The sequence below is a fragment of the Erinaceus europaeus genome, chromosome 11 (assembly GCF_950295315.1).
Source record: "Erinaceus europaeus chromosome 11, mEriEur2.1, whole genome shotgun sequence".
Classification (NCBI taxonomy): domain Eukaryota; kingdom Metazoa; phylum Chordata; class Mammalia; order Eulipotyphla; family Erinaceidae; genus Erinaceus; species Erinaceus europaeus.
This window is the reverse complement of record NC_080172.1, coordinates 83,642,387-83,786,565: the sequence shown is the minus strand read 5'-3', so window position 1 is coordinate 83,786,565 and position 144,179 is coordinate 83,642,387. Positions and strand designations below refer to the sequence as shown.

General features: G+C 39.8%; 2 protein-coding genes and 2 pseudogenes across 5 annotated transcripts; 2 read left to right on the top strand and 2 right to left on the bottom strand.

The window, feature by feature from the left end:
* Positions 1–62,684: 62,684 nt before the first annotated feature.
* LOC103118386 (GTPase RhebL1-like) lies at positions 62,685–65,020 on the top strand (annotated as a pseudogene).
* A 6,975-nt stretch (positions 65,021–71,995) lies between these two features.
* On the bottom strand, positions 71,996–85,369 carry LOC103118378 (small ribosomal subunit protein eS4, X isoform-like). Of its 4 annotated transcripts, none has more exons than XM_007528596.3 (3): positions 85,224–85,369; positions 74,090–74,179; positions 71,996–72,884 (listed from the first exon to the last, which is right to left on the bottom strand). In XM_007528596.3, exon 3 carries the CDS (start codon positions 72,875–72,877, stop codon positions 72,086–72,088), a length of 792 nt encoding a protein of 263 aa, XP_007528658.1. In that variant the 5' UTR covers positions 72,878–72,884; positions 74,090–74,179; positions 85,224–85,369; the 3' UTR covers positions 71,996–72,085. The 4 variants fall into 4 exon arrangements, with proteins under 4 accessions (XP_007528658.1, XP_060058143.1, XP_016046083.1 ...); XM_060202160.1 differs by having other exon boundaries at positions 71,996–72,879; positions 85,170–85,323; XM_016190597.2 differs by having other exon boundaries at positions 71,996–72,879; positions 85,224–85,323.
* A 423-nt stretch (positions 85,370–85,792) lies between these two features.
* On the top strand, positions 85,793–137,703 carry DPH5 (diphthamide biosynthesis 5). Its single transcript, XM_007528594.3, has 7 exons — positions 85,793–85,951; positions 90,434–90,558; positions 109,328–109,436; positions 122,730–122,850; positions 129,476–129,515; positions 132,565–132,668; positions 136,491–137,703. The coding sequence occupies exons 1-7, from the start codon at positions 85,817–85,819 to the stop codon at positions 136,712–136,714; spliced, it is 858 nt and encodes a 285-aa protein (XP_007528656.1). The 5' UTR covers positions 85,793–85,816; the 3' UTR covers positions 136,715–137,703.
* Positions 137,704–138,266: 563 nt separating this feature from the next.
* LOC103118385 (complement component 1 Q subcomponent-binding protein, mitochondrial-like) lies at positions 138,267–140,512 on the bottom strand (annotated as a pseudogene).
* Positions 140,513–144,179: the final 3,667 nt, after the last annotated feature.

Here is a 144,179-nt window from a genome sequence, read left to right as displayed (position 1 = left end):
GGGGAGGGGAAGGGTGAGATATAGAAATAGATATCATCCTTGACTCTACAAATGTACAAGTATTAGTTTGTAGGATATAGGCTTGGGTAAGAGAAACATCAAATTTCTCTGGACCACAATTGTCTCAAGGATGGAAACTTGCAAATACTGGTCTAATCAAAAGACTAGAACTTCTGTCAGTATTTCTGAAGATAGTACTCATCCTCTCTCTCTCTTTCTCTCTCTCTCCTCTCTCTCTCTGTCTCTCTCTCCTCTCTCTCTCTCTCTCTCTCTGTCTCCCTCCTTTCTCTTCTCTCTCTCTCTCTCTCTCTCTCCAAAATCAGAAAGATATAAATTTATAAACTTAGGGTCATAACATGATGGCAGAGGACCTAGTGGGGGTTGTATTGTTCTGTAGAAAACTGGGAAATGTTATGTATGTACAAACTATTGTATTTACTGTCGACTGTAAAAATTAATCCCCAATAAAGAAATTTTTAAAAAATAGGACCATAGAGATTTCTGACTGGATAGAGTGCCTGCATTGCCATGCATGTGACCCAGGTTTGAGTTCTGGCACCGCACTATGGGAGGTGCTGTGGCAGTGGAGGAAATACTAGCCCTGTGGTATTTCTTCCTCTCTCTGCTTCTCTGTTTGAATGAAAAAAGTGGCCAAGAGTGGTGAAATGGCATATGCACATGACACTGGTTCCAAAGAGAGAGAGAAAATTGGGTGATATAAAGTCTTCTATAGGCCTATATCCTACTTGTGAAAACCCCACAGAAAATAACTAAGACTGTAGTAACATAAGAAATTTGAAATTGTCTAAGTGTTTTTTTTCCATTAAAACAGTTCATTTTTTAAATGTCTAACAAATGCCTAACATGCCAATGAAGTAAGGATGAGTTAGCAAACCATTGTTACTTATATTCATGCAACAGTTCTTAAGTATTATACATAATGATAAACACAAAGATATATCAAATATAGTCTATTTGCTGAGCAAATGAAAAGTTGTTCTTTCTGTTTTTAATATTTTAGTTGGTTTTTATTTCAGTTATTATTGAATAGAGACAGAGAAATTGAGAGGAGAGAGGGAGCTACAAAGAGAAAGAGAGACACTTCCAGCTCTACTTCACCACTCGTGAAGTTTTCCCCTTGCAGGTGGGGACCAGAGGCTTGAACCCAGGTCCTTGTGCACTGTAATGTAACTTAACCAGGTATGCCACCACCTGGCCCTGAAAGTCTTTCATGTTTCTGTGGTTCTGTACACCAATTTTTCTTATTTTGAGAATGAGTATTGAGTAGTATCATAACATTCTTACTTAAGTAAGAAGAGATTTAATGGGGACTTCTCTGATGATTGCCTCATCTTTGCATGACCATTCAGTTAATTTTATTATTTTTTAAATTTGATTCATTTATTTAGTCAGTTAGTTAGTTATTACCAGAGCACTGTTCAACCCTGGTTTATGGTGGTGATGGGGATGTAAACTATTTTGGAGACTCAAGCAAGAGTCTCTTTTCATAACCAGTATGCTATCTCACCCACCCTCATTTACCTTTTAGAGGGGACTGTCTTAATATTGGCAATACTGGTATTTTGTGCCAGGTAGCTCTGTATTTTAGGGTGCTAGCTGTATCCTAGGTCCAACCCCTCTACATGAAAACACCTATTAAAAAAGAAAGAAAGAAAAGGAAACACACCCACAGAATGTAAATTGGTTCAACCCCTGTGAAGAACAGTCTGAAATACTCTCAGAAAGCTAGAAATGGAACTACCCTATTACCCTGCAAATCTTCTCCTGGGGATATATCCTAAGGAATTAAGCACACTCACCCAAAAATATATGTGTGTATATATATACATATATATATATATGTATATATATATATATTCATAGCAGAACAATTTACAATAGCCAAAACCTGGAAGCAACCCAAATGTCCAACAACAGATGAGTAGCTAAGAAGGTTGTGGTGTACTTCTAGCCTCCAAGTTGGAATCACTATCATGATTCCACCCTGACTTCTCTTGATAGACGACCTCACTAGTGTGTCTTGGAACCTCATCTGTCCAGAGCCCTACCCCACTTTGGAAAGACAGAAATACGCTGGGAAGTGATATCTCATTGTTGTCTTGATTTGCATTTCTCTGACAATCAGAGACTTGGAGCATTTTTTCATGTGTTTCTCGGCCTTTTGGATCTCTTCTGTGGTGAATATTCTGTCCAAGTCCTCCCCCCATTTTTGGATGGGCTTATTTGTTGTCTTGTTGTTGAGTCTGGCAAGCTCTTTGTATATATTGGTTATTAAACTCTTATCTGATGTATGGCATGTAAAGATCTTCTCCCATTCTGTGAGGGGTCTCTTGGTTTGGGTAGTGGTTTCTTTTGCTGTGAAGAAGCTTTTTAATTTGATGTAGTCCCATAGGTTTATACTTGCCTTAGTCTTATTTGTAATTAGATTCGTTTCATTGAAAATGTCTTTAAAATTTATGCAGAAAAAAGTTCTGCCAATATTTTCCTCTAAGTATCTGATAGTTTCTGGTCTAACATCCAAGTCCTTGATCCACTTGGAATTTACTTTTGTATTTGGTGAAATACAGTGATTCAGTTTCATTCTTCTGCATGTTTCAACCCATTGTTTCCAACACCATTTGTTGAAGAGACTCTGCTTTCCCCATGTAATAGTCTGGGCACTTTTGTCAAAGATTAGATGTGCATACGTGTGGGGCCTCATTTCTGGGCTCTCAATTCTATTCCACTGGTCAGTGTGTCTGTTCGTGTTCCAGTACCGAGCAGTTTTGATGACAATGGCCCTATAATACAGTTTGAGATCTGGCAGTGTGATGCCTCCGGTTCTGTTCTTTTTTCTCAGGATTGTTTTGGCAATTCTAGGTCTTTTCTGGTTCCAGATAAACATTTGTAGCATTTTTTCTGTTCTCCTAAAAAATGTGCTTGGGATCTTGATGGGGATAGCATTAAATTTGTAGATGGCTCTGGGTAATATATTCATTTTGATGATGTTAATTCTTCCAACCCATGAACATGGAATATCTTTCCACTTCTTTGTGTCTTTTTCAATTTCCTTGAGTAGTGACTCATAATTTTCACTATACAAGTCTTTCACTTCTTTGGTTAGGTTTACTCCTAGATATTTTATTGTTTTTGTTGCTATAGAAAAAGGAACTGATTTCTGGATTTCAATGTCTTGTAACTTAGTGTTTGCATAGAGAAATGCCACTGACTTTTGAATGTTAATTTTATTGCCTGACACCTTACTGTATTGCCTGATGATTTCCAAAAGCTTCTTCCTGGATTCCTTAGGTTTTTCCATGTATACTGTCATGTCATCTGCAAATAAGGAGAGTTTGACTTCTTCTCTTCCAATCTGTATGCCTTTAATTCCTTGCTCCTGCCTGATTGCTATGGCAAGAACTTCCAACACTATGTTGAATAGTAATGGTGATAGTGGGCAGCCCTGTCTAGTACCTGATCTGAGTGGAAATGCTTCCAGTTTTTCCCCATTGAGTATGATGTTGGCTGTAGGTTTGCTATATATAGACTCCACTATCTTCCGGAATTTTCCATCTATTCCCATTTTTTGTAGTGTTTTGATCATAAAGGGATGTTGGATATTGTCAAAGGCTTTCTCTGCATCTATTGATATGACCATGTGGTTTTTGGTCTTGCTTTTGTTGATGTGGTGGATCACATTGATTGATTTACGTATATTAAACCAACCTTGCATGCCTGGGATAAACCCCACTTGGTCGTGATGAACAATCTTTTTGATATACTGCTGTATCCAGTTGGCTAGAATTTTGTTCAATATTTTCGCATCTATGTTCATCAGAGATATTGGTCTGTAGTTTTCTTTTTTGGTTGTGTCCCTGTCTGCTTTTGGTATCAGGGTGATGTTGGCTTCATAGAAGCTGGCAGGGAGTATTCCAGTGTCTTCAATCTTCTGGAAGACTTTTAAAAGTAGAGGTATTAGTTCTTCTTTGAAGTTTTGTAGAATTCATTTGTAAAACCATCTGGTCCAGGACTTTTATTTTTGGGAAGATTTTTGATAACTGTTTCAATTTCATTAGCTGTGATGGGCCTGTTCATGTTATCCACTTCCTCTTTACTTAGTTTTGGAAGTTGGTAGGTATCTAGGAAATCATTCATTTCTTCCAGGTTCTCTAGCTTGGTGGCATATAGTTGTTCATAGAAGCCTCGCATGATATGTTGAATTTCTGCAGTGTCTGTTGTAATATCTCCTCTTTCATTTACTATCCGATTTATTTGGGTCTTCTCCCTTTTTTGTTTTGTCAGTCTGGCTAAAGGTTTGTCAATTTTGTTTACTCTTTCGAAGAACCAACATTTACTTTCATTGATCTTTTGTATGGTTTTCCTATTCTCAATGTTATTGATTTCTGCCCTAACTTTAGTAATTTCTGTCCTTCTGGTTGCTTTAGGATCCCTTTGTTGTTCATCTTCTAGGTCTTTAAGATGTGCAATCAGGCTGTTTATTTGTGCCTTTTCTTGTTTTCTAATGTGTGCTTGTATAGCTATGAACTTCCCTCTTAGGACTGCTTTAGCTGTGTCCCAAATATTTTGATAGCTAGTGTCTTCATTCTCATTGAACTCTCAAAACATTTTGATTTCTTCCTTGATTTCCTCTTTGACCCAGAAGTTGTTAAGAAGTGTACTGTTGAGCTTCCACATTTTGGGACTGTTACTAATCTTTTGTTGATTGTTAAGTGTTAGTTTAATTCCACTGTGGTCTGAGAAGATGCTTGGGATGATTTCAGTGCTCTTGAATTGGCTGATGCTGTCTTTGTGGCCTAACATATGATCTATCCTTGAGAATGATCCATGTGGATTTGAGTAAAATGTGTGTTCCAGTTTCTTGGGATGAATGATTCTGAAAATGTCCAATAGTTCTAGTTTATCTATCTCTTCATTTAGTTCCCTTATGTCTTTACTAATTTTCTTCCTGGATAATCTGTCAAGTTGAGATAGTGGGGTGTTGAAGTCCCCTACTATGATTGTGTTTCTGTTAATATATTGCTGTAGCTCTTTCAGTAGAAGTTTGATGTATTTAGATGGCTTCTCATTGGGTGCATAGATATTAATAATTGTTAAGTCCTCTTGATTGACTGATCCTCTGAGCATTAAGTAGTGTCCATTCCTATCTTTTTTAATCTTATCTATTTTAAAGTCTATCATGTCAGATATGAGAATAGCTATTCCTGCCCTTTTTTGTGGACCATTGGCTTGTATGATAGTTTTCCATCCTTTCACTTTAAGTCTGTGTTTGTCTTGTTGAGTTAGGTGAGTTTCCTGTAGACAACATATTGTTGGGTTGTGTTTTCTGATCCATCTTCCTACTCTGTGTCTTTTAATAGGTGAATTCAGGCCATTGACATTTATTGATATCAAAGATTGAAGATATTTAACGCCATTCTTGTAGAGTTTTAGAGTGTTTTGATATATGTCCTATTTGTGGTGGTCTGGTTGTTTATAGGAGACCTTTCAGAACTTCTTTCAGGGCAGGCTTGGTGATGGTTGATTCCTTCAACTGTTGCTTGTCTGAGAAGGTTTTGATGCTTCCATCTAGTCTGAATGACAGTCTAGCAGGATATAGTATTCTTGGCTGAAAGCCTTTCTCATTGAGTACTCGATAGATATCTTGCCATTCTCTTCTGGCCTGTAGTGTTTGTATGGAGAAGTCTGCTGCTAATCTTATTGGTTTTCCTTTATAGGTGACTCTTTGTTTTTCTCTTGCAGCCTTGAGGATCCTTTCTTTATCCTTATTCCTTTCCAATCTAAGTATGACATGTCTTGGTGTCTTTAGGTCTGGGTTAATTCTGTTTGGGACCCTCTGGGCTTCTTGAATCTTTATATCTTTGGTGTTGTCTAGACTAGAGAAATTTTCAGCTATTATGGCCTGGAGAATGCTTTCTTCCTCCCCTTCTCTTTCTTCCTCTGGTAAGCCAATAATGCGTATATTGTTTCTTTTGAAGTCATCCCATAGGACTCTGTTGTTGTTTTCAGCATCTCTTAATCTCTTTTTGAGATCTCTTACTTCTTTTTTAGTTGTCTCTAATTCATCCTCAATCTTGCTAATTCTGTTTTCAGCCTCATAGATTCTATTCTCTCTGCCCTCTACTGCTTTCTGTAGTTCATCTATTTTGTTGCCCTGCTCTGATACTGTTTTAGCTTGTTCAGCTAGTTGCCTTCTTAGCTCAGCGATTTCAGCTTTCAGCTCTCTAATAACCATGAGATAGTAGAATTTTCTTCCATTTTCTCATTTGTTGTTCCTGCATTTCTGATTACAATTTTTTCAAATTCTTTACTCACTCCTATTATTATTTCCTTAGCTATTGTTTGGATGTTGAACTCGTTGTTTTGTGCTTCACCCTCTGGAGGACTTTTAGCTGGACTCTTGTCCTGGTTCGAGTCTCCAATATTTTTTCTTGTTGTTTTAACCATTTTATATATGTTAACAGTTTTTTCAATCCCTGAGTTGGAGCTCAGTGGTGTAAAAGCCTCTTTTTTCTTCTTCTTCCCTGTAGGCTATGGGAGCCTGAGGGCTTTTAAACTATCAATAGGCTTCTTAGCTTAATCACTGACTCCTGACCAAGAGATAAAGCAGGGTGTGGCAGAGATAATCTAGTGGTTATGCAAGGAGACTTTTACAGTCCCTCTGCTATGCCACCGAGGTATAGGTCTTCTCCTGAGTTTCCCGGTTAGATCTCTGTCCCCTGGTGTCCCTCCCTGTTGCTGCTCCAGATTCTGAGGGTAGTAGCAATGGAGACTCAGAGTTGCACTTAGTGAGTCTCTGGGGAGTCCTTTCCTCCCTTGTTGTGGAGCAGACTGGAGGTGGTGTCTCCACTGATAAACTGTTGAACTGTTAGCAGCCACTTAATCTCTCCTTAGGCCCCTCTCTCCTCTCTGTCACCAGCCACGCGTGTTTGTACTCATGGGTGATTTACTGGGTTCCTGTGGTCATTCTAGTCCTGTCTTGTTTCGGTCCGGGTGGTCTCCTTTGGTATTCCTAGTTGATCCGGGAGAGGAGAGGAGAGGAGAGAAAGCGATGTGCTGCTCGTAGCTCCGCCTCCGACTTTCTTAATTAGCTATAATACATATCTTAAATAAGGCATTAAGAGAGAGAGACCTGCAACATTGCTTCACCACTAGCAAAACTTTCCCCCTATTTTTTTCATCTATTATTATTTGACTCTTGTGCATGGAATATTGAAATTTATTGTTTCATTTTAATGCAACGATATTTATGTATTTATTGTGTTTATAAGGATTTTTGCTTCCAAATCTTTTAAATATAATCCAACACTTGTGTTATGAATTTGGGGGTAATAACAGCACCTGTCCTGATACACAGAGTTCTTATTGTCTGGACAGCTGTCTACACTCTGGACATTTATACATGCACTTTCATTTTTAAAAGAATAACTGTGGGGGTCGGGCGGTGGCGCAGTGGGTGAAGCGCATGTGGCGCAAAGCGCAGGGACCGGCTTAAGGATCCCGGTTCGAGCCCCTGGCTCCCCACCTGCAGGGGAGTCGCTTCATAGGCGGTGAAGTAGGTCTGCAGGTGTCTATCTTTCTCTCCCCTTCTCTGTCTTCCCCTCCTCTCTCCATTTCTCTCTGTCCTATCCAACAACGAATTGCGTCAACAAGGGCAATAATAATGACCACAACGAAGCTACAACAAGGGCAAGAAAAGGGGGGAAAATATTGGCCTCCAGGAGCAGTGGATTCATGGTGCAGGCACCGAGCCCAGCAGTAACCCTGAAGGAGGAAAAAAAAAGAATAACTGTATGATGAAAAAAATCTGTGTAACTGAAACTGAACTAACTGTTCAACTATCAAGTACACAAAAATCTTTTAAATAATAAACAAAGGAACAATCTCAAATCCTACAAGTGTTATAATTAATTTAAAAATCAAGTATAGAACAATATAGCAATTATAGCATTTGAACAGATAAACTTTTGAGACAGCTTAGTTAAATAGAAGACTTACTCTCTAGAAGTACAGCAACTTGACATTTCTCTATTCCTCTGTAAACACCAAATCAAGTTAATCCTTCATTCATAAAGCTTTATTAAGTATGTGATTTGGAGAATTGGGGTGGTTGCATATCCAGTAGAATGCACATGTTACCGTGTGCAAGGACCCAAGTCATGCCCCTAATCTCTCTCCAAAGGGGGAAGTTCTCACAAGTGGTGGAGTGGTGCTTCAGGTGTCTCTCTCTCTCTCTCTCTCTCTCTTCTTCCCACCCTCCCTCCCTCTCTCTCTCTTTCCCTTTCTTTTTTGATTGCTTTCTATATCGTGGAGTGGTGCTTCAGGTATCTCTCTCTGTCTGTCTGTCTCTCTCTTTCTCTCTCTCTCTCTCTTATTCCCACCCTCCCTCCCTCTCTCTCTCTTTTTCCCCTTTTGATTGCTTTCTATGTCTATGAACAAAAGAAAGGAAGGAAGGAAGGAAGGAAGGAAGGAAGGGAAAAGGAAAGGAAAGGGAAAGGAAAGGAAAGGAAAGGAAAGGAAAGGAAAGGAAAGGAAAGGAAAGGAAAGGAAAGGAAAATAAATAAAAGATAGCTGCTAGAAGCTGTGGGTTTCTCATGCAGGCACAGAGTCCCAGCAATAACCCTGGTGACAATAAAAAATAAAATAAAACATAAACAAGAGAATGTGGTTTGGAGGTTATCTGTGAGATAAGAGTGGCTTAGACTCTTGAGCATTAGATCTTATATTTGATCCCCAATTTCTCATGTGCCACAGTGATGGTTTGGATCACTCTGTCCCTCTCTCTCTCTCTCATTAATAAATATTCTAAAAAATATTTTTTAAAAAGAATCTGTTTTGGGGGAAAGAAAGCTCACTAGGTAGGATGCATGTCTTGCCATGTGTGCACCAAGGTTCAACCCCTGGTTGAGTGCACATGTTACAATGCTCAAGGACCATGGTTCAAGTCCCCGGTCCCCACCTGCAGGAGGAAAGCTTTACAAGTGGTGAAGCACGGCTGCAGGTGTCTCTCTGTCTCTCTCCCTTTCTATCTTCCCCTTGCTCTCAATTTCTGACTGTCTCTATCAAATAAGTAAAGATAATATGGGCTGGGGGTAGATAGAACAGTAGTTATGCAAAGAGACTCTCATGTCCAAGGCTCCAAAGTCCTGGGTTCAGTCCCCTGCACCACCATAAGCCAGAGCTGAGCAGTGCTCTGGTGAAAAATAATAATAATAAAGATAACAAAAAATTTTAAAAAGAAATTTATCTGATTAGATTTCTGAAAGATTTAGTTATTGTCTGAGCCTAGTCTCTTATCTCTAAATAGATTAACCGAATGTGTGTATGTAATCTAACTTTATTTAAATGATAATTACAGGGGGTCAGGCAGTGGCGCACAGAGTTAAGTGCACATAGTACAAACCAGAGCAAAGATCCCAGTTGGAGCCTGTCCCACCTGCGGCGGGGGTGGGGGGGTGGGGGGGGGTTGCCTCACAAGCCGTGAAACAGGTCTGCAAGTGTTTATCTTTCTCTCCCCCTCTCTATCTTCCCCTCCCTTCTCAATTTCTCTCTGTCCTATCCAATAAAATGGGGGGGATGGATTTGCAGTGCAGGCACCCCCCTCCAGCGACAATCCTGGATCCAAAAAAAAATGATAATTATAAAATTGTTCTAATGTAACAGTGCTTTAAATCTTATAAGATAATTTGGTCTGGTTTTGTTGTAACTTATTTAGGCTACATTTTTACATTAAATTTAACAAAAACTATAATGATAATTATCTTTATATATTGCTTATATATGATAGAGGAGGAAAGAGACAAGAGACACATGTAGCCCTACTTCACCACTCCTGAAGCTTTCCCCCTGCAGGTGGGGGGGGGGGACCCGGGGCTTGAAGCAGGGTCCTTGTGCATTATATATGTGTGTGTTTAACCTGGTGTATCACAGCCTCTCCCTTCCCCCAACCAGAATTCTTTATGGGAGACAAGAAGTGGAAGGAAGAACTGGCTTCTGTAATTGTTTCTCTGCTGGACATGGATATTGGCAGGTCAATCTATAACCCCAAACTGTTTCCATCTTTCCCTGGGTGGTAGGGCTCTGGAGAGGTGAGACTTTGGGACATATTGGTGAGGTCATCTCCCCAGGGAAGTGAGGATGGAATCATAGTAATGTCTGCAATTTGGTCACTGAAAGGCGGCAAGATATAAAACTAGACAAATTATTTAATAAACAGGAACCTAAAGGTAGGGATTGAGTAGATGGAATTAGGGGGTCTTCAAGTGGAAAGAAGCTAGGAAGTCTATTTTAGGTATGTTTCAAGGGGCCTATAACTTTAGTGATTTTTTAAAATTATTTTCTCTTTTTGTTGCCCTTTTTTATTGTTGTAGTTGTTGTTATTGATGCTGTTGTTGTTAGGACAGAGAGGAATGGAGAGAGAAGGGGAAGACAGAGAGGGGGAGAGAAAGACACCTGCAGACCTGCTTCACCGCCTGTGAAGTGACCCCCCTGCAGGTGGGGAGCCAGGGGCTTGAACCAGAATCCTACGCCGGTCCTTGTGCTTGGCGTCACATGCGCTTAACCCGCTGTGCCACCACCCGACTCCCCAACTTTAGTAATTTTTACAAGAGCTCTGGTCACTCTGGCTTAAGGTGATGCAGAGAACTAAACTTGGGCCCTCAGAGCCTCAGGCATTAAATTCTCTTTTGCATCAACACCCATGTCCAGCGGAGAAACAATTAAAAAAGCCAAACCTCCCACCTTCTACACCTCATAAAGATCTTTGGTCCATACTCCCAGAGGGATAAAGAATAGGGAAGCTTCCAATGGAGGAGATAGGACACATAACTCTAGTGGTGGGAATTGTATGGAATTGTACCCCTCTATCCCACAATCTTGTTGATCATTATTAAATCAGTAATAAAAAATTATTTTTGTATACCATTATGCTATCTCTTTCCCTTCTCTGCTATAGGTTTCCAATTCATATCCCTGTAGTTTCTTCTATGTAGAATGTAGTAGTGCCCAATCCTCTAGAGTTACAGTTGGATCCTCTTGAATAACAGTTACATCCCCAAAGGTAAATAAGTCCATGACTCTGTTTTCAAGGCTTTCCAATCCTTTGTTGTGAACCACTGTGTGACACTCCAGCTGTGGTTTGTTTAATGGAAGATGTGGCAAATTCCATGCCACCCCAAAGCAGAAGTGACCTCTATCAGCACGATATTTAAAGAAGCAACCTATGAAGAAATAAATAATTTGTACTCAACACTGGTATAATAATAATGAAATAGAAATAGTAACTGCAATAATAATCATGGAAATCTTAATATCTTTTGAGCACTTTCAATCTGCCACTTAAATGATAAGGCCTATCAATTTCTGGACACTGAGTGGTCCAGAAAGGACATTATTTGCTCAATTATATAAAAATTGTATCTTTTTGTAATTTTTCTTTTACTTGTCTTCCTTCTCTACACCAAGATCTTCTGTCTGTCTCTTGTCTTACTCATCATTGTATCCTAACAGGTTACATTTTATCACAAAGTAGGGCATTCATTATAACTATACTAAGAGAATAAGGGTAGGACTGCCAAAGGAAGCATAAATCTAGGAAAACTTAACTAAAAAACCCCAAATTCTGAGGAAAAGGGAGGTTGGCACAAGTCTATAATGTGTGGGCTTCTCCAACATTTTATTTTTATATTCACAGTTGAGTCTAACACATAACAGCTACTTTGAATATTCTGAATTAAATATATCTTGATATGGTAACTATTTTCAAAAGTTCTTCCCAGACAGAAATGTGGTCTACTTCCTTATTTTGATCTTGACTCAGCAAATACATTCACTCTTGTTTTTTGGTTTTTTTTATGTGCATTTGCTTAAAGTTCCTGTGTGGTTCTCCTCCCCTTTACAAGTTCAACTCTAATAACCAGTGGCATTCAGAAGAGGTCAAACAGATGAAAATATTTCAGTTGGGCAATTTCTTCATTCAACTATACACTTGTCAGCATGAGGGACAGAGTAGTTACATAAGACAAATACTCCTTTCTGTATCTAATGTAGAGAGAGAGATCTATAGCTGCCCAGTTAGATAGCTGTCTTATCTAGGAGACAGCCTGTGGTCTTGTGGTGGAGATAGTGGGAAAAGGAGGAAGAAAAAAGTAGAAACAAATTAAAACTGCTGAGGCAAAAGCTACATTTCTGTTTAGGGCAACTCATTCAAATAGCACTGTCAATCAACTTCTAGTGTATTATCAACAAAGACAAAAATTATATCTCTTCACCTTCTTAACCATTCAGAAAGTTCACACTAGACTTCAAATGGACATAATAACAACTAAAAAGTATTTTCTGACTGTTCCTTTAATTAAGAAAAAGATATTTTTCTTCCTTCTCTTTGTGAACTAATATTTATAAAGTATACTCTTCTACATATAAATATGAAAATTATCATTGTAATGAGACAGTATTGGCAATAATATAGATTTGATCAAAATGAATGGTTATATGTGCTCAGAGGAGGAAGTAGGTGGAAAAGCATAAAATATAACACCCTTCAGCTTCTTTCAACAAGTGTTTTATTGTTGACTCTGGAATGAGAAGAACAGCCTTTTGGATCTCATCATTTTGGGTCAGTCTCCAAAAGCAGATTCTTCCTCAGTGTACAGCTCAATGAGTAGAAAGACCCTTGTGTGGACTGCCAGCACTACAACACATGCAAAGCACTTGCAATCCTTGTTGTTTTCCTGTTTTTGTTGGCAGAATTTTTTTCCTACCCAAAGCAGAGCTGCAAATTAAAGCAGCTGCCCCGGAGTGGAGGAAGTTCAAAGACCAGAGAAGAAAGAGAAAGGAGGTGGGGGTCAAATGAGGAAAACAACTGAGGACAACAAGAAGACTCTTGGTAACCCTGTCTTATACAAAAGGCTAAAAGAGAAAACATACTGATGGACAGATGGACTGGTGGCAACTGCAGGCAAAGTGATGGACTCATAGGCTTTCAAGAGAATTATGTCTTTACATAGATTCACTTTTGAAACTTCCAGGGCAAGAAATATGTCTAAATATTGCCCTCAAAAGTCCTGGTCAATTTTTGATTTCTGTCAGATATTCATTCACATATCTGAATTATGCTACAGGTGAAAAGCTATCTGGAATTATTATATAAAATTTCTTTTGGTTGTCAAAAAAGCATATATACATTATTTTGGACTCTGATTTCAACAGATACATTTAAAGGAAATGTACATACTTGTAGCTAATTTATTTAACTACAGCTTAGTGTTTTATTAGATACTAAAATTTAATCTTGAAATTTTTATAAAGGGTTTATGGTTAAATGTTACAATTACTGCGTTGTCAGAAAAGTCTTGACATATTTTCCTATGTTTTCTATGCAAAAATAGGTCATGACACTTGTGATAACCCAATGATTACTTTCTTTTGAGGGAGAAAATAGAAATATAATATAAATATAATGTATGTCATATTACTGAGTATATTTTAAAAACATTAAAAGAATATGTTCATTTTCATAGTGTATTTTAAAGTTTTGGAAATCTCTCATTCAAAGTAGTTTAACATAATACAGGGTGAATAGCATGAACTCTAGAATGCTAGAATTCCAAAACAGATTGAAAAACTCAATGGACTACACAGATTCTGGGAAGAAACTTTTTGGAATATATTTGCAAGTCCAAGTACTTTTTTTTTTTTAGCACAAAAACTTTCCTATTGCCCTAGCTTTTTAAGAAAATATTTATTTACAATCAAGCAAGACTATGATATAGAATCGACAAATGTTTGATCAATGTAGAAATTTCAGGAACGTAATTGTAGAATAGTAAACACTTTTTACAGGCTGGCTGCCAAATCTAGAAGCCTTTTCTTTCAGTCAACACTTTCCCACCATCGTGAAAAACATTTCTCATTAACAACCAAATTGTTTTCAGATGCTGTGCTATAAGGGGTTTCCTTAGAAACCACTGGTAAAAGACTGTGGCTTTCTTCCATAGAAATCTCAAGTAGAGAAAAGGCAGATTTTCTGGCATAAATCAAACCCAATTTCTAGGGTTCACTAAACCCTTTCTCTTCAAAAGTAACGTTTTGTGACTTGATTTTAGCAGTTAATAGTACATGCAGGAGAGCTAGTATGAACCAGTTTTAAATGAATTTTATTCCATTTCTTTTGTTATACACTTGAAATCACATTCATGACTTTTTTATCACTTTTTTGTTTTTTCTTTTTTTATTTATAAAATGGAAGTATTAAAAAGACCATAGGATAAGAAGGGTGCAATTCCCACCACCAGAACTCCCTACCCCTTCCCTTGCCTTGAAAGCTTTCCTATTTTTTAATCCCTCTGGAAGTATGGACCCAGGATCACTATGGGATGTAGAAGGTGGAAGGTTTGGCTTCTGTAATTGCTTCCCCACTGAACATGGATTTTGGCAGGTTGATCCATACTCCCAGCCTGTCTCTCTCTTTCCCTAGTGGGGCAGGGACATGGGGAGGTGGGGCTCCAGGACACATTGGTGGGGTCGTCTGCCCAGGGAAGTCAGGTTAGCATCATGGTAGCATCTGGATACTGGTGGATGAAAAAGAGCTAAAGACATAAAGCAGAACAAATTGTTGACTAATCATAAACCTAAAGGCAATAATATTGTAGATGAAGATTTGGGAGGTCTCCATTTTGGAAAAAGCTAGTAGGTCTATTTTAGATATATTCCAAGGGGCCCATGACTTTACTAGTTTTTGCCTATGTCTGACAAGCTGCTAACATACTGGTGGACCAATTTATGACTTTTTATACCTCAATGGAGATTTAACTATACAACCAATTAGACAAAATAGTACCTTTTCCTCTGTGATAAAATTTGTCATTTTTCTCTTTTATGTTTGTCCAGGTGAATTCTTTGTACTCTTAGGATAATATTTCTTCTAATTTCAAAGTTGTTATTGCCTATAAACATATGTAAAAAATAAGTTAGTACAAAAAATATATACCTTGATAATATCCATCAATATTTATAGTGTTTTAGGAAGTCTTTAGATGCATACAAATCCATTTTAAAAAATACACCAAAAAGGAGCCTGAAAGAATAAGGAGCCTGAAAGAATGCTTGCTTTTCCATGGACACAGTCCTGGTTTGAGAATAATTCCCACAACACTGGAGGAAACTTTGGTGCTGTGTTATCTTTTCCTATCTCCCCCTGACTCTGTTTCTATTTGAAAGTCGATCTGAAGCAATCAAGCTGGCCACACACACACACACACACACACACACACACACACAGAGGCATATATATATTTTTTTTTCAAAATTGGAAAACATGGAGATTTACAATTATTAGTGGAATGAAATCATGCATTGATAGCCCCATATTTTCTTTACATATTGTTCTCTTTGCCAGCAATGCACACCGACCTCCTTTTTAAAGTTTTCTTAAATTCTATTTATTATTGGATAGAGACAGAAATTGAGAGAAGAGGCAGAAGAAACAGAGGGAGAGAGACAGAGAGACACCTGCTGTTATACATCACCACTCGTGAAGCTTTCCCCTTGCAGGTGGGGTCCCAGGGGCCTGAACCCAGATCCTCTGTAGTGTGTGCACTTAACCTGGCCCTGCACCAACCTCCTATACAAATAGTATTCCTCCCTCAAGACTGTTCAAGTGGCTTATCATTCATTCAGTAATTTCTTACTGGACACTTATTTGCTACAGTATATGCTAGTAGATTCTAGGATAGACAAATGCTGTTTCCTCATGATAGAGAGGAAGAGAGATAGAGAGACACCTGCAACCCTACTTTACCACTCATGAAGATTTCACCCTGCAAGTGGGGACCAGGGACTTGAACCTGGGTCCTTGTGCATTGTAACATGTGCGCTCAACCAGGTGCACCACCATCTGGCCCCTCTGCCAATATTTTCTTCTGAGTTATCTGATAGCTTCTGAAGTCCTTGATCCAAGTCCTTGATCCATTTGGAATTTACTTTTGTGTTTGGTGAAATAGAGTGGTTCAATTTCATTCTTCTGCATGTTTCAACCCAATTTTTCTAACACCATTTGTTTAAGAGACTTCCCCCATTTAATAGTCTGGGAACCTTTGTCAAAGATTATATGTCCATAGATGTGAGGGCTTATTTCTAGACTCTCAATTCTATTTCACTGGTCAGTGTGTCTATGTCCCAGTACTAAGCAGTCTGGATTACAATGGTTCTCTAATAGTTTGAGATCTGGAAGTGTGATGCCTCCAGTTCTGTTCTTTCTTCTCTTTTATTATTATTATTATTATTTTAATTTTTTCCCTTTTGTTGCCCTTGTTTGTTGGGTAGTATGCCACCTCCCCCTGGCTTCTGCTTAACCATATGCCTATATAGGGATTTACTGATCCAAAGCTTTGGTCTATTTACATAAATCACTTTTACATAAAGCACTCCAGGGCATTGGTGGTTCAGTGATAGGATTCTCGCCTGCTCCGCCCCCTCCTTGTCACACTCTGATTTTCACCAGTCACTTTTCTCTCCACCCTCTCTAGATATCACATCCTGTTTCCACCCTACTTGGAGAGTATAAAAACAGCTGCTCTTCTGATTAAAGACACCTGGAAATTGCTTTCCGGCTCCGAGAGTTCCAGAGTGTATCTCCTGCGGAAGTTAGCGCGGCACGAGTTCCTGATCCCTCTCCCACGCAGCAGCCTAGATCAGCTCCAGTTGAGTTCTCTCCAAGCCAGAGAGCACTAGCTCGGGAAGAAGTACCCTCAGGCTATCCCGGCATCTGGCGCCCGGAACAGGGACCCGTAAGCAGCAGATTTACAAGAAGACATCTTAGATAAGTACACACCTTCTGGGTATCTGCAATATTGTGTTAAGGCACAGTGATTTTTTTTCTTTTTTTTTTTTTATTGTTTTCCTGAGATCTCTCCACCATGGAAAATCTTTTCCAAATTCTGCATTCTTTTTCCAGTATACAATTTTTATATATCTGGGACATTTTTCTCGGGGCTTCACCTTATATCCTGTTGATCATCATAGCAGCTTTTGAGGGATATATAGGGCAACCTCTCAAAAGGCTTAAGGACCTAGAGGCTGAGGTCCAAGAGATAAAGGAAGTAATCATAGAACTTAACCAGCACCTTAAAAACGAGAAGAAGCAAAGGCCTGTCGTGATCTTGACCCACCCTAATTCCTCTGCATCTTGCCCTGAGGCCCCTATTTTGGCATCTTGCCCTGAGGCCCCTATTTTGGCAGACACGTGTCCGAATTCTCCTTTGGACTCCACAGCCACTTCTTTGGCCACCCCCATTTTGGCAGACACGTGTCCGGAACCTCCTGCTGCCTCCACGGCTGCTTCTTCACCCACCCCTGTTTTGATAGACACATGTCCGAATTCTCCTGTAGCCTCCAAAACCACTTCTTTGGCCACTTGTCCAGAAGCTTCCACTTAGGTGACTCCTCCTACCGCTACACACTTATCAGAGCAAGTCCACACATTTCCGGTCAATGTTGCCCCCAATAGACAAAAACCTCAGGCCTGGTATCCATATTCCGCCACAGACCTGAAGGAACTATGCCAGGCTATCAAAGATGACGGTGTTCATGCCCCATGGACCAGGTCCATTTTACAAGGCCTGCTTCAGAACCTTAATACCCCCCAAGATTGGAGAGATGTGACTCGTGCTACGCTCCCAGACCCCCTCTTCCTGCAATGGGAGGCATTCTTTCACGACGAATGTTTACAACAATCGTGGAAAGATATTCAAAATCAGCCAGAGGGTAATTTTGATGCATTGTTTGGAACAGGCCAATTAGAAACAGGGATTCAACAGGCGGAAGACAAGTTTCCACCGGGGTATTTTGATCAAGTACGCCTGTGTGCATTAAAAGCATGGGAGCGATTAACACCACCCATGGGAGCAGCCTCAGCCCCCATTCTCTCCCTGCAACAAGAACCTGATGAATCCCTCGCTAAATTCATTGCCAGGGTCCAGTCGAGTTTGGAAAGGAAGATTTATAATCCTGACGCTAGTTTTCTCCTCCTGCGATCCATAGTCTGGGATGGAATGCTTCCGCATTTTCGACAGGCCTGTATCACTCTTAAAAACGAACACCCAGATACTTGGATTCTAGCTACACAGGATCTCAGATCAAGCTCTTTTCAAGGACCTATGTTACAGGCCTATGCAGCTACCTTACATAATTAACAAGGGGCTTGCTTTCAGTGCGGTCGCCAAGGGCATTGGCGTAACCAATGTCCAGAAAATAGACCGCGACCCCGCCTCCAGTCAGGGCGACCCCACCTCCAGTCAGGGCAACCCCACCTCCAGACAGGGAATCAGAGACCACGAATGCCTTGTCCCAGATGCCAGAAAGGATTTCACTGGAGGAGAGATTGTTGGTCAAGGTTCCATAGGAACGGCACGCCTCTGCCAAATGTAAACAGGGATTTAAACTAGGTATGGGGCTTCCCTTTGCCCCGCCCCCAAGAGGGAAGGAAGCAGGTTGCCCGCTTGGTGCTGTGCCCTTCTTCCACAAACAGAAGCCCAGCTTGGGACCCAATCCGTCGCTATACCCACCACGCCAAGTAACAATAACAGAGGGTGAGCAGAAGGAGGAACACACGGTATGTGGGAACTTCCAGCATAGAAATAACCGGCTGGAGCAAGAGAACAGCTCGAATTCGGAGCCTGAGATTTTATGGACCACCCCTGTTTTAGAAAGGGGTCACCCAACTATGACAGTAAAGATTGGTAATATTCCTTTTAAGTGTTTGATTGACACGGGAGCAGATAAGACAATATTAAGACAAGCAGAGGTTCCCCAGAGTTGGGAACTCCTCCCAGGAACACGCTTACATGGTGTTGGAGGATTGACTCAGGCATTCCGCACACGAGATTCCCTTGTGTGGGAAGATCCAGAAGGGACTACCGGACGCTTTCAGCCTTTAATAGCTGATATAAGCACCAATTTATTGGGAAGAGACTTGCTGGAATCTTTAGATGTAGTGATATCCTCAGACACCTCTGCAGGACACCACACTCACTCCTGTGAGAGTGCTAGACCCAACCAGCACCCCCAATACTAACTGCCACTGTTCGTAACAGAACTCCCCGCTTAGATTGGCTTTCTAATGAGCCTGTCTGGGTGGAACAGTGGCCTTTGCCTAGGGAGAAGCTAGAAATTTTAAAAGAACTCGTCCAAGAGCAGTTATCTTTGGGACACATTCATCATTCTCGGAGCCCATGGAATACTCCAGTCTTTGTGATTAAAAAGCGCTCAGGAAAATGGCACCTCCTCCAAGATCTTCGTGCAGTTAATAAAACCATGCAGGTTTGGGGCTCCCCCCAAAGGGGTTTGCCTCTTGCTTCCACAATTCCCACAGGAATTCCAATCACAGTTATTGATATACAGGATTGTTTTTTCTCTATTCCCTTACACCCACAAGATTGTAAACATTTTTCTTTCTCTGTTCCTTCTATTAATAATGCCAGCCCTGCCGATAGATTTGAATGGGTGGTACTGCCCCAGGGCATGGCTAATAGTCCTACTATTTGTCAAGAGGTTGTTAAATCTGCCCTTTTTCCATATATTCATAAGGGCCTTAAGGTTTTTCATTATATGGATGACGTGTTAATATGGGGAGAATTAGATACAGATCTCTCCGCCCTACGTGATTTTCTAATCCCTGCCTTAAAGAGAAGTGGACTTAATGTAGCTCCTGAGAAGATACAGCTAATCCCTCCAATATCTTTCTTAGGCTCAGAGATTTCCCTAACGCAGATTCGTCCTTTAAAACCTTGTGTTACTTTTCCTTCTAATCTCACTCTTGCTTCTTTACAAAGTTTTCTTGGAAATTTGAATTGGCTTAGGCAGTATCTTTATCTGCCTACGAGCTGCCTGCAACCACTGTTCGATCTGTTAAAAGGAAACAAACAGCCCTCCTCAAAGCGTATGTTAACCCCCGAAGCATCCTTGGCTCTGGAAAAGTTAACCAGACTCTCCAGGACATGCACCTCGTTCGGTTCTCCCCCTCCTCTCCAGTAAATCTTCTAATCTTTAACTCCACCCCCACAGTAGTGGGGGCATTGTGGCAGAAACATGGCGTTCTCAAATGGCTTCATACGCCAGTAGGTGGAGCTCCAAGACTCCTTACCGAAATTGATGCCTTAGCATTTATGGTTCGCCAAGGAAGAAACAGATCGGTTCAGGTCTTAGGAAGGGAACCAGATTCAATCATTCTTCCCTTTTCTCTCACTGATACAGAATGGCTCATACACCACCATTCTCGTTTTGCCATAAGTTTAATGGGTTTTCCAGGACAATTAGATAATCATTTTCCCTCTAATAATTTGATAGCTTCTTTACCTCTGTTGCCTCTACTAGTACCTAAACTTTTCTCTCGAGATCCCATCCCCTCTGCTCCTACAGTGTTCACTGATGGTGGAAAAAAGGGAGCTGCTGCCCTTATATATTATCCAGACCAGCAATACCCCAAACCTCTCTTTACTGAACTTCCTGATAATTCCCCTCAGTACAAAGAACTTTATGCTGTTTTCCTTGCATTAAAAACTGTACCAGAATCCTTCAACCTTTTTTCTGACAGTGTGTATACTGTTAACTTACTTCCATGGCTTGCTCGATCTTATGTAAGAATTGATGACAACCCACTTTCTCCTCTTTTAATTCAAATTGTCTCTATGCTCTGTTCTCGAACCCATCCACTGTATGTTCAGCACCTACGTTCCCACAGCCCTCTTCCTGGTCCCCTGTCCAAAGGGAATGCTGCAGCTGACCGCCTTGCCTCCACAGGAATTCTCCTAGCCTCTGTCTCTAATCCTGCTGACTTTCATTCCCTAACCCATGTTAATCTTAAAGGTCTTCAAGCTCGATTTCCTGATATTCCTCTGCCACAGTTAAAATGTATTCTTGCTACATGTTCCTCCTGTGCAGGTCTAATCAAAACACCTGCTATTCAGACTCTGGGGGTTAATCCTCGAGGTTTAAAAGCCAACGCTCTTTGGCAAATTGATGTTACCCACATACCTAACTTTGGCAAACAAAAATATGTGTTCGTCTCAATTGATACCTTCTCTAAGTTTATGTGGGCTACAGCTCAGACTGGAGAAAACTCAAAAAAGCTTATAAGCCATATGCTCTCCTGTTTTGCTATAATGGGCTTACCTCTTCAACTTAAAACGGATAATGGACCTGCTTTTACCAGCAAACAATTTAAAGATTTTTGTTCCCTCTGGAACATTACTCATACTACAGGCATTCCGTATAATCCACAGGGACAAGGCATTGTTGAGAGGGCCCATCAAACTCTTAAGGCTCAATTAAATAAAGAAAAAGGGGAAATGTACCCCTCTAATATCCAGCTGGCAAAAGCCTTAACTACATTAAATCTCTTTAATATTTACAAAAACTCAGACCAACCTCCTATAATTCTTCATTGGCAAACACCACCCACCCTCCCAGCTATTAAAGTCAAATGGAAAGACCCACTTGATAAAATTTGGAAAGGACCTGACCCCCTGTTGACTATGGGGAGGGGTTTCGCATGTATTTTTCCACAAAATTACTCCAAGCCTGTTTGGGTTCCTGCCCGCCATGTTCGGCAATACCCACATGATGGCGCTGATATCCCTGAAGAATAAGAAACACTGCAAGAAGACTGGCTGCAAGAGGACTGGCTACAGGATGCACCCCAGGATCCATAATACAGCATGGCAGAATCAAAAAAAAAAATCTGATTCACAGAACTCTTCCCCCCCCACCCCCTGAATGAATGTCTTATGCTATGACTGGCCAGTTGTGTTTTGTGAGTGAGTGAGTGAAAAAAAAAAAAATTGAGTGAGTTGAGTGACCAAAATTTTTGTATGACCCATTGTGCTCAGAGTACTCTGAAAGTTAACTGACTTTATATAAAATGGCTGGATGCAGCCATGGTTTCTGGAGACGTCCAGAAACAGTCCAAAAATTGTTCATTCCCCCTTTTGATTTCTTTTTTAAGTCTTGATATCAATATGAAATGTTTAGTCTTAAACTGTGTGAGTAAAGATGGTTCAACTATGACAGTAGATCTAAATTCACATTTGAAATGATATATCTTATTTACAAGTTTTTCTCCTCCTGTGTGTTATAAACTATATGTTTAATATGCGTGTTTCAAGTTTGGTATACATTAACTTAACAGTTAAATTGTAACTTCGAAGCTACATTTTTATGAGAAGAGGTAAAATCAATTCATTTAAGTAACTGAGTGTTTAAGGTAAAACTCTAAATATTCAATTCATCATCTCCTAAGTTAAAATACAAATTCTCTATACAGGACATTTTTGGAGGGCCCCCAAAAATGTCCTGTAAGCTATCTTGTGGAAATTAATCCACAACAAATTTGGCATCAATCCGATATTGTAAATGTACCAAAAAAAAAAATTGTCACTAAAATGTGTTAACTCTAGTAACCTGAATTTACTTAAAAATCCAATGTAAAAATAGTTAAGGATCAATATATGTGACTTAAATTCGGTATGAAAACTTTGCTATATAAAGACTGCTACATGAGGTCACGTAAGATGACCTTTACACGAAATTATAAAGATACCTAAACCAATTATAATCATTGAGTTATCAATTGTAGTAAACTTCTAATTTGTTACAAAGTTTTTTCATAAGTAATTGACTACAGCTATGACAAGCCTTCGCATAAAGAAGCATCTGCTCATACAGAATCCCCAAAAATCCATCTTGGACCCCTGACCTCTGACATCACCCACAATTACAGCCATCCCCCGAAACCCATGATGTGACCTGACACGATCTGGAGAACCTGATTCACAGACTCCAAGGGACAAGACTTTCCTACTGCCTTTCTCTCAACCATCGGTGTCTGCTCTTCCTGCTTCTGTTTCACCCACCATGTTTTGGCGGTTCCAGGTCACTCTCTACAGAGAAGAAAAGTTCCAGTGGCCGTCCTCCTCCATCAAGATAGATGTGTGGCATTTATTTCCTGGCCTTTGACATTGGACTGATGCTTCTATAGAACTTGCTGGACACTCCTTTTATACTGCTGGACTTCTTGAAGAATGACTGTAGCAGTTCATAGAACTTACCGCCAGCTGACTCGGGATTTTGCAGTGCCAGATCACCCCTCTAGCCCCTCGGCTTATCAGGCCCCCACTCCTCCACCCATCAGGCTCACTCTGCCTCTTGCTACTCCTACTTATCCCTCCCTGTCTTGTGCTAGTTCTTTTTGAAGACACTTACACACTATCATTCTGCTTTCTTCCCAACAGGTTTCCGTTCACCCCTACACTGCTATTCCCCTGACAGAGATGAAGCCTTTTACAGACATTGACCCAGTTATATATGGCCATTAAGTAAGAGGAAGATGTTGGGGAATTGTGAGGATATGGTTGAGCTTGGAAGGGCTTGAGCCTGAGGGGTGTGTCAATCCTGTTAGTCTCTCTCTCCACGGAGAGGTTGAGCAAGGAGGGACAGTAGAACCCCAAAAAAAGGTGTGCCTCTTATCAGTCTCCCTGCCTCACAAAGTGCCCCGCACTCCTGATACTATGGCAAATAGTTAAAAAGAAAGGGGGAGATGTTGGGTAGTATGCCACCTCCCCCTGGCTTCTGCTTAACCATATGCCTATATAGGGATTTACTGATCCAAAGCTTTGGTCTATTTACATAAATCACTTTTACATAAAGCACTCCAGGGCATTGGTGGTTCAGTGATAGGATTCTCGCCTGCTCCGCCCCCTCCTTGTCACACTCTGATTTTCACCAGTCACTTTTCTCTCCACCCTCTCTATATCACATCCTGTTTCCACCCTACTTGGAGAGTATAAAAACAGCTGCTCTTCTGATTAAAGACACCTGGAAATTGCTTTCCGGCTCCGAGAGTTCCAGAGTATATCTCCTGCGGAAGTTAGCGCGGCACGAGTTCCTGATCCCTCTCCCACGCAGCAGCCTAGATCGGCTCCAGTTGAGTTCTCTCCAAGCCAGAGAGCACTAGCTCGGGAATAAGTACCCTCAGACTATCCCGGCACTTGTTGTTTATCATTGTTGTTGTTATTGCTGTTGTTGTTGTTGGATAGGACAGAGAGAAATCGAGAGAGAAGGGGAAGACAGAGGGAGAGAAAAAGACACCTGCAGACCTGCTTCACCACCTATGAAGCGACTCCCCTGCAGGTGGGGAGCTGGGGGCTCCAACCAGGATCCTGATGATGGTCCCTGTTCTTTTTTCTCAAGATTGTTTTGGCAATTCTAGGTATTTTCTGGTTCCAGATAAACATTTGTAGCTTTTGTTCTATTCTCCTGAAAAAAAATTGGGTGGGACTTTGATGGGGGTTGCATTAAATTTGTATATACCTCTGGTAGAATATTCATATTTTTTAAACCAGAGTACTGCCCGACTCTGGCTTATGATGGTGCTGGAGATTGAACCTAAGATCCACAAACCGGGAATCAGGCGACAACGCAGCCGGTTAAGCACATGTGGCTCAAAGGGCAAGGGATCCTGGTTGGAGCCCAGGCACTCCACCTGCAGGGGAGTCGCTTCACAAGTGGTGAAGCAGGTCTACAGTTGTCTACCTGTCTCTCCCCCTCTCTGTCTTCCCCTCTTCTCTCCATTTCTCTCTGTCCTAGCTAACAATGACGACATCAATAACAACAATAATAACTACAACAATAAAACAACAAGGGCAACAAAGGAAATAAATAAATATATTTTTTAAAAATCTGCAAATCTCCAGCATGAAAATCTGTTACGGAAACTAACAAGTTATCTGCCCAGCCCCAAATCCCTACTTCACTCTGTAAGGCCATAAAAGATCTTCCCCAGGGGCAGAGTGGTAGCTCAGTGGGTCAAGCGCACATGGATCAAAATGCAAGGTCAGCATAAGAATCCTGGTTTAAGCCAGCAGCTCCCCAACTGCAGGAGGGGCTGCTCGCCTCACAAGCCGTGAATCAGGTCTGCAGGTGTCTTTCTCTCCCCCTCTCTGTCTTCCTCTCCTCTCTGTTTTTCTCTGTCTTATCCAAAAACAACAATAGCAATAACAACAACAAAGGCAATAAAAATGGGAGAAAAAAATGGCCTCCAGGAGCAGTGAATTCATAGTGTAGGTACTGAGTCCCAAAAATAACCCTGAAGGGAAAAGAAAAAAAAAAAAAAACTCCTCTCAAAACAGTTTGGAAAGTCCTGAAATAAAAACGGAAATTGGGAGTCGGGCAGTAGCGCAGTGGGTCAAGCGCACGTGGCGCAAAGCACAAGGACTGGCATAAGGATCCCGGTTCAAACCCCTGGCTCCCCACCTGCAGGGGAGTCACTTCACAAGCGTAAAGCAGGTCTGCAGGTGTCGTTCTCTCTCCCCCTCTCTATCTTCCCCTCCTCTCTTCATTTCTCTCTGTCCTATCCAGCAACAACGACAACAATAAAACAACAAGGGCAACAAAAGGGAATAAATAAATAAATATTTTTTTAATCTTAAAAAAATGGAAATTATAATCCAGCAAAACCCTTCTAGGTATTTACCCTAAGGGAAGTACTATTTCAAAAGGATATGTGAACTGTGTTCCTAGCTGCATTATTTATAATATTTATCACAGGCAATTTGGGTGCCACAATGATCCTCTGGTGTGTTTTCTCTCTCTCTCTCTCTACCTTTCTGTCTTTATCTTTGTCTCTCTCTCTTTTCTCTTTCTTCCTCCTCTCTTAAATAAAATTTTCAGTAGATATTTTAACTGCATCTTTAGTAATTACAAGTGTGTGGCTTATAGATACCCTATAAACATTTGTTGAAACAATATTTATTTTATTAATAACTGTCCTCTATTAATAATTGTACTGTGCTGTGCTAATGACTATGAACTGTAAACATGCTAAAAGAAACTCTGAATTTGTGGACTCAGAATTTACTATTTTGATTATCCAATCTGTACCATGAAACTGACTTAGGAATCCAAACCTACTTTGGTTTGTTGTTGTTGCTGCTTTTCCTTTTTTTAAATTTTATTTATCTAAGATATATACAAAAAGAAATGTAGAGGGAAGGTGGAGTTAGGGTGAGAGAGAGCACTGTCTCCCTACTTGCGAAGCTACCCCTCTGCAGATGAGGACCAAGAGAGTGAACCCAGGTCCTTGCACACTACAGTGTATGCTCTCACCAAGTGTACCATGACCTGACAGTCCAAACCTACTTTGTACAACAATGCTGCTGCATTTTTGCGCACACACACACACACAATCTTATCTCAAAGGCGGTTTTGTGAACACCAGTAGATTTCTAAACATTGATTAGCTGTCTTTATGAAAATGGGCATAAAATAAAGCATATGGTTCCTCCCATAATATAGTTGGCCTCAAAATGAAAGTACCATTTCCTGTTTGGAAAATTTTTGTGAAGCTGTGGGTATGGATCAACCTGCCAACAACCATTTCCAGTAAGAAAGAAATCATAGAAGCTAGAACTTCCACTTTTTGCATCCCAAAAAGAACTTTGGTCCATACTCCCAGAGGGTACACAGTAGGGAAGAAGACTAAAGGACTCTGAATCCCAAGTCCACCAGGACCTGAAGTGCTTGTCATCAGAAATCTTAGTTTTGTACTATAACAGAGAGGGAAGGAAATCTGGACAACATCACAGGAAGCCAGGCACCATTTCCCTTATCAGAGAGAAGAGAAAAAGAAGGACAATCAGAAAAGAAAAAAAAAAAAAAAGGACAATCAGAAGTAGTAATAGGTGTAGGTGTGACTTAAAAAGGAAGTGACGTCGGGAAAGTAGAAAAAATGGGAAAAAAATAGATAGATGATAGATAGATATGGATATAGATAGCTATAAAATATAAAGTCAGCCCATATCTGTGACTTGTAACCATGGGAAAACTATTACAGTTTCCAATGAAGGGGGTGAGGATATAGCACTCTGGTGGTGGGAACCTTATGGAACTAGATTCTTATAGAGATGTTTAAAAAGATATCAAAGACTTACTTAAATTTATGATTAAAATAACATTGAGGGGGCCAGGCAGTGGTGCATTTGGTTAAACACACACATTACAGTCGCAAGGACCCAGGGTCAAGCCCCTAGTCCCCACCTGCAGGGGGAAAGCTTACCTAGTGGTGAAGCAGGGCTGCAGGTTCTCTCTGTCACTTTCCCTTTCTATCTCCCCTTCTCCTCGCAATTTCTCTCTGTCTCTATCCAATAATAAATAAATTAAATTAAGAAATTTTAAAAAATCAAATCAAATCAAAATTACTATACTAGTTAAAACAGCCAATTGGCATTGATTACTTAACAAAGTCTGTCTGGAAATCTGTTCTTTTAATCTACAAATAAAACAGAAACAGAATTCTAAACTTCCTAACAGCCGCCAGACATTACTATCATCTGAGTGTTGCCATCAGTGCATGTAAGAATTCCTTTTTTGTTTATGAAGAACTCAGCTTTACCACATCTGAACAGGGAGATTGCCAACTCATTGATAACCTTTTAAAACTACGTATGAAGACGTTTCCTAAGTAAAGATACATTCATCATTTCCTAAGAGGGAGAAATATTAGCATACAGTTGAGCTTTATTAACTTTTGCAGTTTTGCATCCTTTTTTTTTTCTGCAACACAACAGACATGACTCAGGCTTGGAAAGCAAGTTCAAATTGGGCTGAGGCCGGTGGATAAGAGGGTATGACTACCGCTCCTAGGGAGAAGTCTTCCAGCTACATTTTTTTGGCTTTAGTTGGACCAAGACCACACCTTGGAATACCAGCGCACTGATAAGAACCCCAGAACTTTGACTGGGGAGAAGCGAGGAGTGGAGTGGAGCTTACACAATGGAGCCTACCCCCTGAGCTTTTACCACCTTCTCATTATGATAGCAAAAATCACAGATTCGATGACATTTTTTCCACCATTTTCTTTTTAAATTTTTTATTTATTTATTAGTGAGAGAAAAAACACCAGAGTATCATCTTGGCACATTTAATGCTAGTGATCAAGCTAGAGATCCCAAGCTCCCGATGTTCTATTTGCTGTCCTACTGTCCAGGTCATTCCATCATTTTCTTACCTATGATGTATGATTGCTGTCTGTTCCTCGATTACATAGGACCATTTCTGCCCTCCCTGACTATACATGATTTTCCTGGAAAGGTACTAAATTGTATAGATGATTACATCACTAAAACTGTACTCTATAAAACCAGTATCTGCCATCTGATAAAATTTTAAAAATATTTTAATTGAATGAAAATGAAAGCATCAAAACTTTTTTATATAGTTATAGCAGCACTTGGGAAGAACATTACCTTAATAAATAGTACATTTGGGGGCTGGATGGTATTGCATCTGGTTGAGTACACACAGTATATATAAGGACCTGGGTCCAGGCTCCCACTCCCCATCCGCAGGGGAGAAGTTTCATGAGCAGTACTGTAGGTGTCTCTCTCCCTTTCTATCTCTTCCTTACCTCTCAATTTCTGTCTCTATCCAAATTAAATAAATAAATAAATAAATAAATAAATGTAGTGATGGTAGGGACTGCTCCAATCTCCAAAGGGAGACTGGGTCATCCTACACTGCTGCTGGAGGACTGGTCCTAAAATGAGTGTAGCCTAGAATGTTCCCAGCTATGACCATTATCAACAAGCTCTGACTGACAGGGTCTCAGAGGCTACACAGGCTCCTCTTCTAAATATCAATATATATGTGTGTGTGTCCTGGTAAATGAGTAATTTTACTCATAGCTTTTCTTCAAATTTGGAGTCTACTCCCTGCCCTAGTTCAATTTTCTATCCCTATTCTCAACTCTGACAGCATCTGCCCAGACGATATTTTTGCCCAACTCCATGTTAGCTATCAAACTCAAGCAAAAACTACAAAAGTCATGGGCCCCTTGGAACATACCTAAAATAGGCTTGCTCACTTCTTTCCACCCTAAGATTCTTATTCTCATCTGCTGTATTCCTACTTTTTGGTTTCTGTTCATTCAACATTTTGTAGGCTGTATAGCTTACCTCCTTTGAGCTACCAAGTTGCAGATGCTATCATGATTCCATCCTGACTTCCCTGGACAGATGATCTCACGAGTGTGTCTCAGGGCTTCACCTGTCCAGAGCCCTATCCCACTAGAGAAAGATAGAAACAGGCAGGGGGTATGGATAGACCTGCTAATGTCCATGTCAAGTGGAGAAGCAATTATAAAAGTCAGACCTTTTGCAACCCAAACTTATCTTTTAAAAAAGAAAGAAGAAAGAAAGAAAAGAAAGAAAGGAAGGAAGGAAGGAAGAAAGAAAGAAAGAGAGAAAGAAAGTAAGAAAGAAAGAAGAGCAAAAGCAACAGTGTATCTTTTATTCTTTCCCAAAACTTCTTGGAACATACCATGGTTCTAAAGTGCTGATTCACCTTAGTGTCCCTGATTAACATTTATCAGAGATTCCTCTGTGAATTAAGACTTAGCATCATCGTGTTTGTGCACTCATGCTAAGATAACGACTCAGACCTCTGCCCTGTAGGGTCCTATGAACATTAAGGGGACTTCTGTGGGGAGGGGGGGAGGTCCCTATATAATACATCCTTTACAGAACTGGCTGGTACTGTGTACAACATATAAGTAAGTGATAAAATATTAGAGGTGCATAGAATTTTGGTCTGTACTCCCAGAGGGGTAAGTGTTAGGGAAAGAGGACCGAAAGGGCTCTGAACTCCAATTCCATCAGGACTTGGAGAGAGGAGAGATGAAATGAAAAATGCATAGGCTGCTGCTGGACCCTCACTTCGAGCTCCACTATCCCGAGCGGCCGGCTCTGATTATACCCAACCCAGTCTCACCTTCATTGTCAGCACCTTGATGGACTGTTTGTATCCAATCAATGTGTGCTGTGCCCAGTTTGAAACTGATAAAAGCTGTGTACTGATAAAACTGATAAAAATTTGTGCAGGTCTGCTTGGAATCAGCACGTAAACCGTTAACAAAAATAAATGTAACCCCCTGCCCTCCATGTGGCCAGAAGTCTTGTTCTTTTAATTATTTTCTTTTTTTTTTAAAGATTTTATTTATTCATTAATGAGAAAGATAGGAAGAGAGAGAAAGAACCAGACATCACTCTGTTACATGTATTGCTGGGAATTGAACTCAGGACCTCATGCTTGAGAGTACAATGTTTTATCCACTGCACCATCTCCTGGACCACACTTCTTTGATTACTTTTGAGCTATATTACAGAATTTTTATTATAGAAGGAAAAAAAAGAAAATACATTCAGAGGTAGTAGGTGTGACTTAGGATGAAAAGGCAGGACCATAGAAAAAAATGGGCAAATATATACAAATATAGATGGATAGTTATAGAAATAATAGTCAACCCATATCTGTAATCTTGGGAGAACTAATGCAGTTTTCAATGGAGGGAATGGGGACACAGCACTCTGCTGGTGGGAAAGGTGGGAAATTAAACCCACTACCTTATAATTTTTTAAATCACTATTTTAAATTTTTACCAGAGCACTGCTCAGCTCTGGCTTATTATGGTATGGGGGACTGAACCTGGGACTTTGGAGCCTCAGGCATGAGAGTCTCTTTGCATAACCATTATGCTGTCTACCCCCACCCCTAATAAATAATTTTAATAGCAATATTAACATTACAAAGAGTTACATTTGTTAATTGTTACTTAGATCAAAAACACTTTTCTGAAAACTATGCTAGTGACACTCCACGTATAACTCCACATATGAACAAGTTACAAGTATCAATAGATCTTCCTTTCGATGAATATAAACCTAGTGAAGGAAATAACAGTACAAAGGATTCCTACAGTTCCTGTGAAAGCAGTTGACAGACTAGGCAGGTCATTTTGGTTAGAAAATGTAAGAGTGATTTCCCACTAATTCCTATGTAGAACAAATGTCTGAAATGGTTCCAGTCTATGGCATGGATTAAAGAGCTTATTTTCTTTCCTCTCTACTTAGATTCACTGGAATTTGAAAATGACAGGGCTTTTGTTCTCACTGAATCCTTTTAGAAAAGATTAAAAAGGGTCTGTAACTTTCAAAACTGCCATTTCCAGAAGCTAAAAAATGTCGTAAATATACTGACCACCTGAGTTCAAATCTCAGTGCTATTACTTACTACCTGGGCACTCTTGGAAAACGTAGCCTCTGGTTGTCTGTTTCTTTATCTTTAAAGTAGTAACATAAGTTTTAAAACTAAGTTGAGTTTTTCTGCTATATGTTGGGTAGGTGAGAAAATGCCCTCGCTGACACAGACTGGAGAGACTGAGACATGTTGTCACTAGAGACTGGGAGAGAACTCACAACTCCAAATTCTCACTGAGGAAAGACTGGTTTGGATACAATGTCTCCAAAAGCTGTCTATGAAAACATACAAAACTTGCATCAATGAGATCCATATCACTACAGCAGAGAATGTAATTTCATGGGGTAAGTAAGCTTATTTACATACCCAAGACTAGGCTAGAAATCATTCCCTTCTCCCTGCCCCATCACCGCCTTTCTTCCACAAGGGAAAGAAGCTATAATCTTTAATTACTTGGCTCTAGTGGTCAATGGGACTTCTGCTTGTGGATCCCACAGAACTGTAGCAAACAGAGACATAATCCTTAATTGACTATCCAAATGAGGTTCAGTGTAAAGGGAGTCAAAAGAAATGCCCAACTTGTTCTCCTCCTCCCTCTCTTTTTTTTTTTTTTAAATCACTACTCAGCTGTTTTATGGTACTGCCTGGGGCTGAAGCTAGGATTCAGTGCTTTAGGCATAAAATTCATTTGCATAACCATTATGCTATCTCCCTGACTAAGAAATGCGGGGCTTCTAATCTTTCCTTGAGTGAGGCCTATTTGCATACTTTAAAAGCACAAGGGTCAGAGTAAGGATCCCAGTTTGAGTCCCCAGCTCCCCACCTGCAGGGGAGTACCTTCACAGGCAGTGAGGCAGTTCTGCAGGTGTCTTTCTCTCCCCCTCTCTGTCTTCCCCTCCTCTCTCCATTTCTCTCTGTCCTATCTAACAACAACAACAATAACAACAACAACAATAAAAGAAAAACAACGACTACTCGCAAAGCTTTCCCCCTGCAGGTGGGGACCCGGAGTTTGAACCTGGGTCCTTGCGCATTGCGACATGTGCTCTCAACCAGGTGCTCCATCACCCGGCCCCTGTTGTTATTATTATTGCTGCTGCTGCTGTTATCGTTGTTGGATAGGACAGAGAGAAATTGAGAGAGGAGGGGGAGAGAGAGATAGACATCTACAGACCTGCTTCACCGCCTGTGAGGCGACCCCCCTACACGTAGGGAGCCGGGCACTCGAACTGGGATCCTTGAGCTGGTCCTTGTACTTCGCGCCATGTGAGCTACTGCCAGCCCCCTAAAAATGTTTTTAGTTGACTTATTATTTATTGGATAGAGACAGAAAGAGATTGAGAGGGGAAAGAGGGACAGAAAGAGGGCGAGAGAGAGAGCACACTGCAACACTGCTTCACTGCTCTTGAAGCTTCTGCACCCACCCTGGACCAGGGCTGTGATCTCAGGCCTTTGTGCGCTGTAACATCTGTGTTCTACACATGATGTAGAACACAGAGCATGCCACTGCCTGGCCCAATGATAACATTTTTAAGCAACCAAACTGGAGAAAGTATGAAATCCTGCCTGAAGTAAAATGAAGCAACATGAGTTATGTTATAATCACAATAATGCAGCTGGTGTACATCTTTATTTTGGTTTGATTTGACTTTTTTTTTTAACCAGGGTACTGATCAGCTCTAACTTATGATAGTGTGGGGGATTAAACCTGGGGCTTCAGAGCCTCAATCTTGTGAGTCCCTTTACATAACCATTATGTAATCTGCTCCCACCCTGACTTGACTCTCCAAAACTGCCATCACTATGGCTGGCAAAATAGCTTACTTGGATAGGGCTCAGCTTTGCCACATGTGCTAGCCCAACCCCCACTGCAATGTACCTTCAGTGCTTTGGTCTCTGTTGCTCCCTCTCTCCCTCCCTCCCCCCTTCTTCTCCCCCTCCTCCTTAGTCCCCCCTTCCCCTCCTCCCTAATTCCCCCTCCTCCCTCGTTCCCTCCCTCCTTTCCCCTCTCCCTCTCCATCTTTTTATCTATCTGAAAAAAGTCATCCCAGAGCAGTGAAACACTAGTGACAAAAAGAAGCAAAACAAAAGAGAACAAACAAAAAAAATTAAAAAAGGAAAGAAAAACAACAAGGGCAACAAAAGGGAAAATAAATATAAAAAAGAAAACACTATCAAAAAGAAAAAAAAACTGATGTCTTAAATGCAAGCTTTTATTCAGCCCTTATCTATAACTGAGATCCTCCTCTCTGACACAATGACACATCATAGCACATCCATAGCTACTGACACCTACTAAAAACAAAGATAACAGCTTGGATGACAAAAAGGATTGAGAAATAATCAAAAGAAGAAACTGGCCTGAATGATTAGTTTCATTTACAAGAGATCACTAGAATAAGGCTGGAACAGGAGACTGTTTTGCTCAATATGCAAAAAATAATTCAAAGAGAGAAGGAGAAAGAGGAGGAGGAGAAGGCGAAAGAGAAGAAGGGGAAGAAGGAGAAGAAGCAGAGAAATATATTCCAAGCAAAAGAACAAGATAAAACTCTTAGACCTTAATTAAGCAGAAGTCATATACCTCAGAATTAAAAATAGTGGTCAAGTTGTTTTGGGGCCGGTGGTGACACACCTGGTTGAGCGCACATGTTACAATGCTCAAGGACCCAGGTTCAAGCCCCCAGTCTCCACCTGCAGAACGAAAGCTTTGCGAGAGGTAAAGCAGTGTTGCGTGTATCCCTCTGTGTCTTACCCTTTCTATGACTTCCCTCTTCCCTATCAATTTCTGGCTGTCTCTATTCAATAAATAAAGATAATAAAAAATAATGGTGGGTGGAGGGTCGATAGAATAATGGTTATGCAAACAGACTCTCATACCTGAGGCTCCAGAGTCCCAGGTTCCATCACCCGTACCACCATAAGCCAGAGCTGAACAGTACTCTGGTTAAAAAAATAAAATAAAATAATAATGGTCACAAAAATTATGACCAAGATCAAAAGAATGATGCATAAACAAAATTTTAATGTAAAAATCACAAAGTTGAAGAGTAAAACACTATACTGAAAAATTCAGTAGCTGGGTTCAACAATAAACTAAGATCAAGAAGAAATACAACATACCAAAAACTATGGGATGAAGCAAAAGTAGTTCTGAGAATAAAGTTGATAGTGATAAAGACTGACATTAAGAAACAAGAAAAATATTAGACTAAAAAACCCTACTTTACATCTCATGGAACTAGAAAAATAAAAATAAACTAAGATCACAGTTAGTAGAAAGGAAGTAACAAAGATTAAGGCAGAACTAAATTAGAAAAAACCAGTGCATTTAAGCAATTTTTAAAAAATTAACAGAATAAGGGCCGAATAGTGGCACACCTGGTTGAGTACACATATTACAGTGCTCAAGGACCCAGGTTTGAGTCCCCAGTTCCCACCTGCAGGGGAAAGTTTATAAGTGGGAAGCAGTATCGCAGGTGTCTGTCTCTCTCTTTCTCTATTACCCCCTCCCCTCTCATTTTCTAACTGGCTCTATCCAATAAATAAATAAATAAATAAATAAATATAACAGAAAAATTTTTAAAAAATAATAACAGAATAGATACATCTTTAGCCAAATTTAAGAAAAAAGGAGTGAGAACACAAAATAAAAGTGGGGGGGGGTAGATAGAATACTGGTTATGCAAACAAAATGTAATGCCAGAGACTCCAAAGTCTAGGATTCAATGCCCTGCACTACTATAAGTCAAGGCTGAGCAGTGCTCTGGTTACAAAGGAAAGAAAAGAAGGAAAAGAGAATAAAAGGAAAGGAAGGGAAGGGGAGGGGAAGGGAAGGGAAGGGAAGGGAAGGGAAGGGAAGGGAAGGGAAGGGAAGAAAAAGAAAAAGGAAAGAAAAGTAGAAGAGGAATATTGATAGATGAGGCTTCAGTTGACTTACCTGAGAGATAATAAGATCTGCGAGGCAAAAAAAAGTGTGCCTCAAATGCTGGTACAGGTTTTTATAAGAGTCAGTGACACCATAAGTGGCAAACAGGATTTACTGTAAGGGAGAAAGCAAAAGTATCGACTCAGAAGACAATGAGGGTGAATTTTAGGGTGACTCTTAACTCTGCTAGTTTTGGGGGCCAAAATTACACAGGATTTCTTGGATAGGCAGGGTTTACTTGAGAAAGGCAGGCTAGTTATTTTGCATTAGAGGGCTTGAATAGGAAGAAGATTCCTAGAATAGGTGAAATTTTCTCAGAATACAAGGCCTTCCTTTTTTCTGACCATTATTCTCCCATTTCAGAACTGTCATGGTATCAGTTGCATAGCTGGACCCCTCTCTACCTGTATGGAAATTTTGTTAAATGATAATATAATGAGGCTCAAACATTTCAGTTGCCATTTTGGTTCCAGTTGGTTTCTTCCAGGATTGGGTTTTTTGGTTTGTTTGTTTACTTTATTTGTTTGTTTAATCACTTGAGTCTAAAGGAAACTTGTTGGTCTTATGTCCAACAAGTTCTTCTGGTTTTGCATTGATATTACAGATGAGTAGAAATGTATCTTCCCTTCTGACTAGTCTAGCTAGTCTCAAAGCTATTACAACTGACATTACAAAAAAACGTAATGGATCATAAGTGACTACTATGAACAGTTATAGGCCAACAAATTAGAGAACCTAGAAGAAATGGATAATAACTTAACCAAGACTGACTCATAAAGAAAAAGAAAACATGTGGTGGGGGGGGGTGGCACAGTGGATAAAGCACTGGATTCTCATCCATGAGGTTCAAAGTTCAATCTCTAGCAGCTCATGTACCAGAGTGATGTCTGGTTCTTTCTTTGTCTCTCTCTCTCTCTCTGCCTATCTTTCTCTTGAAAAAATACTTTAAGAAAAAAGAAAAGAAAGGAAAAGAAGAGAAAAAATAGAAAACATGAACAATGAATGTAAAAATTTTAAACCAGTAATTGAAAACTTATCAATTAAAATGCTTGGAGAGTTTATAAAAACAGTTTGGCATGTCATACAGAGAAATTCCTATCACCCGCCCAAGCTGATTTCCACCAGGAAGATCTACCTGCGAACAAGCCCTGGCCCTCTCAACTTACATTGAAAATGGATTCCAGAAGAATTTAAAGATGGGTGCTGTCTTTGTTGATCTCACAGCAGCCTATGACACGGTCTGGCACCGTGGTCTCCTAGTCAAGATCTCAAGATGCCTGCCTCCATGGGTGGCCAACACTATATCGTTTCTTCTCCAAAACAGAAGATTCCGGGTGCATCTGGGTAACAAGTCTAGCAGATGGAGACTTGTTCCAAGTGGCCTCCCCCAGGGCTCTGTTCTGGCTCCTACGCTATTTAATATTTACATCAATGACCTCCCAGAAACTTCTTCAAGGAAGTTCATCTACGCCGATGACATCTGCTGTGCAACTCAGGCATCCAAGTTCGACATCCTCCAGGAAACACTCACGAAAGACATGTCTCTGATATCTGATTACTGTAAAAAATGGCGACTAATCACTAGCACTGCAAAAACGGTATCATCTGTTTTCCATCTACACCATGCCTCGGCCTCACGTGAGCTTAATGTGCATGCAGCTTGGCGATAGGAGAATCCGGCATGAAGCCCAGCCAGTCTATCTTGGTGTTACTCTCAATCACACTCTGTCATTTCACAAACATCTCATAAAAACTACAGCAAAGGTGGGCGCGAGGAATCACATTATTGCAAGACTGGCCAGCTCCTCATGGGGCGCGAGCGCTTCCAGACTACAATCATCATCTCTGGCATTATGCTATTCCACTGCAGAATACTGTGCCCCAGTATGGTTCCGTAGCCCCCATGTCCACTTGGTCGATTCCAAATTATATTCCTCCATGAGGATAATTTCTGGAACCATCCGTTCCACCCCGGTTCCATGGCTGCCAGTTCTTAGCAACATCGCCTGCCAGATATTCGTTGGGATGCGGCATCATCTAAGTTCATTTCCCATGTCTACGCTCGACCGGACCTGCCAATATACGCGGATATCTTCGCACACCCTGTCCAACGCTTGACGTCTCGTCACCCAATCTGGTCCCCTATGCCTACACTGAACTTCTCTGTTCCAGACTCTTGGAAACAGAGTTGGCAGTCAGCTGAGGTAAAGAACAAACACCTCATCACAGACCCCTGCAAGCGTCAACCCGGCTTTGACCTAGCACGTTATGATTGGGCTCTCCTCAATCGCTATCGAACAGGCCATGGCCGGTGCGCCGCTATGTTCCATCGCTGGGGAGCCAGAGACGACCCGAACTGCCCCTGCGGCTACAGACAGACTATGACCCACATAGTCAACGACTGCCACCTCTCCAGATTCAAAGGAGGTCTCGAAACTTTACATCAGGCTCAACCTGACGCTGTTGACTGGCTACAGAAGAAGGGCAAACGCTAGAAGAAGAAGGCATGTCATATATAGTATAAACTATTGTTTTGAATCTGGATAACCAACTGAACTTCTTTAAGACTTTTTTTCTTTTCCTACCTAAGTGTATTGCTTAGTACTCATCTTTTTTATTCTGAAGTAATGTTAGTTATAAAACTGTGTTAGGAGAGAAGTAAACACCCCTTCTTTTTACTTTGGAGGAGTGGTCAAGAGGCAGAGAGAGAGAGAGAGAGAACACAAGATCACCACAGCCCCTAAGCTTCTTTCAGTGTGATAGGAGCTGGGCTGAAACCTGAGGCTCATACATGGCAAAGCATAGCATGATTTATATGAGCTATTTTACAAGCCCTAGGCTCACACTTTTTCTGGGTAGTGTTTCATTGTATATATTATCACATCATCTTTATCCAGTCAACTATATCTTGACTATTATAAACAGAGTTGTAGTGAACATAGAAATACATGTCTTTCAATACTATTTTCCAGTGTATATCACCTTCTCATCACTGCTCTTGGCTAACTTTTTCAGATATAGAGAGATAGAGACAGAGAAGCAGAATGAAATAAGGAAAGACACAACACTGAAGCTTCAACTGGAGGCCTGGCTCAACTTGGATTGCATGCATGACAAAGCAGAGGTCTTCCCTGGTGAGCTATCACGTGGCCCTTTACTGGGAAATTGTGCAGATGCAGTCACACCTGCCATGTTGTGCCCTCATGGCACTGTTGATTCCCCGCGATAGTTGGAGTGCTTTGGTTACTCCTCCCCCTTCCCATTCTCACAAGAGTTATTATCCTACCCTAGAGTGCTATGGTTACTCCTCCCCCTTCCCATTCTCCCGAGAGCTATTCTCATAAAAACCCTTCTTCCACACCTCACTCTCTTGCCCACCTTTCACTTGGGTGATTAGACGCAGGGAAGGTTGCTGCGCGAGGCGGCCATTTTTGCTACCTCCACGTGGCCCAAGCTGCTTCTCTCTTACCCAACTCTGAGGTACCAGTGCAAATAAAGGATCGAGTTCCCTTTCTGCTCCAAACCTCCTTTTTCTGCATCCTGCTGCAGCAAGTGACAGCCCTTCAGCAGTTTCACAATTTTTAGATGGTCATCTAAGAGTGGGATTGCTGGTGGGACAAGACAGTTCACTTGGATAGTGACCTTGCTTTATCATTAGCCTGACCTAGGTTTGAGGCTGGCCTCTACTGCACTGAAGGAAGATTTGTTTCTATGTTGTCTTTCTCTTTGTCTCCCTATCTCTGTCTCTGACTTTATATCAGAAAAATTTTGACCCAGAGTGGTAAAGCCATAGCAGTGAGAAAAAGAGAGAGAGAGAGAGTAGGATTTCTCAATCATATGGCAGATCTATTTTCAATATTTTGAGGAACTTCCATAATACTTCTAGAGTTTGAACCAGGCTACAACACCACCAGCAGTGTACAAGGGCTTCTTTCTCTCTACACCCTCTTCCACACTTGTTTCGAGTTGTTGTTTCTTTTTTTTTTTTTAATAGTCCATTTTAACAGATGTGAAGTGATGTTTCATTATGACTTTAATTTGTGTTTCTTTGATAATAAACAATAATAGGCTTTTTTTGTGGATCTGTTTTGCCATTTTTATGTCTTTAGATAAATTCCTTCAGTCGAACCATCATTTCTTAACCTTTAAAAGTACGCAAAAATAGATGTTTTCTATGGCTTCTTAGAATTTATAAAAATGCTAATGTGCTTCTGCTGAGAAATTGGCATTTCTCTAAATGAGTGATGCCAATAAAGTTAAGTGAATCTAAGTATTATAAAATATAAACTACATATGATCTAAGGAAACCTATTCTTTTAAATACTTATTTAAATTGATATTAAATTTGTCAAATAACTATTAAAAAATAGTTTCTGGGGGAGCTGGGCAGTAATGCAGTGGGTTAAGCGCACATGGCACAAAGCACAGGACCGGCATAAGGATCCAGGTTTGAGCCCCTAGCTTCCCACCTGAAGGGGAGTCACTTCGCAAGCAGTGAAGCAGGTCTGCAGGTGCCTGTCTTTCCTCCTCTCTGTCTTCCCCATCTCTCTCCATTTATCTCTGCCCTATCCAGCAACAACAATAGCTATGACAACAATAACAACTACAACAAGCGGGGCAACAAAATGGGAAAAATGGCCTCCAGGAGCAGTGGATTCATAGTACAGGCACTAAGCCCCAGCAATAACCCTGGAGAAAAAAAAAATAGTCTCTGGTTGGAAAATGATGCTTTAGGGAGTCAGGCCATGGCACAGCATGGTGCAAAGCACAAGGACTGGTATCAAGATCCCGGTTTGAGCCCCCAGCTCCCCACCTTCAGGGGAGTCACTTTACAAGCGGTAAAGCAGGTCTGCAGGTGTCTTTCTCTCCCCCTCTCTGTCTTCCCCTCCTCTCTCCATTTCTCTCTGTCCTATTCAACAACAACAACATCAATAACCACAACAATGTTAAACAACAAGAGCAAAAACAGGAAAAATAAATAAATAAATATTTAAAAAAGGGAAAACAATGCTTTATTAAATCCTAATCCTTAAAAAATAAGTTGAACAATACCATAAAAAAAAATTAGAAAGAAAGTTTTTACAAATAAATGTAGTATCTGAGTACATTATATCTCTATGGATATTTAGTTGTTCATTAATATCTACACAGAAATAAAAATATATCAATAGTCACAGATATACTGTCATCTATAATAATTACCAGGAACATTTGTTTATTTAAGGTCTCTTCCCTCTCAGGAAGAGTCCTGCAAAAAGTGATCTCATGCAGAATCAACCCATGCCAAGGAAAAACCTGAAATAACATTTTAACATTGTCAGAGCTTTATGAAGACATGCGATCATAAACATACACATCTCACTTTTGGCTCACAGTCAGCTTTCTCTACAGGACCTAGTTTTTGGAATGGTTACTTTTATTATACTAGGAAACTACAAGTCTCATATCTGGAGCTGTCTTTTATAAAAAAAAAAAAAAAAAGAAGAATCTTTTAAAGAAATAAATGATTGGCAGACTCAATGTAAAAAAAGACAAAACAATGCATATCAGTTGTTACTATTTTAAAGAAGGTGTGATTAGTGACAGTCACTTGTTTCCCAAGTTGCTATTGGAACTGGAAAACAGAAAGTATCCTCCTGTCTCTGAAGATCAGCTGTCTTGCCTCTTTTCCAACTAACTTTTCACCACTGTATTTAATCATCTTCAATTCTATTATCCACAGTGTGTGTATCAATATATAATATACTAGTTACAGTATATAGCATATAATTATTAATTGCTTGACTAATTTATTTATAACTATTAGTTATATTCATTTATATAAAACAAACTTATTCTTAGGTTTTGTATCTATATCTGTATTTCATAATCTCTCTCTCTATGTAATTTGTCAATATGTTTATTTTTGTCAAACTACAATCCTATCTTTCTAACAAATGTCCGGGGGGGGCGGGGAGGTCATTCCCACTTCCAGGGAACACTAATTCATTCTTTAGTGCCTTGCATTACCTCACTACATCTCTCAAGTTACCAGAGTCCTTTGGACTGCATTGAATAGTATCCACCTCCCCCACACACACACACCCAACATTCATGCTCATCCGGAGCCGGTGAATGTAAGCTTATATGGAAATAAGGTATTTGCAAATGTAATCAAGTTAAGAGGAGATCAAAGTATCTTAGAGTAGGTCCTAAATACAATAACTGATCTCTTAATAAGAAATGGGAAATGTGAACATTAAGACACAAACAAGGAAAAATGGTTATGTGACTATGAGTCCGAAGTTAGAACAATGGTAGCAAACGGGGTTAAGTGCACATCATGCCAAGTGCAAGAACCAGTGTAAGGATCCGGTTCCAGTCCCCTACTCCTCACCTGCAGGGGCATAGCTTCATAGGTAGTGAAGCAGGTCTACAAGTGTCTATCTCTACCCCTCTCTGGCTTTCTCTCTGCCCTATGCAACAACAGCAATAGCAATTGACGACACACAACATAATGAAGAAAATAAGGACAACAACAAAATGAAGAAAATGGCCTCCAGAAGCAGTGAATTCATAGTGCAGGCACCAAGCCCCAGCAATAACCCTGGAGGCAAAAACAAAAAAACAAACAAAAAAAAGAAGTTAGAATGATGCATCTATAAGGGAAGAAATGCCAAAGGCTACCGGGTAAGGAAGGATTCTTCTCTAGAGCTTTGGGCATCAGTGTGGTTCCTTTGAGTTTACTAGGGTTTCTGTCCTCCAAACAATGACAGAATATACTTCTGTTGTGTTAAGTCACCCAGTTTGTTATGGTTTGTTACTAGGAAACTAATACATTTTCCTAATCACAAAATCCAGTCATTTCTTCTTATTCCTCTTTTTTTTTTTTTTTTTGGCTTAACTATGTCTTTTACAATAAAGTCCCTTCACTGGATTTGACAGTTCTATTAACTTCATCTGCTCTTTCTTCTTCTTTTTCATCCTATGATGGGATTATTTCAAAACTCATTCCTATCCATTTCTTTTTTTTTTCTCCTAGGGAAACACTCCTGTTCTTATGATTTCAATTATATCTGTGTAGATAATTTCCAAACCTAAATATTCAGCTCAGACCTGTCTTTTCAGCTTTAAATATTAATACAACAGTAATCTTTTAATCCTGTATTTTCAACAAGAGAGGTTTTCTTTCTCTCTCTCTCTCTCTCTCATTTTGTGTGTGTGGCACAGGGATGAACCCGTGACCTGACAAGCTCAATACTGCTGAGTCATCTCCCCATTTTTTAATATATATTTTTGTTGATATAGAAATATAGAGGGCAGGGGGTAGTGGTTATGCAAAGAGACTCTCATGTCTGAGGCGCTTAAGTCCCAGATTCAATCCCCGGCACCATCATAAGCCAGAGCTGACTAGTGCTCTGGTTTAAAAAAATAATAATAAAAGAAAGAGAGATAGGGAGAAATATACTGGGGGAGATAGGGAACTAGAAGGGGAGACATCCGAGGACTACTCTATGATTCATAGAATTGGATTCTCAGTGCTATTATGTGGTGCTAGGGCTTGGAATCTAGTCTTTTTATGACAGATGTGCATCAGCCACGTAACTCATGTCTGCAACTCATCAACAAGTGTCATTTTTTTATTTCTGCATTTTTGCTTCTATATTTGCTTTTTATTTGTATTATCATTATTACTTCACCAGAATTATGCTCAGTCCGGGCACAGAGCTAGAGATTAAATCTGAGATCTTTGATGCTTCCGGCAAGTCTTTTGACATAACCATTGTGCTATCTCCTTAACCCTTTGCTTTTACTTTTAAAGTTGGTTTTTTTTCTGGAACCACAGCTATTTATGTTTTAAGCAATTTACACACAGTAGTTTGTTAATAGTAACAATTTTATTAAAATCTTACTATTATTGTCCCTATTTTAATGATGAAATAATTGTGTGAGGCAATACATAGTTACATAACTTATCCATGATCCTAAAACAGTAAGTGGTGGAGGTGGAATATAAGTACACATATTTCATTCAGTGCAGTAGGATTAAGCTTTTTTTTTTTAAAAAAAATGTATATTTATTATTTATTCCCTTTTGTTGCCCTTGTTGTAGTTATTATTGTTATTGCTGTCATTATTGTTAGATAGAAGAGAGAAAAATAGAGAGAGGAGGGGAAGACGGGGAGAGAAAGATAGACACCTGCAGACCTGTTTCACCGTTTGTAAAGCGACTCCCCTACAGGTGGGGAGCTGGACGTTCGAACCGGGATCCTTACAGAGGTCCTTCCTCTTTCTGCCACCTGCACTTTACCTGCTGCACTACCCCCAGACTCTTCAGGATTAAGCTTTTAGTCAGCTCAGATGTCTGAGAATTTGGTGAGAAATATGGTCATTCTCCACCAAAAAAAAAAAAAAAAAATTCCCATAAAATTTTAGGGAGTTTATGCATCTCATAAAGTGTCATCATGCATATCCCAAATTAATATCACCTATACTGAAAAAAAAAATAGTAGAGACCATGCACAGTACATTGCAAATTTTGCAGTACACAAGGCTCTGGGTTCAAGCTCCTGGTCCTCATCTGCAGGGTGGGAAGCTTCACAAAAGGTGAAACATTGTTACAGGTGCCTCTCTTCCCCCTCCCTTTTTATCTCCCCTTTCCCTCTCAGTTTCTGTTACTATAAATAAATAAAACATTTTTAAAAAAAAAGAAAAAAGAAAATCACTGCAAATATAATAGTTATAGCAGAAAAATTGGATTTCAAATTTTAATCTGGTTAGTCAATTTGATTCAGTAGGGAAATATAATTTCTGCTATAGGAAACAAATTTTAAATCTTTATCATGTGGTCTGGGAGGTGGCGCTGTGGATAAAGCATTGGATTCTCAAACATGAGGTGCCAAGTTCAATTCCCGGCAGCACATGTACCAGAGTGATATCTAGTTCTTTTTCTCCTCCTATCTTTCCCATGAATGAATAAATAAGTTCTTTAAAAAAAAAAATCTTTATCGTAAATAAGGTAGTGACCATTGTGTTCATTCATTCAATGGAAATGTAATAAATGGGTCGTAGAAGTTTTTGTCTTATTGACTAAGCAAGTAAGCAAATAACTGCAATATATTGCAGTAGTTATGACAAGAATAATAACCTTAACCGACATAAGGATCCCCGTACGAGTCCCCGGCTCCCCACCTGCAGGGGGGTCACTTCACAAGTGGTGAAGCAGGTCTGCAGGTGTCTATCTTTTTCTCCCCCTCTCTGTCTTCCCATTCTCTCTCCATTTCTCTCTGTCCTAGCCAACAACGACATCAATAACTACAACAATAAAACAACAAGGGCAAGAAAAGGGAATAAATAAATAAATATTTTTTAAAAGAATAATAGACTTCCAGAGGCGGGGCTACGAGCAGCAGCAGATCTGTCTCTCTCCTCTCCTTTCCCGGATCAACTAAGAATACCAAAGGAGACCACCTGGGACCACAACAAGATAGGGCTAGAATGACTACAGGAACCCACCAAATCACCAGTGAGTGCAAACACACATGGCTGGTGACAAAGAGGAGCCTAGGGAGAGACTAAGTGGCTGGTAACAGTCTGGCGGTTTATCAGTTGAGACACCACCTCAAATCTGTTCCACCAACAAGGGGACAGCTTAAGGGAGGAGAGGACTCCCCAGAGACTCACCAAATGCAACTCTGAGTCTCCATTACTACTGCCCTCAGAATCTGGAGCAGTGGCAGGGAGGGACACCAGGGGACAGAGATCTAACCAGGAAACTCAGGAGAAGACCTATACCTCGGTAGCATAGCTGTGGGGCTGTGAAAGTCTCTTTGCATAACCACTGGACTATCTCTGCCACACCCTGCCTTATCTCTTGGTCAGGAGTCAGTGATTAAGCTAAGAAGCCTACTTATAGTTTAGAAGCCCTCAGGCTCCCATAGCCTACAGAGAAAAAAAAGAGGCTTTTAAATCACTGAGCTCCAACTCAGGGATTAAAATACTATTGAAACAACTGTTAACTTCCACCACTGTGAACCCTTTAATTACCTTACTTAGACACAAGTCAATCCAGGAAATAGTGATCAGTAATTTGAAAAGTACTAAGAGAGGGAACTCATCACATAATATATAAAATGGGTAAATCAACAAGAAGAAATATTGGAGAAACCAACCAGGACAACAGTCCAGCTAAAAGCCCCCCAAAGGGTGAAGCACAAAATAAGGAGGTCAACATCCAAACATTAGCTAAGGAAATAATCACAGGAGTTAGTAAAGAGTTTGAGAGAATTGTAATCAGAAATACAGGAACAACAAATGAGACTCTGAAAGAAAACACTAACTATCTCAAGATTATTAGAGAGCTGAAAGCTGAAATAGCTGAGCTAAGAACACAACTAGCTGAACAAGTTAAAACAGTATCAGAAGAGGGAAACAAAATAGATGAACTCCAGAAAACAGTAGAGGACAGAGAGAATAGAGTCAATGAGGCTGAAGACAGAATTAGCAAGATTGAGGATGAATTAGAGACAACTAAAAAAAGAAATAAGAGATCTCAAAAAGTGATTAAGAGATGCTGAAAACAACAATAGAGACCTATGGGATGACTTCAAAAGAAACAATATATGCATTATTGGCATACCAGAGGAAGAGAGGGAGAGGAAGAAAGCATTCTTCAGGCCATAATAGCTGAAAACATCCCTAGTCTAGACAACACCAAAGACATAAAGATTCAAGAAGCCCAGAGGGTCCCAAACAGAATTAACCCAGACTTAAAGACACCAAGACACATCATATTTAGAATGGAAAGGAATAAGGATAAAGAAAGGATCCTGAAGACTGCAAGAGAAAAACAAAGAGTCACCTACAAAGGAAAACCCATAAGATTAGCAGCAGACTTCCCCACACAAACACTACAAGCCAGAAGAGAATGGCAAGATATCTATCGAGTGCTCAATGAGAAAGGCTTTCAATCAAGAATGATATATACTGCTAGACTGTTGTATGCTTTACATTGGTTTGTTCTAGCCCTCCCCCGCCAAGAGAATTAGATCAGGCCTGCTAATTTCGCGGGCCCGCTTGGCCCCGCCCCAAGGAAATCCGCCAGAGTTCCAGAGTTGCAGAGGAACAGAGAGAGGGTTCCTGAGTTTGAGAGTAAGAGAGAGTGCTTGTGCCGCCGCAAAGAGACAGCAGAGTTCTGTTTGGTCATTAGTTTGCTTTAGTTTATGAATTGTTGTTCCTAAATAAAGAAATACAGCTTCCCTGCCCAGCCGTTGTCTCTGCGTCTCTGTTACCCGCCCGTGAAGCTAGCCCGACCGGCAAGAGCCTCCGAAATTTTAACAACAAATGGCGCCCAACGTGGGGCTGACCTGCACATCTCTCAGATAAGTAAAGACAATTTGGCTACCTATGCACTATGGCCTTCTCTTCTGCTTGTGAAGAGATCTCCAAAGGCCTCTGCTCTTTCTTCATGAGACTGTTTTGTTGTTTCTGGAACATTTATCTCTGGACCACTCTGTGGTTTCCACTCGCTCGGGCGAACTCAGAACAGCCAGCGGGAAGAGCCAGCGGGAGGGAGGCGAGGCACAGAGCTGCCGTTTCCACCTGGTTAAACAGCCAGCCAGCCGGCTGCGCCCAGACAACCCCGCGCACCGCGCCCGCAGCCCCGCAGCCCCGCAGCCCACAGGAGGCTGACGCCAGCACGCTGGAGCCCGATGCCAACACGCTGGAGCCCGATGCCAACACGCAAGAGCCCGAGGCCAGCCCACAGGAGCCGGCTCTCCACCGCGTGCCGCAGGGCACTGGACATGTGATCCCTCCACACTACTCGGCCACTGCGAGCAGGGCAGCAGACATGGCAGGGCCATGGGGCAGGGCAGCGCCCCCTGGGCACCTAGTCCCACACCTTCAACAAGCCTGGCCCACCTGCCCTCTTGCTATGAATTCTGGAACCATCCCGGGCCTCCCGGACCCCCAGGCTCCCTGCCGAAACTGGGCACACGAGATCTCCAGCCGCCGGTCCGGTCTGAAGACAGACAAGCTGGAGTACACAGAGATTTGCGCAGAGATCGCAACCTGCAATTCCTAGAAGTGAAGCTGCGCGGGAAGCCACCTCCGGATGGTGAACCCCCCCCCCCAACAACTAAGACAGTACATATCTAAATTCGTGTTTAAAATGACATGTCTTTGTAACAAAGGTTTCTCTCCTTGTGTATTAATGACCATGTTTATGTGTATGTTTAAAGTTTGGTAAACAGTAACTTTAAGGCTAAATTCTTACTAGTCAAAGTTAAATGAAAAAGGTTTTCAACGTAATTCTCATAAAGATAAAATTAACTTACATTTAAAGTCTAAGGTAAAAATTAGTTAACAATCAATATATTTTAACTAAGTTGGTCTAAACAAAAGGTTAAATAGACTTGTTGATATGTAAAACTCTCCATTACCTTCTCTATTAGAGAAGATTCTCTATTAGAGAAATGGTAGATTGCACAATGGCTATGCTAATTATTCTCATGCCTGAGGTTTCCTCTCCGGCCCACACCTAGGGTGTGTCTCCATCTTGAATGGGTGTAACAAAAGGTTAAAAGACGTTGTTGATATGTAAAAGTCTCAAATTCCTTCTCTATTAGAAACGTTGGATCGTGCAGTAGATATGCTAATAAAAGTTTTGTTTCACAGTAAGTAAATTGCAGCCAGCTGCCTTTGGGACTCTAGACCGTTCCCGCCCCCATGCAAATGCCCATTGAGGCAAGTAGCCCCCCAGAGGCAAGAAATGTTTTTTTTAAGCTGATAAAGTTTAGCCCACAGAGGCAGATATGGCCCCCTCAGGCCTTACCTTGGCAACATGCTGGTTTTTGTTATATATGTTTCTGTTCACCCCACACCCTTGATACTATAGTCATTTAGTTAAAAAGAAAAGGGGGAATTGTCGTATGCTTTACATTGGTTTGTTCTAGCCCTCCCCCGCCAAGAGAATTGGATCAGGCCTGCTAATTTCGCGGGCCCGCTTGGCCCCGCCCCAAGGAAACCCGCCAGAGTTCCAGAGTTGCAGAGGAACAGAGAGAGGGTTCCTGAGTTTGAGAGTAAGAGAGAGTGCTTATGCCGCCACAAAGAGACAGCAGAGTTCTGTTTGGTCATTAGTTTGGTTTAGTTTATGAATTGTTGTTCCTAAATAAAGAAATACAGCTTCCCTGCCCAGCCGTTGTCTCTGTGTCTCTGTTACCGCCCGTGAAGCTAGCCCAGCCAGCAAGAGCCTCCGAAGACTGTCATTCAGACTACATGGAAGCATCAAAACTTTCTCAGACAATCCACAATTGAAGGAATCAACTATCACCAAACCTGCCCTGAAAGAAGTTCTGAAAGGTCTTCTATAAACAGTCAGACCATGATAAATATGCCATATATCAGAACACTCTAAAACTCTACAAGAATGGCATTAAAATATCTTCAATCTTTGATATCAATAAATGTCAATGGCCTGAATTCACCTATTAAAAGACACATAGTAGGAAGATGGATCAGAAAATACAACCCAACAATATGCTGTCTACAGGAAACCCACCTAACTCAACAAGACAAACACAGACTTAAAGTGAAAGGATGCAAAACTATCATACAAGCCAATTGCCCAAAAAAAAGGGCAGGAACAGCTATTCTCATATCTGAAACGATAGACTTTAAAATAGATAAGATTAAAAAAGATAGGAATGGACACTACTTAATGCTCAGAGGATCAGTCAATCAAGAGGACTTAACAATTATTAACATCTATGAGAAGCCATCTAAATACATCAAACGTCTACTGAAAGAGCTACAGCAATATGTTAACAGCAACACAGTCATAGTAGGGGACTTCAACACCCCACTCTCTCAACTTGACAGATCATCCAGGCAGAAAATCAATAAAGACATAAGGGAGCTAAATGAAGAGATAGATAAACTAGAACTATTGGACATTTTCAGAGTCATTCATCCCAAGAAACTGGAATACACATTTTACTCAAATCCACATGGGTCATTCTCAAGGATAGACCAGATGTTAGGCCACAAAGACACCATCAGCAGATTCAAGAGCATTGAAATCACCCCAAGCATCTTCTCAGACCACAGTGGAATTAAACTAACACTTAACAATCAACAAAAGATTAGTAATAGTCCCAAAATGTGGAAACTCAACAGTACACTTCTTAACAACCTCTGGGTCAAAGAAAAAATCAAGGAAGATATCAAAATGTTTTGAGACTTCAATGAAAATGAAGACACAAGCTATCAAAATATTTGGGACACAACTAAGGCAGTACTGAGAGGGAAGTTCATAGCTATACAAGCACACATTAGGAAACAAGAAAAAGCCTATTTATTATTATTTATTTTATTAGGAAACAAATAAACAGCCTGATTGCACATCTTAAAGACCTAGAAGAAGAAGAACAAAGGAACCCTAAAGCAACCAGAAGGACAGAAACCACTAAAGTTAGGGCAGAAATCAATAACATTGAGAATAAGAAAACCATACAAAAGATCAACGAAAGTAAATGTTGGTTCTTCAAAAGAGTGAACAAAATCAACAAACCTTTAGCCAGACTCACAAAACAAAAAAGGGAAAAGACCCAAATAAATCGATACTAAATGAAAGAGGAGATATCACAAAAGACACCGCAGAAATTCAACATATCGTGTGAGGCTTCGATGAACAACTATATGCCACCAAGCTAGAGAACCTGGAAGAAATGGACGATTTCCTAGATACCTACCAACTTCCAAAATTAAGTAAAGAGGAAGTGGATAACATGAACAGGCCCATCACAGCTAATGAAATTGAAACAGTTATCAAAAATCTTCCCAAAAATAAAAGTCCTGGACCAGATGGTTTTACAAATGAATTCTAAAAAACTTCAAAGAAGAACTAATACCTCTACTTTTAAAAGTCTTCCAGAAGATTGAAGACACTGGAATACTCCCTGCCAGCTTCCATGAAGCCAACATCACTCTGATACCAAAAGCAGACAGGGACACAACCAAAAAAGAAAACTACAGAGCAATATCTCTGATGAACATAGATGCTAAAATACTGAACAAAATTCTAGCCAACCGGATATAGCAGTATATTAAAAAGATTGTTCATCATGACCAAGTGGGGTTTATCCCAGGCATGCAAAGTTGGTTTAATATACATAAATAAATCAATGTGATCCACCACATCAATAAAAGCAAGACCAAAAACCACATGGTCATATCAATAGATGCAGATAAACCTTTTGACAAAATCCAACATCCCTTTATGACCAAAACACTACAAAAAATGGGAATAGATGGAAAATTCCTGAAGATAGTGGAGTCTATATATAGCAAACCTACAGCCAACATCATACTCAATGGTGAAAAACTGGAAGCATTTCCACTCAAATCAGGTACTAGACAGGGATGCCCACTATCACCATTACTATTCAACATAGTGTTGGAAGTTCTTGCCATAGCAATCAGGCAGGAGCAAGGAATTAAAGGCATACAGATCGGAAGAGAAGAAGTCAAACTCTCCCTATTTGCAGATGACATGATAGTATACACAGAAAAACCTAAGGAATCCAGCAAGAAGCTTTTGGAAATCATCAGGCAATACAGTAAGGTGTCAGGCTACAAAATTAACATTCAAAAGTCAGTGGCATTCCTCTATGCAAACACTAAGCTAGAAGAAATTGAAATCCAGAAATCAATTCCTTTTACTATAGCAACAAAAACAATAAAATATCTAGGAGTAAACCTAACCAAAGAAGTGAAAGACTTGTATAGTGAAAATTATGCGTCACTACTCAAAGAAATTGAAAAAGACACAAAGAAGTGGAAAGATATTCCATGTTCATGGGTCAGTAGAATTAACATCATCAACATGAATATATTACCCAGAGCCATCTATAAACTTAATGCTATCCCCATCAAGATCCCAAGCACATTTCTTAGGAGAATCGAACAAATGCTACAAATGCTTATCTGGAACCAGAAAAGACCTAGAATTGCCAAAACAATCTTGAGAAAAAAGAACAGAACTGGAGGCATCACACTCCCAGATCTCAAACTGTATTATAGGGCCATTGTCATCAAAACTGCTTGGTACTGGAACATGAATAGACACACTGACCAGTGGAATAGAATTGAGAGCCCAGAAGTTAGCCCCCACACCTATGGACATCTAATCTTTGACAAAGGGGCTCAGACTATTACATGGGGAAAGCAGAGTCTCTTCAACAAATGGTGTTGGAAACAATGGGTTGAAACATGCAGAAGAATGAAAATGAACCACTGTATTTCACCAAATACAAAAGTAAATTCCAAGTGGATCAAGGACTTGGATGTTAGACCACAAACTATCAGATACTTAGAAGAAAATATTGGCAGAACTTTTTTCCGCATAAATTTCAAAGACATCTTCAATGAAAGGAATCCAATTACAAAGAAGACTAAGGCAAGTATAAACCTATGGGACTACATCAAATTATAAAGCTTCTTCACAGCAAAAGAAACCACTACCCAAACCAAGAGACCCCTCACAGAATGGGAGAAGTTCTTTACATGCCATATATCAGACAAGAGTTTAATAACCAACATATATAAAGAGCTTTCCAGATTCAACAACAAGACAACAAATAACCCCTTCCAAAAATGGGGGGAGGACATGGACAGAATATTCACCACAGAAGAGATCCAAAAGGCCGAGAAACATATGAAGAAATGCTCCAAGTCTCTGATTGTCAGAGAAATGCAAATAAAGACAACAATGAGATACCACTTCACTCCTGTGAGAATGTCATACATCAGAAAATGTAACAGCAGCAAATGCTGGAGAGGGTATGGGGTCAAAGGAACCCTCCTGCACTTTTGGTGGGAATGTCAATTGGTCCAACTTCTGTGGAGAACAGTCTGGAGAACTCTCAGAAGGCTAGAAATGGACCTACCCTATGATCCTGCAATTCCTCTCCTGGGGATATATCCTAAGGAACCCAACACACCTATCCAAAAAGATCTGTGTACACATATGTTCTTGGCAGCACAATTTGTAATAGTCAAAACCTGGAAGCAACCCAGGTGTCCAACAACAGATAAGTGGCTGAGCAAGTTGTGGTCTAGATACACAATGGAATACTACTCAGCTGTTAAAAATGGTGACTTCACCGTTTTCAGACGATCTTGGATGGACCTTGAAAAAAAATCATGTTGAGTGAAATAAGTCAGAAACAGAAGGATGAATATGGGATGATCTCACTCTCAGGCAGAAGTTGAAAAACAATATCAGAAAAGAAAACAAAAGTAGAACCTGAAATAGAATTGGCATATCTCATTAAAGTAAAAGACTCTAGGGTGGGTGGATGGAGAGAATACAGGTCCAAGGAGGACTCAGAGGACCTCAAGTGGGGGTTGTATTGTTAAATGGGAATCTGGGGGATGTTATGCATGTACAAACTATTATATTTACTGTTGAATATAAAACATTAATTCCCCAATAAAAAAAATAGTACAAAAAAAATAATAACCTTTGTGGATCTGTGAAGAATAATACAGAAGAAAAGGTTAATGTCAGGTAGAAATTATAATTAGGACAAAAATTAATATAAGAACCAATTAAAATTAATGAGAAAGGAGTAGATTCTAGGGACACAAAGGAGGAAGAAAATGTTCAATATTTTTAGAGGTTGATTAGATATGCAAGATGAGAAAGAACAAAGAACAACCCTGAGGTTTCTGGGTGACTAATAAAGAAAAAGGAACTGATTTAAAAAAAGAAAGGAAGAAAGAATGAAAAAAAAGAAAGAAAGGAAGGAAGAAAGAAAAGAAAGAAAGAAAGAAAGAAAGAAAGAAAGAAAGAAAGAAAGAAAGAAAGAAGAAAAGAAAAGGAAAGAAATTGAGGAGAGAGAGAAGGTAGAAATTCCATTATGGAGGACCAGGGATAGTATGTCAGTTTACTCAGTAGATTTTTTTCTAAAAAATATATTTTACAGGGACAGGTGGTGGTGTACCTGGTTGAGAGTACACATTACAAGTTACAAGGATCCAGGTTTAAGCCCCCAGTCACCATCTGCAGGGGGGAAGCTTCATAAGTGATGAAGCAATGCTGCAGGTGTCTCTGTCTCTCTTCCTATTGATTTTCCCCTCCCTTCTCTGTCTCTATACAAAATAAAGATTTTAAAAAATTAAAAATATGTGTATATTTTATTTATTTTTAACAGAAAGAGAGAAGAAGGAGAGACAGAGAAGGAGAGTGAAGGAAAATACCTGCAACACTGCTTAAGTCCTCGAGAAGTGGGGACTCGGGCCTTGAACAAGAGTCCTTATGCACTGAAATGTGTGTGCTCAACCAGGTGCACCACTACCTAGCCCCTTGCTCAATAGACTTTTATGCATAAGGCTTGGAGGTCCAAGGTTCAATCCTAGCACCACGGTAAGTCAGTGTTGAGCAATGCTTTGGTTATTTATTTATATTATATATTATTGGCATAGCTTTAAAAAAAAATGAAATGGAGGGAGTCAGGCAGTAAGTAGTACAGTGGGTTAAGTACACGTGGCGTAAAGCGCAAGGACCGGTATAAGGATCCTGCTTTGAGCCCCTGGCTCTCCACCTGCAGGGGAGTCACTTCACAGGCGGTGAAGGAGGTCTGCAGGTGTCTGTCTTTCTCTTCCCCTCTCTGTCTTCACCTCCTCTCTCCTATCCTACGACGACGACAACAACAATAACTACTACACCAACAAAAAACAACAAGGGCAACAAAAAGGAAAACAAATAAATAAATAAATATATAAAAAATTTTAAAATATGAAATGGAGCATGACAAATAAAATAATGAAACAATCTACATATTCAGAGTTTTCCAGAGAAACAGAACCAAGTAGACTGTGTATGTGTGCATACGTGTGTGTGTGTGTGTGTTGTGTGTGTGTGTAGTGAAGAAGTATTTTTCCAAACATTGACTATTGTAATTATGAAAATTTGCCATTCTAATATCAGAAGGACAGACATGTTTGAAATTTTGAGAGTGGGCTGACCTACATACAGTCTGAAAATTCAGGTAGAGACTGATGCTGGTATCTTGAGACTGAATTTCTTTTTCTCCAGTAAAGTACAGTTGTTGCTCTAAGGTCTCCTAACTATCTGGATAAAGTCACTCATTATGTCTCTCTCTCTCTCTTTTTTTTTTTTTTTTTTTTTGCCAAAGTGCTGCTCAGCTCTGGCTTATGATAGTACAGGGGATTGAACCTGGGATTTTGGAGCCTCAGACCTGAAAGTCTGTTTGCATACCCATTATACTATCTACCCCCACCCATCCCCCATTATCTCTTTAAAGACAACTGATTGTGGATATCAACAACATGCACAAAATATTTTAACAGCAGCATCTAGTTTAGTATTTAGCGAAGTAACTCTGTTACAATCCACCCTACTTAACATACAACCAACCATGATAGGAGTGAAGACAGAATACAATAGATGATGAGAAAACAACAGTCTGCAAATATTAAAAAGCAGTGACAGAGGAGAAAGGATCTCAGAAATCAAAACAGAAGAGGCCATAAAAAAGATGAAGGAAGTGTCAAGCATTATGCAGAGACCATATGACAGAAGAACTGAAATACGTTCATACCAGTAGAATTTGACACTTTATAGTCAACTGGGACCTTGGGAAAATCTGTTTCAGTATAATTGAGGAAGTGAGCAAGACTGCAGTGGGTTGAAAAATAAGTGGGAAATGAGGAAGTATAAGCATAATTTCAATGTATTCATAGAGAATGATTTAACGTTCTAAAAAATGTTATTCCTTTCCTTCAACTGGGGCTCAAAATCACTATTGAGTCATTTGGGTCTTCCCCATTGCTAACTGCTCTAGGATAAAGTGCCACGCCAATAACATATGCAGACGTGGCTGTTTAGGTGCCACGCTAATGGAAATATGTTTCATGACAAAATAGCCAATTACAATGGAAACATTGGTAATAGTGTTGGTTTGATAACCCCGGTTATCACTGCGGATGGAAGCCTGCTCCAGAATGGGCAGCTCCTGATGGCCATTTTTTTCCTTCCCCCACTTTTATTTGATAGGGCTGAGAAAAATTGAGGGGGGTGGAATAGAGAGGGAAAGCATGAAGCCCCCCTCCCTGCAGGTGGAGAACTGTTGAACCCAAGTCCTAATGCATGGTAACATATGCACTCGACCGAGTGTGCTACCGTTTGACCAACGTAATATTTATTCTATTTTTAATTATTTATTGGTAGTGTTTCTTTTTATCTTTTTTATTAGTGATTAAAAAAAAAACTGTAAGATAATAGGGGTATAACTCCATGCAGTTCCCATCACCCCAGTTCTGTATCTCATCCCCTCCATTGGAAACTACAGTAGTTCTCCCAAAGCACCAATATGGGCTAATTCTTTTTTTTTTTTTAAGATTTTATTTATCTATTAATGAGAAACATAGGAGGAGAGAGAAAGAGCCAGACATCACTCTGGTACCTGTGCTTCGGATTGAACTCAGAACCTCATGCTTGAGTATCCACGGCACCACCTCCCAGAACAGGCTACTTCTATTAACTATCTATCTGTATCAATGTATACCCATACAAATATATATATATATATATATCCTCATTTTTTAAAGAATTTATGGAAGTCGGGCAGTAGTGCAGCGGGTTTAGCGCACATGGCCCTAAACAAAGTGCAAGGACCGGCGTTAGGATCCCGGTTAGAGACCCCCGCTCCTCACCTGCAGGGTCTTCACTTCACAGGCAGTGAAGCAGGTCTGCAAGTGTCTGTCTTACTCTCCCCCTCTCTGTCTTCCCCTCCTCTCTCCATTTCTCTCTGTCCAATCTAACAACGACGACATCAATACCAACAAGAGTAACTACAACAATAAAAAACAAGGGCAACAAAAGGGAAAATAAATAAATAACATAAATAAATAAATGAAAGTATTTATTTATTCATGAGAAAGATAGGCAGAGAAAGAAAGAACCGGACATCACTCTGAACCGGACATCACTCTGGTACATGTGCTGCGGGGGATTGAACTTGGGACCTCGTGGTTGAGAATCCAGTGCTTTATCCATTGCCACACCTCCCGGACCACTATAACCCCATTTTCTTCAATAGTCCTGCCTTCACTTTCTTTCTAGTTCACCCCTACACCTATTACTACTTTCAACTGTCTTTCCTTTTTTCCTCTTCTCTCTCAGATAAGGGAAATCATGCCTGGCTTCCTCGGGTGCTTAATAGATTTGCTTCCCTTTCATTGATAGTATACAAGCAAGATTCCTGGTGACAAACGCTTTAGGTCCTGGTGGGATGCGGGTACAGAGCTCTCTGGATTACTTCCTCTATCATTTACCCCTCTGGGAGTATGGACTAAAATTATTTTTGGGGTGCAGAAAATGGGAATTATGGCTTCTGTAATTGCTTCTTATCTGGATATTAGGATTGGCAGGTCGACCCATACCTCCAGCCTGTTTCTATCTTTCCCTAATGGGGTACGGCCAAGGTAATATTTTAAAGAGCTGCAAGAGATTTTCCAGAAGTTCATTTTTTGCTTTTTTTTAAATTTCTTTATTGGGAAATTAATGTTTTACATTCGATAAGTAAATACAATATTTTGTACATGCATAACATTTCCCAGTTTTCCATATAGCAATACAACTAATTTTTTATTATTTATTTATTTATTATTATTATAACCCTCTAGGATTATCGCTGGGACTTGGTGCCTGCACTACAAATTCACTGCTACTGCGGCCATTTTTTAGATAAAGCAGAGAGAAATTGAGAGGGGAGGGGAAGACAGAAAGGGAAAAAGAAATACACCTGCAGACCTGCTTCACCACTTGTGAAGCGACCTCACTGCAGGTCGGGGGCGGATCCTTGCGCTTTATACTATGTGCGCTCTGGGCCAGGCGGTGGCGCACCTTGTTAAGTGTACACATTACATTACATACTATGTGCGCTTAACCCGGTGCGCCACCACCCGGTCCCAAAGTTTAAAATTGTTGTAGAAAGAGTTTTTGTAGAAAGAAATATCATTATACAATTACTTATAGTCTCTGGTATCAGACAAGAATTAAACAATCTATTACACATGCAGTTTTGCCAAGTAAGCATACTTAAACTTTTTATAGACTAGGGCCAGAGTGCCAGCTCAGAAGGTAAGGTCACTAAATTGCAGTACATCTGACCCAGATTCGAACCCCAGAATCACATAGGAGGTGCTATGACAATGGAGGAGGCTTTGTTTCTATGTTGTCTCCTCTCCCCCTCCCCCATAACACACACTCCCAGCTCCAAACTCATCCAGATGAAAAATCAGCCTGGAGTTGTAAAATTGCATACTTGTGAGTCCCTGGTTCCAGCAAAAAGCTAGTGAGCTATCTTACCAGCCTTATTATGTCCTTATATCCAAGTCTTTGATCTACTATGAGTTTATATTTGTGGGATAATTATTTAGTTTGTTTTCTTTCTTCTAATTCCTTATAGCAGTATCTATCAAGAAGTTCCTGGGCCTCTTGGGATTTCCTGGGTGCTAAGTACATTTATGGTCCTAGACAGGTGACCCTTGGTCCTAGAAGGCTGGCTACCAAAGATCAAGTCAAAATTATCAATGAAAGCTCCGAATTTGGGGCTGTGTGTTGGCTCACCTAGTTAAGTACATGAATTACCATGCACAAGGACCAGGGTTCACGCCCCAAGCCCCCACCTGTAGAAAGAGAGCTTCATGATTGGTGAAGCAATGCTGCAGGTATCTCTGTATCTCTCTCCCCCTCTCTATCTCCCCCTGCAAAAATTTAAAAAATAATAAATAAATAAACTCCAAATTTTGAGCTTCCCAGATACCCTCACTTCCCATGTCATTCTTTCACAAGAGGAATAGGACTAGAAGTGGCTAGTTTTTCACCAATCATACCTTACAGTGAAGTCCCTGTGGAAACTCCTAGAACAGGCTTCAGGGAACTTCTGAACTGGATGAACACATGTACACAGCAGCTCCGCAGGAGCAAAGCTCCTACACTAGGGATGATTCCAAACCTCACCCTATATCTGTATTCTTTTTAAAAAAATTTTTTTAATGTTATATTTATTTATTTTCCCTTTTGTTGTCCTTGTTTTTTTATTGTTGTTGTAGGTTTTTTACTGTTGTTGTTACTGATGTCATCATTGTTAGATAGGACAGAGAGAAATGGAGAGAGGAGGAGAAGACAGAGTGGGGGGAGAGAAAGACACCTGCAGACCTGCTTTACTGCCTGTGAAGCGACTCCCCTGCAGGTGGGAAGCCGGGGGCTCGAACCGGGATCCTTATGCTGGTCCTTGTTCTTCGGGCCAAGTGCGCTAAACCCGCTGTGCCAGACTAAACGGCCAGACTCCCTATTTTTTATTATTTATCACAACCTTTATTATACAGTAAATTAGTAAACGTAAGTGCTTCCCTTGGAGTTCTGTGAGCTGTTCTAGAAAATGATAGAATCCAAGGAGTAGATAAGTGTATGTAGAACCTTCAATCTGGGCGGTCTGGCTGGTGGCACACCCAATTAAGCACACATAGTATGAAGCGGAAGGACTGCTCAAGGATCCAGGTTCAAGCCGCTGCTCCCCTACTGCAGCAGGTTGCCTCCCAAGCGGTGAAGCAGATCTGCAGGGGTCTTTCTCTCTCCTTCTTTGTCCCCCCACCCTTCTTCTCTCCATTTATCTCTGTTCTATCAAATAAAATAGAAAAAATAGCCACCAGGAACAGTGGATTCAAAGGGCTGCCACCAAGCTCCACCAATAACCCTGGAGGAAAAAACCTTCAATCTGTAGCAGTTTGATAAAAACTATGGCAATTTAGGGGACCACTGTGTTTATAATAGAAAAACACATTTAGATATTTGTCAGATGTTTCAGGCACCTATTTCCTAAACACTAGTTTTCTTTTCTTGTTCCATTTCTTTCTTTTTTTATTAGTATTGATTTAATTATGATCAACAAGTCCATTGGATAAGAAGGGTACAATTCCACACAACTCCCGCCACCAGAATTCCGCATCCCTTCCCCTCCATTGGAAGCCAGCCTATTCTTTATCCCTCAGGGAGCATGGACCCAGGATCATTATGGGGTGTAGAAGGTGGAAGGTCTGGCTTCTGTAATTGCTTCTCCACTGGACATGGGTGTCGACAGGTTGATCCATATACCCAGCCTGTTCACTCTCTGAAGGGAGACTGGGTCAACATACTTTGTCACTCAGAGAAGACTGGTCCTGCAATGAGTGCAGCCTAGAATGTTCCTAGCTGTGACCAGGGACCTACAGGGATGCAGAAGTTACATGGGTTCCTGTGCTGGACATGGGCCCCAGATCAAATCGATGGGGTTTACAGTTAACAATGTTTATATACTTTCCCCATATTTGGGAGCTCCAGCATTCTAGTCCTATTTCCAACTCTGACACCATCTCCCCAGACAATAACTTTAGCCCCACCTGCATGTTAGCTGTCAGGCATAGGCAAAAATTAGTAAATATTGGAATATACCTAAAATAGACTTCCTACCTTTTCCAAAATGGAGACCCTAAATCTCATCTGCTCTATTCTTACCTTTAGGTTCCTGATTATTAAACAGTTTGTTCTGCTTTATATCTTAATGCTTTTCAGCCACCAAGTTGCCGATACTACCATCACATCAACCTGACTTCCCTGGGCAGATGACCTCACCAATGTCCTGGAACCCAGCCTCTCCTAAACCTTTTAATTTCTAATATAATTTCTAATTTCTAATATAAGAGAATATAGGGGTATCTTTTATTATGTTTGTTTTTTATCTTTATAAAAATTATCATTTTTTAAGTTTTTTGCCTCCATAGTTATTGCTGGGGCTCAATGCCTTCACTACAAATCCACTGCTCTTGGTGGCCATTATTTTTTTGTTTTATTTGATAGAAACAGAGAGGAATTGAGAGGGGAGAAGAAAGAGAGGGGGAGAGAAACATAGATAGCTGCAGACCTGCTTCAAAAATTATCTTTTAATAATCTGCTGTCATCTATGGCCTTTTCCTGAAATAGCTCAAGTCAAAAAGATGAAAAAGTGTTTTGTTATTCACAAGACACTGCCAACCACATCTGAGTTTATGTTAATAAATGACTTAAATATGGAGCTTGGTTGCCAGGCCATGACCAGAAAGATGACATTTTTAACATCACACTCCCTGATGGAAAGAGAGGCCAGAGGTTGAATCAATTATCAATGGTAAATGATTTAATCAATCATTCCTAAGTAGTGAAGCCATTAAAAAAAATCAGCAGGGGATTCAAAGAGCTTTTGAACTGGTGAGAACCTAGAGATGGTGGGACAATGTCAAGTCCAGAAAGCATGGAAGCTCAGCATCCCTTCTTACAACCTGCCCCCTTTTCAATCTGGCTCCTCCTGAGTTCCATCCTTTCAACCTAAATCAGTAACCAAGTAAGTTTTCTCTAGAAAACTAATTGACTGACTACAAAAGGGAATGGTAGACACCTCTGATTTGTAGTCAGTTTATCAGAAGCACAGCTAATAACCTAGACTTATTTATGTCTAAATGAGGGCAGTTTTGTGGGATTAAACTCCTAACCTGTCTGACCTGACAGTATTTCCAGCTAAATTTGTGGGACACCCAGTCAGTTCCCACTGAGAATTAGGAAATTGCTTGGTGTTGGGGAAAAAAAAATTCATGCCTGGGATTTACTACTTGTGACTGGCATCTAAAATGGGGGTGGGGGGCAGTGTGTGGCTGTGGACTCTATGCCAAATTCACTTATTGACAATTCAACTATAGGACTCTTAGCTGTTGTTGGATTGATTGATGTGGGAACAAAAATCCAAACATCTGGTATGGTAGCAGTATGAATGTAAAATAGATTCTCTTACAAGTATGATTTAATTTTCTTAAATTTATTTATAAGACCTTTGTTAGACATATGTACTTTGAATGTGTGGCACATCTTGATTTTCTGAAAATACCTTTAGATGAATGGAAGTTTGCTACAAAGTGAGTAAACTTTGGGTGTAAGAGAGAGAGGAGAAGGGAGGGAGGAATCTATAGATACTTCATAAAAGACTCAAGCTCTAAAATTTTTAATAGTGATTTATAAGATAATGAGTGTTCCCACCACCAAAGGTCCGTGTTCCCACCCTCACCCCCCCTATAGTAAAGCTAAAAAATCTACCCTCTCCCCTCACCCAGAGTTTTTACTGTGGTGAAATACTTCAAACTCAGTCAAATTCTACTTTTTTATTTTATTTTATTTTATTTTATTTTATTTTAAATATGAACTCAAAGGTATATTTGACCTGAAGTGTGCTATCTCCTTGGCCCTCAAATTCAATTCTTGGTGCCATTTTAATTTGCACATGAATTAGAAATTTTCTTGACTTTAAAAAGAAAATTTAAGTGAGAATACCTAAGCTACTCCTGTTATACAATGTTATCAACCTATTGCTTTGTTATATATTAGGTCCTCAATCTCACTCATAGCTGAAGATTCGTACCCTTTTATACCAACATCTCCTTGTTTTTCTTCCCATCCCCAGTAGCTACTATCTGTGATTTTGGATTTTTCCTTTTAATTCTCACAGAAGTGAGATTTTACAAAGAGAAAGGGAGAGAGACAAAGACACCACAGCACCGCAGCTTCCTTTAACGTGATGGAGGCCAGGCTTAAACGAGGGTTGTGTGCATGGCTAAGCAGCACACTGTCCACGTGAACTATTTCACCAATCCAGAAGGGAAATTTTACATGTGGTATTTGTCTTTGAGTTATTCCTCCTCACATAATACCCTCGAGGTCCATTCCCATTGTCTCTAAGGGCAAGACCTCTCTCTTTTCTTGTGGCTGAGTAATATTTCACTGTGTATGTTTATACGTGACATATTCTGTAACTAACCATTCATTGATGGACACTTAGGTTATGTTTATCGCTTAGTGATTATGAACAATGCCACAGTGAAATAGCGAAATATCCTGCTTTCATTTCCCTTATACTATGGTCCTAACCTGACATTATTGAAACAGGCAAATGAACGCAAATTCTGAACTATCAACATAACTTATGTTTTGCGTATGCTTCAGTTTTGGTGATTGTTTTAATTTAGATCATCTAAAGCTGCTGTATAATGGTGCTAGTCTTTGTCCCTTGTTCCTGTGGGACAGCCTTTAAACTCCTGTAATTTCCCCAGTGATGAGTGTCTTTGTTATCTCTAGTGGGCTCCTAGATGGTTTATGCTAATGAATGACTCAGGATGAGAGGCGGAGATAGCAGAAAAACCAATCATATCATTAGAAGATTGGGACTTTGAGCCATATGTTAGTCCAACCTCTGAAAAGTCAAAGGTGGAATGGAGATTGAGTTCAATTGCTTGCTTAATGATATAATGAAATTTCAATGTCTGGACACTGAAGCTCATATAAACTCTCTTGGTTTTCGATATTCTATATATAGCCATATTATTAGTGAATGCATGTCAGGTGGGGCAAATAGTTGTTCTAATTTTGTGAGTTTACATTTGGGGCCTTTCCAGATTTCACCCTATGTTTCTTTTCTTTTGGCTAGTTTTATTTGTTTTGTTTTGTTTTGTTTTTGCTACAATAAAACACTGTTGTGCTTTCCCTGGGTTCTGTGAGTTGTACTAGAGGGACCATGCCAAATCTGTGAGGATGGCCCTGGAAACTTCCAAACTTGCAGAAATGAAAGCAGTCTTGGGAAAGACTGTGCAGTATGAATTTTGTTTTAACTCTTGGTAGTGTTAAAACTGCATTGCAAAACTTTATTATACTTATTGCCTCTTGAATTCCTGAGCTACTATCTCATATTTCCAAGTTCCTTGCCTCACATGGTGATGTGACCATTCTTTTAAATTTTCTGCAACCTTTTAAATATTTATTTATTTCTCTTCTGTTGCCCTTGTTTTTTTCATTGTTCTTGTAGTTATTATAGTTGTAGTTATTGATGTCGTCATTGTTAGGTAGGACAGAGAGAAATGGAGAAAGAAGGGGAAGACAGAGAGGGGGAGAGAAAGATAGACACCTGCAGACCTGCTTCACCATCTGTGAAGCGACTCCCTGCAGGTGGGAAGCAAGGGTCTGGAACCGGGATCCTCATGCGGATCCTTGTGCTTTTCACCACGTGCGCTTAAGCTGCTGCACTACTGCCAGACTCCTGATATGACCATTTTTAAAGGATAAGAAATAAAGCATCACAAATATAGTGATTTGTCTGAAGTAAATAGATTACCAAACAAATTTTCACCCAAGTTTTCATTAAATATACTCCACAGGTTCCTTCTACTTGGTAGGAAGCAAAGATAATATACATACTTTTTGCTTTCAGGAAGCTTACAATCTAGGAGACTCAAACTGACAATTACAGTGTAATTAGTTCATGTTATAGAAGGAGTATATGTAGGAAGGAAGATAACAGCAGGTGGATGGATGAGCAAGAGAAACAGAAGATTCTAAGAAGTGACATTAAGATTGAATTATAAAGCTGAGCAGGGGACTGGGGAGATAGTATAATGGTTATGCAAAGGACTTTCACACCTGGGGCACCTGCTACCAGGTTTAGTTCCCAGCATTACCATAAGTCAGAGTTGAGCAGTGTTCTGGGGGAAGGGTTGTGTGTGTTCTAGTCTAGCTGTGGTGTGTGTGTGTGTGTGTGTGTGTGTGTGTGTGTGTGTGTGTTTGTGTATGATTAAATAAATTTAAAGAGAGTTGGGCGGTAGCGAAGCGGGTTAAGCGCATGTGGCATAAAGCACAAGGACCTTCCTAAGGATCCCAGTTAGAGCCCCCGGTTCCCCACCTGCAGGGGAGTGGCTTCACAGGCGGTGAAGCAGGTCTGCAGGTGTCTGTCTTTCTCTCCCCCTTTCTGTCTTCCCCTCCTCTCTCCATTTCTCTCTGTCCTATCAACAATGACGATATCAATAATAACTACAACAATAAAAAAAGGCAACAAAAGGGAAAATAAATTTTAAAAAATCTTTTAAAAAATAAATTAAAAAAGATAAAATATTTTTTTAGGCCTCTCGCTGGTCTGGATGTGTTGTGATCACGTGGCTGGCTCCCGGCACGGTGCTTTTTTTGGTTTCAGTCTAGCTTGTCCAAGGCTGCTAGGAGGTGAGCAGTTTTCTGGTTCCAGCAGTGATGTTTGCCTCCATTTGACCATCTGAGCTTTGAGTCCACTCAGCCTGCAGCTCTGCAAGCTCCTCGGGGCAGGCTGCCCCCTGCCTTGCCAATGGTGCGCTACAGGAAGGTGGCCCTCCTCAAACACCTTTCTCTCTGTAAGGAAGACATCTTTGGCACGTTAATTTATGGAAGGTGAATTCCTGGAAGACTATGATTCCACAGTAGAGAATACTTAAAACAAGATAATAACTCTTGGTAAAGATGAGTTTCACCTCCACCCAGTGGATACAGCAGGGCAAGATGAGCACTGCATTATTCACTAGTTATTGGGGTCCGTGGTTATGTTCTTGTGTGTGTGTGTTTTTAACTATTTAAATTTTATTTATTTATTATTGAATAGAGACAGAGAGAAATTGAGGAGGGGAGATACAGAGGGAGACAGACAGACAACTGCAGTTCTACTTCCCCACTCTTGAAGCTTTCCCCTTGCAGGTGGGGACAGGGGCTTGAACCTGGGTCCTTGTACACTGTAGTGTGTGCATTTAACCAGGTGCACCACCACCTGGCTCCTGCTTTTGTATTCTGTCACATCTCTGCATAGTTTCCAAATCATTGAGAGCCTGTACCAAAAACTGCATTAAGTTCATGGCAAAATTTGGCTGCCACTGGTGCTAGCAGGGAATAAGGCAGATCTCTCACTGGAAAGGGAGGTGCAGGGAGCTGAAGCAAAGAAGTTGGCAGAATCCTGGGGTGCAATATATATAGAGAGAGTTCAAGAGAATCAGTTGACTCATGTCTATTTCACCAAAATCATCCAGATTAGCCAGCTGGAGAATTCCTATGGACAAGAATGCCACTGCCGTCTCATGTGAGGCTACAAGCAGCTGCTTTGGCCCTGGCAGGGGCAGAACCTCAGGACTGGTATGATTGCTGAGTGTTCCTGGCCCTCTGGGCACAAAGTAGTACTCTCATATTTGCACACTTTCTCTGGGCTCCAGTAACCTGGTTGTCAATGTTTACAAAGGGACAAGGATGTCTCATGGACATTGACCCCTAGCCCTGTTTCCTCTTCTTTTCTCTTTCTTTCTTTTTAAAATATTTTAAATTTATTTTCCCTTTTGTTGCCCTTGTGTTTTTTTTAAATATTTTATTTATTGATTGATGAGAAAGATAGGACAGAGAGAAAGAACCAGACATCACTCTGGTGCATGTGCTGCTGGGGCTTGAACTCAGGACCTCACGCTTGAGAGTCAAGCGCTTTATCCACTGCGCCACCTCCCAGACCACACGTGTTGTTATTTTTTTATTTATAAAAAGGAAACACTGACAAAATCATAGGATGAGAGGGGTACAACTCCACACAATTCCCACTACCAGAACTCCGCACCCCATTCCTCCCTTTGATAGCTTTCCTATTCTTTAACCCTCTGGGAGTATGGACCCAAGGTCATTGTGGGATGCAGAAGGTGGAAGGTCTGGCTTCTGTAACTGCTTCCCCACTGAACATGGGTGTAGACAGGTCGATCCATAATCCCAGCCTGTTTCTGTCTTTCCCTAGTGGGGCGGGGTTCTGGGGAATAGGAGCTCCAGTTTTTTTTATTATTGTTATTGTTGTTTTAGTTATTATTGTTGTTGTTGATGATGTAGTCATTGTTAGACAGGACAGAGAGAAATGGAGAGAGGAGGGGAAGACAGAGAGGGGGAGAGAAAGATAGACACCTGCAGACCTGCTTCACTGCCTGTGAAGCGACTCCATTGGTGGGGAGCCAGGGGCTGGAACCCAGATCCTTATGCCAGTCCTTGCACTGTGCTACGTGTGCTTAACCTACTGCGCTACAGCCTGACTCTCTTTCTTTCTCCCTTTCTTTCTCTTTCTTTCCTTCTTCCTTTTTTCTTCTTCTTTTTCTTAAATGAGTTGTTATAACCTGCAGGGAGGGCTGGGATATGAATCCTTGGGTCATTGTTTATTCAGGACTCAATCTCATGTAGTTCCAGGTGTGGGTTGGGTGGTGGGAGCTGGGTACTCCTGAGTGGAGCTGGCTACCTGGGGTGATAATGTATATATGCAAATAAACTGATAAATCTTTTTTGTCAAAAATAAATTTTTTTTTCTTTTTTAAAATTTTTATTTATAAGTTGGAAATATTGATAAGACTATAGGATGGAGGGGTACATTTCCACATAATGCCCACCCCCAGAGCTCCATATCTCATCCTCTCCCTTGATAGCTTCCCTATTCTTTATCCCTCTGGGAGTATGGACCCAGGATCATTGTGGGGTGTAGAAGGTGGAAGGTCTGGCTTCTGTAATTGCTTCTATGCTGAACATGGATGTTGACAGGTCGATCCATATTCCCAACCTGTCTCTCTCTTTCCCTAGTGAGGTGGAGACCTGGGCAAGCGGGGCTCCAGGACATATTGGTGGGGTTGTCTGTCCAAGGAAGTCGAGTTGGCATCATGGTATCATCTGGAAGCTGGTGGCAGAGTAATAAAGCTGAAGAGTTGACATTCCACGCCTGATGTCTCTGGACACAGTCTGAAGTGAATTATGCTGAGGTGGTATTGGTTGCATTGATCAGGTTGGGGTCAGCAGATGCAGTATCAGTTGGTATGACTTGAGAGAAGCATGCAGGAAAGTGAGCCCTATCCTAGAGGTTCCAGGACTGGGAGTATGGGCTTTATAGAGAAATGGGGAAGGTTCCTGCTGTCTCAGAGTTTAACAAGGCAATTGATAACTTATAGCTATAACAATTGGTAATTGGGTTAACTTTGAAAATTCCATTGTTAGGATTTGCTGTATCATACAAGACCTCACCATAATTTATGTCCTTTTTATGCTATTTACATATAACTGTATCTTATAAGTAATGACACCAGTTGCTTCTGTTCTCCCTGGTCTAAGCTTTTAGGAGATTTAATATTTCAAAGAACAAATCATTATGAGATATGTATTAACAATTTGAGCCCACTGTTAAAATTCAGATTACCAACTTGAAGTCTTAAGTGCTTAGATTGAAGGAACATATTCTCAGCCTATGGTCTATGCATCAAAAAGTTTGAGACATTCAATCCATTTTCCCCCTCATATTAATTAGTTATTTGTGAAACTGTAGTAGGAGTGTATACTAAAACCATTCCCACCACCAAAGGTCTGTGTGTTATCACACACCACCACACCTCCCCCACCCCCACCCCGTGAAGCTGAACATCTACCCTCACCCTCCACCCAGAGATTTTTACTTTGGTGTTATACTCCAAACTCAGTCAGATTCTGCTCTGAGTTTCCCTTTCTGTTCTTCTTTCTCAACTTCTGTTTATGAGTGGGATCATCCCATACTCATCTTAGTCTTTCTGAATTATTTCACCTAATATAATTCCTTCTAGCTCCATCCAAGATGGGTCAGAGAAGGTGGGTTCATTGTTCTTAACAGCTACATAAAATATTTTTTAAAAGAGTTGAACAGGGCATCACCTAGAGGAAAGGGTAAGTGGATTAATAAAGAAAATCATGGAAGTTAAAGCAATGCCTTGCTCCCTGGGACCTGACACAAAGCTGAATTACATACAGGATAGGTCTGAATACTGTTTAGAGGAAAACTTTGACATCAGAAAACAAAATGTCTTATATACACAATGCTAAGAAATGTGGATTTACATTTATATTGAATGTAGTGGGAAGTATTTCAAGTAATGGAATAGAACAAGGAATATGATTCAGGAAACAAGCGCAGTGTGATGAATAGATTTAAGTATGAGACTAGAATTAATGATGAAAATAATAATTCTTTATAAAAATGGGTTTTGGGATTAGGATAAAAAGAAAAATTGAATCGAGGGATATTAATAAGGCAAAGTTGGATCAGATTGGCTTTAACAGGATTTGAGGGAGTAGCCACTAGGGAGACATCAGGTTTAGTCTAGATGGTACTTATCTTTACTAAAAGGAATTCAGGACAAAAAGTATCTATGATAAGAGAACAGAACCTAGTTTTGTGCAAATTGAGTTGCTGTGAAACAACTAAGAATCACAGAAATGTAGTTGAGTATATGAGATGACAGCACAGGTAAGGAACTAAGTGAAAATTCAGATTTGAAAGTACATTTCTAGGGGGTCGGACAGTAGCACAACAGGTTAAGTGCACATGGCACAAAGTGCAAGGGCCAGCGGAAGGATCCCGGTTCGAGCCCCTGGATCCCCACCTGCAAGGGAGTCACTTCACTCCCTCTGTCTTCCCCTCCTCTCTCCATTTCTGTCCGTCCTATCCAAAAAACATCATCAATAGCAATGATAATAACCACAACACCGATAAAACAAAACAAAACAAACAAACAAAAAACAACCAGGTTAACAAAAGGGAAAAAATGGCCTCCAGGAGCAGTAGATTCGTGGTGCAGGCACCGAGCCCCAGCAATAACCCTGGAGGCAAAAAAAAAAAAAAAGAAAGAAAGTACACTTCTGCATGTGAGAACACACATGAATGTGTAAGAACTGTCAAAATCTAATCTTCCAGAATTAAGTAAATCTAGCTCACTAAAGTGATAGCTCACTAGGATACCTTTAGTAAAGAGGAAAAACATTTCAAATGACTTATAGAAATAAGTAATGATTTCTTTATGAACATTTATTATTTCCAGCTGTTTCAAGAATGAAGAAAAATCCACAGCTCCTTCTGTGGATTTCAGCACAAAACAGTTATAGTAATTAAATGTTATGACAGTCCTGGAAAGACTAAAGGAGAGTTTTCTAGGATCTATTTCTTTGTGGTTTTAAACATTATTAAATGGAATGCAGAAAACAGCTTAGAGATTTATTTTTATTTTCCTAACATCTGACATAAACTTTTTTTGCCTCCAGGGTTATCGCTGGGACTTGGTGCCTGCACTACCACTGCTCCTGGTGGCCATCCCCCCCCCCCCCGTTGTTATTGTTGGAGAGAAATTGAGAGAGGAAGACAAGAGGGGGGAAGAAAGACACTTGCAGACCTGATCCACTGCTTGTGAAGCAACCCTTCAGGTGGGGAACAGGGAGCTCAAATCGGATCCTTGCATATGTCTTTAAGCTGTGCACTGTGTGTGTTTAACCCGGTGAGCTATTGCTTGGCAGACATAAATTTCTAAGTAAAGATGGCTCTAGGTTTGGATCTCTATTAGACCTTAGTCACCCTCCCCTCCCTCATGTGTGTATATACACACACATGCACACGTGCATGGTCATCCATACTTATTTACATTATCAGCACATTTGAAATTATTTTGTCACTGGGGAGATTTAAGGCTGATAGCGCATTATGCAAAATTCATAAAGGTGATAGCTCATCAAATCTTTTAGCATCTCCCCCTACTGGTTTTATTAAGTGTTATCTCTTCACCCCTCTTGTTATGCAATTCTCAACAAAACATTCTGCAAACATTTAACTCATACCTATTATAAGCAAAGCACTGACATAGGCATTAAGAGAGAACAGTGAGAGGGTCAGTTCAGGAGGGTACTTTTACCACTACCTCTCCAATGTTTGTTAATGCCCTTTGTGAAGTATGACATTCTCACAGGAGTTAAGTGATATCTCATTGTCTTTATTTACATTTCTCTGATAACCAGTGAGTCAGCATTTTTCCCCATTATCTGTTGGCCCTCTGGATCTCTTCTTAGGTGAGTATTCTGTCCTTATCTTCTCCCCACTTTTGGATGGAGTTGTTTCATTTTTTTGTTACCGAGTTTGGAGAGCTCTTTGCAATTAGTCTTTTGTCTGATGTATGGCATAAAAAGATCTCCCATTCTGTAAGGAAACTTAAGAATTTAAAGCATAAGATTCTTGGGGGTGAAGTAGGGAAGTAAGGTTGCAGGTGAAGGCAACAACACATTAACAAATGGGTGGAGTTGGGGCTGGGCAGTAGGGCAGATGGCTAAGCGCACAATTGTGCAAAGCGCCCAGATCAGCGTTTAAGGATTCTGGCTCCAGCCCCCAATTCCCCACCTGCAGGGGGGAGAGGTCGTTTCACAAGCAGTGAAGCAGGTCTGCAGGTGTCTTATCTTTCTCCGTCTTTCCCTCCTCTCTCCATTTCTGTCCTATCCAGCAACAATGACAACAGTAACAATAATAAACAAGGGCAACAAGAGGGAAAAAAATGGCCTCCAGCAGTGGATTATTAGTGCAGACACTGAGCCCTGGCAATAACCTTGGAGGCAACAACAAAAAAAGGTTGGATGGAAAAGCTGAGACAAATTAACTAAAGGAATGTCAAATCATAAAGGGAGACTACAGCAGAAATTTCAGCACAAGCTACCTCAAGACCAATCTTTTAGTTTTAAAACAAAACAAATGGGGGCCAGGTGGTGGTACACCTGGTTGAACACTCGTATTACAATGCTCAAGAACCCAGGTTCGAGCCCCCCCCCCCCCCGTCCCCACCTGCAGGGGGAAAGCTTTATGAGTGGTGAAGCAGGGCTGCAGGTGTTTTTCTTCCTATCGCCCCCTTCCCTCTTGACTTCTGGACGTCTCTATCCAATAAACAGATAATAAAAAAAAAAATTAAGAAATGATATTATAGAATGTACTATTAATTTAAAACAAAAACATAAGGTTCAGTGCTTCCATTTAAACAGAAGCATAGGTGATCAATCAATGATAGCTTAATGAACAAGTAAATGGTTACTGGGCTACTATATGTAATTATGCTGGTTGAATGTAGTCTACATGAATGAATTTCCTGAAATTCTGTTGCATATTGCCTGCTCAAAAGTACCCACTAGGGAGTCGGGCTGTAGTGCAGCGGGTTAAGCGCAGGTGGTGCAAAGCACAAGGACCGGCATAAGGATCCTGGTTCGAACCCCGGCTCCCCACCTGCAGGGGAGTCGCTTCACAGGCGGTGAAGCAGGTCTGCAGGTGTCTTTCTCTCCTCCTGTCTTCCCCTCCTCTCTCCATTTCTCTCTGTCATATCCAACAACGACAACAATAATAACTACAACAATAAAAAAAAAAAGGGCAACAAAAAGGGGAATAAATAAAATAAAAAAATTAAAAAAATTAAAAAATTAAAAAAAAAAAAGTACCCACTAACTGACATTTTCAGACAGATGAGTTCCTAGCTTTTGTGGGATCTAGCTTTGCCAATGGAGCTAACTCATGAAGTTGAGATGAGGCTGTGGGTAAGAAATCAACTCTGATGACTGTAATTAGCTGTTAAGAGTCATTCTTTTTTTTTTTTATTTACTGAGAAAGATGAGAGATAAAGAACCAGACATCACTCTAGTATATGTGCTGCTGGGGTTTGAACTCGGGAACTCATGCTTGAGAGTCCAATGCTATATCTACTGTGCCATTTCTTGGACCACAAGAGCCAATCTCTTAAAACATGCCAGAGATACATGTTATGATCAACTAGGTACAAGGAAAAGAGCTCAATTACTGAAAAACAAAAACTGTTGACTTGAGAATGGATAAATACTGGATGAGGCAAGTTTTAAAGTTTCTATGTTCCCAATTGTGATTTATACTTAAGAACCTGACTTCCCCAGGCAGATGACCTCCCCAAAGTACCCTGGAAACCCACCTCTCTGGAGCCCTGCCCCACTACGTAGATAGAAACAGGCTGGGAGTATGGATTGACCTGCCAACGCCCACTTCAGCAGGGAAGCAATTATAGAAGCCAGACCTTCCACCTTCTGCACCCCATAATGATCCTGGGCCCATGCTCCCAGAGGGATAGAGAATAGGAAAGCTTTCGAGGGAGGGGATGGTAATTATGTGGAATTGTACCCTTCTTAGCCTGTGGCCTTGTTGACACTTCCAACCGAGTCAGTTTATTCACAGGACAAAAATTATTAGAAAATGAAAAAGTCGTGACACATTATTCAAGAAAAAAATTTAGGTATTTATTTTAGATTAAGGTTTTATTTCAACGGAGAATTTTTATTTCAATTATCATTTAGAAAACAATTCACCCACTGCTCTGTTTGGCAGCCAGTCTTTTGTCTCTCTCTTCAGCAATAGTGAGGCGGATACCTTTTCCTCTAGGAAGAGAAATCCACGGTTTATTGCCTTTGCCAATAACAAAAATGTTGGACAGGCGAGTGGCAAAGCTATTGCCATTGGCATCCTTTACATGGACCACATCAAAAGAACCAGGATGCTTCTCTCTGTTGGTGATGACACCAATTCTTCCCAGGTTAGCACCTCCAGTCACCATGCACAAATTACCAGTGTCAAACTTGATGAAATCAGTGATTTTGCCAGTTTCCAAATCAATCTGAACGGTATCATTCACCTTGATGAGGGGATCAGGATAACGGATAGTGTGAGCATCATGGGTCACCAGATGAGGGATTCCTTTGGTGCCTACAAAGGTCTTCCTCACTTTGCACAACTTGTACTTAGCTTCCTCAGGTGTAATACGATGGACAGCAAAGCGACCCTTGGTGTCATAGATAAGACGAAAATTTTCACCAGTCTTGGCAATACTGATGACATCCATAAAGCCTGCAGGGTAGGTTATATCAGTGCGGACCTTGCCATCAATCTTAATGAAACGCTGCATGCATATCTTCTTCACTTCGTCTCCTGTTAGAGCATACTTAAGTCTGTTCCTTAGAAAAATTATGAGAGGGAGACACTCTCTCAGCTTGTGGGGTCCCGTGGAAGGACGAGGGGCAAACACCCCAGTGAGTTTATCCAGCATCCAATGCTTTGGAGCGGCCACACGTTTTAGGTGTTTCTTGGGTCCACGAGCCATGGCTGTGCTGGGCAAGGAAAGAGAGTAGATATTCTTTTTTTTTTTTTTTGTAAAGCTACAAATACCACTTTCCACTTCCTTTCAATACAAATAGCATTTCAGCTATACTATAATTTTAAAAAGCTCTAGACCTTAGTGAATGTGAAAATAACTGTCTTTCTGAGTACTAAATATTCTAATAGCAAATTCACTTCTGGGGGGTGGTGGTTAGGAAGAAAGGTCATAAAGTCCAATTTTACTTATATGCACAGATATTATGTGAAAGCAAAATTTTTTGTACTAATATAACTGAATAGTTAACTGTGTACTACACTACAGGTCTTCTGAGACACTATTTATATCATCGCATTTAATCTGTATAAAAGACCTCAAGGCAGGAACATTTATAATAAGAGCTAACATTTACTGAATGTTTAACAAGTACAAAACATTGAAATGAAACTGTCAACCATGATCTTAAATTCTAACCCTGACACCGTATGTGCTAGAGTGAAGCCCTACCTACCTAGTTCTCTCACTAAGTAAATAGTACGATGTTTGGCAAAGTCTTGGACACTCATGCATAAGATTATGAGTTCTGAGCCCCAGCATGGCACGTGCCAGAGTAACACTGAGGTCGTCTTTTATCTCCTTCTCCCCACCACACACAAATATATTATGGGGCCAGGTGGTGGCACACCAGGTTGAGTGCACATGTTACAAAATACAAGGATCAGGTATTCAAATCCCTGGTCCCCACCTATAGAGCAGAAGCTTCACGAGGGGTGAAGGAATGCTGTAGGTCTCTCTCTTTTTATCTCCCTACCCCCTTCCCTTTCTCAATTTTTCTCTGTCCTGTCAAATAATAAAATTTTAAAAATAACATGAGAATATAAAAATTCTTTAGAAATATTAATGAAAATGCTGGAAACAGCTCTAGTACTCAAACTGAAACAGAAAATATAAGACAATCTAAAAACCATATAAAATACAAGGGATTAAGATTAGAGTGAATCATATTACCATAGCTTCTAAGAATTTAAACATTGCAGACTAAGCCCATACCAAAGTTATAATTGTAGAAGTTGTACGACTTAACATACGGTATAATTTTGTTTATTCTAATTGTGAAAGTTTCTAGACTTTTTTATAGCAAAAAAAAAAAAAAATCACGATCAGAAACAACTGTACTACTTAATCTCGTTAAGGTTTATATAGCTTATTATTACGTACCTTAAGAATAACTTTGATGTTTTAGAAAGTGTTTTTGTTAATTTCCAGGCTTATGGAATTACAGTGTCACTCACTGCAGATCATCAAAATCTGTCAAAGGACATAGGTAGGAAAAGAGAAGATAATTAGATTTAGACCAAAGACAGATGCCAAAAACCTACTTCTGGTTGGACTTAACAAATGACACTCAACACTTAAAACAACTGGGAGAAAGTCTAAGGTCAACAAACAAAGAGAGAACTACAAAAGTTGGATAAGGGCAAGAGACAGGCTCACTTAATAATGGCCCTTTTGGTCAGTACCACACCACACCTCACCATCTGGGGCCATAGCTAATAGATCCCTCTCTACACCACCACTGGTCACTTCTATCAGGAACATCATCAGTCCTCTTGTGGGCTGCCTCAGGACCTTGTCCTCACCACAGAGAGGCAATGGTATGGACTGGCCCCAGACTCTGAAGGGAGGTTGGGGTACCTCACCCTGCCAATCAAGGAAGAGGAGTCCTGAAATGAGAGCAGCCTACAATGTTCCCAGCTGTGACTGAGCTGCAAACTCGGTCAGACCAATAGGGACTCAAAGGCTACACAGACTCTGGGTGCTTAATATAAATATGGGACCTGGATTGGATAGAGGTAAAGTTAATTCTATCCATAGAATATTTTCAAGAATGCGAGTTGCTCTCTGCCCTAACCCAACTTTTTAGCCCTTTTCTCTACTGTGACACCATTTTCTCAGATAATTTTTTAAAATTTAATTATAATTGAAGTTTGTTGGATAAGAAGGACACAATCCCCACATCAGAGTTCCACATCCCATCCCCTTCAATGGAGCCTTTCCTATTCTTTATCCCTCTGGGAGTATGGACCCAGGGTCATTATGGGGTACAGAAGGTGGAAAATCTGGCTTCTGCAATTGTTTCTCTGCTGGACCTGGACACTGACAGTTCAATCCATACTCCTGGACTGTCTTTCCCTGGTGGGGCAAGGCTCTGGAAAAGTGGGGTTCCAGGACACACTGGTGAGGTCGTCTACCCATTTTTATCCAACTTCATGCCTAGCTATCAAACTCCCAACAAAAACTATCATAGTTGTGGGCCTCTAGAAACACGCCTAACATGGACTTCCTTTCTTCCTAAGGTCCTTAATCTCATCTGCTCTGTTCCTACTTTTGGGTTCCTGTTCATTAACCATTTTATCTTGCTTTATATCCTGCCACCTTCCAGACAGCAAGTTGCAGACTCGACTGTGATTCTATCCTGACTTTTCTGGGCAGACAATTAAATTATCACCAATGTGTCCTGGCCTCTATGGAGCTCTATCCCACTAGGGAATTGACAGAGGCAGGCTGGGGTATGGATCAACCTGCCAACACCCAATTTCAGAGAAGAAACAATTGTAGAAGCCAGAAATCCTACATCCTGCACCCCCAAAACAACTTTGATCCATACTCCCAGTGGGGGAAAAGTTGATAGGAGGAAAAGGGTAAGAGGGCTCTGAACTCTTATCAGGACCTGGAGTGAGAGAAGAGGAAAGAGAGGGACATTTGGATGTAGTAATAGGGTTATGTGCTTCTTGGAGGGGAAGAAAGGATTCAACATGGGGGGAAAAAAAAGAGGGCAATTATGCAGTCAAATGCAGACAGATATAATTAAACCATGAGCAAAAAAAAGAAGAGTCTTACTGGGGTTTAGAACATATCGTAAAGAAAATAAAGCTCCACTAGTCCAAAGAACCAAGGCTGATTCCAGGTCTTGTTTTCTTTCCATTCTAACTCACCTCTTCCATAGAAGGTAGTTTCTGCATCTAATAGTGTGTTTGAAAAATAGTGTCCAAATTTGCATAGTTACTGGTATCAAAGTTAGAATAAGCAAACATCCTGACAATGGGTATTCCCCCTGGGAATAACTATATTCTTTAGACACAGATATCAATATACACATATTAAAGCCAGCTTAGTACTTTATTTGAAAATAGATTTACTTGACTTATCAGTAAAAGTTCAGTATTTAAATTAACACTGTGGTAAATACACATTTGCTTTCAACAATAAGTGTACTTTGAAGTGTTTTCAAGTAATACCTTTAAAAACATTTCAATCCAATACTAAATGATTGCTTTAATACTGAAAAACAAATCTAAAGTTACAGAAAGATAAATTACTTATGTGTTAACATGCATAATCTTAGGGAACTGAAAATTAAAAAACCAGCAAGGAGGCTAGAGTTTATAATACTGTGATGTACATTAAAACTTAGTATGAAAGCAGATTTTAAAAGTTCCTATCACAAGTAAATCATTTTGGCAATAAATATTTTATTTCATCTACATTTATATACTTACCTTACTGTGGTGCTTATTTTGCAATATATACAAATAATGAGTCATTATATCATATGCCTGGAAGTAACATAAAGTTAATTTTCTTTCAACATGAGCTATCACTATACACCCACTGAAATTCAAATGATTCACAGTAACAAGAATGTGGTATAACTGTAATACCTACGCATTGCTGGTGGGAATGTAAATTATAACTTTGGAAAAATATTTGGTACTGTCTACTAAAGTGAAAATTCATATATCCTAAACCTAGTAATTCCAATTCTTAGATGTGTTCTAACAGAGATGAGTGCTTTATGTCCACTTCTAAAGTATTCATCAATAAAAATGTTCTAAGCCACGATCAGGATGCAAGCTTGTACATGAAAAACTCAAACTGTAGGCTTAAGACTTTATAGACTTTGTTATATGTAAGCTAAACTATCTCCAAAATGTTCTTTTGCTTAAACTTATCTGTGTTTTGCATATAGCAGTGAGTTCATTCATTGCTGAATGGTATAGTACAACTAGTCTTTTGGAGAGAGAAGAGAGGGGGAGAGAAAGACACCTGCAGACCTGCTTCACCGCCTGTGAAGCAACTCCCCTGCAGGTGGGGATCTGGGGGCTCAAACCAGGATCCTTACGCTGGCCCTTGCGCTTTGTGCCATGTACACTTAACCCACTGCACTACCGTCTATGCCCCTCCTAACTATTCTTTCTATTGCTGAGCATCTGAAAAAGTTTTTATGAGTAAGTGCAACAGCTCATCTGGACAGCATGCTGCTTTGCTTTGTGTGTCAACCAGGTTTGAGCCCAGTCTCTACTGCACTGTAAGAAGCTTCTATACTGTGATCCCCTTCACTCTGCCTCAACCAATAAATTAGATAAAATAATAAAATGAAAGTTTTAAGAATTGATGTGATTTTAGATCTCAAAGGATCATCTTTGCTTACAATTCTATTTTACTAAAGTACTAAGAAACAAGGTCCATTTGCATATTAGTCACCTATTTTCTTTTTTTTTTTTTTACTGTCACCAGGGTTTTCACTGGGGCTTGCTGCTGGCACTACAAATCCACCACTCCTATAGGCTATTTTTCCCCCTTCTATTTTATTTGACAGGACAGAGATAAATTGAGAGAGAAATCGAAAGGGTCAGAGAAAGACACCTGCAAACCCGTTTTACTGCTAGAAGTGTTAAGTGGGGAGTGGGGGATAAAACTTGGGTCCTTGCACACTGTGATATGTGCACTTAGCCAATTGTGCTGTCCACCCCCTGCCACCTTTTATTTTATTAACAAACTGCCAGGCAACACTTATTTAGTAGCAATCGCATTTACAGTACTAATCTCAGTGGCTGAATGTTAAAATGTTTTTTTTTAAAATAAAGTGTACTTAGAATGCTTAAGATGACACCTGGTGAATTACGACTATCTCTAGAAACTGCTGTACAATTAATGAACTTGCACTATGCTAAAATCTCTATGTAGTTACTTGTCATCAAAGTAAATTCTATGAAGGGTTATCTACTGTCTCTATTTCAGAGGTGAAGCAACTGAAATTTAGAAAGAGAATACACTACTGAGTAGAAATGCCTAGGCTTTGAAACCAAGGTTTCAATGAATGGCACCAAAATCTAAGTTCTTAACCATTATGCAAACATCCCTTCAGACAACTCTTCCTTTCTGAATAAATGGATTTCTATATAATTTATTATCACATATACATGTGTATTCATTCAATGTAAGCTATTGAGCATATGTGCCAAACTGTCTGTTACACACCAGTAAATCACACATACCAAAGATAATTCCTATGTGGTGCTTATATTCTAGTAAGAAGATACAGACAATAAGGAAACATAAAGGAGTCGAGCAGTAGCACAGCAGGTTAAGCGCATGTGGTGCGAAGCACAAGGACCAGCGTAAGGATCCTGGTTCCAGCCCCTGCTCCCCACCTGCAGGGGTGTTGCTTCATAAGCAGCAAAGCAGGTCTGCAGGGTCTATCTCTCCCCCCCACCCCTGTCTTCCCCGCCTCTCTCCATTTCTCTGTCCTATCCAACAATGGTGACAATAACTACAAGGGCAACCAAAGGGAATAAGTAAACATAAAAAAATTCAATTATGTAGTTATCTTAGGAGGACAGTGCTATCGAGGAAAAGACAGATGAATTGGGGTCAGAGCCACACCTTTACTTATGGGTGGGGAGAACAGTAGGGAAAGGGTTGAGAAAGATGGGAGCAATGCAGTAAGTAGGGGCATGTGGTTAATACAGAGCCTGACAAGGCATTTTTAAATCTCTTCTTTCCTTCCATTAAGCATGACTAATCTAGGTCTTCCTAAAATAAAGGACACCATGTAGTTTTTTTAAGCACTGAAGAATAAAGCTATGCATCCTTCTCTTTTACCAATATGCTTTGGGAAAATTAACAAGTATAATAAAAATGGGTTAGACACAAAAATAGTTTACACGCATACACCACAGAAACTGGGGATACTTCACAGGAAAATGTAGGAAGTTGAGTGATGTTCCTACAATTAGATCAGTCAATTTATTAATCTAAGATTAATGACCACAAAAATTCCCTTTTCCACAGAAAATACCTGTATGTTTTTTCTATTACCATTCATTGCATGACTAAATATGTGAAGTGTATAGATAAAACTACTAAATGGAAAGTGACTTTTCCCCCTAGAGTGTCAATGTAGAAAAAAAGTAACTTGTAATGGAAAGCTTTAATTACCGCTTATTTGTGAACTGTCAGAAAATAATGACTATTAATCAATTCAGAGTTCAGAAGCCCTATGAATATTAATCAAGATTTCCTCTAACAAAGGGGCAATTTCTGGGAGCATGCAGGTTAAAAGGCCAGCTTCAGAGTAGAATATTCTCTATTCATAAAAGGTCAGATTGAGTTTATTCAGTATTACTGGAGGTTTCAATAGACAAAGAGCTCAAATAGGAAAACTGAAGGATGACTTCTTTTAGATGTAAGGTAATTACAATTTGTCCATAATGCAATGTAATCTCACAACTAAATTATCATTTTGAAATAAAAGAACTATCTGATGTGCTTTTCACAATGGAATGGAAAAGTCAACAGTTTTAACTTTTATGCCGATCTGAATCTCTTATATTGTATGACTACTACCTGAAAATCTCAGATTTGGTAGAAGAAATCAATCTGCCAGTGAGGGCACTAACAATGAGTTACTAACTAAACCCAAGAACAGCATATTCACCCTTAAGGATTCACTGGTATTGTCCTGTCTATAATCAAAGGATCTTTAGGCTGTTAGTCCTTTTTAATTTTTTGTTAGCGATTCTAAAATGATTTACAAAATTTTAAGATAATGGGGGTATGTTTCCACACCTTTCCCACTACCAGAGTTCTGTCCTCTTTCCATCCACTGGCAACTGCATTAGTTAGTTCTCCCAAGATCACAGATATGAGTTGACTATTATTTCTATAACTATATATATTTACCCATTTTTTTCCTATGATCTTGCCTTCTCATCCTTTGTAAGTCACACCTACTACTTCTAAGAGTTCTGTTCTTTTCTCTCTCTCTCCTCTCCAGGTCCTGATGGAATTGGGAGTTTAGAACCCTCAGGTCATCATCTCCTAACATTTATCCTGCTGGGAATATGAACCAAAATTCTTTTTTTCTTCTCTGCCTCCAGGGTTATTGCTGGGGCTCAGTGCCTACTACATGAATTCACTGCTCCTGGAAGCCACTCTTCCCTTTGTTGACCTTATTTATATTATTGCTGTCACATAGGACAGAGAAAAATCAAGAGAGGAGGGGAAGACAGAGGGGCAGAGAAAGATAGAAACCTGAAGACCTGCGGACTTGAACTAGGAACCTCTGGCCAGTCCCTGCGCTTGGCGCCATGTGCACATAACCCATTGCACTACTGCCTGCCCAAAATTCTTTATGGAGCACAGGTGGAAGGTCTGGCTTCTGCAATTGTGTCTACCCTGGACCTGGGCATTGGCAGGTCAAACCTTATCCCCAACCCATTTCTATCTTTCCCTAGTGTCAGTTCTTTTTTTAAAAAACTCATTTTAGGAGAGAGACCCTAGCTTATGTTCTGCCATGGACTGAATGGGGGGGGCCCTTATGTTCAAGTCCTGCTCTGTATACATTGAACTATCTCCCTGCGTCATGTCTTATTCTTCAATTAAAAGGTTTCACTTCATTTTTTTTATTTTTTACCAGAGCACAACTAGCTCTGATTATAGGAGGAAAGCCAAGGATAGAAATCTCATATGCATGTCATTTGAACTACTTATATACTATCTCCCACCTTCCCTTTTTAGTTTAGCCTTGGAATTACGGTCCTGTTACCATAGTCTCTTCTGCTAGATGAGATTTTAAATTTACTATGACATCATTTTATGTATGTAATCCAAATGCTTTTGTGATAGAAATGATGTCAAAATGTTGAGTAAAAAGTAACTTAAAACTGTTTTAAACCAAAATACTCAAACTCTGGCATAAATTAGGTAAATAAGTGACACCACTTAGTCAGCTGTCTGCTTAGGTATATTTTGTTAACTGCCCAGATGTACAGTTTATGTTACTCAAATGCAGCCAATATGTATTTATCCTCACATGAAAATTTAAAAAAAAAAAAAAAAGACAGACTGCTAAGTGTGTAGGTGGAAAAATATGTGAAAAAATTAAAAAGGTGGCTATCACATTTTCTACTATATTTTTTAATACTTAAAAATCAAAAAATTGTTGGTGAAAGTGCTGTGTAGTGATTTTTTTGGGCATGTGTGATCATACAGCAACCAGGTTGAAACCCCTCCCTCCATTTCAGATAGACAAGAATATGAGAAAAAGACAACAATTCTGCTTCACCAACCATGGAACTCCATCTTTTGCCATCAATGGTACTCCTAAACAATATCATGGTTTAAACCCAAGTCTTTAGATATGGTAAGGCATGTACTTTTTTTTTTCCACAAAAAAATATATATATCAAACCCAGTTTTGCTTTGTGTTTTCCCTTCTGTTCTTATTTTAACTTCTATCATCCCATATTCATCCTTCTCTTTCTGGCTTATATTGCTTAACATGAGTCCTTCAAGCTCCATCCTAAGTGAAGTGAAGGTAAATTCATTTTTAATAGCTGAGTAGTACTCCATTTTGTATCTATACCACAACTTAACCACTCATCTGTTGTTGGACAACTGGGTTGTTTCCAAGTTGAAAACCTGTGTTTTTATGAAGTAGGTCTAATATTATTGTAAGTCTGTTCTTGTAAATAACTTTCTAAATTGGAATAAGATATTTACATTTGATCATCTATCAATAATTCTGAGTTACTAAAACATACCAGACAACTTGTTGTTACTAGAGAAATAAAATTATAATGATGTATTTAACAAACATCTATTGAAAACCCATGCTAAGCCTTGGAGATGAGACTGAATTAATATAGTCCCTAGTTCCCAAATTGATGATAGTTTTGTAGAGAATTCAACAAATGAACTGTAGCAACTTTAAATTAATAAGAATGCAGATAGAGTACTTTTTAAATAAAAAGCCCCCCCCCCCCCAGCACTACACAGCTTTGGTTTATAGTAGTGCAAAGGATTAAATTTGAGACTTAAAAGCCTCAAGAATGAAAGACTTTCTCACAATCTCTGCATTATCTTCTCCCTAGCCCTGGAAGGATTCCTGAGCTAATCTTTGAGTAGCAGTGAAATAGGCAGGAGAGAATGAGCTAAGGTCACAGCTTAACTAAAGGTGGAGAGGCACACAGCAGCATGTTGCATGAAGAGAAAAGAAAACAAGCAAATTTTATAGACTTGGTGAAAACTATGGTGGTAATCTTTGGGAGGTGGGAAGATGGGGACACAGAACTTTGGTGGTGGGTGTGGTATGAAACTATGCCCTGTAAACTTACAATCTTTAAACCCACTATTAATCAAATGAAAAAATGGAAAAAAAAAAAAGGGGGGATAATTTTATGGTACAGTGGAGAGATGAAAGAATTGATAGTGGTCACAAGATGGACCTCAGTAGATGTTAGGGAGATTGGACTTTCTCTTGGTTGCAAAAAAATTTTAAGGGAAGTGAATTTTCAGATTGTATCTTAGATCTTTCCTAGTTCCTGAGAAAAAATGAATACAGAGGTATAAAAGAGTCCCATTAGCTGAGAGGGTGAATAAGGAGGACCTGAACCAAGATTGTTGTGTTAGGTGTTTTCTATTGAGAAAGATAAACAGCAGGCTGGGCGGTAGCCAGCGGGTTCAGCATGTAATGGATGGGGGCATGGGGTACCGGTTAGCCGATTCGAGCCAGCTCCAACCTATAAGGGGTTGCTTTACAAGTAGTGAAGCAAGTCTACAGGTGTCTTTCTCTCCCCCTCCTCTGTCCCATCCAAAGACTGCAATAACAAGGGCAACAAAAAGGAAAAATAAGATAAACAATCACGTTGAGTGTGGGTTACATCTGTTGATCTTTTGAAAGTGTATAAATGCCTTCCAATGTAGATAATATGCTTTGCTGTATGATTTCTCTCAGAGCATGGCTTTAGTGTCTTTTGAGTAACATATATTTTCATTTTGTTGACGACCATCTTACTGAGCTTTTTCAGGTCTACACCACATTGGTGTTGTGCTAGAAAAAAATCCTTGCCTAAGACCACATTTTTCTTTTTAAATATTTATTTATTCCCCTTTGTTGTCCTAGTTTTTTTTTTATTGTTGTCGTCGTTGTAGGATAGGCCTGAAAGAAATGGAGAGAGATGGGGAAGATAGAGAGGGGGAGAGAAAGACACCTGCAGACCTGCTTCACCACTTGTGAAGTGACTCCCCTGTAGGTGGGGAGCCGGGGACTCGAACCGGGGTCCTTACGCTGGTCCTTGCACTTGGTGCCACATGCACTTAACCCGCTGCGCTGTAGCCCGACTCCCAAGACCACATTTTTCTTTGCCTCCAGGGTTATCGCTGCGGCTCCGCTCGGTGCCTGTACTAAGAACCCACTGCTCCTGGAGGCTATTTTTCCCTTTTGTTGCCCTTGTTTATCATTATTGTTATTGTTGTCATTGGATAAGACAGAGAGAAATGGAGGAGAAAGACAGAAGGGGAAAGAGAAACCCGCAGACCTGCTTCACCACTTGTGAAGCTGCCGCCCTGCAGGTGGGGAGCCTGGGGCTAGAACCAGGATCCTTACGTGCACTTAACCCCAAGCGCTTCCGCCCAGCCCCCATAAGGCCACATTTTTCCCTATGTTTTCTTCTGGGTATCTGATAGCTTTAGACTTCCCATCTACATCGATGATCCGTTTCCAATTGACCTTTGGTTATTTATGGCACAAGGAATGGACAGGTAGAGCGGAGGGAGTCACTCAAGAGCGTTAAGAATGAGAAATGCTAAAAGATGGATGGAACCGGGGAACAGAGCCCCCCCCCCTTAGAAATTTAATGAAGCGGAATTGCACGAAGTTACAAAAGATATTGTCCGAGAAGAACCAGGACAAGCCTGAACCACCACCAAGACTACTCATCAGCTCCATAAGGGGTCTTCTGCCATCTGGTAGTAAGTACTCTGCAAAGTGAGAGAGAGACTGGAGCTGCAAGTGGATAAAAAGATGAAAGCAGTTTTATTTCGCCCGGGCCAACAGTTCCAGTTAGCTCGACTGAGTGGAGATGCCAAGGCCCGGGATTTGCGAACACTCCGGATTACTCCCACCCGAAGTCGGGCTGGGGGGGGGGGGTGCGGTAGAGAAGCACCGATTAATAAAGGCGAATGTGGGGAGCGATGAGCTGACTCTAGAAGGGAGGATTCCAGGGAGCGGCCCGGGGCCCGGTCACGAGGACGGCCGCCACTCGGGCCGACCTGCCCCGGGAGCAGGAAGGGCGGGGCGGGCGCCGCCGCTGCCGGTCGGTAACACAGGTCACGTGGCTACGGGCGCCGCGCCGTCCACCAACCTCGACAAGCCTGGGCGTGCCCCGGGCGGGCCGAGCGCTCTCCCACGTCGCCACGCTCTTAAGCGGCCAGTATTTTTTGTATTTTTTAAATCTTATTCCCCATACTGATTTTTCCCGACATTTTAACTACCGCCTACTGAAAGTCTTTTAACTAAAAACCGAAGGACTGGCAGTTCCCTCTCCAGCTAAGCGACTGAGTGGTGGTCTTAACATTTTCCGTGGAAAGGGAGGGGGAAAAAAAAAAGGGGAAAAAAAAGGTCTTTCTGACATGACTTTAAAATGACTTAAAACCAACCACTCTGTAAGATTTTCCCCACCGGGGGGAGCGGTGGGGAGAAGGAACAACAACAAAAAGGTCCCGCGCAGGCTTTCTTCAGGCCCGAGGCTGAGTCTCGCGGGACGGCGCGGCTAGTTAGCTGGGGGGGGGGGGGGGGGGGCGAGTGTGGCCGGAGCTCTCGGGCCCGTGGCGGGCAGGGGCTGCCAGACTTCCTGGCGCCGGGATGGCCTAGCGCCCGGGCTTGGGGGGGAGGGGGGGACTCCGCACAAAGCGGAGCCGCTGCCCCGCGGGGACCTCAGAACCACGCTCCTCGCGGGTTTCCCCAGCGAGCCGGCACCTCAGAGGCCGACGCGAAGGCGGAGGGAATCTTTGCGCGTGCGGGGAGTCCCCGGGCCTACTTCAGGGAAGTCCCTCCCCGCGCCGCGCTCCTAGTTGAGACCGAAGGGCCCATGGCGCCGGGCTCGGCCGACACGGCGGCTCCGGGTGCGCAGGGAGGGGCCTGAGCGACGGGCTCCGGCACTCACGTACTCACCCGGTCCGGGCTGCGGACGTTAACGTCTTTAGTTTAGGGGTTTCGGGGACTCACCGCGTCCTTTCCCAGAGGCCCAGCTGAGGCGTGGGGGGGGAACTTCCCTTGGCCGAGTAACCAACCTTCCCGCCTGGCCGCTCCAGTCGCCGCCGGTTCACGCCGACTCACATCCGGAACTGATGTCTTCGCCACGCCCCCGCCTGCCAGCCGAAAAGTTCCCTCTTGTCGTAAAAGTGTAGTAAAGACTCCGCGTTTTGCGGCACCGGAGACGAAACCGGCAGCGTGGACCCCTGCCTGGCGGGAATCCGCGGCAGAGACAGCTGCCTCCGCAGAAAAGGGGCTGTGATTAGAAATTTGGAGAGGACAGGGGTCCGACTAGGAGTCTCCTAGCGGGTAATTATTTGCACCTCGGTTTGTAGAACAAGAGAAAAAAAAAGGTTTGGAGTTATTTTTAAAACACCTACTCTAAGGATCGTGAAATTAAATCCTCAGACTTTATTCGCTGTGACAGGCCGGCTCTCCTCGTTTGCATTTTGTAGTTTGTTTGCATTTTGTAACCAGGACTAGATTTTAAGGGATCCTCGCAGCAGCTGACGCATGTCTTTAACGTCCCTTTCCTCTTGCAGTCTTTTCCCCCTCTGAACTTTGAAATGCTTTACCTGATCGGCTTGGGCCTGGGCGATGCCAAGGACATCACAGTCAAGGGCCTGGAAGTTGTGAGGCGCTGCAGCCGAGTGTATCTGGAAGCCTACACCTCAATTTTGACTGTAGGGAAGGAAGTCCTGGTAGGTGCTTCAGGTTCTCTGTCTTTCTGTAAAGAAAGCATCTCACTGAAGCCGATTTTCATTACCCTAAGCTGAACCGAGTTTTCTGATCTGCTTGTTTAAATCTGAAAACACCCCTCCACCCGCTGGCCCTGGAGACAGCAAAATGGTTATGCGAAAGACTTCGTGCCTGAGGCTCCCAGGTCCTGTCCCTGGCACCACCCTAAACCCGAGTTAAGCAATGCTCTAGGACCCCTTCTGTGTCTCCATGGCTCTTTTAAATAAAAAATATATATATATTCGAAAAGTTAAATCTCTCATCTCCCACATATAAGGACCAGAGAAATAGAAAAATGGTACTCATGCACACCAAAATGATTGGGATAATGATAGGATGCCTTGTCTTAATCTACAAATTTGATTTTTTTAGACTTTTCTAGTAAATAGAAGTTAATTCACTCTCCTAGTGACAGTTGTCAAATTCCCTTATTTCATGAGTTAGCTAGCAAATTTTTTCAGGGTTGAATGTTAATGAGGTTCTGACAGTCTTAATGAGTTGGCTATACATGCAGAAACCAAGCTGAAAAGCCCCCTTTGAGGTATTCTCATCAGGAATTGCAATCAAGTTTCTTAGCATCTCCAGTTAAGTAGATATCACCCAGTAAAACTTAAAATTTACGTACTCAGCATGGTAGGTGGAGAGTAAAACTGGATTTCAATCGTGGAGAATAATGTTTGCAAACACATCAACGAAGGCCCAGGGGTGCTCTTGCCTTGAACATCTCATGGCAACATGTCCCTTCCTGGTTGAGTTTCCATAAAGCCTGACACCAGTCTACCTAATCATGAACTCCCTTCTCACCAGTGTACCTTAAATCCAGTAAACATGTAGTTTACATCTGGGTGAATGTTCTAGGCGAGCAAAATATCACTTCCTTTCAACATAGTTTTTAATGTTGGGCCCACAGATTATTTTGTTGATAGCAGATCGGGTCCCTCCCCCACTCCCCCCAAGAGAGGGCTAGGCTGTCACCCTGGTCTTCACGGTCTTGTACTTGCCATTATAGACTTCCAAGAACAAGTTTGGGAGGAACTGCATAGGAAGGTCCTTATAAGCATACATGACCAAGGCTTTGTCCCTTAATAGACTTTCAATCACCTCTTTTTTTTTTTAATTAACCTATGTTTACCAGGATACAGATTACTCATTTCTCTGTTGTCCAGTTGAACTACGGTGATTTGAAATTGGAGAGATAGAGGACTATATGAGATCATCAACTATGAAGTTTATGAATTTTTTGTGTGTTATATTGGAATCCGTTTTCTCTCCATTCTTAGAAAATCGCTGTAGGATGAATTATTCTTGTTGAGAACTAAATCTACTTGCTACTTTTTTTTTTAATATCTTAATATTGATATTCTTTACCTTTCTCCCTGAAGCTATCAATATATTCATTCTGAAAAATCTCTTCTTTAGCCTCTTTCCCCCATTATTAAAAAAAAAAAAACTAACAACAACAACAACAAAAAGCCTATTTAAAATGTTGGCGGGGGACCAGGCAGTGGTGCACCTAATTAAGCACACATGTTATAGTGTGCGAGGATCCGGGTTCAAGCCCCTGGTTCCCACCTACAGGGGGACAGCTTTGTGAGTGGTGAAGTAGGGCTGCAGGTGTCTCTCTGTCTCTCTCCCTCTCTGTCTCCCACTCCCCTCTTAATTCCTGGCTGTCTCTAGCCAATAAATTTAAAAAAGATATTAAAAAATGACAAACTAAATATTAAAAGAAAATAAGGGGGGGGGGTCAGGCGGTAGTGCAGCGGATTAAGCGCACGTGGCGCAAAGCACAAGGACCCGTGTAAGGATCCGGGTTCAAGCCCCCAACTCTTCACCTGTAAAGGAGTCGCTTTACAGGCGGTGAAGCAGGTCTGCAGGTGTCTGGCTTTCTCTCCCCCTCTCTGTCTTCCCCTCCTCTCTCCATTTCTCTCTGTCCTATCTAACAATGACGACATCAATAATGACAACAACAATAATTACAATAAAAAAACAAGAGCAACAAAAGGGAAAATATATATATATTTAAAAAATGTTGACTAAGATTACTGCTAGCAGTAAATTAGTAGTATGTCACTTCTTGATCTTTAAAATTTGTTAGAATTTCAGAAAACACTTTTCATTTTTTAGCATACATATATATATGTGTGTGTATATGTATATGTATATATATATAAATATATATATATATTTATATATGTGTGTGTGTGTGTGTCTGCAACTATTAAGATGGCAGGGCGGGGATAGTGTAATGGTTATGCAAAAATACTTTAATGCCTGAGATTCCAAAGTCTTAGGTTCAATCCTCCACACCAGCATAAGCTAGAGCTATGGAATGTCTGGTTGAAGAAAAAAAATTAGGTTTATAAAATTTGTGATAAAGAAAAGTATGTGGCATTTGGGGTGCTATCTCGGTGGGTAGAGTGCAGGCCTTGCCGAAATGCCCTGGATTTGATCCCTGGCACCGTGCATGCCAGAGTGGAGCAGTGCTTTGACCTTTCTCTCTCTCAATAAATAAATCTTTAAAAGAAAAGAACGAAAAAAAATGAGGAGGGCTGCAATAGATAGCCTGATGGTTATGCAAAGAGACTCATGCCTGAGGCTCTCAAGTCCTAGGTCCAGTCCCCCAGGGCACCACCATAAACCGCAGCTGAGCAGTGCTCTGGTGGGAAAAAAAAAACAAAACCATTAATTACAGGAAAAAATATGAGGTAAACATATAAAATAAAGAGAACACTGAAAATTCCTGGAATATACAGAGAAAAGAAAAGGGACTTTTTCACATTTGGGGAACAGAGTTAATTATTAAATACTTATCAGAATTGGAGCTATGACCTTTATATATAAATACTTAATCATTTGATCATTTTCTTGATAAATATTGCTAGACACCAAATGTTTGTGTGAGTGTGTGTGTGTGGTTTTCTTTTGTTGTCACCAGGGCTTGGCCCTCCTTTTCATACAGAAGGAGATAGACAAAGAGAAAGGAAGATACCACAGCTGCCCCAATGTCCTAGGGGCCAGGCTCAACATGGATGGAGTCATCACAAAGCAGGCATCCTTCAGTGAGCTATCTTGCTGGCCAAGAAGTGAATATTTCATTATAGCAATCCTTGTAATGTTTAATATGATGTGATCCTCTGATTCAAACAAACTTCTTAGGAAATAAGACATAATCTGGCTTTCTTTCCTTTTTTTATATTTATTTATTCCCTTTTGTTGCCCTTGTTTTATTGTTGTAGTTATTATTGTTGTTGATGTCGTGGATGTTGGATAGGACAGAGAGAAATGGAGAGAGTAGGGAAAGGCAGAGAGGGGCAGAGAAAGACACCTGCAGACCTGCTTCACCACCTGTGAAGCGACTCCCCTGCTGGTGGGGACCGGGGGCTTGAACCTGCATCTTTAAGCCGGTCCTTGCGCTTTCTGCCATGTGCGCTTAACCCACTGCGCTACTGCCTGACTCCCTATTTTCATTTTTGCTATAACTGAATTATCTGTTACTCCATAGGCCGTCATTATTAGAGTCATGATTTTCCTGCTTGTAACCATTGCCACATGACCTACACTAACTCATTCTCCTTATTTACATACTGCTGGTCCAGTTTCATTCAGTCCTCTGAACTTACTTTTTATTTTTAAAGTGTACTTCAGAATATTAATAAATTTATAAACCATTTCGTATTGAGTCTTTCTACTTATTTGGGCTTCTGTTTTTTTCTCCAATTCCAATCTCACTTCACTGAGGAAAAGTTGGTATACAGAGTTTTTATTATCTCAAGGGTAGATTCCCACAAGATAGGTATGAAAACATTTTACCTTCAACAAAATTATCATCTTATTCCACCATAGGAACTTCTATGTAGAATTCTTTTCTTTACCCTGCATCTCTGCCTCCCCCCTTTTATATTGAAAGCATGTAGGAAATAACATTTTTAGATCAGCCTTTTCTGCAATTGTATAGGAATGTTTGCTGATTCTGATAACAGCTCAATCTTGATTTTCCATTATTTAGAACTAAAATCACCTACTTTAGACATAGACTAATAGACTTTCTCATGGAAAATGTATTAAGGCCCAAATGACCATATATGTTTAATTGTCAATATGTTTATTCTATATTGCTATTTCTGAAGTAAGACTCATGCATTTATATTCTCTGTTTATGCTGCAATGTTCTGCCTTTTCTGTTAGGCTCAAATTTAGAGGTAAATTTAAAATGCAAAAAGCCTCAGATGTTAGCAGGTCTGCCTCCTCTTGGGATATTAAGATAGCCCCTAAGACAGAGTTTAATTACAACAAGATACAGAGCACAAGCTCATTGATGAGTTACACTCTCTGAAATATATCTGGATGGCTGCCAAGATTTGTACCAGCTCCAGAGAGATGGGAGGTTTGTATGTTAGTAAATGATTATGTGATATCTCATTTTTATATTGGTTTTAAATCTATAGGAAGAGTTTTATGGAAGAAAATTGATTCTTGCTGACAGAGAAGAAGTGGAACAAGAAGCAGATAACATTTTAAAGGATGCTGATATCAGTGATGTTGCATTTCTTGTAGTTGGTGATCCATTTGGGTAAGTCAGAGCAAGTTTGTGTTTTGATTAATTTATCTTTTTCAGTCATTAGGAACTACTCTGATACATTCAAAATCTTTATATGAAAGGCTCTGTTAAGGGACTCTTTACCCATTATAAAATTTCACATTTTAAACTTTTATCGTCTTTGAAATTAATGGAGGAAATCTGCTTGATAAATATGTTGTCTTATGTGTCACTAACATTGATTATCTAGTGTCAACACTAAAGTTTATGTGATTGCATCTGCTGTTCTCTTAGGTCACTTGCATTAAATGACTTCACTGGTATATCCTTACTAACTTGGTGTATTACATTATCAAGAGCCATACTTGCCATTGTTTTGCAGATAATTGCCAGTATCTTCTGATCTTCTACTTTCTTTGCTGTAGCCTTTAAAAAATTGTCTTATACTTAGTAACACTGCCATCATTTTATTGCCTTGAACTTATAATTTATCAAATCTCAGATTTCAATTTCTTATACCCACTGGGAACTCTGTTCTCCCACATTACTAAAAAGATGGGCTTCTACTTGCCGAGTCAAGCGTCATCAATCTCTAATGTCAAGCCAGATAGAAGAGTCCTTTGTCTCCAGCTGGTGACCCAAGATTTATGTTACATACAGATTTAAGGAACATAAGGACAATTAAATCACTGTGCACCCACAATGAATGTGTGAATGTGTCAGCCATAAAGAAAATACTTTATATCAATACGAGATGCCAGATATTGTTTGCCATTATTATACTTGGTTGTAGATGACACAGGATAATCATACATTTAAATATTTAGATATTTTTGGGTCCAGAAACTCTTTAAATGCTAAATAAATTAAAGTTTTTTTTTTCAATTTCCTCAGAAACTAAAAATATCCTGTCAAATCATACCAGTAGAAACTTTATGCTATTGACAGAGAAGTATGTAACTGGATAGGTGATGGTGCCATTTCCTAATGAAATCCAACAGAGAAAAGGATGAGGGACATAAGAATTAGTTGTGGAAACAAAGTTTCTGATGTCAAATGAGCCGTTTTCTATCTGCTGCTGAAGCTCAGACTAGAATATCCTGGATATAAATTGTTTTTGAAGTCATCAGGATTTGGGGGCTGTTATTTGTTTGCCACCAGTGTTATTGCTGGGGCTTGGTGCCCGCAGGACTCTGAGAAATGTATGTAAATTTAAGGCACAAAGTTGGTGGTAATCATTAGTGGGCTTTTTTTTTTTAAGATTTTAAAAAAATATTTAGTTACTCGCTTTTTTGTTGCCCTTGTTGTCTTTTATTGTTGTAATTATTGTTGTTGTTCTTGATGTTGTTGTTGTTGGATAGGAGAGAGAGAAATAAAGAGAGGAGAGGGAGAGAAAGATAGACATCTGCAGACCTGCTTCACCATCTGTGAAGCGACTCCCCTGCAGGTGGGGAGCCGGGGCTGGAACCGTGATCTTTCCGATGGTCCTTGTGCTTTGCACCACCTGCACTTAAGCCTGACTCGCTCATTAGTGGTTTTGTGTAGGAGTTGGGGGAGAGCATGGAGTACAGAGTGAAAAAGAGAGTTCCATGTAAATGAGAAAAGTGAGACCAGAGAAATGCCATGATACTATTACTACCCTATTTGTAATCCTTTATTGATCATCCATGACTTTAAACCATTTAGCAGTATATTTGGGGGGCCATCTCTTTCATGAACTCTTTCTTAATTTATTCAGAAGAAAACGTGTCTACTAATATACTGTGCATACATACATACAACTAATATACCATACATCAATGACTAGTCATGTTTAACCTGTATTCAGATTTACTTAGTATTAACCATACTATTATTATGTTTCATTTATCCCCCAAATTACTGTAGGAGTGTAATAGTTAGAGATAAGGTGGTAAATTTTGTTTTATTTATTTTTTTTACATTTTCATTAGTGATTTAATGGTTATTTACAAGATTATAAAATAACAAGAATATAATCCCACATCACCAAAGTTTTGCAGTCTGACCCTTAATGATAAACCCTATAGTTTGTTCAAAGTTTTAGATTAGGTACAATTTTTTTCTTTGTGAATTCATGTGTTTCAATTCTCTATATTCCACATATAAGTGAAACCATCTGCTAGTTGTCTTTCACTTCCTTACTTCACTTAGCAGAATCACCTCCACCTCTACCCATTTTGTCCTGAAGGACAGACTGCTGTCTTTAAAAGCAGAATTATACTCTGTGGAATATATATGCCATAACTTTTTAAGATTTTATTTTCTTAATGAGAAAGAAAGGAGGAGAAAAAGAACCAGACGTTACTCTGGTACACATGCTGCTTGGGGTCTGAACTCAGGACCTCATGTTTGAGAGTCCTGTGCTTACGCCACTTCTTTATCTAATCATCTGTTCGTAGGCAATTTAGGTTGCTTCCATATTTTGACTAGTATGAATAACGCAGCTCTGGACATGGGAGTGTATATTTCCCTTTGAATTAGTGTTTTCGTGTATTTTAGATAAATGTCTAAGAGTGGCATTGCTGGATCATAAGGTATTCCCGGTTTTTATTTGTTTACGGATTCTCCATACTGGTATCCATAGTGGCAGAACTAGTTGTTGCATTCCCAACTGTGTAACAAGAGTTCTTCTTTCTCCATATCCTCACCAACACTTAATTGTTTTCTGTTTTGTTGGCTTAGGTAATTCTCACTGGTATGAAGTAGAATCTCAGTGTGGCTTTAATTTATATTTCTTTAACAATAAGTGGAGTGTTTCTTCATATGTCTGTGAGCCATGTGAATCTTTACATGTGTATATACAGACATCTCCCAATTACTGCACTGACTGTTTATCCTTGTGTAGTTTGCTTTCAACGTGTAGTAGTTTTCTAATTTGGCATGATCCCATTTACTTAGTCTTCTTTTAGTTAAGTTTGCCCACATTATTGCTTGTCCAAATACATTTTTTATGTTAAAGGCTTGACATATTTCACTGATATTTTCTTCTATGTATTTTTACAATTCCATTTCTAATATTCAGACCCATGGTCCATTTTGACTTAATTTTGCTGCATGGTGTTAAGTGGTGGTATGGTTTCATTTTTCTGCCTGTGGCTGTCCAGTTTTCCCAGTGCCATTTGCTGATGAGACCTTCTTTCTTCTCGTGCAGCAGTTGTGACCCTTTGTCACATACTAGGTGTTATAAATGTGCAAGTTTAATTGTAGACTATATCCTGTTCCATTGGTCCAAGTATCCATTTTATTTCAGTTCTACCTGGAGAAATATGTACATTTTAATTGGATATTGAAGAGTTAGAATTTAATGAATAAATGGAAAAGCTAGAGTCCCTAAGGTAATACCAAGAGGCAGCAGAGGTGGTTAAGAGGCTGTCTTTAAAATGTCAAAAATATATAACACTCGTTGTGTTTTGCATGTTGTGACAAATATTCAAAACCATAATTCAGTCAGCCATTTCTTTTCCTTTTTTTTTTTTTTTTTAAATTTGCCTCCAGGGTTATCACTGGGGCTTGATGACTGCATTATGAATCCACTGCTCCTTGGACGCCATTTTTTCCCTTTTGTTGTTGTTGTTATTATTATTGTTATTGTCATTGTTGCTGGATATAAGAAGAGAGAGAAATGGAGAGAAGAGGGGAAGACAGAGAGAAGGAGAGAAAGGGAGGTGACGCAGTAATAAGGCTTTGGACTCTCAAGCATGAGGTCCTGGGTTGAATCCCTGGCAGCACATGTGTCAGAATTATGTCTGGTTCTTTCTCTCTCCTCCTGTCTTTCAAATAAATAAATAAATAAATAAATAAAATCTTAAAGAAAGAAAGACACCTGTAGACCTGCTTCACCGCCTACCTGTGAAGTGACTCCCCAGCAGGTGGGGAAGGAACCTGGATCCTTAAGCTGGTTCCTGCTCTTCAGGCCATGTGCACTTAACCTGCTGCTACCACCCGGCCCCAATCAGCCATTTCTTAAACTAGAAGAGAGTAATTTTATTTTGTTTTTCCTTTTGTTGCCTCCCCATTTCATCCTTGTTGTGGTTATTATTTTTGTTATAATTGCATAAGACAGAGAGAAATCGAGAGAGAAAGGGAAGACAGAGATGGGGAGAGAAAGACACCTACAGACCTGCTTCACCGCTTGTGAAGAAACCCCCCATAGGTGGGGAGCTGGCAGCTGGAACTGGGATCCTTACACAGTTTCTTGCACTTTGCTCCTTGTGCGCTTAACCCGCTGCGCTACTGCTCGATCCCTGAAGAGAGTAATTTTTAAACACATATGCTCTTGTGAAAACAAATATTAACTTTCATGCCATAGATGATTTTTTTAAAGGGTTATTGCTGGGGCTTAGTGCCTGCACTACGAATCCACTGCTCCTGGAGGTCATTTATTCCCTTTTGTTGCCCTTGTTGTTTATTGTTGTTGTTGTTATTATTGTTGTTATTACTGTCATTGTTGTTGGATAAGACAGAAATCGAGAGAGGAAGGGAAGACAGAGAAGGGAGAGAAAGATAGACACCTGCAGACCTGCTTGATCTGTTTCACCGCTTGTGAAGCGACGCCCTGCCCCCCCAGGTGGGGAGCCAGGGCCTCTAACCCAGATCCTTACGCCAGCCCTTGAGCTTTGCACCTTGTGAGCTTAACCCGCTGCACTACCAATAGGCCGATTTTTTTTTTTTTTTTCTTACCAGAGCTCTGCTTAACTGACATACAGTGGTGCAAGAAGTTGAGCCTGGGACTTGGGAGCCTCAGACATGAGTCTCTTAGAACCATTATACTATCTCCCTGCCCTCTTAACAGTCTGAAATCCTTAAAGAAGGTCATTTAAGTCAGTTGGTAGTTCTCAGCATTGCCTCGTAATCCAGTTTATAGCAAGAGTATGGAGAGCTGAAGAGACAACATAATGGTTCTGTCAAAGACCTTCATTTCTGAAGCTCTGAGGTCCCAGATTCAGTCTCCAACACCACCATAAGCCAGTGCTCAGCAGTGCTTTGGTGTATTTCGCTATACCTTTCTTTTCCTATCTCCCTCCTTCATTAAAATAAAGTAAATAAAACATTACAAAAAAAGAATGTGAAAGTTAATCACACAAGAATGTAGATGACAAAAACAAAACAAAACAACCCTACATCAGTAGATCTGATTCAGTCATGTGAGATGACTTAAGCTTCTAGCCCCATGGAAACAGAGGTATATGGTAATGGTCATCATCAAGCATTTTCTTCCTTCCTTCTTTTCTTCCTTCCATCCTTTCTTTCTTTCTTTTCCTTTTCCTTTTCCTTTTTTTTTTTTTTTTTTTTTTTTTAATATATATTACCAGAACACTGCTCAGCTCTTGTTTATGGTGGTACTGGGGATTGAGCCTGGGACTCTGGAGCCTCAGGCATGAGAGTCTGTTTGCATAACCATTATGCTATCTACCCCTGCCCACTTCTAACTTTCTTACTTCCTTACTTTATTTTAATAAGATAGATAACAGAAATCAGAGTACTGCTCAGCTCTGGTTTATATTGGTGACAGGGAGTGAACCTGGGACCTCAGAGCCCAGGTTCAAGCTTGAACGTCTTTTGAGTTCTCATTCTGCTATCTCCCCAGCCAAAGCATACTCTTATTCAGGGATGATTTTGCTTTTTTATTTCATTCTGTATTTTAACATACTTTATAATTCTATGCTACTTTATAATATCTGAAAGCATAATCTTTTATCCTTAAGTGCCCTGATGTAGGCCATTTGATTGCTTTCATTTCATACAATGCACTTGAACAGTGTTTAGCACCTGGTGATGAGCCTATAAATGTATTATCATTAATCATTTTTTTCTTCAATGCAAGTAAACCTACCATATATGCATTAATGTATATATGAATTCCCCTTCCTCCTACTTTCCTATTCCCACATTTTGAATTATTTTTCATTTTAGGTTATAACCCATCAATTGAATTATTATGGTTACTCTCTGAAATATATATATATATATATTTTAAACCAGAGCACTGCTCAGCTCTGGCTTGTAGTGTGGGGGCATTAAACCAGGGACTTGATGGAGCCTAAGGTATTAGAGTCTGTTTACATAACCATTGTACTATTTACCTCCGCCCTCTAAAGTATATTTTTGTTTTTTAAACTTTTAAATTTTTTTAAATTTCTTTATTGGAGAATTAATGTTTTTTTTATATTCAACAGTAATTACAATAGTTTGTACATGTATAACATTTCCCAGTTTTCCATATAACAATGCAACCCCCACTAGGTCCTCTGTCATCCTTCTTGGACCTGTATTCTCGCCCCCCACCACCCCCACCAGAGTCTTTTACTTTGGTACAATACTCCAATTCCAGTTCAGGTTCTACTTGTGTTTTCTCTTCTGATCTTGTTTTTCAAGTTCTGCCTGAGAGTGAGATCATCCCATATTCATCCTTCTGTTTCTGACTTACTTCACTTAACATGAATTTTTCAGGGTCCATACAAGATCGGCTGAAAACGGTGAAGTCACCATTTTTAATGGCTGAGTAGTATTCCATTGTGTATATATACCACAACTTGCTCAGCCACTCATCTGTTGTTGGACACCTGGGTTGCTTCCAGGTTTTGACTATTACAAATTGTGCTGCCAAGAACATATGTGTACTCACATCTTTTTGGATGGGTGTGTTGAGTTCCTTAGGATATATCCCCAGGAGAGGAATTGCAGGATCATAGGGTAGGTCCATTTCTAGCTTTCTGAGAGTTCCCCAGACTGTTGTCCACAGAGGTTGGACCAATTGACATTCCCACCAGCAGTGCAGAAGGGTTCTTTTGACCCCACACCCTCTCCAGCATTTGCTACTGTTACCTTTTCTGATGTATGACATTCTCACAGGAGTGAGTGGTATCTCATTGTTGTCTTGATTTGCATTTCTCTGACAATCAGAGACTTGGAGCATTTTTTCATGTGTTTCTCGGCCTTTTGGATCTCTTCTGTGGTGAATATTCTGTCCATGTCCTCCCCCCATTTTTGGATGGAGTTATTTATTGTCTTATTGTTGAGTTTGGCAAGCTCTTTATATATGTTGGTTATTAAACTCTTTTTTTATTATTATTATTTTTTATTTAAGAAAGGATTAATTAACAAAACCATAGGGTAGGAGGGGTACAACTCCACACAATTCCCACCACGCAATCTCCATATCCCACCCCCTCCCCCGATAGCTTTCCCACTCTCTATCCCTCTGGGAGCATGGACCCAGGGTCATTGTGGGTTGCAGAAGGTAGAAGGTCTGACTTCTGTAATTGCTTCCCCGCTGCACATGGGCGTTGACTGGTCGGTCCATACTCCCAGCCTGTCTCTCTCTCTCTCCCTAGTAGGGTGGGTCTCTGGGGAAGCTGAGCTCCAGGACACATTGGTGGGGTCTTCAATCCAGGGAAGTCTGGCCGGCATCCTGATGACACCTGGAACCTGGTGATGCAAACTCTAGTGTACTTCTGCTTTCTTACTTTGGTGCCATACTCCAAACTCAGTCAATTTCTGCTTTGCGTTTCTACTTCTTTTTTTTTTTTTTTTTACATGCATAACATTCCCCAGATTCCCATTTAACAATACAACCCCCACTATTTCATTCATTATTTTTCATGGATCTGTATTTTCACCCCAGAGTCTTTTACTTTGGTGTAATACTCCAATTCCATTTCAGGCTCGACTTGTGTTTTCTTTTCTAATCTTGTTTTTCAACTTCGGCCTGAGAGTGAGATCATCCCATATTCATCTTTCTGTTTCTGACTTATTTCACTCAACATGATTTTTTCAAGGTCCATCCAAGATCGGCTGAAAACGGTGAAGTCACCATTTTTTACAGCTGAGTAGTATTCCATTGTGTATATATACCACAACTTGCTCAGCCACTCATCTGTTGTTGGACACCTGGGTTGCTTCCAGGTTTTGGCTATTACAAATTGTGCTGCCAAGAACATATGTGTACACAGATCTTTTTGGATGGATGTGTTGAGTTCCTTAGGATATATCCCCAGGAGGGGAATTGCAGGGTCATAGGGTAGGTCCATTTCTAGCCTTCTGAGAGTTCTCCAGACTGTTCTCCACAGAGGTTGGACCAATTGACATTCCCACCAGCAGTGCAGGAGGGTTCCTTTGACCCCACACCCTCTCCAGCATTTGCTGCTGTTACCTTTTCTGATGTGTGACATTCTCACAGGAGTGAAATGATATCTCATTGTTGTCTTGATTTGCATTTCTCTGACAATCAGAGACTTGGAGCATTTTTTCATGTGTTTCTCGGCCTTTTGGATCTCTTCTGTGGTGAATATTCTGTCCAAGTCCTCCCCCCATTTTTGGATGGGGTTATTTGTTGTCTTGTTGTTGAGTCTGGCAAGCTCTTTATATATGTTGGTTATTAAACTCTTATCTGATGTATGGCATGTAAAGATCTTCTCCCATTCTGTGAGGGGTCTTTTGATTTGGGTAGTGGTTTCTTTTGCTGTGAAGAAGCTTTTTAATTTGATGTAGTCCCATAGGTTTTTACTTGCCTTAGTCTTCCTTGTAATTGGATTCGTTTCATTGAAAATGTCTTTAAAATTTATGCGGAAAAAAGTTCTGCCAATATTTTCCTCTAAGTATCTGATAGTTTCTGGTCTAACATCCAAGTCCTTGATCCACTTGGAATTTACTTTTGTATTTGGTGAAATACAGTGATTCAGTTTCATTCTTCTGCATGTTTCAACCCATTGTTTCCAACACCATTTGTTGAAGAGACTCTGCTTCCCCCATATAATAGTCTGGGCCCCTTTGTCAAGATTAGATGTCCATACGTGTGGGGCCTCATTTCTGGGCTCTCAGTTCTATTCCACTGGTCAGTGTGTCTGTTCATGTTCCAGTACCAAGCAGTTTTGATGACAATGGCTCTATAATACAGTTTGAGATCTGGCAGTGTGATGCCTCCGGTTCTGTTCTTTTTTCTCAAGATTGTTTTGGCAATTCTAGGTCTTTTCTGGTTCCAGATAAACATTTGTAGCATTTGTTCTATTCTCCTAAAAAATGTGCTTGGGATCTTGATGGGGATAGCATTAAATTTGTAGATGGCTCTGGGTAATATATTCATTTTGATGATGTTAATTCTTCCAACCCATGAACATGGAATATCTTTCCACTTCTTTGTGTCTTTTTCAATTTCTTTGAGTAGTGACTCATAATTTTCAGTATACAAGTCTTTCACTTCTTTGGTTAGGTTTATTCCTAGATATTTTATTGTTTTTGTTGCTATAGAAAAAGGAACTGATTTCTGGATTTCAATTTCTTCTAACTTAGTGTTTGCATAGAGGAATGCCACTGACTTTTGAATGTTAATTTTATAGCCTGACACCTTACTGTATTGCCTGATGATTTCCAAAAGCTTCTTGCTGGATTCCTTAGGTTTTTCCATGTATACTATCATGTCATCTGCAAATAAGGAGAGTTTGACTTCTTCTCTTCCAATCTGTATGCCTTTAATTCCTTGCTCCTGCCTGATTGCTATGGCAAGAACTTCCAACACTATGTTGAATAGTAATGGTGATAGTGGGCAGCCCTGTCTAGTACCTGATCTGAGGGGAAATGCTTCCAGTTTTTCACCATTGAGTATGATGTTGGCTGTAGGTTTGCTATATATAGACTCCACTATCTTCAGGAATTTTCCATCTATTCCTATTTTCTGTAGTGTTTTGATCATAAAGGGATGTTGTATTTTGTCAAAGGCTTTCTCTGCATCTATTGATATGACCATGTGGTTTTTGGTCTTGCTTTTGTTGATGTGGTGGATCACATTGATTGATTTACGTATATTAAACCAACCTTGCATGCCTGGGATAAACCCCACTTGGTCATGATGAACAATTTTTTTGATATACTGCTGTATCCGGTTGGCTAGAATTTTGTTCAATATTTTCGTATCTGTGTTCATCAGAGATATTGGTCTGTAGTTTTCTTTTTTGGTTGTGTCCCTGTCTGCTTTTGGTATCAGGGTGATGTTGGCTTCATAGAAGCTGGCAGGGAGTATTCCAGTGTCTTCAATCTTCTGGAAGACTTTTAAAAGTAGAGGTATTAGTTCTTCTTTGAAAGTTTTGTAGAATTCATTTGTAAAACCATCTGGTCCAGGACTTTTATTTTTGGGAAGATTTTTGATAACTGTTTCAATTTCATTAGTTGTGATGGGCCTGTTCATGTTATCCACTTCCTCTTTACTTAGTTTTGGAAGTTGGTAGGTATCTAGGAAATCATTCATTTCTTCCAGGTTCTCTAGCTTGGTGGCATATAGTTGTTCATAGAAGCCTCGCATGATATGTTGAATTTCTGCAGTGTCTGTTGTGATTTCTCCTTTTTCATTTACTATCCGATTTATTTGGGTCTTCTCCCTTTTTTGTTTTGTGAGTCTGGCTAAAGGTTTGTCGATTTTGTTTACTCTTTCGAAGAACCAACATTTACTTTCATTGATCTTTTGTATGGTTTTCCTATTCTCAATGTTATTGATTTCTGCCCTAACTTTAGTAATTTCTGTCCTTCTGGTTGCTTTAGGATTCCTTTGTTGTTCTTCTTCTAGGTCTTTAAGATGTGCAGTCAGGCTGTTTATTTGTGCCTTTTCTTGTTTCCTAATGTGTGCTTGTATAGCTATGAACTTCCCTCTTAGTACTGCTTTAGCTGTGTCCCAAATATTTTGATAGCTTGTGTCTTCATTTTCATTGAACTCTTGAAACATTTTGATTTCTTCCTTGATTTCCTCTTTGACCCAGAAGTTGTTAAGAAGTGTACTGTTGAGCTTCCACATTTTGGCACTTTTACTAATCTTTTGTTGATTGTTAAGTGTTAGTTTAATTCCACTGTGGTCTGAGAAGATGCTTGGGATGATTTCAGTGCTCTTGAATAGGCTGATGCTGTCTTTGTGGCCTAACAAATGGTCTATCCTTGAGAATGATCCATGTGGATTTGAGTAAAATGTGTATTCCAGTTTTTTGGGATGAATGACTCTGAAAATGTCCAATAGTTCTAGTTTATCTATCTCTTCATTTAGCTCCCTTATGTCTTTACTGATTTTCTTCCTGGATGATCTGTCAAGTTGAGATAGTGGGGTGTTGAAGTCCCCTACTATCATTGTGTTACTGTTAATATATTGCTGTAGCTCTTTCAGTAGAAGTTTGATGTATTTAGATGGCTTCTCATTGGGTACATAGATATTAATAATTGTTAAGTCCTCTTGATTGACTGATCCTCTGAGCATTAAGTAGTGTCCATTCCTATCTTTTTTAATCTTATCTATTTTAAAGTCTATCATGTCAGATATGAGAATAGCTGTTCCTGCCCTTTTTTGTGGGCCATTGGCTTGAATGATAGTTTTCCATCCTTTCACTTTAAGTCTGTGTTTGTCTTGTTGCATTAGGTGAGTTTCCTGTAGACAACATATTGTTGGGTTGTGTTTTCTGATCCATCTTCCTACTCTGTGTCTTTTAATAGGTGAATTCAGGCCATTGACATTTATTGATATCAAAGATTGAAGATATTTTAACGCCATTCTTGTAGAGTTTTAGAGTGTTTTAATATATGTCCTATTTGTGGTGGTCTGGTTGTTTATAGGAGACCTTTCATAACTTCTTTCAGGGCAGGCTTGGTGATGGTTGCTTCCTTCAACTGTTGCTTGTCTGAGAAGGTTTTGATGCTTCCATCTAGTCTGAATGACAATCTAGCAGGATATAGTATTCTTGGCTGAAAGCCTTTCTCATTGAGCGCTCGAAAGATATCTTGCCATTCTCTTCTGGCCTGTAGTGTTTGTATGGAGAAGTCTGCTGCTAATCTTATGGGTTTTCCTTTGTAGGTGACTCTTTGTTTTTCTCTTGCAGCCTTGAGGATCCTTTCTTTATCCTTATTCCTTTCCATTCTAAGTATGACATGTCTTGGTGTCTTTAGGTCTGGGTTAATTCTGTTTGGGACCCTCTGGGCTTCTTGAATCTTTATGTCTTTGGTGTTGTCTAGACTAGAGAAATTTTCAGCTATTATGGCCTGGAGAATGCTTTCTTCCTCTCCTTCTCTTTCTTCCTCTGGTAAGCCAATAATGCGTATATTGTTTCTTTTGAAGTCATCCCATAGGACTCTTTTGTTGTTTTCAGCATCTCTTAATCTCTTTTTGAGATCTTTTACTTCTTTTTTAATTGCCTCTAATTCATCCTCAGTCTTGCTAATTCTGTCTTCAGCCTCATAGATTCTATTCTCTCTGCCCTCTACTGCTTCCTGGAGTTCATCTATTTTCTTGCACTACTCTGATACTGTTTTAGCTTGTTCAGCTAGTTGCCTTCTTAGCTCAGCGATTTCAGCTTTCAGCTCTCTAATAACCATGAGATTATTAAAATTTTCTTCCATATTCTCATTTGTTGTTCCTGTATTTCTGATTACAATTTTTTCAAATTCTTTACTCACTCCTGTTATTATTTCCTTAGCTAATGTTTGGATATTGAACTCGTTGTTTTGTGCTTCACCCTCTGGAGGACTTTTAGCTGGACTCTTATCCTGGTTCGAGTCTCCAATATTTTTTCTTGTTGTTTTAACCATTTTATATAAGTTAACAGTTTTTTCAATCCCTGAGTTGGAGTTCAGTGGTGTAAAAGCCTTTTTTTTTTCCCCTGTAGGCTATGGGAGCCTGAGGGCTTTAAAACTATCAATAGGCTTCTTAGCTTAATCACTGACTCCTGACCAAGAGATAAAGCAGGGTGTGGCAGAGATAATCCAGTGGTTATGCAAAGAGACTTTCACAGCCCCTCAGCTATGCCACCGAGGTATAGGTCTTCTGAGTTTCCCAGTTAGATCTCTGTACCCTGGTGTCCCTCCCTGTTGCTGCTCCAGATTCTGAGGGTAGTAGCAATGGAGACTCAGAGTTGCACTTGGTGAGTCTCTGGGGAGTCCTTTCCTCCCTTCAGCTGTCCCCTTGTTGGTGGAGCAGACTGGAGGTGGTGTCTCCACTGACAAACTGTCGAACTGTTAGCAGTCACTTAATCTCTCCTTAGGCCCCTCTCTCCTCTCTGTCACCAGCCACGCGTGTTTGTACTCACGGGTGATTTACTGGGTTTCCGTGGTCATTCCAGTCCTGTCTTGTTTCGGTCCGGGTGGTCTCCTTTAGTATTCATGATGTCTGGACACCAAGCACAAGAGCTCACAGATTCTCGGTTATTAAACTCTTGTCTGATGTATGGCATGTAAAAATCTTCTCCCATTCTGTGAGGGGTGTCTTGGTTTGGGTAGTGGTTTCTTTTGCTGTGAAGAAGCTTTTTAATTTGATGTAGTCACATAGGTTTATGCTTGCCTTAGTCTTCTTTGTAAATGGATTGGTTACATTGAAGATGTCTTTAAAATTTGTGCAGAAAAGAGTCCTGCCAATATTTTCCTCTAAGTATATGATAGTTTCTGGCCTAACATTCAAGTCCTTGGTCCACTTGGAATTTACTTTTTGTATTTGGTGAAATATAGTGGTTCATTTTCATTCTTCTGCATGTTTCAACCCATTTTTTTCCAACACCATTTGTTGAAGAGACTCTGCTTTCCCCATTGAATAGTCTGGGCACCTTTGTCAAAGATTAGATGTCCATAGGTGTGGGGCTTAACTTCTGGGCTCTCAATTCTATTCCACTGGTCAGTGCATCTGTTCATGTTCCAGTACTAAGCAGTTTTGATGACAGTGGCTCTGTAATACAATTGAGATCTGGGAGTGTGATACCTCCAGTTCTGTTCTTCTTTTTCTTTTTTTAAAATTTATTTATTTATTCCCTTTTGTTGTTTTATTGTTGTAGTTACTTTTGATGTCATTGTTGTTGGATAGCACATAAAAATGGAGAGAGGAGGGGAAGACAGGGGGAGAGAAAGACAGACACCTGCAGACCTGTTTCACCGCTTGTGAAGCGACTCCCCTTGCAGGTGGGGAGCCGGGGGCTCAAACCAGGATCCTTCTGCTGGTCCTTGTGCTTGTGCCATGTGCGCTTAACCCGCTGCACTACTGCCCAACTCCCCTCCGTTTATGTTCTTTCTTCTCAAGATTGTTTTGGCAATTCTGGGTCTTTTCTGGTTCCAGATAAACATTTGTAGCATTTGTTCGATTCTAAAAAATGTGGTTGGGATCTTGATGGGGATAACATTAAATTTGTAGATGGCTCTGGGTAGTATATTCATTTTGATGATGTTAATTCTTCCAACCCATGAACATGGAATATCTTTCCACTTCTTTGTGTCTTCAATTTCCTTGAGTAGTGACTCATAATTTTCACTATACAAGTCTTTCACTTCTTTGGTTAGGTTTATTCCTAGATATTTTATTGTTTTTGTTGCTATAGTAAAAGGAATTGATTTCTGGATTTCAACTTCTTCTAACTTAGTGTTTGCATAGAGGAATGCCACTGACTTTCGAATGTTAATTTTGTAGCCTGAAACCTTACTGTATTGCCTGATGATTTCCAAAAGCTTCTTGCTGGATTCCTTAGGTTTTTCTGTGTTTACTATCATGTCATCTGCAAATAGGTAGAGTTTGACTTCTTCTCTTCCAATCTGTATCCCCTGAATTTCTTGCTCCTGCCTGATTGCTATGGCAAGAACTTCCAACACTATGTTGAATAGTAATGGTGATAGTGGGCAGCCCTGTCTAGTACCTGATCTGAGTGGAAATGCTTCCAGTTTTTCCCCATTGAGTATGATGTTGGCTGTAGGTTTGCTATATATAGACTCCACTATCTTCAGGAATTTTCCATCTATTCCCATTTTTTGTAGTGTTTTGATCATAAAGGGATGTTGTATTTTGTCAAAGGCTTTCTCTGCCTCTATTTATGTGATCATGTGGTTTTTGGTCTTGCTTTTGTTGATGTGGTGGATCATGTTGATTGATTTACGTATATTAAACCAACCTTGCATGCCTGGGATAAACCCCACTTGGTCATGATGAACAATCTTTTTAATAGACTGCTGTATCCGGTTGACTAGAATTTTGTTCAATGTTGTAGCATCTATGTTCATCAGAGATATTGGTCTGTAGTTTTCTTTTTTGGTTGTGTCCCTGTCTGCTTTTGGTATCAGAGTGATGTTGGCTTCATGGAAGCTGGTAGGGAGTATTCCAGTGTCTTCAATCTTCTGGAAGACATTTAAAAGTAGAGGTATTAGTTCCTCTTTGAAGGTTTTGTAGAATTCATCTGTAAAACCATCTGGTCCAGGACTTTTGTTTTTGGGGAGATTTTTGATCATTGTTTCAATTTCTTTAGCTGTGATGGGCCTGTTCATGTTATCCACTTCCTGTTTACTTAGTTTTGGAAGTTCATAGGTATCTAGGACATCGTCCATTTCTTCCAGAAGTTAATAGAAGCCTAGCATGATATGTTGAATTTCTGTGGTGTAAAAAAATTTTTTGTATTATCTTTATGTATTTATTGGATAGAGACAGTCAGAAATTGAGAGGGAAGGGGGTGGTAGAAAGGGAGAGAGACACCTGCAATACTATTTCACCACTTGCAAAGCTTTCCCCCTGCAGGTGGGAAACAGGGGCTCAAACCTGGATTCTTGTACATTGTAGCATGTACGCTCAACTAGGTGTGCCACCACCTGGCCCATAAAACATGTTTTTGATACAAAAAGACCCCATAAGGGTTGGATATGGATGTTTTTCAAGTATTCTATGTCAAATTACATTTCAAAAAGACCATATCAACTTGTAAAGCTTCCAGTTTCATCACTGCAAATAGTGATTTTTTTTTCAGATTATCAACCATCTCTGTTAATAGACCAGCAGTATATCTAACAAACCAATGTTATAAAATAAACTTAAAAAATAAATATACCAGGCTGGCAAAATAACTTAGATAGTATACCTGCTTTGCCATGAGTACAACCTAAGTTTAAACCTAGCCCCACCACATTGGAGGAAACTAATTTTCTTTCTTCCTTTCTCGCTTTCTTTTTAAAAAATTTATTATCTTTATTTACTTATTGGATTGAGGTAAACAGAAATTGAGAAGGAAGGAGGTGATAGAGATACCTGCAGCACTGTTTTCATCACTCACAAAGCTTTCTCCCTGCAGATAGGGACTGGGGCTCCGACTGTGTCCTTGTACCTTGTAACATCTGCGCTCAACCAGGTACACCACCACCCAGCCCCAAAGCAACTTTTTTTTTTTTTGCCTCCAGAGTTATTGCTGGGGCTAGTGCCTGCACTACGAATCCATTGCTCCTGAGGCTATTTTTTCCATTTTTGTTGCCCTTGTTGTTATTAGTATTGTTATTGTCATTGTTGCTGGCTAGGACTAGAGAAACAGAGGAGGGGAAGACAAAGAAGGGGAGAGTAAAGGGGCTGGGCAATATCCCAGCCCGTTAAGCGCACACGGTGCCAAGCAAAGGACCAGCATAAGGATCCAGTTCAAGCCCTGGTTCCCCACCTGCAGGGGGTCGCTTCACAAGTGGTGAAGCAAGTCTGTAGGTGTCTTTCTGTCTTCCTCTCTGTCTTCCCCTCCTCTATTTTCCTCTGTCATATCCAACAACAACAACAGTAATAACAACAACAATAAACAACAAGGGCAACAAAAGGGAAAAAATGGTGTCTAGGAGCAGTGGATATGTAGTGCAGGCACCAAACCCTAGCAATAACCCTGGAGGCAAAAAATAAAAATAAAATAAAATAAAATAAAAAAGGAGAGAGAAAGACACCTGCAGACCTGCTTCACCGCTTGTGATGTAACCCTCCTGCAGGTGGGAAGCTGGGGGCTCGAACCAGAATCCTTACACCAGTCCTTGCCCTTTTCGCCATATGTGCTTACCCTGCTGCACTATCACCCGCTCCCCACCAAAGCAACTTTCTTTGGTGGTATTTTTGTCTTTCTCTGACTCTCTCTATCTGGGAAAAGAAATAAGCAAAAACAAAAAACAGTCATCCTTGAGAAGTGAAACCTAGTAATAACAAAATAATAGTACTAATAAAATATAAATGCCAAAAAAAAAACCCATGCCAAATCTTTAACATTCCAATTAGCCACCTTTATGAACTTCACTTTATTGATTCCACTGATAGACATTCTTGAATCTCCTCTTTTGAAATGATCTTTACAACAATTCTAGGTAGTAAGCCTGCTAATTAAGATAAATACATTACTGCTTCTAGACATATAGCTCTATCCAGTGTGTGTGTGTGTGTGTGTGTGTGTGATGTGTGGTGTGGTGTGGTGTGGTGTGGTGTGGTGTGGTGTGGTGTGGTGTGGTGTGGTGTGGTGTGGTGTGGTGTGGTATGTATGTATGTGTGTGTGAAGTTGTGGAATGAGGCACTTACCAAGAAAGAGTAAAACATGTCATTAAAAGCCTAGACTAGAAGTGGTGTTTAATATGATTTAAGCCTGTATTTGAAACCAAATTTTTTTCTTTTAAAGCATTATAATCTAGGTGATCATGATGATAAAACATCAATTTTTGTACATTTTCTCAAAGTAGAGATTAGAGGGGCTTGTTTAATCACATTTATAACAGCTTCAGAATATTAAATCCCATTGCCAGGTCATTAAATCTTCATCTTATACCAATGACATCTGGTCATTGTGAGTGAACTTGTGATAAACAGAGACATAATTTAAAACTAGTTTTTTTTTTCCTAGTTGTCTATTTACAGTCTTAACCAAGTAATGAATTCACTTTTCCTTACTTTAGTGTCAAGTAGTAAAGTTCTATTAAAGACGATATTAAAAACATTCATTATAACTGACATTTATTTTATTTTTTAAAAGCTTACTCTAAGTCAAATTAGTGATTATTTTTCATATTAGTTTTATTTATGTATGTGATTAAAAACAGGCTTCTCTAGTGGGCATTTGTTAATCTGTTTCTGACTGCCTCATGGGGTGAGAGCCCTTGATCTTCCTACTTGATATGCATTGACCATTGACAGGTTCTGCTTTTTTGTATGTAGTTTCTTAAAAATGCTAATGTTGCTTTCCCCAGTATGTTGCTTGAAATTTTCATGGGGGAGGGAATGATAATTAATGATGTATTTCTAAATTGATGTGTAACTACATTTCATAACATCTATCCATATTTATATTTACATATATTACTTCTCCATTTCAATCTAATTATAATCATTAGATTTATCTAAAAAAAAGTAACAGGCATGAAGTAGACATACACAGTACTAATCATATATACAGTAATCAGTCAGAAAACAGTTGTAAATAAAATTATTGCTTGGCAGCTATAAAATCTAACTACTAACTAGGATTATATTAGACAAAACTTCTAGTACATTAAAGACAAAGACTGACAGACTATGGACATGTACTATATTCTACCTTGTTATATTTCAAAACACAAAAATAAAACCCTTCAAAATAAAGCAGAAATCAAGGAGTAGATCTGGTTGTGCCATAATGTAGAATTCTAGAGCAGTAATCTTAAGAATTTAAAAAGGACCTACCCTAAAATGTTTCAGTATTGCTGTTCAAGAGTTAAGTTGTTGAACTTCTAGTCCACAGGTGTTTTTTACAGGTATTTACAGACTAGAGAACAAATAAAACTTATCCTTTTTCTCACTTCACTTGCAGGACTGCTTCAAGAGTGTGCAGGTCTAATTCTGCATTGTGATAGTCATTGTGTAGTTTTAACATTTTTCTCACTAAAACCCTAGAAAGTCTTTGATAGGCATCTAGCAGAATTTGAGGAAAAGCAGTGCCCTTCATCTTTTCACTGACGTGAACTAGTGAATGACTTATTGTAGCTTTACTGTTAAAGGTCAGTGCTGGTTACTTTAATCCAACTTGATCTTTTCTCACTACAGGGCTACAACACACAGTGATCTTATTCTGAGAGCAACGAAACTGGGAATTCCTTATCGGGTTATTCATAATGCTTCCATAATGAATGCTATAGGCTGCTGTGGCTTACAGGTAATTCTACAAAGGGACGTTATTTGTTTGTTTGTTTATAGTTAGAGGAGGAGAGAAAGCAAAGCACTGCTTCTCGTCTGTGGAGTTCTCTTTGTTGCTTTCATGTGGTTTTAGGAATTAAACCCAAAACCTTCTGCATGTAGGCAGGTACTCTTCTCCTTAGCCCCGTCCTTGGCCCAGAACGGATTTATCATGGTATTTTGGTACAAATAATAAGTATATTTTATACATAAAAAAGCATTAGTATTTCATAATGACTTAGTATGTACTAAATTTTTAGTACTAAAAATTGTCATGCCAAGTTTTCCTATATCATAGGTTTATCCATCATTAAATTATAACACTGAAATTTTACTAGAGAAAGAATTTAATCTTATATCCAACTTGCACATACAAAAATGCAAATGCAATCTAGTTCAGTTGGTTAAGTATCCCCAAAATTTGTCTACATGCTTCCAAAAAGGCACTTTCTTCACTGCAGAGGCTCCTGTCTTTTCTATTTATTTATTTATTTATGAGAAACATAGAAGGAGAGAGAAAGAGCCAGACATCACTCTGGTACATGTGCTATGGGGGATTGAATTGAGGAACTCATGCTTGAGAGTCCGATGCTTTGTTCACTGGACCAGCTCCTGTCTTTTCTCATAAAGTATTGCTTTCTTTGTTACCAGATACACTGTGATATAGCATTATTCCAACAATCTACAAAGCAGGTACAAACAAATGATATTAAACTATTGAACCAATTTTGCATTTACTAATGTATAAAGTTAGTTATTTTGAACCCCCAAACATTGGTTCTCAGGTATTAAAAAAAGTGCTCCATAACTGTTTTCCAGGACATTCTCCCAAGTTGCTTACATTCATTTTCCAGTTTAATAATTATGTTCTAATGTTCATACATATACGGTACATGACAACTGTTGTTTACTTATAGCCAAAGATATTTTTATGTACGTCTTTGATGAGATATATTTCTATCTCAGATATATTATAATAGGGAAAAAACAAATCTTAGAATATATAAAATAGGGCCCGGGTGATGGCACACGTGGTTGAGTGCACATTACAATATGTAAGTTCCCGGGTCCGAGCCTCCAGTCACCACCTGCAGGGGGAAAGCTTCACAAGTGGTGAAGCAGGGCTGCAGGTGTCTCTCTCTTTCTCTTTGCCTGTTTATCTCCCCCTTCCCTCTCAATTTCTGGCTGTCTCTATTCAATAAACAAAGATAAAAAAATTATTTTAAAAAGAATATATAAAATAGATTATCCTAAGTATTTACAGAACCTATCACTTTGGGTACCAATCTGTGTTGGTAACTTTAAAGTGAAAATTTTTGTATTACTAGAAATAGTGTCTCAATTTAACTGATTACTCCTGGCTAATCACCTTAAATTATTGTCTTTGGTTTTAAAGAACCAGTAAAAAGTGTAAATTAGTTTCTTTTCAGCATTAATTTTTTTAGTTAATACATTTAAATTAGTCAGGAATTTTGCTTTCACTTATTACTGCATATAGACCCCTCCCCCGAGAGCCTTACAACTTCAATTCTTTTTTACATTTTCAAACTCTTCTGAACATTTCTTTGTAGGAGTATATAAAATAGAACCTGTCTTGACTGTCAATTCTATATTCTTTTTTCTAGATAATGCTATCCTTCTCCCCCCCCCCCCCCTTTTAAGGTAGTTTAGGAAAATTAACTCAAGGCATTACTCATGTATGATACCACTAAGGTGTCTTTTGGGTCCAGCTTTTCCATTTCTTATTTAGAGAGAAAAATTTGTCATACTCATGTAAACCTGCTACTCAGACTAGTTGGAGCTAAACTAGGCTGCCCTTGTCTTTCTGATCTTCAATACTAATAGAGAGGTACAGTGTAATTTTCATCATATGTACAATGATTGTGAAAGTATTTAGGAGGGAATTTACTGTGAAAATTGACAACCTCTAAATCAACCTCAAAGATTGCATACATATTAACATGTACTATTTAAAAAATATTTAGTTTCCTCTAAATTTTGCAAGGGATTATTATATTTTATTATTTTATTTTATTTATATATTAATGAGGAAGATAGGAAGAGAGATAGAATCAGAGATAACTTCAGTACATGTGCTGCTGGGGATTGAACTCAGGACCTCATGTTTGACAGACCAGTGCCTTATCCATTGCACCACCTCCTGGACCACTACATGGGATTATTATAAATAGTAGCAAAGTATCGTTTTCCCCATTGTGGTTCTGTTCTCTGATCTAAGTAGGAAATAATTTACTACTACTTGTGTGAAAGAGAGAGTTCCTTTCTAGGATCTTGTCGGGTATGTATAAAATCTATACTTCTTGTTCTACCAAGATTACTCATGCCTCAGGGAAATAAATAATAATTTGATTTCCTTTGTTCAGTTTCCTAAAAGATATTTAAGGAACAGTCACATCCACTCTATGTTTAAATTGTGAAGTAAATATATAAATTTTCAACATAGTACAAGAACTTTAATAAATAACTCTTCCCTATAATGACTATTCTTATTCTCTTTACTATTCTAGCATTTATAGGAAAAAAATAATAACCTGAACTAATTGTTCCCAAACTTTAGTATTCATCAGAATCACCTACAGGACTGGTGAAAGATTGCTGGATTTCACCTTCAGAATTTCTAATATGGCAGATCTGGAATGGAGGTCTCAGAGTTGTATTTCTGTTACAGTCTCAGGTGATACTGACACTACTGGTATGGGGACTGTATTTTGTAAATCACTAACCTGCACAGATTAAAAAAAAAAAATTCTTAGAAAGCTTAGGAGCTTTACTGCCTGTTTTTTAACCTGGTAGAACTGAAAAATCATTCTAGTTCCCAGAAACATGCTTGCTAAATGTAAAATGTTGGCTATTTACCTTGCCATGCTCTTTTGCTCAATCTTTCGAAAGGGAAGTGGGCACCACTTTTGAAAAGCGCTCATGTCATCTCTGTGAAAAAGCTTTTGTATGAGTTCAAACAACAGCCACCAAGTTAGTAAACAAAAGTACTGGTTTGGCTACTGTTACAGACCTGAACAGTTGAATTGGTGAGGAAAAATCCTATGAAAAACACTGAGAATTTAACTAAATTAAAGGTGTCCCCTGCCCCCAGTAGTTAAAAGGATAATATAACTTTTCTGAATCTTATTTTTTCTTAAAGACTATAGAATCAAGTTGAAATAAGGATGATCTTACTGAACAGATCAATCATTTTCTCTTCTTTATTAACTTTATTTGATAGGACAGAGGAATTTAGAGGAAAGGGGATAGAGAGTGTGAAAGACAGAGAGATACCTGCAGACCTGCTTCACTACGCATAAGGCTTCCCCCGCAGATGGGGACTGAGAGTTTGAACCTGGGTCCTTGCACATTGTAATGTGTGCATTTAACCAGGCATGCCACAGCCCAGCCCGAAGATCAATAATTCTCTTTTTAAAAAATAATTTTGGGGGCCCAGGCTGTGGCGCATCGGTTTAAGCACACACAGTACTATGTGCAAGGACCCGGATCAGCCCACTCCCCATCTGCAGCGAGATGCTTCAGGAGTGGTGAAGCTGGTCTGCAGGTGTCTTTCTGCCTTTCTCACTCTCCCTTCCCTCTCAACCTCTCAATTTCTTTCTGTCATCAAATAAAATAACAATATAAAGGAAAAAATAGCTTCTGGGTGTGGTGGATTCATAGTGCCAGCACCAAATCCCATTGATAACCCTGGAGGCAAAAAAAAAAAAGATGATGGGGGCGGGGTGGTACATATCTGGTTAAGCACATACATTACCACATGCAAGGACCTGGGCTGGAGCCCCTGCTACCAGCCTACAGCAGGGACACTTTTACAAGCAGGTGTCACTTTTTCTCTCTGTCTTCCCACCCCCTCTCCATTTCTTTCTGTTATATCTAATAAAAATAGAAGGAAAAATAATTTCACTAATGATTTAGCAGTGGTTTATAAGCTTGTTTGTTCTTGAGGTCTATTTATTAATCTATGAAAAAGAGAAGAAAGGAAGAACCAGAGCATTGTTCGCACATACAATAAAAAGAATGAACTTGGGACCTCATGCTTGAGGGTCCAGCACTTAATCAACTGCATCACCTCCAGGGTCTCAGTTTCTCACTATCAGTTCAGTGTCTGTTTTTTGTTTGTTTTTGGTGGAACCAGGACACTTTTTAAAGTCAAGTAGAGAGAGAAAGGGAGAGACACCCAAGTGTTGATGTTTCCTCCAATGCCACAACACCTCCAGAGCGGTGCTGAGACTCAAACCCAGGTTGTGTTTGTGGCAATACAGGCACCTTACTTACCACTCAAGCCAGCTCACAGATTCCAAGATCAGTGATTTTCAAACTCTGCAGCATGATTTATAAAGATGCCTCATGGAATTTGAGTATGATATTTTTATATCTTGAATGTAATGAAATAATGAACTAAACAACAAAGATTTAAATCTCCAAAGAGCCCTATCATTAACTTTATTGATGTCTTAAAGTCATTTAGAAAAAAGATAAATATCAAAAGAACAGAAGCATACACTGGCAATAAGTAACTGTTGCTACCATTTTAGTATTTAAAAAAAATTTTTTTTAGATTTATTCCCTTTTGTTGCCCTTGTTGTTTTATTGTAATAGTTGTTGTTGTTCTTGGTGTCGTCGTTGTTGGATACGACAGAGAGAAATAGAGAGAGGAGGGGAAGACAGAGGGGGGAGATAAAGATAGACACCTACAGACCTGTTTCACCACTTGTGAAGCGACTCCCCTGCAGGTGGGGAGCTGGGGCTCAAACCGGGATCCTTCCACCAGTCCGTGCGCTTAACCTGCTGCGCTACTGCCTGACTCCCCATTTTAGTATATTTTCTTTCAGTCTTACTATTCAACATTTTACATTCACCTCAACTAGACCAGTCAAACAAAATAAAACGATGGATTCTGAATTACACTCTATGTGTAATACTTACCATTGATTGTGGGCCATTTGTGTGATTGAATATACTATGTAAAAAGTTGGTAACTGAAATGACTTTGAAACACTTTAAAGGACAGATGAATGAGGTAGTTCTAAGAAGCCAGGTACCAATGTTTTCATCATCAAAGTTTAATATAGATTGTGGCTGACTTCAGAGAAAAGGTTGTATAATTTTCTCATGATTATGAAACACTTCTACTTTCTCTGGCTGTTGCATGAGTAACCTTGACTATTGCCATATGCATTTCTGTTTATGTAACACATTTGTAATTTGGAAAAAAAAGTATTACTTTCAAAAAGTAGCAACTCACTTCCTTCCCTTTTTTTGAAACCAGAATCTTTACTGTGATAATCAGCATTGTTGACTTTATTGTAGTTCTTACTGTTAGTTTCTTAGAGAAAGATTTTAAAGAAAACTTCAGTAGGGAGGTGAGCCAAAGTATCCTGTCATATGCAGTGTTTTCTAAAGATTAAATACAGCATCTCACATGTCCCACCATGGTGTGCCACTCTTCTGCTCAAACAACTCTGATAAATTCCCATTTGGTGTATAATGTTCAGTTATTTGTATATGTTTGCATGTTTACCATAACATAAACTCCTGATGTCACTCATCTTCATATCTCTCCTTGCAGTATATGCTAAGCATATCATCAATATCTAGAGAATATGTGCTGAGTTTATTTATTTACCATCTCCCCTCCCTCACCTTCAGTTAGTTTTTGTCTTTGGAATTATGTGCTTTAAATCTAACTATTCATTTTAATGTGTATGTGGATTGTTCATGTGTAAAAACGTAACACAACTTTTCTCTCTGTTCAGGTATTCAACCTCACATACCTAGAATGTAGCCATGTACTTAGTCATTTTTAGTTCCACCAAAGTCAGTGTTAAATCAGTATTAAATTAAATGCACACGAGGATTTAAAAGACAGCAAGACTAATATATTTTTTTAATTTTTAAATTATCTTTATTATTGAATAGATATAGTCAGAAATCAAGAAGGAAGGGGAAGATAGAGAGTGAGAAAGATAGAGAGACACCTGCAGCCCTGCTTCACCACTCATGAAGCTTCCCCCTGCAGGTGGGGGCTGGGGACTTGAACTTGTGTCCTTGTGCATTGTACATATGTTCTCAACTAGGTGCACCACCACCCAATCCCAAGACTAATATTTTGTATAGCAAACTCATTTAGGATAATCTGATTTTGTGGTGCATTTTAAGACAAATTTGCTTGCTTAATTTTCATTTGCATCAGTTTAGCTGATATAAAGGAGGAAGCATAAAAAAGTGCATCTGGGACTTAACAGAGTTTCCTCCCCCCTCTTAAAGATTCATTTTTATGAGGGACATATACACACAGAGACAGAGAAGAGACCAGAGCACTTCTCAGCTTTAATGGTGATACTGGGAATTGAACCTAGGGCTTCTGGAGCCTCAAACATGCAGATCCTATTCTCTTAACACTTTGAGCTCTCTCTCTGATTCTAGTCCTTAGGTTAAGTATTTTAATTTTTTTCATATTCATAAAAACACCGTTTAGTAGCATTTTTATTATTTTTGAAAATGTCTTATGTATATAGAGACAAAGAGTTGAGGGTGCTGGGAAGATAGAGGGAGAGAGACAGAGACATCTGCAGCACTGCTTCACTACTTGTGGAGCTTTCTCCCTGCAGATGGGAGCCAGGGGCTTGAACCCAGGTCTTTGTACATTGTAGCATATGCATTCAATCAGGTGTGCCACCACTTGACCCTGAAGATATCTTTTAATTTAAAAACCACAACATATTTTTATTTGAATTTAAAATAGCAAAACACAAATGTCTAATTATAAAAGGAAGTCTACAAAAAAAGTATCTGTGCTTCTGAAAGGAAGAAACAATTGGTGACATTGAGCTATTTTGAAAGACTCAGGCTGTTGAGCTGGTGGATCAGTAGAGAAAAGTAAGTGCAAGCATAGTGTCCCAAATTTTAACTCCATCACCACATATGCCAGAGTGATGTTCTGATTCTCTTATTAAAGTTAATAATACCTTGTTTAAAAAAAATTCATTTCAGGGGCTAAGAAATAATTTAGCTGACGTACGTGTGTGTGTGTGTGTGTGTGTGTGTGTGTGTGTGTGTTGCCATACATGCAGCCCAAGTTCCCAGCATCACATGGAAGTGCTACAGCAGTAAGAGAAGTTAAAGTACTGTAGTGTCTTGCCCTTTCTCTGTTTCTCTCTTTCTCTTTGTATTTCTACCTGAATAAAATGTCAACCCAAGAGCAGTGAAGTAATGCATGTGCAAGATATGCTAGACTCCATCTCTGAAAAAAAATTATATGAGAGAGAAAAAGAGAAGAGGTTGCACGTGGGCAGGAAAGAGAAGCCAGAGTACCACTTAGGTATGTGCAGTACTGGGGACCAAATCAGGAGCCTCAGGCATGTGAGTTCTCTGCTTTACCAGCTGAATTATTTACCTCAACACATTACATCTTAGAAGGAGAGGAGAGAGGGGGAAATTCTCAGGCTCAGACTAAGGGGAAAATATGAATAGTCAATCTAGAAAAGTTATAGACCTGGAGGGAGTCAGGTGGTAGGCAGCGGGTTAAGCACACGTGGCGCAAAGTACAAGAACCGGCAAAGGATCCCGGTTCCAGCCCCTGGCTCTCCACCTTCAGGGGAGTTGCTTCACAAGTGGTGAACCAGGTCTTTCTCTCCCCCTCTCTATCTTCCCCTCCTCTCTCCATTTCTCTCTGTCCTATCCAACAACAATGACATCAATAATAATAACTACAACAATAATAAAACAAGCAACAAAAAGGGAATAAATAAGTATTTTTTAAAAAGAGCTACTTCAAAGACATTTAAAAAAAGAGTTATAGACCTGGAATTGGAAGGAATTGGCACATTCAGAGCTACTTGTTAAGAGAGAAGTCAAGCAATAACTAGTTCTGGATAGTTGCTCAATGCAGTTCTAGAGATTTCCCATTTCCCACCTGTCTTTCTTTGTTCATGCCATCTCATTCTTTCCCAGGTCTGACTTCTTTTTTATTATCCACCCTCATCCTCACCCCAGGGTTTTTACTTTGGTGCCCTACTCCAAATTCAGTCAAATCCTGCTTTTAGTTTCCCTTTCTTAACTTCTGTTTATGAGTGGGATCACTCATATTGTCATGTTTGACTTCTTAACCATCTTTTTAGCCTGTTCTCTAGGTTAGGGGAATTTTTATCATTGTTACTACCAAATATTATTTGTCTTCCTTGTGCATTTTTCTCATTTTAACTAGATGGTATCATATGTAATTGCATGAACCATTTTGGATTTTTATTAAAAACACAATTCAAGATCAAGTTAGGTAAGTTACTTTCTAAGTTACTCCAGTTTAAGAGTAAGGCTTGCATTTACCTATTTTTCATTAGAAAACATCTTTTTTTAAAAAAAATATTTTATTTATTAATGAAAAAGATAGGAGAAGAGAGACAAAGAACTAGACATCACTCTGGTACATGTGTTGCCAGGGATTGAACTTGGGACCTCATGCTTGAGAACCCAGTGCTTTATCCATTGAGCCACTTCCCGGACCACATAAGAAAACATATTCTTTTTCTAGTCTTTAGATTTAGTTTTGGATCAGTTATATTTTGAGGTAAAATGGCTACAGTACAGTCTTAAATTTATAAGATAGCCAGTGTTTAGACTTCTGCAACTTCAGTTCTTATAACTGATTTTGTTCATTTCTCTTTATAGTTTACCGGTAAGTTTTTAGATTGTGAAACACAAAAGAACTGGCCTTTGTGTTCTTTGAGGTACTGGTTTCTAAATGGTGAAACTGTTTATGTAATGTTCCAGCATTTGCTGAAGAAATTTGCACCACAGCCATGGGGATAGTTACAGTATATAAATCAAGCTACTAGAATGCTGTGTTCATGTGGAGTTTCCTTCAATCCCCAAATTAGACAATACAAAGACACTTTAACACAGAATGCTTCAACTAATGTATACATGTGACCAGCATCTCAATTTTCGTTTAAATGACTCCCCCTTTTGTTTTTGAAATGAAGAACCTATTTGCCTCCATGACTATATTCCCGTGACTATTAAGATACTGAAGATTATTTTAAAGTTTTTCAGTATGGTTGTGTATATAATTTTCTCTTGAAGCTTTTTTAAAAAGGAATTACTACTGACATTTCAAAATCTGATCAGAGATGCCAAACATCTTTCCAGAATGTAAACTGTTGAACTTGTTAGAATTAAATTAGAAATGTTTGAATATTTGGTAATATTTGTGTATACACTCCTAGGAAAACTAATCAGACTGTGGTAGGATACATCATTTAAAAACATCATGCCATCATTGTAAACATCACTATTAGCTCATCAGATATCTAAAACTTGTTGAGACTTTACTGTTTGTAAGGGCCTAAGTAGTCTTTATTATGCTATAGTGTTAATTCTTAAAAATCTATATTATTAAGCTTATAATTATGTTTAGCAAGGGAGTTCTTCCTAAAAGTTAGGAAGATGAATATGCATGATCACCCAGTTAGTAAGATTCAGGGCCTACCATGTGAGGTTTAAGTAAGACTGCATCCTCTGGGTCCAGAGGCTTGTTTTACTTCTGACTTTATATCATAGTAGATGACCTATAATCTTTGCTAGATAAATTTGACTTTCATAGAGTAATAATAGGATCCCTCTCTCGCCACAGAACCCAAGCCATTTTTTGAAGCCTGTGAATATACTCTAGGATTCTCAAATTGGAGCTTAATTTAAAAAAAAAAAAAATTTTTTTATTTGAGAGAAGGAGAGAAAGGGAGAGAACGAGGGAGACAGCACAAGCAGAATGCTGCTTAACTCTAGTATGTGCTCATGCTGGGACTCGAACCTGGAACCTCTGGAACCTCACACATTTACATGTGTGGTGTGCTGCTACTGTACTTTCTGCCCCAGTAGACATTGGAGAATTTAAAATATATGTAAATATTTATTTTATTTATGACTGAGAGAAAGACAGGGAATTGGCATGGCAAATGTGATGCTGGTGATTGCACTTGGGGGGATCTGGTGCCTGTAAGCCTACCACTTCAGTCATTCTGCCACCTCCTAAGACATTGGAACTTCAAATGACTTTTTCACAGAGAAAGCTCGTTAAACATACATGAAGATTTATTCTGAAATGTTGATTTGTCTGGTCCTATGTACACTAATTGGTGAATTTTTTTTTTTTTTTTTGGATAGGACAGAGAAAAACAGAGAGGAGGGAGAGATATAGAGGAAGAAAGATAAGACACCTGCAGATCTGCTTCACTGTGTGTGAAGCACCCCCCCCCCCCCCCCGCAGATGGAGAGGGGGCCCTTGAAGCCAGATCTTTGTACAAGTCCTAGCGCTTAGTACTATGTGCACTTACCCAGGTGCATCACTGCCCAGCCCCCTGGTGAATTTTTCTACCACCAAATGGCATTTTTTTCTTCTGGGATAAAAAAAAAAAGAAGAAGCATTTTTAGACAAATTTCAAGTGGACTTGAAGAATAAAGTCCTTTGGTAGGTAAGTTGGAGTTTATGAGTAACCTGGTGAACCTTTCCTTGGGAACTCAAAAGGCACATTTATTTATTAGTACCATTATAGATTCCAGGACCTCCAGGTATAAAAATATGTGAAACTTGAGCTTCTCCAGGAATCTCGTAGAAGAACCTGAATGCTCACTTTTTCTGTTTTCTTCATATCTATTATGTTCATATCCTTACTACTTTCTGCAACTTCTGAAAAGTAATCTGAGAGGCCATTACAATAAAAAAAAAAAAATCCTTTCTCCAGAATAGAGTCTTCATTTTTGGCTTAGAAAAGTTACAATATTCCCTGAGGTATCATAGAAAATTCAGTCACATAATTAATTTGTAGGAAAGGGCTAGAAGTGATTTCCCAAATCTAGTGTTTTCTACTGTATGATAAATTCTTTCAAGAGCTGTTTAAATTGATTAAAAGTTACCATAACAGCTATGGTATTGTGTTTTACTATGTAACTCTTTGAAAATCAATGTCCTTTACATTTGGCCTCTATAAGAACTGACATAAGAACTGTCTACATTTTGAATGAACTTTTACATGTTATTTGATCCTTAGAATGTTATGAGTAAGAATTGGGCACTGTTTTATCTTAAATCATTTTTATTGGGGGCGTTACAGTGCAGTTGTTGACACATGGGTACAATCTCTCATTTCCCCTTGAAAGTTCACTGCAAAACATTTTCACTCACAATTTAGGTCCTTTTCCATCATTATGCAACAGGACCCCAAAGCGCTCTTTACCCTTTCCCTCCCCCTCTTTTCCCAGAATCCTTTGCTTTGGTGTATACTCCACCCAGTTGAAGTTCCACTTTGTGTTTTCCCTCTGTCCTATTTCTTAATTTCCACCTATAAGTAAGATAATTTGGTATTTGCCCTTCACTTTTTGGCTTATTTAGAGATACTGATTTAGAAATTGACATAACACAGCTAATATGTTGCAGAACCAGATTTCTAAACTAGATTTTTTTTCAATGTAAAATTTACAGTTTGTACTTGGGAGATAGTTCACCAGATAGAATGCACACTTTAAAACTTTCTTTATAGGGAGTCCAGTGATAGTGCAGTGGGATAAGTGCATGTGGCGCAAAGTGCAAGGACTGGAGTAAGGATCCCAGTTCAAGCCCCTGGTTCCCCACCTGCAGGAGAGTCACTTCACAAGAAGTAAAGCAGGTCTGCAGGTGTCTATCTTTCTCTCCCCCTCTCTGTCTTCTCCTCCTCTCTCCATTTCTCTCTGTCCTACCAACAATGACAACAACAATAGTAACTACAACAATAAAACAAGGGCAATAAAAGGGAATAAATATTACAAATTTTTATTAATTATGTATTTGTTTTATTATTGGAGAGAGAGACAAAGAGACACCTGCAGTCCTACTTCACCACTCGTGAAGTCTTCCTCTTGCAGGTGGGGGCCAGGGGCTTGAACCTGGGTCCTTGTGCACTGTAATGTGTGCACTTAACCAGGTGTGCCAGCACCTGGCCCCCAAGAATGCACACTTTGCTATGTTAGAGAGTCTTAGTAAGCCTTTGGCCATCACATGGGAGCACCATGCAAAGGAAAAGCTTCATGAGTGGTAGGGTAGCACTTTGGTATATCTCTTCTTTCTGTGTCTCCTTTTTCTCTGACCCTTTTTCTGAAGAAAAAAAGGATTTTAAAAAGTAAGAAAATATAAAGTCCACTGAGAGTGATTTAATATGCAAGCACATAACTTCAGTGAAGCCCTGTCAGCAAAACAAAAATCAACTGTTTGTATTTGAATTTACTTAAGTTAACTGAGCAAACAGGAAGGAACCAAACTGGAACCAAACAAGCTTTATAGTTTTGATTGTCAAGCGAGATGGGTGGGTCATATGAGGGTAAAGGAGGTGGTGGAATGACTCTTACCATTGAATTTGACAGTGAGAGCAAATGGGGCAAAGGTAAGAATTTAAGAAATGGCTAGACTAAGTATACATTGTATGAATTATGTTGAGATGGCATGGTGGAAAAACACTTTCTTGAACCTAGGCTTGAGTTTCTGTCTCACTGCTTAATAGTTTTACGACCTGACACATGAATAGCTCTTTCTTGGTACTCTTTTTGTTTATTTGTGAGAAAGATAGGGAGAGAGAGAGAACCAGACATCACTCTGGCACATGTGCTGCCGGGGATCGAACTTGGGACCTCATGCTTGAGAGTCCAAAGTTTTATCACTGCACCACCTCCCAGACCACCTTGGTAGTCTTATCTGTAAAATAAGTGTTATAATTCTAACCTAGTGAACCCTGCTATAACTGCTTAGAAAGCTTTTGTGAGGCTGCCTTCTGGGATTGCCCATATTTTCACTTGTTTAACAGCTACATAGCTAAAGCATGAACAGGCTACATATGTCCCTTTACTAAATGCAAGTATAGTAAAAGTCTACTATGCAAAAGGGTGTCAAAATCATCAAATACTGTGGATCAAAGAACTTTTATTACCTTTATTGTGACAGATTTAATCTACAGTTGATGTCACATTTGGTTCTCAGTTTTTTGTTTTTTTTTTTTTGAAGATTTTATTTATTTATGAGAAAGGAAGAGAGAGAAAGAACCAGATATCGCTCTGGCACATGTACTGCCAAGGATTGAAGTCAAGACCTCATGATTGAGAGTCCAAAGCTTTATCACTGTGCCACCTCCTGGACCACAGGTTCTCAGTTTTTGTTTTAGTTGTTAGCTATGAGATAGTAATTTAGTTTTCCCATCATTAATTAATGTTTTTCTTTCTTTCTTTTTTTTAGTTGTATAAATTCGGGGAGACCGTTTCTGTTGTTTTTTGGACAGACACGTGGAGGCCAGAAAGCTTCTTTGACAAAGTGAAGAAGAACAGACAAAATGGCATGCACACATTATGCTTATTAGGTGAGAACATTGAAGTTTCGGTAAAGTCACAATATGGAGTTGTCACAAGGTTCATCTTTGGAGTGTGTGTAATGATGAAATTGTTCATTGTGGGCAACTAGCTAGAGATTAAAAGGAATACGGTCTTGTACTCTTATGTGTGCCATCCTCTGTCTTGTACGTTGAGGGAGGCCTACCTATTCCTGCAAACGTGATAATTCTTCTCTCCACCTCTGCCAGCTGCGCCCCCACCCCAGTAGAGCATCTTCAATATTCCACCGCCTACCATGGCTCATCAAAAACCTGCTCTTGTAATCTGTTGCATTCAACAGACTATATTGAGAATTTATTCTTTCCAAGAAATACCATTCTGTACCTTTCTAGAGATGGTGAGGACTATGGGATTGATGCTATTTGAATTAGAATTGTAGATCTGAAAGAGATACCAGAGGTCATCTTATTGAAACCTGCTTCCAGCTCTTTTCACTAAATCATGATGCCCAAGTACCATAACTTACTCTGAGTGAAGAGATGCAATCACTGCCTCTGTATATCAAGATGATGGCACTCTAGACTTCAGAAGGATATGAGTTGCTTTTTCACAGCAGAACAGTACAGTTGGAATTGTACTGGTTCATGTTCACTATCAGTTCCTTTTCAAACGGTCTATGTTATACACTGCTCTCAGTATTTTATTCTGTGAACAAAGAACCAAACAGATTGGCATCTTTGGTAACTTTGAAATGTTCTTCAAATCGAAGAGAATCATAATCTCCAACTGGTTGTGGTTTAAAAAAGCCATGTTTTGATTGGCAGCATATGGTATATCATACAGTATGATACAATGTAATGTTAGATATGTATGTTTTATAATTTAGTTTTGTGTACCTGTGCTGAATTTGTATAGATATTTATGAACACTAATTCTTGCTCCTATAGTTAATTGTTTTCTGGTAACAAAATGTTCACATACTTGTGTCAATCCTCAGATCACACAATGAATTGCAGAATTCAGTTGCAAATGAATTGCAGTGTTTTCGTGCTGCTATGCATAAATCATTTAGTCGATTGTCTACCTGTAGCATAGGATCAGGGCAGAGAATGAACCTATGATTTTGTCCACTGTGCTAAATACAGATATTCAGAACATAAATAATTCCATTTTCCCAAAATTTTAAGTCATTTGGATAATTAGCCACTTCTCTATTATTTTGTCATTCATATATGTACTACTAAGACCCCAGACAATTACCTGTCTTAACAGAGAAGATAAACAAAAAGTTTTATTAGTCATTGATGTTTCTTTAAAAAAAAATTTTCTTACTATTTTTGATAGAGGTAGAATTTGAGAGGAAAGGAGGAGATAGGGAGAGAGGAAGAGAGACACCTTCACTACTAGTAACGCCTCTTCATGCAGGAGCCATGGGCTTGATATAATACAGTGATAAGTAATTTTGACAGTGATCATTGTGTCCCTCAGAAATTAAATATTTATTTGGCCCTATCTGGCCCATTACTGAAGAAGTTTCCTAACTCTTGATTTAAATTGAGATTTCCCTAATCTAATGTGGCATGTCCTCTATCCTTTCTTCCCAGGCCCCGATAGTTTGCTTTCTTAATACTTTGTATTTCCTCCAGTCTTATGACCCATGTAAATTATTTTATTAACTTGGTTTTCTTCACTGTTTTGTAAGGTCTGGGTCTGTGTGTTGCTTATTGCTCTCTTTCATGTCTGGAAGTCTGGCACAGTGTAGCTGTTCCATAAATACTTATGGATGCTAATTAGCTTTTTTTTGTTGTTTTAAGTTTTGTCGGACTTGGTCTTATCATTGTCACAGGAAGTTTTTAACTCTTGCTAATCCATTCACTTCCAACCAGAATACATATCTTTTATTGCATTTACATAAACACCTAATTAATTCTTTTTTTAATATTTATTTTATTTTCCCTTTTCTGTTGCCCTTGTTGTTTTATTGTTGTAGTTATTATTGTTGTTGTTATTGATGTTGTCATACACCTAATTAATTCTACATCTTCATCAGGCTGTGCATGCTTCTCTAACATATTTTTGGCTTATGCCCACATCCCATTGGTATGGCATAATTTCTTATTTTAGGTCATTGTCAGTGCAACTCAATAATTAATTAGCCGTATAGCTTTGTTCTTGAATTTTCCATGTGCAGAGAGACTGATCTTTTCTGTAACACTTATTGACAAATACACTGTAAGATACTTGTTGATTTGTGTAGAACGTGCCATTCTAGAAAGTTTTTTCAACCTTAATTCCAGTTAAGGCCAACAGTATATAGAAGGTGAAAGTCAAGTAGAGGGTAGCTGTTAAAAGGACTGCTTCAGGGGGTCAGGCGGTAGCAGTGGGTTAAGCACATGTGGCACAAAGTTCAAGGTCCATCCTAAGGATCCAGTTCAAGCCCGGGCTCCCCACCTGCAGGGGAATCACTTCACAGGAGGTGAATCAGGTCTGCAGGTGTCTTTCTCTCCCCCTCTCTGTCTTCCCCCTCCTCTCTCCATTTCTTTGTTCTAACAATGACAACATCAATAACAACAACAACAATTTAAAAAAGGGGAACAAAAGGGAACAAATAAATAAATTTTTTTTAAGTTTAAAAAAATTTATAGAGCACATGCTTTGCATGTGTGAAATCCTGGATTTGATCCCAGCATCCTACATGAGGGCGTAGTATTCTGGTATCTCTTTCTCTCCCCCTCTCTGTCTTCTCCTCTTCTTTCCATTTCTCTCTGTCCTATCCAATGATGACATCAATAACAACAATAAAACAACAAGGGCAACAAAAGGAAATAATTTTTTTTTAATTATAAATATTAAAAAGAAAGAAAGAAAGAAAAGACTTACGCAGGCTACCTGGTAATTTTCCCATACAGCTATAAAAAAAAAAAATGGGAAGGGGGAATCGGGTGGTAGTGCAGCGGGTTAAGCGCAGGTGGCACAAAGCACAAGGACCGGTGTAAGGATCCCGGTTTGAGCCCCCACCTCCCCACCTACAGGGGAGTCGCTTCACAAGTGGTGAAGCAAGTCTGCAGGTGTCTTTCTCTCCCCCCTCTGTCTTCCTCTCTTCTCTCCATTTCTCTCTGACCTATCCAACAACAATGACATCAATAACAACAATAACTACAATAAAACAAGGGCAACAAAAATGAAATAAATAAACATTAATAAATAAGTAAATGAAATTTTTTTTAAATGGGAAGGGGCAACTAGCATTAATCTTTCAGGAAGCCTTTGAATGCGTGTTAGAAAATCATTTCACGGGAGTCCAGTGGTAGCACAGAGAGTTAAGCGCACATGGCTCCAAGCTCAAGGACCAGCCTAAGAAAATCATTTCACTCCATGGTCTATTAAGGCAAAGGCAAAGATTCTTCTTCTTTTTTTTTTTCTGATTGTATCTTTTTCTTTCTTCTTTTTTTTAAGAAAGGAGACATTAACAAAATCATAGGATGGGGGGTACAACTCCACACAATTCCCGCCACCCAATCTCCATATCCCATCCCCTCCCCAATAGCTTTCCCATTCTCTATCCCTCTGGGAGCATGGACCCAGGGTCGTTGTGGGTTGCAGAAGGTAGAAGGTCTGGCTTCTGTAATTGCTTCCCCGCTGAACATGGGCGTTGACTGGTCGGTCCATACTCCCAGTCTGCCTCTCTCTTTCCCTAGTAGGATGAGTCTCTGGGGAAGCAGAGCTCCAGGACGCTTTGGTGGGGTCTTCAGTCCAGGGAAGCCTGGCGGCATCTTGATGGCATCTGGAACCTGGTGGCTGAAAAGAGAGTTAACATACAAAGCCAAACAAATTGTTGAAGAATCATGGACCCAAAGCTTGGAATAGTGGAGATGAAGTGTTGGGGGGTGCTCACTACAAACTCTAGTGTACTACTGTTTTCAGGTATATATTTACCCTAGTTTATGGATACGTGTAAACATATGGCTCTATCTCCTAGAAAAAGGCAAAGATTCTAAAGGTGGGGGTGGAGGAGACAGAAGAGGGTTGAGAGACATTGGGACTCAGTACACTGTGGTGGAGGAAGAAGTCAGTTGTTGATGGATGTGGTGCAGACACCTATCACAGGGAGATAAGGAAATGTACTCATGTGACGACAACTGTCTTGTAAATCATTATTTCCCCCAGTAATGGGATAAAAAAATGAAATCAGTATATTGGTTTTGGGTCCTTACTCAGCCCAACTGGAGTTAGGTTCTTTTGGATATTCAGGAAGTGTTAACTGTGAATTCTGTCCTTAGGGTTTTGAGATCTAGTTTGTAACTGTCATACTACGTACACAAAAGTTTAAAGAACAATTTACTTCTATTGTATGGAGAAACAGGAAAGATAAACTAGAACTTTGGCTCTCTAAAGGCTGCCTCTTTTCTGGTCTTTCCTGGGAAAAGACAAACAAGGTCAAACAATATGTCTTCCTTGTTTCATTAACAAAAGCAGGAACAAGGTGTGAAGTACAAGATATCGTGATTCCAAAATCCCTAAAGCATAGATCTCATCAATTATCATCTGGAACTCTCATCATTTAAGTTAGGATGTAGTTACTAAATGCTTGCTATGGATGAAGCTCTCTAGAGAGTAGTGAGAATGTAATATTATAGGAAATCACAGAGAATTTTAAATTGACTTGCTAAGATAAGACTGATATAATGTAATTAGAAGTTAGTAAAATTTAGCATTAATTTTATAGTTGTATCAAATTAAGAGCATTTAAGGGGATATTAATAAAGACTTTATGATGGAGTTGGGACTTAGGCTATGTAATGGCTGGATAGTTTAAGACATGCTAGTGGGTGGCTGGGTAGAGAGCAATGAGAGCAAATCTTTTCAGTCACTGTTTATTACATACTGAATACTTGGCATTGTGCTTTGTCCTGGTACTATACCAAATAGGACACAGCTAAGAGTCTAGCAAGTAGAAGCAGAAAGTTGTAATCATGGTCTATATAAATAGAGATGAGGAAAATAAGGCTGACTTGGTTGGAGATTCATTCACTAAAGCAGTCTTATGTTTGATTAAATGGCATTTGTCTAAAATACTTTTCATCAGCCTTCTTCATTATTTTTAAATTTTTTAAAAATATTTATTCCTTTTGTTGCCCTTGTTTTTTATTGTTGTAGTTATTATTGATGTTGTTGTTGGATAGGACAGAGAGAAATGGAAAGAGGAGAGGAAGACAGAGAGGGGAGAGAGAAAGATAGACACCTGTAGCCCTGCTTCACCGCTTGTGAAGAGACTCCCCTACAGGTGGGGAGCTGGGGGCTCGAACTGGGATCCTTACGCCAGTCCCTGCGCTTTGTCCCACATGCACTTAACCCGCTATGCTACCGCCCGACTCCCAGCCTTCTTCATTCTTAAAATCAGATTCTGTAGAGCACTATTATTCAAAAGTAAAAATATTGAAAAGATCTTATCACGAATACGTTTTAGGAGTTCAAGGTAAATGCATTAAAAATGTTGAAGTTTAAAAAAATCTCATAAGTATAATTTATATGAAATCCTTACACGGCTAATTTTACTGGAGGCCATTAGTGGACTGGAATTTTTCTATATGTGCAGAACAAATTGGAAATAGTAGATAATGCTATTTTGAACCTGAAAAATGTTTCACCTTTGGTGTCAAGCATATTTATAAGGACATATATGGGATTATTCTCTCCTATATTTTCCAAGAAAATGCTTTCAAATACTTTGTAAGAATAATTATGGAAGTTGTAGAATTCTATCAAAGAGACTCCTCAGTTGCACTGTATTTATTTTTATAAAAAGAAACTTTGGCTGAACCATTTGTTTTCAGCACACAGAACAGGAAGCAGCTGTTGCTCTTGCTGTTGTGTACTGAGTTCCTGTGAGGATGTAGAGTAATTCTGCTTTTTTACCTTTTACCAAAGAGTTCAGCTGTGTATCTGTGATTAAAGTGTAAAGAATGAAACATTTATGATGCTTGGTGTGCCATTTAATGACAGGAGGGATTATGTGAATTATGTCTCCATGGTAGCTCCTAACAATTACCTAACAACCTATGGAAAAGCCCTGTTGACAGTTTGACTATTTAGTATTAGAGTGTTTCTCTTCAATTAGTAGAGCATGCCTTTTCATAAGAAAGGAAAAATCTCTTCCTAAAATGTGGTAAGAATTCTCTTCTATGTATGTTACGTGCAGTGAAGCTTCATTGTAGTAGCTAATAAAGATAATAATAGGAATAGACTTCTCAGTTGAGTATATGAAATTACCAGGTAGTAGAAATGAACTCAAATAATTTGAGTGTTAGTAAGTTTATATGCCAATGTTAATCAAACTTTTTCATGTGTCTTTTCTTTCAAGAGTAATCTAAGATTCTTTCAGGATGGTTTGGGGGCCAACCTCACTTGTTTTCTAACTTAAGACCTTTACATAAACACTAGCTCCCATTCTGTGTGTTTGCAATAAAAAGTGACATACATGAGTGAGAGAAGACTGTCACAAACTCTGAATGAGCTGTAGAGACTTCAGAATTTTTCCCCAGATCTGAGCGACTCAGTTGAAGTTTACCCATAGTGTTTTGGGTAATGTAGTTGCTTAAATTAAAAGAGAACTTTTATTTATTTATTTTTTGTTGTTTGTTTTATTTCCTGCAGACATCAAAGTAAAGGAGCAGTCTTTAGAAAATCTAATCAAGTAAGTACTTATCCTGAGAATACTGACATCATTTAATCCCTTAAACAAGTTCAGTAAATTCAAATGACATGAGTTCTAAAGATAGCTGAAAGTCAGCTTTCATTAGCAGTTAAATATCAAACACATAATTGGGTAATAAGCAGTGTGATTAGTAGAAGTAACAGTCAGTTCCATACATTCAATACTGAGAAAAGTAATAGGCAACTATTAAGTATTCAGTAAAATATTTGTGTAATTTATACATTAAGAAGTTGAAAGTCAGGGGCCAAATGGTTGCGTACCTGCTTGAGCTCATAAGGACCCAGCTTTGAGCCCCTGGTCCCCATCTGCAGAGGGAAAGCTTTGCAAGTGGTGAACCAGTGATGCAGATGTCTCTCTCCCTCTCTATCACCCCCTTCCCTCTCGATTTCTGGCTGTCTCTATTCAGTAAATAAATAAAGATAATTAAAAAAGAAAAAAGAAGGCCAGGCAGTGGCACACCTGGTAAAGCGCACACAATTACAGTGTGCAAGGACCCAAGTTAAAGCCCCTGGTCCCCACCTGCAGGGTAGGGGGAAGCTTTACGAGTGGTGACGCAGGGCTGCAGGTGTCTCTCTGTTTCTTTCCCTCTCTACCTCCCTCTTCCCATTCAGTTTCTGACTGTCTCTATCCAATAAATAAAGATAGTAAAAATTAAAAAAAAAAAAAAAAAAGAATAAGTTGATAGACGACATGGGTTGAGTCCCAAGTCTGCCTCTGGTTATGGTCTTTAACAAGTCATTTTTATTTTGAGTCTTACTTTTATATATATATATAGTGTGTGTGTGTATAATATATAAATATGTATATATTATATATGATATATGTGTATTTTGGTTAGAGAGCCCATCTCTAATACAGCAACCCACATATTACTGCAATGGAAATAGGACTAATGTAATTAGGAACTGAATATATAATTTTAATTAATTTAAATCTAATATACAAAGCTAGAGAATTGTGCACTTTGTAGACCTGCAATGCACCTTCCCAAGTGCAAGGTCTTATCTGTACTGGAGCCCTGGCATCATGTGGTCTACCATGGACCACACTGGGGGGGACTTTGATGGAGCTGTGTTGTGGTATTTCTCTTTCCTTCTTATTCTCCCTTTTTTCCCCCTCTTATTAGTAAATAAATATCTTTAGAATTTATTTGAAAGTGAATAAAATAGTACATGAACAATTTTTGTAAGCTGCAGTCTTACAAAAAAAGTGTTTTTATTACGATTCAGACAAATGTGGCAGACTTTTGAAACATCCAGAATTATCAACTAAAGTTTTCAGATATTTACTGCTGTGTGCTTCGCTTATAGGAAAAAGTGGACAAAGGGAATACATGGAGGAAGTCTGTCCATAAAAATGGACACTAGGCTAGGGAGCTCACGGGCTAGGACACCTACTATAGCATTTAAATCAAGCTGGAAAATAGAACACATTGCCACTTATTTTGAATCATTTTTGTTAAGCTGTCACTTTAAATTAATGCAACTTTTAACTTAGACATTTACTTCTTTTTTAATTTATTCCCTTTTGTTGCCCGTGTTTTATTGTTGTGGTTATTACTGTTGTTGTTATTATTGTTGTCATTGTTGGATAGGACAGAGAGAAATGGAGAGAGGAGAGGAAGACAAAAAGGGGGAGCGAGGGAGTCGGGCTGTAGCGCAGCGGGTTAAGCGCAGGTGGCGCTAAGCTCAAGGACCGGCGTCAGGATCCTGGCTCCCCACCTGCAGGCAGGTCCCTTCACAGGCGGAGAAGCAAGTCTGCAGGTGTCTGTCTTTCTCTCCCCCTCTCAGTCTTCCCCTCCTCTCTCCATTTCTCTCTGTCCTATCCAACAACGATGACATCAATAATAACTACAACAATAAAACAACAAGGGCAACAAAAGGGAATAAATAAAAAAAAAAAGGGGGGGGGGAAGAGAAAGATAGACACCTGCAGACCTGCTTGACCACTTGTGAAGCGATCCCCTGCAGGTGGGGAGCCGGGGGCTCGAACTGGGATCCTTACACCAGTCCTTGTGCTTTGCATCACCTGCACTTAACCCGCTGCACTACTGCCTGATTCCCTACTTTTTTTTTTTTAAGTTTTTATTTATAAAATGGAAACACTGACAAGACCATAGGATAAGAGGGATAAAACACACACAGTTTTCCCCACCAGAACTCCATATCCCATTCCCTCCCCTGATAGTTTTCCTATTCTTTAACCCTGTGGGCATATGGACCCAGGGTCATTATGGAGTGCAGAAGGTGGAAGGTCTGGCTTCTGTAATTGCTGAACATGGGCATTGACAAGTATATCCATACTCCCAGCCTATCTCTCTCTTTCCCTAATGGGGCAAGGATCCATACTCCCAGCCTGTCTCTCTCTTTCTCTAATGGGGCAGGGATCTGGGGAGGTGGGGCTCCAGGGTGCATTGGTGGGGTCATCTGCCCTGGGAAGTCTGGTTGGCATCATGGTAGCATCTGGAACCTGATGGCTGAAAAAGAGTTAAGATAGAAAGCAGAGCAAATTGTTGACTAATCATGAACCTAAAGGCAAGGAAATTGCAGATGGAGATTTGGGGTCTCCGTTTTGGAAAAAGCTAGTAGGTCTATTTTAGGTATATTCCAAGGGTAGACATTTACATTTAAATTACTGGATAAAAGTTGCCACAGTGCAGTGAGAGGATCAGGTGTTTGAAGTAGAGCAACATAAACATTTTCAAAAACATACATGATCACTGTGTCCATGCTTTCACTTAAGGTGCATTCCAAACAGAATGCAGCCTGTGATATTTTAGTATATTTGCAGGGATTTATTATACCAATAATGTATTATGTAATTTTTAAAATCTTAAATGTTTATTTAATTTTAATGACAGAAAGAGAAACCAGAACACTGCTCAGTTCTGACTTGTGGTGCTGATTGAATCTGAGAACTTGTAGCCTCAGGCATGAAAATATTTTGTAGAGCCATTATGTTGTTTTCCTGACCCTATATTATGTAACTATATTATTCTGAACAATAACAACAAATTTTATACTTACAGAGGAAGGAAGATCTATGAACCTCCTCGGTATATGAGTGTAAACCAAGCAGCCCAACAACTTCTGGAGATTATTCAGAATCAAAGACAACAAGGAGAAGAACCAGGTACTTAAGAAACTAAAAGCACTTTCAGATTCCTCTGCTGTTGTGTTGGGATATGGAAATGTTAATCACACATACAGTGTGTATCATTACCACTGGAGCAAGAATCAGTTTTTGCATTGTACTTTGTTGTGTCATTTTTTTTCAACTTTAACTTGTTTCATTGGCTGAAATTTGTATTAAAAATAGATTTTATTTATTTATTATTGACAATACTGATTTACAAAATTACAAGATAACAGAGGTATAACTCCCCACCATTTCCACCACCAGAGTTCTGGATCCCCAGCCCCTCCATTGTAAGCTACAGCAGCTCTCCCAACACTGCAGATATATATGGGTTGACTATTATTTCTAAACTATCTGTCTATATTTGGCCTTTTTGGGGTGGCAGCCGTGTCCCATCTTCTCTTCCTTTCCGAATCACACATTCATCTATTATTACATCCAAATGCCCCTCCTTTTCTCCTCCTCTCTTTCCAGTTCTTAATGGAGCTGAAATTCAGAGCCCTCTGGTCATCTTCCCCCATCATTTCTCCCTCACTAGGAGTATGGACCAAAATTGTTTTTGGGGTGCAGAAGGTGGGAGCTCTGGCTTCTGTAATTGCTTCTCTGCTGGACATGGACATTGGCAAGTCGATCCATACACCCAGCCTGTTAAAATAGATTTATTTCTCTTAAAATTACCATTCTAGAAATATACATGTTAATATAAAGATATTTCACTAAAGTGTGAAAACTTGATTTTTTTTTTTTTTAGCTCAAATTTCTTTTGAGTTCTGCCCTATATGATGCATTTATTTTGCTTTTTCTCAACACTGAGACTAGGAATAGTTTTCTTCAGGAAAAAGGCAAGAGGATTCCTCTGTATATTCCTAGTATCAGGACATAGCATGTAGCATAAAACAAGTTGTTAATCAATTTTTAATTAATTAATTGTCTTTTTTATTAATATTTTTATATTTATTCCCTTTTGTTGCCCTTTTTGTTTTATTATTGTGGTTCTTATTGTTGTTATTGATGTCGTCATTGTTGGATAGGACAGAGAGAAATGGAGAGAGGAGGAGAAGACAGAGGGGGAGAGAAAGACACCTGCAGACCTGCTTCACTACCTGTGAAGTGACTCCCCTGCAGGTAGGGAGTCGGAGGCTCGAACCGGGATCCTTACACCGGTCCTTGCACTTTGCACAACGTGCGCTTAACCCCACTGTGCTACCACCTGCCCCCCCTTTTAAATTTTTTTTTTTTTTTTTTTTTTAACCAGAGCACTGTTCAGCTCTGGCTTATGGTGGTGCGGGGGACTGAACCTGGGACTTTGAAGCCTCAGGCATGAGAGTCTGTTTGTATAACCATTATGCTATCTACTCTCTGCCTAAAATTTTTTTTTATTCCCTTTTGTTGCCCTTGTTTTATTGTAGTTATTATTGTTGTTCTTGATGTCATCATTGTTGGATAGGACAGAGAGAAATGGAGAGAGGAAGGGAAGACAGAGAGGGGGAGAGAAAGACACCTGCAGACCTGCTTCACTATCTGTGAAGCGACTCTTTTTATTAGTGATTTAACATTTTGGTGATTAGCATTAATAAAATTATTAGATTCAGGAGTTGGTTTTTTTTTTTAATTAATTAATTTATTTATTTTCCCTTTTGTCCTCGTTTTTCATTGTTGTTGTAGTTATTATTGTTGTCATCATTGTTGGATAGGACAGAGAGAAATGGAGCGAGGAGGGGAAGACTGAGAGGGGGAGAGAAAGACAGACACCTGCAGACCTGCTTCACCACCTATGAAGCGATTCCCCTGCAGTGGGGAGCTGGGGGCTCGAACCAGGATCCTTATGCCGGTCCTTGTGCTTTGCGTCATGTGCGCTTAAGCCGCTGCGCTACCGCCCGACTCCCTCAGGAGTATTTTTAATCACTATATTGGGGGAAATAAAGATTTACAGAACAGTTGTTGACACATTGGTATAGTCTGGGGCTATAGCTTGGTGGCAGAGCATTTGGTTGCACATGGGTACAGTCTCTTACCTTCCTGTCACCTTCCCGTAGTTGTGTTCACACTACTCCCACCACCAGCCCACATACCTCTTCATAGGGTGCACTGGATACCTCACACCCTACCAGCTCCCTCTAGTTAAGTTCAGGATTATCTTCATACCCACACCTGGAAGGCTGGGGTTTTTTTGGTATATAGTTCCAGGTCGTCACACACGTGTGATATCACCACAGAGTGGCCACCTCTGGCTAACTTTGTCATTCATTTTTTTTATAAGGGGGAGTGGGGGGGGGAAGGTATAGACAGAATAGAAAGATACCACAGCACTATTCCACCATTGTGGAGCTCCTTTAGTACTATTCATGGTGCCAGGGTTGAAACCCAGGGTGAGTCCCTACTGAGTGGTTCTTAAACCTGTCACTGTATTGTTGTGACCAGAGGCTGACCGCCTTTATACACCTAGCACTTGATAGAAAACATACATAAAAAGATTCTTGAGTGATTGTTGTTTATTCTCTTTAGTAGAGGATTAAAATAATGAATTAATCTGCAAGGATCTCCTTTATTCACAACTTACAGCACAGTTTCTTGCCTGCCTGTCTGTTGTTATATGAATTATTTGTCCCATTTTGGTGATTATTTCGGATAACTTTCCCAATTAAATAACAAAATCATAAGTTAGCTCTATAACTGTTACATCAGAGAAACACTAAAATTCAGTAGTTTTTGGTAATTTTGAATTTAAAAAGCATAAGTACTATCAGAATCTCCATTTTTATTATTATATTTTTTGTTTTTACTGGGATTTCACTACTCCAGGCCAACTTATTCAGGTAGCAAAGAGAGACAGTGAGAGAGGGGAAAAATGAGACACCACGCCATAGAAGCTTTGTGGACTCAAACTTGAGTTGTGTGCATGACAAAGCAGGTACCTTTCTAGGTGAGCTATTTTAAAGGTCTAGCTCTGTGGTCTACTAAGTACTTTCAATGCTACTAATTTACCCCTTAATACTACCACATAAGAGAGATGATGTGACATTTAATGTTTTTGGTTTGTTTGTTCTGTTTTTTAACTGACGTTTGCCAAATGCTGATTAGGTAACTAGGTAGATATACAAAATTGCTATTTATCTCATTGTCTCATTTGTTCTTCAGTTTATTTTGGTTGGTATGACTATATCTTAGGCATTTTTAAAATATATATATATAAGCCTGTTATACTTACTGTAGCTAAGGTGAGTAATAAGAAATAACTAAGGTGAGGTAAGTCATTGGTCCATAATGAATAACTAAGGAGATTTAAAGTATTTGGGATTTTTTTTTAATTTCTTTATTTGGGGATTAATGGTTTACAGTCAATAGTAAAATACAGTAGTTTGTACATGTGTAACATTTCTCAGTTTTCCACATAACAATTCAGCCCCCACTTGGTCCTCCTCTGCCACCATTTCTTCTTTTTTTTTTTTTTTTTAACATTTTATTTATTTGTTGGATAGACACAAAGAGAAATCAAGAGTGAAGGGGGAGTTAGAATGGGAGAGAGAAAAAGAGATACCTGCAGTACTGCTTCAACACTTATGAAACTTTCCCCTTGCAGGTAAGGACCAGAGACTTGAGCCCGGGTCTTTGCACAAAGTAACATGGGTGCACTGCCATCAGGCCCCTTTTTGACATGTCTTTATTTTCAGAGTTACAACAACTTTTTGCTTTTGGAGGGCTTGGAAGTTCTTTAAATGTGCTTTTTATACTGATGTTAGTCTGAATATTGGATAAGATAATTCATATGATGAACTGAATGACAATTTTCTTCTCCTTTTTTTTTTTTCTTAATAGCAGTTACCGAGGAGACACTCTGTGTTGGCTTAGCCAGGGTTGGAGCTGAGGATCAGAAAATTGCAGCGGGCACTTTGCAGCAGATGTGTACAGTGGATCTGGGAGGACCATTACATTCCTTGATTATCACAGGAGGCAGCATACATCCTTTGGAGATGGAGATGCTAAGTCTGTTTTCCATAAAAGAAAGTAGCGCAGAATCCCAGAACATTGATGGACTCTGAGGAGAGACAACTTTTGCTGTTGGATGTTCATCTCAGCCATATATGCACAAACATATTTGTATAACAAACAATAGATATTTTGGTTTACCTAATCAGTATAAAATAAGTGAGCAAGAAGAAAGATGTTAGCTCAACAATGCTTGGTTTCCTGTAGCAATGAGATTTTTTTTCCTGATGACATCATCAATTGTGGCTGCTATTTTGCCTTTTTTTTTTTTTTTGCCTCCAAGGTTATCGCTGGTCTCTGTGCCTGCACTATGAAACTCCTCACAGCCATTTTTTCTTCTTTTTCTCTGGATAGGATAGAGAAATTGAGAGAGAAGAGAGATAGAGAAGGTGAGATAGATAGACTCCTGCAGACCTGCTTTACGTCTTGTGAAGTGACTCCCCTGCAGACAGGAAGCCGGGGGCTTGAACTAGGATCCTTGCATGGGTATTTGCAATTTGTACTATGTGCGCTTAACCCAGTGCGCCACTGCCCAACCCCCCTACTTTGCTAGTTTTTCAGTATGCGAACATGTGGAACAGATCTAGCTGAAAACTTGTAAACTGACATCCATATTCAAAGTCATCTGGAAGCAGTCTTTACTTATGAAACCAGTTTATAGTAGAACATTCTTATTTCTTAAAAAGACAGGAACCATCTTCTGGACTACAAGATGAATAGTCTCGGTAGCAGTTAAAACTAGTACATATAAGCACACATGGAAAGAATAAGTCCTCAGCTGGCAGTCTTTACTTAAAGTTCAGCTGAGCACATCCCATAAAATGACATCCTTCTGAATTGCCTTGTCTTGTTTCGCTGACATCCTAATTATGTGGTTTATGTTCTTCTGTATTTGGGAGGTTATGTAATTGTCAAATTAAAATTGTTCAGCCAGCCGTGTACAGTTACTGTTTGATTTTAAATAGCACCTTACACATTCAAGGCAATAAGCAGAAAAACTTGCTGATTACAAAATAAAATTTGTACAATTTTTAAATTTGAAGACCAACACCAAGATCTTTTATATCATTTAACTTAGTTAATATACCGTGTGTGCAGTTAGTCACATTCTTATCAGTTGTAAATAACAGTCCGCTTATATTTCATCACTGTAGGGTTTTATAGTCAGTTCACTACAAACGTGATTGTCATATGATAGTTCTACCTAATGGGATATTTATACAACTTTATCTGCTTATCTGACCTCTTTTCTCAGTGTGATGCAGTTGAACAAATACTTTCCTACTTCGTAGAAGCATCAGTTATCAAGAAATATTTGACCTGTTTTTATCTCATTTGGAATAAATACTTTTAAAATAATAATAAAAACCTGTTATTTATTTATTTTTGGTTGTTTTTTTACCAGAGCACTTCTGAGCTCTGGCTTATGGTGGTGTAGGTGATGGAACCTGGGACTTGGGAGCCTCAGGTATTAGAGTCTCTTTGCATAACCATTATGCTGTCTACCCTGCCCACCTTTTATTTATTTTGTGTTATAACTTTTCAAACATCTCTGCTTGTTTCATAATGAGTAGAATACAAATAAAAGATCTTGGGGGAAAAAAAAAAGATCTTGGAGGAGATATGGCGATTTTATTTTGTCTGTCATGTTATACAAAAATATGCATTTGTAAAGAAGGAACAAAATTAGGAAGGTAACAGAAATAATTTAAGTTTGAATTATTTTCCATGATATAAAGATAAAAATTAAACCAGTATATACGTCTGACTTCAATGTATATTTTGTTCACTGGCCGAAACCTGCCATAAAATTAAGGTGTTCCGTACAGTTATTGACTCTTAACGAAGCCTTTCAGGTCTTCAAGAAAAGAAATGTGCTCCCAGTGCTCCAAGGTGAGTTCTCCCAGCTCATCAGCGAAAGTGTTGTCCACCCCTCAGTCCGCAAGGAAATCCATTAGGATCATACAAAGCCCAGTCCCGGGAATCTGTGCTGAGTGTATGATCTGTGTCCTTCTATTCAGACTTGCCAGCAGACTGAAACCTCACACTGCTGACAGAGAAAATGTCACTCTCTTCTTCCTCCTCTTGTCCAACCTCATCTGGATAGTGACAGTCTAGCACAAGGGCCTTCTTGCCATCATCCTTTATAATTTCAACCACAAAATTGGGAGTTGATGTCAATTCAGACTCCTGTTCTTCAACCTTCTGCCCTTGGGAGGGCTCTTCCTCCCCATCAAATGTTAATGGAATGCTATTGATAATGTTGAAAGTGGCAGTGATCTTTTCTCCAGCAACTTTTCACACCAATTTAGCCTCTGTCCCATTCACTTCCAGTTCCCAACCTCCAGACATCTTGGGGAAGGACCTAAGCTTCTGTATCTTCTTTTTCTCCTTAATTTCATCATTGAGGAATTCAACAAAAGCGTCCCCTCTAGGTGTCTACTCGCTATTTACCAAAGAAAAAAGAAGTGCAGGCCCGGGGCAGGCATGCCCTGCCTGGCCTGTGCCTGCCATCATGCCCCAAGCCTGGCCCTCACCTTCTGTGTGCAGTGCACTGCAGGTGCAGGGCCCCCGAGCGGAATAAATACTTTTCTATGTATGAGACACTTTATTTTTAATCTGTAGATCATAAATGGAGAATGGCCAGGAGTCGGGCAGTAGCGCAGCAGGTTAAATGAAGTGGCACAAAGAGAACTAGATAAAAGCAAACTGAGAACTGTATACTACTACTTTTCCCCGTCAGGATGTTCTCCACTGTCTGACTGGGGCTGCTAATACTCAAAAGAAAATTGGTGGGGTCAGGCGATAGCGCAGCGGGTTAGGGTTGCAAAGTGCAAGGACTGGCGTAAGGATCCTGGTTCGAGCCCCGGCTCCCCACCTGCAGGGAAGTCACTTCACAGGCGGTAAAGCAGGTCTGCAGGTATCTTATCTTTCCCCTCTCTGTCCTCCCATCTCTCTCGATTTCTCTCCTATCCAACAATGATGACAATAGTAACTACTACAACAATAAAAAAAAAAAAAGGGCAACAGCTTTCTGGTCCTTTTTCTAGCCATGACATCATGTCCCCAGACAACTAGGATCCACCTATATATCAGATGTCAGACTCAGGAAAAAAGAAAAGCAAACTAGTTTAGTTATGGGCTCTTTGGAATATAACTAAAATAGGACAACTATCTACAAAATGGAGACCCCCTCCCAACTATTCATCTGAACTATTCCAGCCTTTAGGTTCATGATTAGTCAATAGTTTGTTTGGCTCTATATGTTAACTCTTTTTCAGCCACCAGGTTCCAGATGCTACCATGATGCCAACCGAACTTCCCTGGACAGACAACACCACCAATGTGTCCTAGAACCCTGCTTCCCCAGAGCTCTGCCCCACTAGGGAAAGAGAGGCAGGCTGGGAGTATGGATCCATCTGCCAACACCCATGTTTAGCAGGGAAGCAATTACAGAAGCCAGACCTTCCACCTTCTGTATCCCACAATGGCCCTGGGTCCATGCTCCCAGAAGGTTAAAGAGTAGGAAAGCTATCAGGGGAGGGGGTGGGATACAGAGATCTGGTAGTGGGAATTATGTGGAGTTGTACCCCTCTTATCCTAGGTTTTCTGTCAGTGTTTCCTTTTTATAGATAAAAATTTAAAAGGGGGGGGGCAACAAAAAAGGGAAAAAAAGAAAACTGGACCCACACTGGCTTGCAGTACTAGAGGAGTCAGACACCACTAGAAAAACTAACTAAACTGAAGGCAGAAATCCACCAGAAGGTGGCATAGAGTGAGGACCTTCCAGTCTGCAACATCACTGATTCTTTTGCTGATTCCTGAATTGTGTACTCACAAGGAAGAACCATGACTGCAAGGCTGGAAAGGCTGAGCAGCGATTATTGCTTTTTTGCAAGAGGACAATATAAACCTGGCAAATTAGACTCAAAAAGCTCCTTGAGCTTTGCATCAAATCCTTAGTATGGCTATATGTTGGTAGTAAAGACTATATCCAGGACTAAGAACTTGTGTTAAAATGCAAGACAAAATATTTTTTCTTTTTCTTTATTTATTTAGCCTCCAGGGTTATTTCTGGGGCTCAGTGCTTGCACCATGAATCCACTGCTTCTAGAGGCCTTTTTCCCCCCTTTTGTTGCCTTTGTTGTAGCCTTGTTGTGGTTATTATTGTTGTTGTTGATGTTGTTCATTGTTGGATAGGACAGAGAGAAATCAAGAGAGGAGGAGATGACAGAGAGGGGAAGAGAAAGACACCTGCAGACCTGCTTCACTGCCTATGAAGTGATTCACCTGCAGGTGGGAAGCCAGGGGCTCGAACTGGAATCCTTACTATGGTCCCTGCGCTTTGCAGCACATGTGCTTAACCTGATGCGCTACCACCTGACACCCGCAAGACAAAATTTTTAACACTGTAAAATCTTCATAATCAAAATAATTAACCAGTAATTTACCCACGTGGCAAGCCTTGACAGTTTTGGACCATAATAATGATTGGGACCAGATAGTGGTACACCCAGCTGAGCACACATTACCATACACAGGACTCAGGCTCGAGCCTCCACTTCCCATCTGTAGGGGAAACTTCATGACCAGTGAATCAGGTCTGCAGATATCTCTGTCTCTCCGCCCATCTCAATTTCTGTCTATCAAAAAAGTAATGATAATAATTACTTAGCAACAATGACTAGAACATAATAGGAGGCATGAAAATAAACAGCAGAGGGAGTCAGATGGTAGCGCAGCGGGTTAAGTGCAGGTGGCTCAAAGCGCAAGGACCGGCATAAGGATCCCAGTTCGAGCCCCTGGCTCCCCACCTGCAGAGGAGTTGCTTCATAGGTGGTGAAGCAGGTCTGTAGGTGTCTATCTTTCTCTCCCCTCTCTGTCTTCCCCTCCTCTTTCCATCTCTCTGCCCTATCCAACAACAACAACATCAATAACTACAACAATAAAACAAGGGCAACAAAAGGGAATTAATATATAAATAAAATGAAAAGAAGTTGGACTGTGACTCAGTTGGAGCACACAAGTTACATGCAAGGATCTGGGTTTAAGTTCCCAATTCTGACCTGCAGGAGGGATATCTCACAAGTTGTGAAGCAGTGCTGCAGGTGTCTCTTTATCCCTCTCAATTTCTAGAAAGAGAAAGGGAGATGGAGTGATGGAGGGAGGTAGGGAGGGGTGAATAGATGCATGGATGGATGGATGGATAAACTGAGGGAAGAAAGGAAAGGGAAGTTGCCTGGCAAATTGTACAGTCATCAAGTACCACCAAGAAAAAGAAAAAAATAAATAAGTGATGTTTGAGTCTCTGAAGACTCAAGTTCAATACCAAGTACAACCGTAAAGCCAGAGCTGAGCAGTACTGTGGTTAAAAAAATAAAGTGAAAAAGAAAAAGCAACATGACTTAACGTTTGAAAAATAGAAAACTCTCAGTAATGAGAAATCCTAGTAGCCCAAACATTTGAATTAGCAGACACAGATTTTAAAGCAGATGTTAGAATTATGCTCAAATGTTGACGATCAGGAACAATGGAAGTCATAAGAGAATGAGAAGACAGCTTTAAAGCAAAAGACTGATACGAGGATGAGGGCAGGAGTTGAGAGGGCATTGGGGTTCTGGTACATGATGGTAGAAAAGGACTTGTTCAGATACCTATCATGGGAGAGGAAAAATTGTGCCCACGTAGCAACAACTATAAACAGCTGTCTCCTCCCTCCACAAAGACGTCAGGTGAAGGAAAGAAAATAGCGGGGCCAGGCAGTAGCACAGCAGGTTAAGTGCACATGGCATAAATCACAAGGATTCGGCATAAGGATCCTGGTTAGAGCCCTGGCTCCCCACCTGCAAGGGGGTCGCTATCTTTCTCTCCCCCTCTCTGTCTTCCCCTCCTCTCTCTATTTCTCTCTGTCCTATCCAATGACAGCAATAAACAATAAAGGCAACAAAAAGGAAAAAAATAGCCTTCAGGAGCAGTGGATTCATAGTGCAGGCACTGAGCCCCAGCAATAACCCTGAAGACAAAAAAAAAAAAAAAAGAAAAGAAATAGCAAGTAGGTTAGTTTAAAAGCTATCAAGTTTTCTTCATGTTTTTAAAAGACAACTGACCATTTAGTATGGTATCACAGCATATATCTAAATGTGAAATGTTGAATGTATGCTAATGACATTAGTTGCAGATTCTGACATTTTAAAAAAATATATTTTATTTATTTATTAATGAGAAAGAAGGAGAGAAAGAACCAGACATCACTCTGGTAATGTGCTGCCAGGGATTGAACTCAGGACCTCATGCTTTAGAATCCAATGCTTTATCCACTGTGCCACCTCCCGGACCACAGGTCCTGACATTTTATTTGAAGTAGGAGGATACCAACAGTAGAGAACATTAAGGATATGTAAACATTGATTTCATCTGAGTGTTGGCATCTCTAGCTTTTCTTCTGCAAGCTGAAGTTTTGTGGCTTTTGTCAAGTATTTTAAACATTAAGAAGTGCTGGGTTGGGGGTCGGGCGGTGGCACAAAGCACAGGGACTGGTGTAAGGATCCCGATTCGAGCCCCCGGCTCCCCACCTGCAGGGGAGTCGCTTCACAGGTGGTGAAGCAGGTCTGTAGGTATCTGTCTTTCTCTCCCCCTCTCTGTCTTCCTTTCCTCTCTCCATTTCTCTGTCCTATCCAACAACGAACAACATCAACAATGGCAATAATAATAACCACAATGAGGCTACAACAACAAGAGCAACAAAAAGGGGAAGGGGATGGCCTCCAGGAGCGGTGGATTCACCGAGCCCAGCAATAACCCTGGAGGGAAAAAAAAAAAAAAGAAGTGCTGGGTTTCCTTTACATTTTATGAAGAATGGCAATCTATCAATTTTAGCAGGCAATCAACTTATTTCAGTTAGTCAAGCCAAAATGGCAGGGTTCTAATTTCTGTGAAACAGTACTTAATGCTTAGATGTGAATTTGAATTTCTCACGTACTGTGTCACCCTTTAAAATTACCATTATTTGCCTAGTTTCAGGAGGCACACTGGAGAATGCTTTTAGCTCCCTCCTCCCAGTTTATTGGGGAGTTAATGGTTTACAGTACAGTGGTCTGCACAATGTCTCAGCTCCTTCCCCAGACTCCCTTGCTTTGGTGCAGTACACTGTTACTTGCTGCAGCGGCAGGACACAGAAAAAGGAGGTTTGGAGCAGAAAGGGAACACAATCCTTTATTTGTGCTGGCACCTCAGAGTTGGGTGAGAGAGCAACAGTTTGGGCCACGTGGAGGTAGCAAAAATGGCCGCCTTGCAGCAGCAACCTTCCCTGTGTCTAATCACTGAAGTGAAAGGCCGGCAAGAGAGTGAGGTGTGGAAGAAGGGCTTTTATGGGAATAGCTCTCGGAGAATGAGAAGGGGGAGGAGTAACCATAGCACTCCAAGGTAGGATAATAACTTTCGCGGGAGTAACCAAAGCACTCCAGCTATCCCAGGGAATTGACAATGCCCTGAGGGCACAACGTGGCAGAACAGGCTCTC

What these genes read in the sequence shown, in the direction of transcription:
- LOC103118378 (XM_007528596.3), bottom strand. Translation starts at nt 72,877, where the DNA reads ATGGCTCGTGGACCCAAGAAACACCTAAAACGTGTGGCCGCTCCAAAG.
- DPH5 (XM_007528594.3), top strand. Translation starts at nt 85,817, where the DNA reads ATGCTTTACCTGATCGGCTTGGGCCTGGGCGATGCCAAGGACATCACA. An exon ending in GCACACATTATGCTTATTAG is followed by an intron (nt 122,851 to 129,475) that starts GTGAGAACATTG and finishes TATTTCCTGCAG; the next exon opens with ACATCAAAGTAAAGGAGCAG. An exon ending in TCTTTAGAAAATCTAATCAA is followed by an intron (nt 129,516 to 132,564) that starts GTAAGTACTTAT and finishes TTATACTTACAG; the next exon opens with AGGAAGGAAGATCTATGAAC.